This window comes from Juglans regia, chromosome 8, assembly GCF_001411555.2.
Source record: "Juglans regia cultivar Chandler chromosome 8, Walnut 2.0, whole genome shotgun sequence".
In the NCBI taxonomy this organism is placed as follows: Eukaryota; Viridiplantae; Streptophyta; class Magnoliopsida; order Fagales; family Juglandaceae; genus Juglans; species Juglans regia.
Window position 1 is genome coordinate 8,745,943 of NC_049908.1, and position 137,222 is coordinate 8,883,164.

General features: G+C 35.0%; 12 protein-coding genes and 1 non-coding gene across 21 annotated transcripts; 7 read left to right on the forward strand and 6 right to left on the reverse strand.

Moving 5' to 3' along the window:
- Positions 1 to 738: 738 nt before the first annotated feature.
- On the reverse strand, positions 739 to 2,703 carry LOC109000442 (cathepsin B-like protease 3). Its single transcript, XM_018977305.1, has 8 exons — positions 2,607 to 2,703; positions 2,213 to 2,298; positions 1,936 to 2,092; positions 1,822 to 1,826; positions 1,658 to 1,732; positions 1,067 to 1,135; positions 941 to 970; positions 739 to 873 (listed from the first exon to the last, which is right to left on the reverse strand). The coding sequence occupies exons 1-8, from the start codon at positions 2,701 to 2,703 to the stop codon at positions 739 to 741; spliced, it is 654 nt and encodes a 217-aa protein (XP_018832850.1).
- A 3,296-nt stretch (positions 2,704 to 5,999) lies between these two features.
- Positions 6,000 to 28,445, forward strand: LOC109000506 (paladin). 4 transcript variants are annotated; one of them, XM_018977406.2, is made up of 19 exons: positions 6,012 to 6,494; positions 7,284 to 7,415; positions 7,754 to 7,825; positions 8,828 to 8,898; positions 9,023 to 9,122; positions 9,212 to 9,310; positions 10,342 to 10,468; positions 10,566 to 10,699; positions 10,784 to 10,843; positions 11,025 to 11,260; positions 11,500 to 11,929; positions 13,622 to 13,945; positions 14,081 to 14,683; positions 14,854 to 15,027; positions 16,527 to 16,757; positions 16,839 to 17,122; positions 17,849 to 18,133; positions 18,773 to 18,895; positions 28,091 to 28,445. In XM_018977406.2, exons 1-19 carry the CDS (start codon positions 6,345 to 6,347, stop codon positions 28,221 to 28,223), a joined length of 3,768 nt encoding a protein of 1,255 aa, XP_018832951.1. In that variant the 5' UTR covers positions 6,012 to 6,344; the 3' UTR covers positions 28,224 to 28,445. The 4 variants fall into 4 exon arrangements, 3 of the variants coding, with proteins under 3 accessions (XP_018832952.1, XP_035548959.1, XP_018832951.1); XR_001997726.2 differs by lacking the exons at positions 18,773 to 18,895; positions 28,091 to 28,445 and adding an exon at positions 17,680 to 17,779 and having other exon boundaries at positions 6,001 to 6,494; positions 17,849 to 17,964; XM_018977407.2 differs by lacking the exons at positions 18,773 to 18,895; positions 28,091 to 28,445 and having other exon boundaries at positions 6,000 to 6,494; positions 16,839 to 16,934; positions 17,849 to 18,039.
- LOC118349376 lies at positions 27,630 to 27,755 on the forward strand. The gene has a single exon (XR_004802345.1). It is a non-coding gene; the product is annotated as a U6atac minor spliceosomal RNA (small nuclear RNA).
- A 3,862-nt stretch (positions 28,446 to 32,307) lies between the features above and the next one.
- LOC109000507 (putative expansin-A17) lies at positions 32,308 to 33,736 on the forward strand. Its single transcript, XM_018977409.2, has 3 exons — positions 32,308 to 32,484; positions 32,630 to 32,951; positions 33,151 to 33,736. Exons 1-3 carry the CDS (start codon positions 32,349 to 32,351, stop codon positions 33,458 to 33,460), a joined length of 768 nt encoding a protein of 255 aa, XP_018832954.1. The 5' UTR covers positions 32,308 to 32,348; the 3' UTR covers positions 33,461 to 33,736.
- A 10,662-nt stretch (positions 33,737 to 44,398) lies between these two features.
- Positions 44,399 to 45,479, reverse strand: LOC109000505 (germin-like protein subfamily 2 member 4). Its single transcript, XM_018977405.2, has 3 exons — positions 45,289 to 45,479; positions 45,052 to 45,188; positions 44,399 to 44,971 (listed from the first exon to the last, which is right to left on the reverse strand). The coding sequence occupies exons 1-3, from the start codon at positions 45,395 to 45,397 to the stop codon at positions 44,558 to 44,560; spliced, it is 660 nt and encodes a 219-aa protein (XP_018832950.1). The 5' UTR covers positions 45,398 to 45,479; the 3' UTR covers positions 44,399 to 44,557.
- A 2,603-nt stretch (positions 45,480 to 48,082) lies between these two features.
- Positions 48,083 to 55,379, reverse strand: LOC109000503 (protein phosphatase 2C 32-like). 2 transcript variants are annotated; one of them, XM_018977403.2, is made up of 5 exons: positions 54,892 to 55,379; positions 52,352 to 54,764; positions 50,886 to 50,999; positions 48,956 to 49,220; positions 48,083 to 48,509 (listed from the first exon to the last, which is right to left on the reverse strand). In XM_018977403.2, the coding sequence occupies exons 2-5, from the start codon at positions 54,584 to 54,586 to the stop codon at positions 48,394 to 48,396; spliced, it is 2,730 nt and encodes a 909-aa protein (XP_018832948.1). In that variant the 5' UTR covers positions 54,587 to 54,764; positions 54,892 to 55,379; the 3' UTR covers positions 48,083 to 48,393. The 2 variants fall into 2 exon arrangements, with proteins under 2 accessions (XP_018832948.1, XP_018832947.1); XM_018977402.2 differs by having other exon boundaries at positions 52,352 to 55,379.
- Positions 55,380 to 67,078: 11,699 nt separating this feature from the next.
- Positions 67,079 to 76,174, reverse strand: LOC109000500. Its single transcript, XM_018977395.2, has 3 exons — positions 75,578 to 76,174; positions 68,485 to 68,652; positions 67,079 to 67,605 (listed from the first exon to the last, which is right to left on the reverse strand). Exons 1-3 carry the CDS (start codon positions 76,100 to 76,102, stop codon positions 67,399 to 67,401), a joined length of 900 nt encoding a protein of 299 aa, XP_018832940.1. The 5' UTR covers positions 76,103 to 76,174; the 3' UTR covers positions 67,079 to 67,398.
- Positions 76,175 to 77,449: 1,275 nt separating this feature from the next.
- LOC109000502 (peptidyl-prolyl cis-trans isomerase A1) lies at positions 77,450 to 80,188 on the forward strand. Its single transcript, XM_018977400.2, has 7 exons — positions 77,450 to 77,693; positions 78,032 to 78,247; positions 78,411 to 78,552; positions 78,660 to 78,748; positions 78,835 to 78,889; positions 79,007 to 79,092; positions 79,718 to 80,188. The coding sequence occupies exons 1-7, from the start codon at positions 77,631 to 77,633 to the stop codon at positions 79,871 to 79,873; spliced, it is 807 nt and encodes a 268-aa protein (XP_018832945.1). The 5' UTR covers positions 77,450 to 77,630; the 3' UTR covers positions 79,874 to 80,188.
- Positions 80,104 to 82,662, reverse strand: LOC109000501 (uncharacterized protein C24B11.05). 2 transcript variants are annotated; one of them, XM_018977397.2, is made up of 8 exons: positions 82,503 to 82,662; positions 82,118 to 82,186; positions 81,777 to 81,842; positions 81,597 to 81,694; positions 81,331 to 81,459; positions 80,931 to 81,236; positions 80,772 to 80,837; positions 80,104 to 80,391 (listed from the first exon to the last, which is right to left on the reverse strand). In XM_018977397.2, the coding sequence occupies exons 2-8, from the start codon at positions 82,170 to 82,172 to the stop codon at positions 80,239 to 80,241; spliced, it is 873 nt and encodes a 290-aa protein (XP_018832942.1). In that variant the 5' UTR covers positions 82,173 to 82,186; positions 82,503 to 82,662; the 3' UTR covers positions 80,104 to 80,238. The 2 variants fall into 2 exon arrangements, with proteins under 2 accessions (XP_018832942.1, XP_018832943.1); XM_018977398.2 differs by lacking the exon at positions 82,503 to 82,662 and adding an exon at positions 82,309 to 82,418 and having other exon boundaries at positions 80,223 to 80,391.
- A 4,387-nt stretch (positions 82,663 to 87,049) lies between these two features.
- LOC109000499 (meiosis-specific protein ASY3) lies at positions 87,050 to 93,839 on the forward strand. Of its 3 annotated transcripts, none has more exons than XM_018977392.2 (11): positions 87,050 to 87,143; positions 87,849 to 87,941; positions 88,406 to 89,959; positions 90,067 to 90,214; positions 91,245 to 91,385; positions 91,494 to 91,557; positions 91,678 to 91,827; positions 91,943 to 92,001; positions 92,072 to 92,206; positions 92,908 to 92,999; positions 93,552 to 93,839. In XM_018977392.2, exons 2-11 carry the CDS (start codon positions 87,909 to 87,911, stop codon positions 93,621 to 93,623), a joined length of 2,448 nt encoding a protein of 815 aa, XP_018832937.1. In that variant the 5' UTR covers positions 87,050 to 87,143; positions 87,849 to 87,908; the 3' UTR covers positions 93,624 to 93,839. The 3 variants fall into 3 exon arrangements, with proteins under 3 accessions (XP_018832937.1, XP_018832936.1, XP_018832939.1); XM_018977391.2 differs by having other exon boundaries at positions 87,863 to 87,941; XM_018977394.2 differs by lacking the exon at positions 87,849 to 87,941.
- A 3,898-nt stretch (positions 93,840 to 97,737) lies between these two features.
- Positions 97,738 to 100,669, forward strand: LOC109000498 (transcription factor PIF3-like). Its single transcript, XM_018977390.2, has 6 exons — positions 97,738 to 98,060; positions 98,324 to 98,393; positions 98,511 to 99,759; positions 99,865 to 99,930; positions 100,022 to 100,087; positions 100,195 to 100,669. Coding segments are annotated over exons 2-6 (1,698 nt in total). The 5' UTR covers positions 97,738 to 98,060; positions 98,324 to 98,391; the 3' UTR covers positions 100,510 to 100,669.
- An 8,059-nt stretch (positions 100,670 to 108,728) lies between these two features.
- On the forward strand, positions 108,729 to 109,822 carry LOC118349176 (uncharacterized mitochondrial protein AtMg00820-like). Its single transcript, XM_035692749.1, has 2 exons — positions 108,729 to 108,798; positions 109,311 to 109,822. The coding sequence occupies exons 1-2, from the start codon at positions 108,729 to 108,731 to the stop codon at positions 109,820 to 109,822; spliced, it is 582 nt and encodes a 193-aa protein (XP_035548642.1).
- Positions 109,823 to 111,828: 2,006 nt separating this feature from the next.
- Positions 111,829 to 114,814, reverse strand: LOC109000497 (charged multivesicular body protein 7). Of its 2 annotated transcripts, XM_018977387.2 has the most exons (8): positions 114,744 to 114,814; positions 114,256 to 114,560; positions 113,915 to 114,097; positions 113,654 to 113,836; positions 113,334 to 113,464; positions 112,743 to 112,911; positions 112,420 to 112,549; positions 111,829 to 112,280 (listed from the first exon to the last, which is right to left on the reverse strand). In XM_018977387.2, exons 2-8 carry the CDS (start codon positions 114,508 to 114,510, stop codon positions 112,003 to 112,005), a joined length of 1,329 nt encoding a protein of 442 aa, XP_018832932.1. In that variant the 5' UTR covers positions 114,511 to 114,560; positions 114,744 to 114,814; the 3' UTR covers positions 111,829 to 112,002. The 2 variants fall into 2 exon arrangements, with proteins under 2 accessions (XP_018832932.1, XP_018832933.1); XM_018977388.2 differs by lacking the exon at positions 114,744 to 114,814 and having other exon boundaries at positions 114,256 to 114,724.
- Positions 114,815 to 137,222: the final 22,408 nt, after the last annotated feature.

Below are 137,222 nucleotides of genomic sequence, written 5' to 3' on the forward strand. Positions count from 1 at the left end.
ATTTTTGTACTATTACTCAATTCCCGAATGAACCTAAGCTATTCGGCCTGATTTATTTTTATAAATCATTTCATTTCATCTCATCTCATCTAATTATTATAATTTTATTAAATTTTTAAATAAAATATAATAAATAATTAATTTTTTTAAATTTTAAAACAAAAATTATATTAAAAAATTATATTATAATAATATTTTATTCGATTTTCAACTTTCATATTATTTTATCTAATCTGTATAACGAGACGAGACCTAAAAAAGTTATGGGAACACATCAACCATCTTGGCTGTGAGAGGAGCATAGCGCGTGAGGATCCATTGTTTTAACTTGAAGCAAAACATTCAAAAACACATCTTGGTGCCAACAATTTTGTACTGTGTGTTAAGACAAATATAAATGATTAAATCAACTTTTTTCCATCGATTTAAAATTTTGGGAGAAATTGTAATGTTACATGTATCGGAACAGAGGTCCTAAATTCGAACTCTGATTCTACATTCTATTTCATTTAATTAAATATATCACGTGTTATGACAAATATGACAATTGCATCATAGTAATCTAAGGATAAGATTTTGTTGATATGGTGATTTCAGCAATACAACTTTATTCTTGGGCAACCAGCGCCTGATTGGTATCGGTTTGATGCTCTAGTGGCATAATAAAAATCCATAGTTTATCACTTCCTCCTCAACATTCATAAGCAAAAAAGTTCTCATGGGAAGAATAACATACTGTCAAACTGAAACATCTGCAGCATCGTCCATGCTTGCAACCTCTCTTATCGTATTTTTGGACGATGGCAAACCAGCAACCACATCGTCTTCAATACTGCACTCGTTTGTCCCTCTTCTGATCATGAAGTACCCATCCTACCATCAACGTCAATTAGTAATTTAAAATTTGATTGGAGTACGATTGGATTGAAACATACATCACCCAGCTTTTATTCCACTGATTCGCAAGAAGCTGCAACCAAGAAAAATAAAAGTCAGCATATGATCTTTACAAATCTTCTAGCTACAAAACTTGAATGTTATTTGTAGGAAATATCAACATATATACCCAATAGTCTTCCCCAATATCAACATAGCTAGAAATGTCTCTTCCATTTTGATCACTAATAAAAGTTATCTTACTTATCCAAAAAACATCAGAGGGAGGATTAATTAGAGTGGTTTCCGGAACGAAAATAAGGCAGCATGTGTTTCACCCATAACTGGGATTTGCTTTCCCATCATCTTTGATATTTCGAAAACAGTGTCACCATTACAATCTCTGAATTTAGTTTCTCAAGTTCTTAGACACTGTTGTGAGAAAAAGCTCTTGTTGAAGAGGTGTTGGTGAGTGGAATGTGGAGTCTGCCTGGCATATATGTATTCTCAATGGAAGGAGTTTGCTTGATCAGCCCAATGCACCATAAATACAAAGAAAAATCCAGGCTCCAGAGAAATTTGTAATACTAGGGAAGTTCTATCTTCTGACAGATGCTTTCTCTCAAACTCTTAAGCTTTGTTTTGAACAGTGTTAGTTACACAATTGTGCACCGCCTTTATCCACACCTTTGTTTTGAACAGTGTTAGTTAAAAAATAGTCCATATGGATATATCAACGAACAAGAAAAGGCTTTCAATTCCCATAAGATGTTCTAGTTACCATGCCAAAATGGATGCAAAAAGGATCTGATAGTGATTCAACAGCACCAAAGGCCCAACAAGAACCACAGTGACCCTGAATCATCCAATCGCACAAGTTTTGAGAATTTTCAGAAGTCTTCTATGTAAGGAGATATAATTTGCGGGGATTCAAAACAGAATTACCTGATCTTTAATAATGAAATTGGGGCCAGCATTTGACATATGAAAAGAGAGGAAACCAGACTTCTGAGAGAATCTCTTGACGGCAAAATATTAGAACCAATCAAGGTAACTGACCTAGAATTCTTCCAACTGTGCTGCACTGCGGCCAAGCAGTTCTTGCATCAAAACTACCAGGCAACTTAAAGGATTTCAGATGAGTCATAAGAGGGATACTCTTCAAATCCTTTTGAGGTAGCGGTTTGACTCCAAGAAGGTGCTTAAATTCTCCAACCTCATGTGCATATCAGACATTGGCAAATAGAAAGTTTATACATGTGTCAAGCAAATAAAAGAGAGTGGAAGAAAAATTAGAACTTGGTCAGAAAATGTTACAGCCAGTTTGAAGACTCACGGTACAATTAGAGAAGCGAGGATTCATGGCAGCCATGGGGTCTTCATTTATCTTTTTGATGATTGACTCCTGATATGACCATAAAACTTAAACATTTTGAATTCCACTCAAAGCAAGCAAAGTCTTGTTAACTTGCTTATGCCATAATTTTACAAAGATATAAGCAGTTTATTTTGGAAAGCTCAAGCTCCCTGAAGAAATTCTGAATATCTATTCCAAGGATGTTGGCGTTTGTAGATTTTTTACATTATTTTACTTATCAAAACACAAAGACTTATTTCATTAATTTATTCTATTACTCACCAGAGAAGGGTGGATCTTAAGCAAGTAAGGAAAATAACTGAAAGATATGAGAGTTAAGTTTGATACTAGGAGCTTGTTCGACTGCAATGACCTGCAAACAAATTGGAGATAACAGACATAATGATCACAGCTGCAAACTGGGAGTACCCGGACCATGAAATTTGTACTAGCATAAGAGTCAAGATCATGATCACAGACAACAGAGATTATTCGGCAGCAAACAATGAACAAAGAGATAGAAGGACAAGAATAATAATGCCATGTTACTGGATTGAGATGAGATAAGATGAAATGAAAGTTAAATAAAATATTATTAGAATATTATTTTTTAATATTATTTTTATTTTGAGATTTGAAAAAATTGAATTGTTTATTATATTTTGTGCGATAATTTAAAAAATTTATAATAATTAGATTAGATTAGATGAGTTGAGAGAGTTTGTGTAACTAAACAACAACATTGAAACTTTTATCCCATTTGGATGTTGGAAGATATTGAGATCGATCAATTCAGTTTAGTCTAATTTTAAGCTGAGTCTAACATCCAAACACTTAATTTTCAAATTACTAAAAATCATTCAACTCAAAATCTCTTTATACATGAGACTAATAACTTTTTTCAACTTAACACCTCTTTATACGCATATCTACAACATTTTTTAATTTTTCATAAATATATTTAAACTTATCTTAACATCTAAATATATCTAAATTCATATTAAATGATTCTATAAAACCCACTCCATTATCTCAACTCATTATTATTCATAAAAAAATTCAATTCATTTCAACTTAATTTATGAATTAGAGGATTCAAAGTATAATTAGAGGATTAAGGTTAAAAAGTCTGTCATAGGAGAAGTATTATAATCACAATCAAATTTATGAAAGTCAATTCATAAATTAGTATGAATTTATATAATATGTTATATTTATTTTATAATAAAAATAATTTATAATTTAACCTATTATATCAAATTATACAAATTTATAAAATTATTTTTATAAAATTTATTTACAGTTAAAACATTTTTTAAACAACAGTACCACGCATTAAATAAAATGATTTTGATGGAGAGAAATGTTCTAGCCATAAAAATATTTTATAAAAATAAAATTATAAATTGAAGCGTCTGATATGTTAAATTATAATTTTTTTTTTTTTTTATAGAAACTCGTAATTATTGTATTATCTGAATTCGGATTGATCGATTCTCCATGCTTGCTAGATTGGTAAACCTATTTACTCGGACGTTGCAGATAGATATTTTTAAAGGAACAACTAGCTCCAACGTCTGACATATATGATATAATCCTTTTGTCTTCTCCAATGGAGTCTACTTGGCAATCCCAATTATATTAAATATGGCTTCTGGAATTCATATACTATCCTATATATCATTAACAGACATGATGGATTTTCTGATTGGGGGAGCTAGAAATATCCAAACTCGAAGAGATCGAACATGTAAACTTCATCGTCTCAAGTATATTTTCATCTGTATCATGTTAATGCAGGTGAGAAGAAATTCATAAAACCCCTGTTCTTGGAGGTCGCGCGCATGCATGGCTGCTAATTTCCGCCAACAACTCCAGGCACCGGACCATTAATTTGCTAGCTAGCTAGCTCCTGGCTTGAGTACTCGAAATGAAGGATACATTCCTGCATGCCTGCTGTTGTTGCAATGCCATCATCACTACCAGCTCTTTTCTCTCACATCCCTCTCTCTCTCCCTCTCTCTCTCTCCATATATATATATATGCATCGATCTCTTTTGAGAAAATATCGCCAATAACATCACATTAAAACAATAATATTGTTTGAAAAGGCCAATCAACATATATATACGTACCAGAGAGTCAAAGGTATGGAGGGTACTGTGATATAGGATCAAGAGAGGCGCGCGATGCATGCAGGCATATATAATCCAGAGTATATGAACGCGTGTGAGGAAATTCAAAGAGCAGTCTAGTTGAGCTCTGTTTTAAGAGCTGTGACCCCAAAAGGAGAGCATATATCAAACCATGCATGCACGCATGCACGATGCAGCAATTACGTAAGTTAATCTTTTATACTGTGGTTTTACTCGATCTCTTTAATTTAAAAGAGAGAATATCAACGATATCATTGATTTAGGCGATCGAAGAGCCATGATCTTGAAATGGGCGACTTTGGGAATACCTCTAAACTAAACTAAATTTTCAGGTCATCGTCCCATTTAATGGCGGTATATCTGTACAGTATAGCACTGTACATAACAAATTATTTGTTGTGAAAATAATTACTATTTGTGACGATAATATACTTATTTTGATAATTAAGAAATAGCTATTATCTTCGTAAATAACTGATTATATATAAATATTTTTCTTGTAACGTGAATGTGACGACATACATATATATGTCATGAATATGTAGCATTTATATGTCATATATTTATAGAAATAAAAAAGAGATGTATATATAATCATCTGTACGAGTGTAGTATATTTGCAGCAAAAGGATATAATATGTTGAAAATAATAGCAATATACATGTTATTTTGTTAAGAGTAATGTTACATACAGTCATAAAATGAACAAATATCGTGCAATTAATTTGAAAAAGAGTGAGGTCTATTATTAAAAAATTAATTTTTTTCATGTAAGTTTTATATTTATTAACTTTTTTTAAATCGATTGTACGATATTTACACACTCACAACTACAAGTATCATTTCTCTTTTGTTAATTGACAAAAAAAAAAATAGTTGTCAAAGACATAATACTTAAGCATGCATTAATTATAAAGGGTCGCTAATAAATGCACGACTACGCATAATTATAAAAATATGTCTGTAAACTTGTTTATTGAAATATCAAACACATTACTGATATAAAAATATTTCACATTAATTAGTATAAAAAATTAAAAAAATAAAGATTTTTTTATAATCTCAAACAAGTGAAGCATATCGACTTATAAATAATAAGACTCCGTTTGAATACAGAAATACTCTCAATTTATTTTATTTTATTATTATAATTTTTTAAAATCTTCATATAAAATATAATAAATAATTAAAAATTTTTAAATATCAAAATAATAATATTATAATAATATTTTATTCAATTCATCTAAAATATTTTATTTTATTTTATTTTAATATCCAAACAAACCATAAAATAAGTATGTAAGCATTTTCACGTATATTATCATGTTTTGGTCAATTTAAGGCCCTTGAAAAAGTATAAACAGTAATAATAAGTAAAATTAATTTCTCAACAGAAAAAAATATTATTAACAGAAACTAAAAATTAAAAAGCTGAAATAAAGAAAAAAAAAAAAAAAAAACTTTTACAGATGTTCATCAGTTGATGTATATTTAGGAGAGATTTTATAAAAAATTCAAAAGAGCCTAGAAAAGTCAAAAGGGAAAGAAAGTAGGGAAGGTGGCACTTGGTGATGGGCGGTTAAGCATCCAGAGGCTGAGTGAAAAGAATATTCATGGCAGCCAGACGCTAATTGACAGAATCACAGGATAGGAAATAAAGATAAAGAATTGTTTCTATATGCACATACGTTTCACGTTGCGAAGGGTCAGGAGTCGGGACCCGTCGGGAACTCTTTGCTGTGGCATGCTTTGAAACAAACAGAAGTCGAAGAGAAATGGGTGATAAATAAGCCAGAAAAAATTCTCTCTTTATCCGTCTCTGTCGCTTCCCAAATTAGGAGTTTCTTCTTCTTTTTTTCTTTCTTCTTTCTTTCTTTTTAAGTCTATTCATTCTGGGTAGTTCAAGAACCGTGGAAAGTGTTCGTTCGGGAGTGTAGAAAGTGTAGGAAACCGCAATGTCGATACCGAAGGAGCCGGAGCAGGTGATGAAGCTGAGAGGGGGATCAGTGCTGGGTAAGAAGACCATTCTCAAGAGCGACCATTTTCCTGGCTGCCAGAACAAACGCTTGTCTACCCAGATCGACGGTGCTCCCAATTATCGTCAGGTTTTTCCCCCTTTTCTTCTTTTGGTAAAATTTTCGTGGATATCGTGTTGCTCTTCCCTTATTTGATTTATTCATTTATTTTGTTTCCATATCTTTGTTTGATTCTTTAGTAGTAATATTCTTTCTGAGATGAATCTAGGAGATTTTCACTGTCTTACCCAAACCAACACACGAATTGTTCCTCTTATCAGTTCCCTCCATGGACATCTCCTTTTCTTTTCCAAAAGGATTTCTTTTTTTACCCAAAAGTTGGAGCAGTGTTTTCTTTTTTGAAGTGCCACTTGCCCTCTTATTGTTATGCTCCGCATGCTAGATGTTCTTTGATAGCCTTGAGTTTTGCATTTTCCATTGGTGCCTCACCACCAACTTACCCTCAAAAGCTGCCATTACTCTCATGTTGGAGATTTCCACCCAATTTCTATAACCTCGGGAAATGCATTTTGAGAGCGACCAATTTGTGCCTCGTTCAGTTTATCTATCCCCCTTTCTTTAATTCCACCAATTTTTCTTAATTTCAAAACCCAATTATGAAATAAAGAAATAGTTTAGTTACGCATATCATTGTCAGTTGAAGTGTGTGACTATCTTTTTCTGAGGTCACTAGTTGTATTCTTTTGTCTAACAAGGTCTTGGCTAGACATAAGACTAAGTTTTATTCATATGCACATTATGGAGTGCCTGTATCTGTGGACGTACGCCTTTGTAATATGCTCTGAGATGATGTTGTTGTAATTAATGTCTTCTGAGTACGTATTTTCTTCGTTTGTATTTTATTGTTCCTATTAATAGGCCGATTCATTACGTGTCCATGGTGTCGCAATCCCAATGATTGGTGGAATCCGCAATGTTCTAAAGCATATTGGGGCTCAAGTAGATGGCAAGCAAGCACAAGTTCTTTGGATTAACCTTCGTGAGGAACCAGTAAATTCATCTGTTGCCATGAAACTCTCTTTTTCAATTAATATTTCCTCCTAGAAATACCCGTTAGTTAATTTTGGCTCGTGCTTTAATTCAACAAATGACAGTCATCTTTTAAGGCATTAAATTTTGCTCAATATTGGGCTCAGATATACAGATGCTAGATAGAGATTTTATTTTATATTCCAGGAGTCCAAAAGAAACCGTTTGAGAACATGAACATTTCACAGTATTCCTGTGTAAAAACAGTTCAATCAGAAGTTAGTCACTTTGAAGCTCCCAGTCTCATTGAAAATATAGGCTCCCTCTTGTGTTCCAATTTATTTCTATTCTTGAAACAGGTAGTGTACATCAATGGGCGCCCCTTCGTTTTGCGTGATGTGGAACAGCCCTTCTCCAACCTTGAGTATACGGTAACTGAATTGGCATATCTTTTCATCAATATTCTAAGTTCTTGCCTTTGTAGCTTTGTATTCAGACTATGAATAATTTCATGCTAGCACTTGTTGCTGTGGTATTAGATTCTGGAATTACTAGTGCTTGAATGTGATGTTTTATGCTATCGCCTGGGGCTTGGTGTTGCAAGTATTTTAAAATGCTTTACTTTATAGTTTATAAACTATGTTTGTACGCGATACATACTATAGATACATCATACATACATACATGTATGCCACTCCAACTAGAGACACTTTTATCCATATCATTTTAAAACTTGGTCTCATAACACTGGCATTGTTTATAAACTAAGACGATCTATTGATTTACTTGGGGCTCGTTTGGACACTTGGAATTTCTCATAATTCTGTGAATAGTAGTGAAATAGTTTGAGTTAAGATGTTTTATTGAGTTTTGGGAAAGGAGAGAGAAATGGTTTAATATTATTTTTGGGAAAGGAGAGAGAAATGATTTAATGTTATTTTTGTTTTGAAGTTTGAAAAAGTTGTATTGATTTTTGTGTTTTGTTTTCAAGTTTGTAAAAGTTGTAATGATTAGATGAAAAAGTTGAAAATTTGAAATTGAAAAGTGTTTTATGTTTGAGTGATATTTGGGAAGGAAATTGGGAGAAGTTTTGAGAATTTCTTATCCAATCTTATTTACCAAAGGTATCCTTAGAGTTGCTGCACTTAGTGATGGTTTAGGGGTAGATGATGGTAGGACGCCATCACTAGGCTTACAATATGGGCATGCAAATCCTTTCACTAGGCTTACAAACTTGTAACAAGTAAAAATGAAATCCTTTTTGGATACCCCCAAGTATCACCTAACTGCATATAATGGTACCCATTTATTCATAGATAGATAAATGTATACACATGCATGCATTTGCAGGTTTGTGAGCAAAACTAAAGTAATAATTACTGTAATTTTAGTTGTTTTTTTTAAACTTGATTGTGACTTCTTAATTTATTCAGGGAATCAACAGGGCTAGGGTTGAACAAATGGAAGCTCGATTGAAGGACGATATCTTGATGGAAGCTGCAAGGTACATTCTATTGATGCACTCTGTAGCATCTATGTTGTCATACCCATGATTCACAGTTCTCCTTATCATGTATTCCTCCTGATTTGGATGATGGAAACCTTTATTCACGCATCTGACCAAACAGATATGGAAATAAAATCCTTGTCAATGATGAGCTTCCAGATGGTCATATGGTGGACCAGTGGGAACCGGTGTCTTGTGATTCTGTAAAGACACCATTGGAGGTAGTTCCATTGGAACTCATCTCAGATTTGGGAAAATTTTTTTTCCTCCTGTTTTTCTAAAGTTATTTAAACCTATTCCCTTGGCATAGGTGTACGAGGAACTGCAAGTAGAGGGGTTCCTTGTTGACTATGAACGTGTTCCTGTAACTGATGAAAAATCACCAAAGGAGGCAGATTTTGATTGTTTGGTGAGCTTTGATGTTTTAATTTTTAAATTGAATGAAGATTTGGATTAAGTTAATTTGCGAAGTACTTGCTGGCATGGGATTACAAGTAATCCATTTTTCTTTTTATTAATTCCTTTGTGCTACATTTGATGCATTATTTGGATCAAGTTTCCCTAAGTGAATGAAAGTAATGGGACTCATTCTTTTACTGCCTTGTTCCCATGTCAATGAAAATCTGGATGCAAATTGTGTTTTCCTATTTTGTGGTTATATATTTAATCAAACCAAAATGCTTAAAAGCATATGCATAGACTCCAGAAATTGAAACATCTTAAGATCTTAACCATCAAATATTGCTCGGTCTAGATTGTCGAAAGGCTTGTATAGAGTAAAGATTTTCATGACCAGTTCATGATTTTTCATGTTCCTAATCAATGACTATAACTCCTATCTAGACCATTGCATTTAATGGATATATAAGTATATTTAAAAAAACAAAAGCAGGCAATTCAATGTTTTCCACTCCTATCTTTTCTGGTTGGCTTCACATACTGCATCTTATCTGGGAATCAAAAGTCATCAAGACCGCATTGAATGACTTGAAATTTGGCCACGGAATGTCAGATGGGGAAAAAATTAAAAAATGTTGTGACAAATTGGGAAAAAACTGTAACTTATCCTGGAGGTTACAAATACACAAGTCATTCACAATCCTGGGGAACCGCTCTTTTTATTTCTTCAAGTGTTAATTTGTAACACTATTCCCTGTATTGTGCCCTCTCTTGCACTCTATTTAATTAATTGTATTTATTTTTAAAAAGAAATATATAAAAATATATTTGTTGGCATGCTATTGGCATTTGATTTGAATACATTCAGTGAGGCAATGACGATTCTTTGACATTGTTTTTTTTATAAGTATTCTTTGACATTGTTGGACACCTTTATGTGATAGAATATTCCATTTATGGTTAGTTCATTCTGGGTTTGACTTAGGGACCAGTTCAACGGGGTTTTTTGGATTGGATTAATTTTCTCCATTCTGTTTTCAGGTTCATAAAATTTCTCAAGCTGACATAAACACAGAGATCATTTTCAACTGTCAAATGGGACGTGGACGTACTACAACTGGGATGGTGATTGCAACTTTGATATATTTTAACCGAATTGGAGCTTCTGGTAGTCCTGCTAATTTTTGTACTTTATTTTTAACCAATTTCCACATCTTATGGTGATAACATCTTTTAATGGTGTAAGTTGTATTCATATGAAACAGGTATTCCAAGAACAAATTCCATTGGGAGAGTTTGCGACTTGGGGGCTAATGTTGTTGACCATTTGCCAAATTCAGAAGACGCAATTCGTAGAGGAGAATATGCAGTCATAAGAAGCTTGATTCGGGTATTAGAGGTATTTGACACTTGATTTTGTTGCTCTTTGATCAATATTTATTTTTTATTTTTTAAATTCTTACCAATAGTAACATGTCTTTAGGGTGGTGTTGAAGGGAAAAGACAGGTGGATAGAGTCATTGACAAGTGTGCATCAATGCAGGTTTGATTCTCTAATCTTCTTTATTTTATAGTTTGGAAGTTCATGTTCTAATTTTGTAGTTTTTCTGAATAATTTTTTCCTATCATATCTTGTTGCCTTAATTGCTGCTTCAATATTTTATTTGTAGCTGTGAGGTTTATTTTTCATGTCATATTAAATGTTTCTTCAAATCAAATCACAGAACTTACGTGAAGCAATTGCCACTTATCGCAATAGTATTCTGCGTGAACCAGATGAGATGAAAAGGGAGGCGTCACTTTCATTTTTTGTGGAATACTTGGAAAGATACTACTTTCTTATATGCTTTGCTGTATATATTCATTCAGAGAGAGAATTTCTCCGTTCTAGTTCATTTGGTCATAGCACTTTTTCTGACTGGATGAGAGCAAGGCCAGAACTGTATAGCATCATTCGCAGGTAAAATAACTAAAGTTTTCAGAGAGTGCATGTGCCATAATGGTGTATACAGACTAATATTGACCCTGTTAGAGTTCATTGTGCGATAATTAGTCTTCCTATCACTTGTACAAAGCATCTATCAAATAATTGATGGATATCTGGTTGTGATACATTGTTTTCAATGGATTCCTTTTGTTTAGATCAATTCTTGTTTAGAACAACTTCCTTTTCTTAATTGTGATTATGCATTGTTGCAGATTGCTCAGGAGAGATCCAATGGGAGCACTTGGATATGCAACTTTAAAGCCATCGCTGATGAAGATTGCTGAATCTAATGACGGCCGCCCTCGTGAGATGGGTGTAGTTGCTGCCCTGAGAAATGGAGAGGTCCTTGGGAGTCAAACTATTCTAAAAAGTGACCATTGTCCTGGTTGTCAAAACCAAAGTTTACCAGAGAGAGTGGAGGGTGCGCCTAATTTTAGAGAAGTTCCTGGGTTTCCAGTTTATGGGGTGGCAAATCCAACAATTGATGGAATTCGATCAGTTATTCGGAGGATCGGCAGTTCTGAAGGTGGTCGCCCTGTTTTTTGGCACAACATGAGAGAAGAACCTGTAATTTACATCAATGGAAAACCATTTGTTCTTCGTGAGGTTGAAAGACCTTATAAAAACATGCGGGAATACACGGTACAATCTATAATTTATGCTATGTCTATGTTAAGTTTGTTATTGTGTTTTATTTAATATTTATGGGTGGATATGTAACACCCTAATCCCGAATTGAGAATAAGAATAACCTACAGAGTGGGTAGGTTATAAAAGTGTAGTCATGGGTGCTAAGTCTCGCATTGGCTATTTACTAGGTGAAATTAGCTTTATAAGTGATTCGAGTAATGCTAGATACGGTCCTAGGGTGTGCACGTAGTCCCTTTGAAAAAAAGTGAGACCCACCATGAAAAAAGTGGGTTTTTTCACGTGGGTCCTAGGTGTGCTCACTTTTTTTCAAAGCAACTGCGCGGGGCTTGCACACGCCAGGACTATACAAATCATTTTCCTAAGTGATTCTAGGGAAACTTCCAATTGACTGATTTTTTTAAGGTTATAGTGCCAATGTGGCTAGTGCTTTCCCTTGGTCGTAACATAGGTATCAAAGCTAAACCCAGCCAGAAGTATGGGGTATGGGACTTGAGCTGTGCCACATATAACTTAATGACTGACATAGAACTTGATGACTGACAAGGACGTCAAAGATTCAAGGGGGAGAGATTTTTCTCCCTTTGATTTAGTATGAGAGGGTGGTGAATAAGATCCCATATAACTTGGGAGGGATAAATGCGTATGATATATAACAATTTCGAGAGACGTACCTTGTAACTTTGACTAGTTTGTTTGGGGTTATATATCGCAGATATCGCTAGTGCTTTCCCTGGTCGTTACATATAGTATCGGAGCTACCTAATATGGCTGGCCATATGAAACTGGAGCACTGCTTAACATGCCCTGTTGTCAGGAATTTAAGATAAGGAGCTTGTAACACTCTAGTACCACATTGGGAATATGAATAACCTGCATATAGTAGGTAGGTTATAATTATTGGCGTGGATGCTAAGTTCCATATTTACTACTTAGTAGGTGAAATTAGGTTCTATAGTGATTATAGGGAGGTTTCAAATTGAATGGTCTTTTTGGGGTTATAGCCCATATGTGGCTGGCACTTTCCCTGAGTTGACTTTATTAGCAGACACTTCCAAATTATTGTGGTTACACTAGTATGGATATTACTCCTAATTATAAAGGAATCTCTCAATGACAAACCAACTATTTTAAAAAGTAGAAAAGCTACATCAGGAGACTAAGTTGTTGACATTCTGAAGTGTTAAATGAATGAGTAATAGGTTACAGAACATGTTGGTCTCCAACATTTTCATCGCTCCTGGTTGAAGGCCCAAGATCTGGGGTTTAAATGGCCAATATAAAAATTGTAAATAATCAATGATAACAGGAAAATAAGCAGATAAAGATACATTTTGGATTTTCACCTACATTAATGATGAGCAAGTTTCTAGTAATGGAAAAGATCACACAAATATGGATCTTCCAACTCTCACCTAGCTCCATTAGACTCAAAGGATGTACTCTTACATGACTCAAATGCAAGACCAATAATCTATATTCTGGGGTCTATTTTCTGAAGGAAGTCCCAGAAAACTAACATGATTCAACCTGTAGATCCATGGCAGGCTAGAAATAGAATTCAACACCATCAGAACATTTCTTGTTTGAAATGCGCCTGTTTTTTGTTGGTTCTACAAGCAGTTTTGAATCCCAACTTTTATTTTCTATTGTTAGTGAAGTTGCAATGGTTATTGCTGCTTTCAGGGTATTGATCGTGAGAGAGTTGAGAGAATGGAAGCTCGTTTAAAGGAAGACATCCTTCGAGAAGCTGAACATTATGGAGGTGCTATAATGGTTATTCATGAAACAAATGATGGACAGATAATTGATGCTTGGGAGCATGTGAATTTTGATGCTATTCAGACCCCACTTGAGGTTTTCAAAAGCTTGGAGGCTGATGGTTTTCCAATAAAATATGCCCGTGTGCCCATCACTGATGGTAAAGCTCCCAAAAGTTCTGACTTTGACACACTGGCAGTAAATATTGCTTCTGCTTCCAAGGATAATGCTTTTGTTTTCAATTGCCAGGTTAAGGTTTTCATTCTCTAATTGCTTTTGCTTTACATGTGCATGGAGATGTTCATATAATTCTGTGTGTGTCCCACCTGTTTCTTTTCTTTTCTTCTCATTTATTCACCTTATATACGGTTTTTATATTGGCAGATGGGTAGAGGAAGGACAACTACTGGTACAGTAATTGCTTGCCTTCTGAAACTTCGAATTGATTATGGAAGACCTATACGAATCTTGCGTGATGATATGGCCAATGAAAAGGAGAATGGTGGTTCTTCAAGTGGTGACGAAACAGGAGGTAGTGTTGCTGCATCAACCTCCTATACTACAAAAGTAAGATCTGAAAAGAAGCAAGGTCGGGTTTTTGGCATAAATGACATCCTTTTGTTGTGGAACATAACAAGATTATTTGATAATGGGGTGGAGTGCCGAGAGGCCTTAGATGCTATTATTGATAGATGTTCTGCGCTGCAGAACATACGACAAGCGGTTCTGAAATATAGAAAGGTATTCAATCAACAACATGTTGAACCTAGGGAAAGGAAGCTTGCATTGAACCGTGGTGCTGAGTACTTGGAGCGGTACTTCCGTTTAATTGCTTTTGCAGCATATCTCGGAAGTGAAGCATTTGATGGGTTTTGTGGGCAAGGAGAATCCAGAATGAAATTTAAGAATTGGTTGCATCAGAGACCAGAGGTCCAAGCAATGAAATGGAGCATAAGATTAAGACCTGGGCGATTTTTCACTATCTCTGTAAGTTCTCTGTTATTTATTAAGGGTGATTCATTTGTTATTGTATGAGGAGAGTCAGAGACTCCATAAATAAATATTGTGTTTCTTAACATTGTTCTTTTTGTGAATATGTTATTTTATTTTATCTTTAATGACTTGGATATGCTTGCACACTATGATTTTAAACTCAGGAGGGGTTGAGAGTACCGCAGGAGTCCCAACATGGTGATGCGGTGATGGATGCCCTTGTTAAGTCCCGTAATGGTTCTGTTCTAGGGAAAGGCTCTATACTCAAAATGTATTTCTTTCCTGGTCAAAGAACTTCCAGCCACATACAGATTCATGGTGCACCGCATGTTTACAAGGTATATAATTATGCAGAAACAAGTAATATCATTAAATTTGTTGTCCCTTGAGATAACAAGAAAATCTCCAATGTGAACGTACAGGATCATTATGCTAAGTAGAATAAGCATTTCTCACGAGTTTAGGAATACATTCATTTTTGGTCCATAGGAACTTCCCTTCTGATTAAATTGGTGGTTTAGTATTATATGCACATTCAACATCCCTTCTTGATGTGAAGTGAATTGGAGGGCATCTTGATTCCTGCATGGGTTATCCATGACCAAAGTGAAAATCTCTTTTCTTGTAGTGGTTAATCATTTCATATTTTGAAAAAATTGATAAATGAAATCCAGATATTATAGATGTTCTCTTTTCCAGCTCATGGTATTGGTAGCTGTGCCTTACCAGCAAATGATTTGAACCAAGGTATTCATCACTGAAAGCTTAGTTGATAGGATTGTTGACTGTTAAGCCATTGATTCAACTCATTTTCCTTAAGAGTTTGGACTCTTCTATGTTTTGCTGATGAAAGCCTACTAACTACACAGCACACAAGAATCTATTAGTGTTAGCTTTGGACTTCATGATTTCCTCACTGATTGCAAGGTTGGCTCCATATGTTATATGTTTTACTCTTCCAAATATATTGCCTTCAAGCCATATCTAAAATTGAAGGCTTGGGATCACTTTTGATGTGATAGTGCCACCAACTTTCTCATTCATCTCTCTCTCTCTCTCTCTGTGGTTCAGGGTTCTCCCTTCGCTTTCAGTTTGTGGGATTAACTAAAAAATTAATCACATTTACTAAGTCTTATCCTTTGCCTTGTCCTTTTTCTCAGCTCCCCACTCCCACCCCCACCCTCCCAGCTTTCAGTTGTAGGATAACTAATTGAGTTGTCACATTAATGCAGTTTTCACCTTTCCTTAGTCATGCAATTTTTTCTGCTAAAACCTTTGGTTTGTGCAGTTATTAGTTTTCACTGGATATAGTTGCATCATCTTAATCAAATTTGCCATTTTCATGTATATTCACATGGGTCTAACTCTGGCATCTCATGACATTCTTATATTGTGCTGTTTTTATCCACTTCGGATGTTGGACTAAGGGAAGTGTGTAAACACATTTTTTTTAGCTGGAAAGTTACACATGCATGTAGTGGGTCTTTGACCCACAAAATCACCTCCCATCCCATTATTATGGAGGGAGAAAGAGCAATATTTGAGCTAGAGGTTTTAAGCAGAACATTGCTTGCACATGAAGATATGTTGTGGATTGAGCAATACTTGTAGAATTGCTGCCATGAACCTCCTTGAATTGGCTAAAGGCCCGCTCGGTCCAATTTATTGGTGGGACCAGGTTAAGATATTGGTAAAAACATTCCACTTACCTTTCCAGTTTACATATTGGAAAACAAATTTTTCCATAAGACTAACCTATGATGTGCTTGTCAAGAGATCAACTTTACAATGTGATGGGTATGCACACTGTTTTAAGGCTGAAACTTCCATTCTTCAGGTAGATGGATTCCCTGTGCATAGCATGGCAACTCCTACAATTGCTGGGGCAAAAGAGATGTTAGCATATTTAGGTGCCAAGCCTAAACCAGAAGGATTAGTTGCTCCTAAAGTAATATTAACCGATCTGAGAGAAGAAGCAGTTGTTTACATCAATGGCACACCGTTTGTCTTAAGAGAGCTAAATAAGCCTGTTGATATGCTCAAGCATGTGGGAATCACTGGGCCAATGGTACGTCACCATGAATGCTTTTTCAATCCTATAAACGAGTCATTAAGCCACAATATGTTTTCCCTCTTACTCTTTACTCAGGTGGAACACATGGAGGCACGACTAAAAGAAGATATATTATCTGAGGTCAGACAGTCTGGTGGACGGATGCTTTTGCATCGTGAAGAATATAACCCGGTAATAAATAAATCCAGTGTTATAGGATACTGGGAAAACATTTTAGCAGATAACGTGAAGACTCCTGCTGAAGTATATGCCGATCTGAAAGATGAGGGTTATAATATTACATATAGGAGAATACCATTGACTAGAGAAAAAGATGCTTTAGCTTCTGATGTTGATGCAATCCAGTACTATAACGATGAGTGAGTATTCATACCTAACACATATTCTATAAGCACTATGGCTATAAATGATCGGTGATATATTATGGTAGTAACAAATTCTGTTACAGCTTGCTTTGTCATGGTATAATTTACAGATGATGTTATTAATTGACCTTTCTCAAAATCCAATCCAAAAATTCTTTACTTCCAATTCTCCATCCTTCATATCCTTTTTTTCTTTTTTATTTCATCTATGAAACAATGTCTTTAGGTTAAACTCCTCTCTCTCTCTCTCTCTCTCTCTCTCTATTTTCTCTTCTTTCTAAAAATGACAGCCATTCAAGGTTAGATCACCTGGGCATTATGAAGAAAATATTGATAATGATTATTACAATGATGACCTTTATATACCAAGATTGCAAATTTTCCTTGTGTATGATCAGGGATTTATCTTTCCACTATGAATGACTGAGATTTATGAGTTTTGTATAGTTTTTTTTTTAAAAAAAAAAGCTTTTGTATTTTCTCAAGGCGGCTGTTGGTTTGCTAGTCTATCCCTTGATCTTCCTTTCCTAACTGTAAGTGTAATAAGGTAGCTCTTGAAGGGCCTGCCCATCCAAAGACTGCTACACCAGCTGCGGTGACTGGTCACTAATTTGGCACTTCTCTATTTAGGCTGCATAATATCTGATATAGGTAGCTGCATAATTAACTTTTTCCTAAATTTAAATTAAGAAATAGAATTAAGAATAAATTTTTCTGCAGTACTGCAGGGTGTTACCTTTTTGTATCACACACTGGGTTTGGAGGAGTTGCATATGCGATGGCAATACTTTGCATTAAACTCAGCACAGAGCCTAACTTTGGATCTAAAATTCCAGAGTCATCGGTGGATATAAAACTACTTTCTGGGAATGAAGAGAACTTGCCTCCTCAAGCTTCTGATGCAGAAGCTCACAAGATGGGTGATTACCGTGACATACTAAGCCTTACAAGAGTACTTGTGCATGGTCCCCAAAGCAAAGCAGATGTTGACATCATTATTGAAAGGTATATAATTTCTTGGGAACATGAGATATATAATCTCCTTATAATACTACCAGCGAGGAAAACATGGTGATATTCCTCTTTATTACATCTCAAGTTCCTTATTTTAGTAAAGAACATAATCTCACTTGCCAACAATGAAGAATATAATCTCTGCCTTTTTATCTGGTTTTTTTTTTTTTTTTGGGGGGGGGGGGGGGGGGTTTGCTGAAGGTAAAATGCCTTTGTGATTGAATGCTTCTTTGCTTTGAGTATTAATACAATCAATTGGATTTTTTTTATTTTTAACGAGCTGTCATTGAAATTACACTTTATACCTTGAACTATCTTCCATTTCACCGTGCACACCAAAATGATCGAGTTTACCGCATTGCATAATCAAACTATGAAAATTTTCGATGTGCACCCTTTGAAATCCTAGTCATAATTGTGCCATGTGACCATTTTTTTCATCTTATGGTCACATATTAACGTGGGTGTACTTTTTGGTAGTTCGGGGATGGAATGTGACAATTTTTATGATTTGGGGTATACAGTACAAAAGGACCAGTAATTAATTTAGGTTCAATATTTTTCCTTTTCACAATTTATTCATCGGCTCTTTTTAACCAATGTCTCTAAGTTTGTTCCTTCATTTTAAAGGTGTGGGGGTGCAGGGCATTTACGGGATGATATTCTCTATTACAGTAAGGAACTTGAGAAGTTCCCAGATGGTGATGACGAACACCGAGCTTACCTCATGGATATGGGTATTAAGGCTTTAAGGTTAGTTCATGTACCTCAGCATGTTTTTTTTTATAAGTAAAATGAAGTAGGCGAAACCTGTGTATACATGAAGTGTACAAAAGAACACCTAAATACATTATAGGAACTAGAAATTAAAGACAATCATGAACACTGGTTCCATTAAGCACAATGGCTGAAAACCAAAGCAATAAGGTGTGTACACCAATCATTCCTTTCCATCCAAATACAAAGGAATCATCGTCCAAACTGCAGCCACTTGGGGGCAGCCTTGAATATTCTTCCAGCAGGCTAATAAATCCACCACCCTCAAAGGCATAACCCAAGCCACACCAATTCTTCTAAAGATCTCGTCACACAACACTCTTGTGACCTCACAATGCAATAATAAATTATCCATTGATTCTCCATCTTTCGTATACAAATAACACCAATCCATAACAATGAGACATTGCTTCTTCAAATTGTTCGTGGTTAAGATATTCTCAAGAGAGACGGTCCATATGAAGAAAAATACTTTAGAGGGCACATGAGACAATACTCCTCCACGGGAAAGGAACATTACCATATGATGCCAACATCTTGTAATTGTCAAATTGAATTGAATATCTCCTTTGTGAGGATTTCCTTTCATTATATAGGCACAAGTGTGCGTGGTACAAGGCTAGAATCAAGCCAAATTTACAACAATCAAATCTGTCTACAAAAGGAAACTAGGACTATTTACATAATCTGTCTAAGGAACATGATCTGTCTAAGTAAGGAAGTATATATATATATATATATATAATATATATATAGATTAGGAAAGCTAAATAAGGAAGGTCTTGCTGTCATCCCCCCTCAAATTGATGCTGGTTGGTCAAGAAGCATCGATTTGCCCACAAGAAACTGATGACGTTGTCATGTCATGGCCTTTGTAAACACATCAGCGATCTGGAGGTCAGTAGAAACATGAGGAAGAGAAATGATACGAGTGTCCAAGACTTCCCGAATGGAATGACAGTCCACCTCGATGTGTTTTGTATGTTCATGAAAAATAGGATTTGTGGCAATCTGGGTGGCACTAGTGTTGTCAGCATGGAGAGGAGTAGGATCGGACTGAACACAACCAAGCTTAGCAAGAAGACCACGAAGCCATAGAATCTCAAAACAAGCAGAGAACATCGCATGGTATTCGGATTCGAGGGAAGATTTGGAAACACGATCCTGTTTCTTACTCTTCCAAGATATCAAAGAGTCATCAAGAAACATGCACCAACCTGTAACAGATCGTCGCGTATCAGGACATCCTGCCCAATCAACATTATTGTAAGCTGCAAGGCGAAGAGAAGTCCCAGTAGGGAAGAATAGGCCATGACTAGTAGATCCTCGAAGATATCGAATAATACGACGAACATCAGCTAAATGTAGATGTCGTGGAGCTTGCATGAATTGACTAACCTGCTGGACATCAAAGGAAATATCAGGTCGAGTAATAGTCAAATAGTTCAGGCTACCCTCTAATTGTTGATACATAGTAGGGTCGGAAAGGAGATCACCCTCCTCCCAATGATACTTCGTGTTTACTTCCAATGGAGTATCCACTGAAAAAGTGTCTTGAAGGCCAGCCAAAGTAATCAAATCTTGGGTGTATTTATGCTGATTCAAAAAATTCTAGATGGTTCAGTATGAACTTCCAACCCCAAGAAGTACGTAAGAGGACCAAGATCCTTCATATGAAATGAGGGTTGAAGATGCTGCTGCAGTCAGGTGATCAAGGCAGAATCTGTCCCAGTAATAACAATATCATCAACATAAACCAAAAGAAGAACAATGCCAGTAGATGTCTTGTAGAGAAATAGAGAAGAGTCATATTGACTTTGCTTAAAAGAAAACTAAAGCAAGGTGGATCGGAATTTATCAAACCATGCTCGGGGAGCTTGTTGCAGCCCATATAACGAGCGTCTCAACTTATAGACATCCAAGGAAGAAAAGGATGACAAACCAGGTGGAATGGTCATATATATCTCTTCTTTGAGATCACCATGAAGAAAAACATTTTTGATATCCATTTGATGAAGATGCCAACCTTGGGATGCAGCAACAGAAAGAACAGTCCGCACCGTAGTCATCTTGGCAACCGGAGCAAAAGTCTCCTCATAGTCCACCCCATACTCTTGCCTATTGCCAAGTGCAACCAACTGTGCCTTATATCGATCTAGAGTTCCGTCAGAAAGCAACTTGATAGAATAAACCCATTTGCAACCAATGGCTTTAACCTTAGTAGGACAAGGGACAACATCCCATGTATAAAAGACACTTTGGTCGAACGTCGAGGAACTGTGGGGTTGTTCGGATCACCCGTAGAAGATACAGTCTGAGCAGGCTCAGATGGCGGATCAAGCTTAGGAAGAGGCAAAGTGGGTCGTCGTCGTTCATATAAGAGTCTAGGTTTGAATCGGTCAGGAAAAGGAGTGAAGTTATCAAAATGTGGCAAAACATGCATCTTAGGCAAAAACTCATCATGAGAAGAAAAGAACGACTGATTTTCAAAGAAGACAACATGATGGGAAATGCAAAATCTGTTAGTGCATGGATCATAGCAAACATAGCTTTTGTGTGAAACACTATAACCCATAAAAGTGCACTTAACAAATTGAGCAGATAATTTATGACGTTCATGGGATGACAAATGAACAAAACAAATACAACCAAAAGTATGCATATCAAGATAACGAGGATCCTGATGATAAAGACGAAAGTAAGGAGTTTCAAAATTCAAGACACTGGATGTCCATCTTTTAATTAAATAGATTGCTGTAGATAATGCTTCGACCCAAAATTTAGGTGGAGCAGATGAATGGAGCAATAAAGTACGAACAACATCCAACAAATGTCTATTTTTACGTTCAGCGACACCATTTTGCTGAGGTGTATAAGGACAAAACCGCTAAGAAACAATGCCTTTTTGTTTGAGAAAATCATGAAACTCACGAGACATTCACCACCGGAATCAGACTTTAGAATTTTGATTCGGGAAGAAAATTGAGTCTCAACACAGGCGATGAATTGTTGGAAAATAGAAAAGACCTCAGATTTAGAACGAAGAAAATAAATTCAAGTATACTTGGTATAATCATCAATGAAAGTAACAAAGTATTTATAATTCGCTTGTGGGATAATAGGAGAAATTCTCCACACATCACTATGAATCAAATCGAAACAACTTTCAGCATGACTACCATGAGAGGGAAAAGAAAGAGACTTACTTTTACCTAATCTGCATGTGGAGCAATCAAAAGAGAGATGAGAAGAAAATTGATCTTTATTGCCCAACAAACCAGAGTTTATTAAATGAGATAAAACAACAGAGTTAGGATGACCCAACTGTTTGTGCCATACTTCACCCTTATTGTTTACTGTATTACAAGAAAATGAAAGAACATCAGGAATGGAAGCAGAGGAAATAAATGTCCAACTTTAGGCCCCTTTGCGAGTATCTTCCCCGACACCTGATCCTACACAAGACAACCATCATGAGAAAAACGAACATCACAATTGTTATCAACCAATTGACCTACTAATACAAGGCTAGTGGAAAGCTCAGGAGATAAAAAAAAACATCTCTAACCGTGGAATTAACATCCCCAATAGCATGAATAGGTAACTGACTACCGTTAGCAATCTGAATGTGCGACGAGTCATTATAAGTCCGAACATTGCTAAGTGTATCAGAAGAACTAGTCATGTGATTAGATGCACCCGAATCAAAAAGCCACGATAAAACTGACTAGTCATCTCTAACCGTGGAATTAACATCCCCAATAGCATGAATAGGTAACTGACTACCGTTAGCAATCTGAATGTGCGACGAGTCATTATAAGTCCGAACATTGCTAAGTGTATCAGAAGAACTAGTCATGTGATTAGATGCACCCGAATCAAAAAGCCACGATAAGGATGGAAGTGAACCGTTACCTTGCAGCCCTAAGGCTGAAAATGCTGAAATAATCATTTGTTGCACCATCTCAGGAGTAAGAGCAGATGAATCACCAACAATAGCAGAGTTAGCGGAGGTAGATGGACTCATAGTGGCCTAATAAGCATTAGCCTGACCATTTTGGGGACGTATAGGACCTTCTTTGATAATATGCCCTGGCTTCTTATAGTAATTGCAAGATTTCCTCGCACAGTGAGCAACAATATGGCTGTATTCCTTGCAGCTGAAACATTGAACTTTCCTCATGTTGCGTCCCTTGCCTTTCCCATGAGCCGCATAAGCCACTGCATTTGGTAACATTTTGTTTTGCTGATAAGTGGCCTGTGTGGCAAGACGCTGCTCCTCATGAAGTAACTCTCCAAAACAAACATCCAAAGGCAAAGGAGCACGATTCATCAAGTTGGAGCGAGTGGCGTCAAATTCAGGTCGTAACTTCATTAAAAACTGATCTCGCTTGCTTTGTTCATGAACTTCCTGCACAATAGAGAGAGATTCTTCCGGTACCTTGGCATCAATCATGTCAGTAAATTCTCCCTAGAGATTATTAAACCCAAAAAAATAATATTGAATGGAGAATAATAAGAGGATCAACAGAGCCTAAAATCCATGTCATCACTGTAGGATCTTTGATTTTCCTTTGAGCCAATTTAGAAAGCTCAGAAGGAGCGGGATCACTACCATCTATATAACCCCATAATTCTTTCCCCAAAACAAATAAGGGAAATTGAAATTCTCAGGCAGAATAATTCTTACCTGTGAATTTCACAACAAGAGAGTTTGAAGACATGATGCTCATTAAAGGGAAAAAAACGGGCAAAGAAGAATACGTCACGTATTTACAGAGTACCGGAAATTGAAAATACTGAGAACCAAAAAAAATACTGCCGCGAACCAAAAGAACAAAATTGTCGGGAACCAAAACAAACTCACAGAAACTGCCAAGAAGCCCACAGAAACTTCCGAGAACCAAATCCACCACAACAACTTCCGAGTCCTTCACAGAACTTGCCGAAAGCTACAAATCCTCCCTTCTGAGAACCAAACAAAAGGCCAAGAAATAGCGCAGCCTAGCAACAACGAAGGCAACAATTCTCACAGACAGTGCTGACAAAGGCAGCAATCAAATCTGTCTACAAAAGGAAACTAGGACTATTTACATAATCTGTCTAAGTAAGGAACATGATCTGTCTAAGTAAGGAAGTATATATATACAGATTAGGAAAGCTAAATAAGGAAGGTCTTGCTGTCAGTAATAAGATCTCATTGTAAATCGTTTGCTCCAATTGGGCCTCTACTGCATCCTATCCCCATGTACCGTTGGCCCTCCCGTAGAATATATAAGATTGAAAAATTCAGAAATAGTATCCATTTCCCAATCGTGAACATCCCTATTAAATAGAACATCACACTATTGAGAACCATGTGAAAATGCCAATGGATTCGACATAGAAGCATCCTGATTCACAACAGTGCGATAGAGAGTTGGGAAAGCCCTCTAGAGAGCGAGATCTCCACACCAAACGTCATGCCAAAATCTGATTCTAGAGCCCTCACCGGCTAACAAACAAATATGAGTGGCAAAACTCTTCCAACCCCTCCTAATGAATTTCCAAAAGCTCACACCATACACCCTCCTCACTTCATTAGAACACAACCCCTACCCCCCAAAAGCATTTCTATATCTATGATCAATAATCTCATTCCAAAGCGAAACCCCCTCCAAGTGGTACCCCCATAACTATTTCCCCAAAAGGGTTTTATTGATGTCCTCAAATTGCGAATTCCCAAGCCTCCATTAGAATTGGGGAACAAACTTTATTCCAATTAAAAAGATGGAACTTAGTTTACTCCCCCACTCCACCGCATAAGAAAGGTCCGAAATAACTTCTCAATTCTATTAGCCACCCCTGCAGGCAAAGGGAACAAGGATAAAAAATAAGTGAGGAGGTTGGAAAGAGTACTCTTAATTAAAGTGAGTCTACCCCCTTTCGATAAATACATCCGTTTCTACTTTGCCAACCTTTTTCTCAACAACTCAATCTAAATGGTTTTAGCCTTAAAAGACGCCTCCAACGGAAGATCTAAATATTTCATAGGCAAGGAAGCCACTTTGCAACCCAAATAACTCACCAAGTTATTAATACAACGCACCACACCCCTCGGAACCATGTCGGACTTACCAAGGTTTACCTTGAGACTCGACAAAGCTTCAAAGCATAACAAAAGTGCCCTTAAAGCTTGAATCTGGCCACGATCCGCCTCACAAAAAAGAAGGGTATCATCTGCAAAAAGGAGATGAGAAATTATGATGGAACCATTAATACCATTTCCCACCCAAAATCCGGATAAAAAACCTCTCCCGATGGCAGCCTCCACCATCCAATAAAGTGCCTCCATAACAATAACAAAGAAAAATGAGACAACGGATCCCTTTGCCTCAGGCCATGAGAATTGTTAAAAACTCTAGTAGGGGTGCCATTAACTAGCATTGAGAAACGAGGGGTAGTAACACAATGCCGAATCCACAAAATCCACCTATTGCCGAAGCTACACCTCCCAAGCATATGAAAAGCGAATTCCAAATTCACATGATCATATGTCTTTTTCATGTCAAGCTGCACAGAATGCCTGGAACTCCCTCCCTCAACCTACTATCTAAGCATTTATTGCCAATGAGGGTTGAATCAAGAATTTGTCTCCCCCAAACAAAGGCTTTTTGAGGCTTAGAAATAATTTGATCCATAATCGTGCTCAAACGATTAGCTAGAACATTCGAAATAATCTTGTAAACCCTACTCACAAGACTTATAGGACGAAAATCCTTAACTTTCATAGCCCCATATTTCTTTGGGATGAGAGCGATAAAAGTCGCATTTAAGGCATTTCTCAAACTTCTTAAAAGAATAGAATTCGAGAAAAAGCCACATCACATCCTTTTTCAGAACGTCCCAACAAACTTGGAAGAATCCCATAGAAAAGCCATTCCACCAATCACCTGATAAATCTTAGTTTCTTCAAAAGGTCTTTCCAACCAACTCGCACTTTGAGGATTAAGAGACTCAAAACCCAAGCCATTGAGATTTGGCCTCCAATTTGCCAGTTCCGTGAGAAGGTTCTCAAATAATGCACAATATGATCCTCAATCTCATAGGGGGAAGAGAACACACGATTATTAGAATGAAGTCTCTTAATAGTATTATTTCGCCGATGTGAATTAGCCACTTTATGGAAAAATTTCGTGCATTTATCACATTCTTTTAACCAAAGAGTCCTCGATTTTTGTCTCCACGAAGTCTCCTCCATCAACAACATCCTCTCCAGTTCAGCCACAACCGAATTTTTCCTCAACAATACCTTCTCAGAGGTCTCTCCAATCACCGCCCTACCCTCCAGAACTTGCAACTCCTCCATGAGGGAATTCTTCTGACTGTCAACATTCCCAAAAACTTTTGAATTCCACTTAATTAAATCATACTTCAAGCTTACCAGCAAGAATGAAGCTAGGAGTGCCCGTAAACTGATAAGTAGACCACCAAATTCTAACCTCATCTACAAAGCCATCAACTGCTAACCACATATTTTCAAACTTGAAAATATCGGCGTCCCCCATGAATATCTCCACGATCTAGCAAAATGAGAAAGTGATCTGAACAAACTCGAGGCAAACGCTTCTGACACAACTCTGGAAAGTGAGCCTCCCAAGAAGGAGAGACGAGAAACCTATCCAATCGCGACCAACCTTGACTATTGGACCACGTGAACTCATCTCCTCAAGAGGGAGATCCATGAGATCCAAATCAAATATGAACTCAGAAAACTCCTCCATAGCCAAGGAAGTTCAAGGTTCCCCCGATCGCTCACTAGGAAAGCGAGTAGTATTGAAATCCTCACTCATATACCATGGCAGATCCTATAGATAATATAAATCCACCAGCTTCTCCCAAAGAAGTCTCCTATCACTATCCTAATTTGGCCCATAAGTACGTGCATAAGCCCACTCTCACCCATCCTCAACATTTTTAAATACACTAGAAACTGAGAAATTCCCAATACACTCCTTGACCACTCTTCTATCCCACATTAGAAGAACACCACCTGAAGCTCCCAAAGATGCCAAGTAAGACCATCCCACAAAAGGACATCCCCATAGACTACGAATGATGCTTCTATCGATAAAATGTAACTTTGTTTCTTGAAAACACAATATCAATCTTCCATGTCTACAATAAAGATTTTATGCGAAGGCACTTGTTATGATCATTAAGCCCCTGCACATTCCAAGAGAGGATCTTAGGCTTCATGAGCAAAAAGAGGCGCCCTCCCTTTCAATCTGTCCCTTCTGCCACTCCCCTCCTTCACATCATAATTAATAGAACATTTGAGTTTTCTTAGTTCCCTATCTCTGTATGAAGCTGATTTTGAAACAAAACCATCGTCAATAGCACCTCAGCAATTGTGTCTAATATCATTCACTGACTGGCTCGTTCTATTCCACTTTCCTTGAACTATTCCCCTTTCACTAACAGCCCTTCCTTTTGGTACATTGTGCTTATTTAGATCATAGAACTCATTATTAGTTATCATTAATTGAGTGTGTGGTTTGCGGAGGTGGTTTGCTTTATCTTGCATGGCAGGCACCTGATGACTTTTCCTAAGAGTGAGCATCAGTTTTTAGTGCTGCTATGTTCGGATGGAGTAGAAATTTTGTTGAGCATTTGAGATGTGTTTTGTTGGTTTGACTACTAAATGTGGTTAGCAGTATCGGTGGTCTTCATGTTCATAGAAAGGAGAGATGGTTGGCATCTCCCCTGACAGGGACGGGAACTTCAGGCTTACCTGTTACCACACATACGTTTAAGGCTCCCCACCTTCTATGGTGGATTTTATACCCAATTTTTAACTTATCAGAAAAAAATCTGTGGTCTTCAATCCGAAAGCACTTAAAGTGGAATGATATCTAGTTATCCTCACTTTCCATTGACAGTCACAAATTGTCCACGTTTTATCTGAGGGGTATAGCTTCTATTTTCCACCCTCCCTAGGTCATGTTAGGGATGAGTAGAAAATGGCTCTGGTATAGTACTTTGAGTGCAAGAATGGATATAATTTAATGTTTGTATTAGCTTATAAACTGAGAATTTTCTTTTCTTATAATGTTATGTTTAAACGAATTCTTTTGTTTTATTTTCTCCTAGTGTTGCTGCATGATTTGCGTGCTTTCCTTCATCCTGCAGGCGGTATTTTATACTCATCACCTTCAGGTCCTACCTTTACAGCACTTCTAAGGCCGAGATAGAATTCACGTCATGGATGGATTCAAGACCTGAACTTGGACATCTATGTAATAACCTTAGAATAGACAAATGATTTTCAGGCTTATAGCAATAATGCTCTGATATTTTAGATTCATGTAAGCTGGTTAGTGCCTTGAAAAGGTAATTTTTCCTTCTGGCAAAATGAGGAGTACGCATGCATAAGCTAGACTTAGTTGGCAGCACCAACTTACCAGTAAAACAAACATCTACAGAAACGAAAGGGTAGTTCTCCCTTGAATCCCAACCCCCTCTACTCAACAGTCTTGAACCGAAATTCTATCCTCTTCAGTGGGAGGGGGAGTTTGGTTTTTTTTGTTTGTTTTTTTTTTTTTTAAATAAAAGAGGCAGCACCCGATAAGACAAATGAATATCGTGATTACAACTAAGGACTCTTAACAGTAACATTAAAACCAAAATCCACGGAGCTGTAAAAACATTAGTCTCTATAAGGACACCTTGGCGGTTACAAATGGAACCAACCAAGGCATCATAAAAACTAATTTCTGTCCGGCAAAAACAGGTTACAAACAAATCCTAACTTTAGTGAACTCGAATCCAGCCAGATCTATGCTCATTAGACATTTGATTTCTCAAGGAGCTGACCGAAAGCTGTGGTACTCTTCTGTTATTACTTGTGCTAACCAATCTGCAACGTAATTTGCCTCTCTAAATATCAAGAGAACCAATTTGCAACCAATAAGGAATCTGTTTCAAGTTTCAACTTCCGGCTGACTAACGTGTAAATATGATGTTAGTTCCCACTCTATAAAAGGTTGAGAATACGGCCATAAACGATCCTCTGTCATCTCTAATTATATCAAGCCTCGACCACACTACCTCGGGTGGGTTTCCTAAGCTACTTCCACTTATGTTTTAACTTGTTAGCCAGTTTGGATCCCAAATCTATCTAACTCATCTTATCTAATCATTATAATTTTATCAAATTTCAACAAGAAATATAATAAACAATTCAATTTTTTCAAATTCTAAAATAATAATAATATTAAAAAATAATATTTTAATAATATTTTATTCAACTTTTATCTTAACTTAATTCAACTCAGTTTAACATCCAAACGCAGCCCAATCTCCCTCTTGTTGGCTTCTTCCAAATCACGCTCACAACTTTACTGATTTTGGTGGGCAAAATTGGCAATCCATTTGTTTTTTTTAAATGTAATTCTTGTGTTTAAAAAAAAAAAAAATCAACTTTACTAAGGTCCCATTTGGATATATGGTGAAAGTGTTTTATCTCATCATTACAACTTTTCTAACTTCTCACACAAAATATAGTAAACAATTCAACTTTTTTAAATTCTAAAATAATAATAATATTAAAAAAATAATATTCTAACAATATTTTATTCAACTTTCAAATTTTATTTCAATTCATCTTATCTTAACTTACTATTTAAACGGTGCCTAAATTTTACACGAGGCGTGGTAAATAACATGTGTCGAAATATTATTGATACCAACATTACATAACTTGCGGTTTGATGAGAAAATATTGATAGAAAGAGGTTGATTGGATTAAATAACATGTGTATGAGGATTAAAAAGATCAAAATTTCAAAGAGTTGTTCTACTTATAAGCCAGTGTGTAAAACACACATTCCATATCGTTAATATGGTAAGACTTGATTTGTAAGAGATGTAAATTTTAATTTCTCTTGTAAATCAAGTTTTGCCATGTCAATTCATAAATGTGTACTTTACACACTAGCTTACAAATGGAATTTCTCAATCCCAAATACTATTCTGGCCTGAAGGTCAAGCCAATTACATTGACTAAAATGGTATTTACCTTTTTCTGTCTTAAAAAGTAAAATCACAAACTATTTTATAACTTGAAAACTTTAAGTTGATAAGATGATTTAAATTTAATTTGATTATGATGCTAATGTTTTCTCTTATGCGTGCATTAGACTTCCCTTAATAAGCGAACGACTAAGGACTATTGTACATTTTGATATATCATGTTAAATAATTTATTTACAGCAAAATCTTAAAAGAAAACTTAAGAATAGACTGTATGATCATTTTCGTTTAATTTCATTATTCTTCCTATATTAGTGGTGAATCGAAATATCTGAACATTTTATATATGGTTCTTGCCTTTGATTTGATGGCAAGAACCCTAAATCATATGATCATTTGAAGAAAAGTCATAAAATTAAGAGAAAATATATTTGTAATAGTGAATTGTGCAACTGTTGCATAATTGTTTTGAAAAAAATGAATCAAATATGAGACCCACATGAAAAAAAAATTAATTTTTTTATAGTGAATTACTGAATTCCACTATTTTTCAAAACGATTACGTGTTGTTTATACACTTTACACAATTGTATGTAGAATTACTCTAAAATTAGAAAGAGTTTGTGATTATATATAGAGAAATTCTATTTGCAGTCCTCAAGTGAGGATTGCATGTGCACACATTATTAAATGAGAGAGAACATCATTTTAAGAGGGATAATTTTACAATTTTAAAAAATTTTAAAGTTAAAATAGTCTAGACTTACATTACAGTCCCCATTTAGAGAGTGTACCTAGCATTGCTCTTATATATAATATATGTGCATAAATCATGTCAATATATATATATATATATCATGATGATCATAAGGGAATATTGATTGCATCACCCATGTGCCATGTACATATGTCCACCCCATAAGACATGCCATAACATATGGGTACTCTACACATGTCAAAGCTTTGATCCCACATTTACAAGAGCTGACTTCCATTTTTTCCTGATTCTCTTCCTCCGCATTCACATGCACTTTTATTCATTAGAAATGCAATTTCGTAACAAACAAGTCACGGCAGTTGCATGTGGATTAGCTACATATGCATGTTCCCTACATGCAACCATAATTAAAAGGGAAAAAAAAAAAGCATGCAAATTCTGACTTTGATTTTGATTAATTAGTTTTAATATAATATATATGTTAATGCTTGGAAATTTACATTTCTTTTTGTGCACCTCAAAGGTACGATTGACGTACCACGGATGATCCTGCATGATCATCAGCTGTACTGTAAGAGTCGTTATTTCTGAAAGCACGCACGAATATTCTGATCTCTATGCATGTTCGAGTTCGACACATGCATGTGCTTTGTGTCGGTGTCAAGTTTTGTAGGGCTGTCCTGTCCACCGCGCAGTACTGGTGCTTGGTGCCTCGATAAGCCTTGACATGATCACGTATGTGTAAATGCATGCACAGGCCAAAAGTAGAAGCCAACGATATGAAAAGGGTTCGGATTTTATATATGTTCTTCGTTTGAACAATATTTGAGTTTGCTTTCCCCTCATAATAATTTCAAATATTCTGGCTTTCATTCGTGCCGACATGGACTGATCCCAAGTCATAAAACGAACAGTAACGGTAATGATTCTAAGTCATAAAACGAACAGTAACGGTAAAGTGTAACGAGAATTAACGTACGACTAATTGTAATTGTTATAATTAGTCAATAAATGAAATAAATGACCCTGATTTATCTTATAAAATTGATTATATAATAGAGAATTATTAATTTTTTATAAACATGTACAAGACATTATCTATAGATAATGTAAAATTATTTCTCAACACTCTTTCTCACTTACAGACCAATATTTTTTCTTGTTCTTTGTCACGGAATAAGTAGTATGAGTCTCCATTCATCTTGTATCAGACTCTGATATTATGAAGAAATTTATGAACCTAACTCATCTTATAAAATCGGTTCTACAAGAGAAAATTAATCATTCCTTATAAATATGTCCAAGACCTTATTCACAGATAATGTGAGATTATTTTTCAATAATAAATCCTTCTAAAAAGATGTACAGAGGCATGAACACTACCGACGGGAGTATTGCAACTATATAATTAGCAGCAATATTTGTTGAATTTGGACTATCGAGTCACATTTTTTTTTTATGGAAGGAATATATATATACAACATTTTTAAATCAATGGAGTACTATGCTTTAGTCAACGCATGCATTTGTAATCATACAAATGCATTCTAAATGATTCCCCCAATAATAACGACTTCTGCTCAGTTAGCCGTCCCCGAAGTACGTGTACGTACATCGATTATAAATAACAAAGGACTCTGCCATCTTCAGCATCAAAGCTGGTGCTTAATTCTTTCAGAGAGATCAGAGAGAGAGAGAATGGAAAGGCTCCATGTATTGGCTAGCTTTCTACTGTTTCTGGGTATATTCACCACAAAATTCACAGCAACAATGGCTGCTTGGCTGCAAGCCCATGCAACTTTCTACGGCGGAAGTGATGCTTCAGGAACAATGGGTACGAACGTGAATATATGTATATATATATAGATATATACATTGAGAAATGAACTGCTTTCTAATTCCCTGTTTCCCACCATTTTAGAGCTTAAAAAATCAGCTTATTGTTTTCAATTCTCTTTATATATTAATATGAAAATCAGGAGGTGCCTGCGGTTATGGAAATCTCTACACCGATGGTTATGGCATAAAAACTGCAGCTCTTAGCACGGCTTTGTTCAACGATGGGAAGTCATGCGGCGGGTGCTATCAGATAGTGTGCGACGCAACCAAGGTTCCCCAGTGGTGTCTCAGGGGCACTTCCATTACTATCACCGGCACAAACTTCTGTCCTCCAAACTATGACCTGCCCAGCGACAATGGTGGCTGGTGCAACCCTCCACGGCCACACTTCGACATGTCTCAGCCTGCCTTCGAGACTATTGCCAAATACAAGGCTGGGATCGTACCCATTTTGTATAGGAAGTATGCGCCATCTTAATAATTTGTTTGAGAAAGTACTTTTTTTATACGTTGAATAATGTTGTCTTTCTTGTATATATAATTTTCTCATCTCCGATCACGCTAGTGCAGCCGAAGACGACAAGATAAATTAGGATGATCAATAGTAGCATTAAAAATATAACGTAAATATCATTAATTTTTGGTTATTTGGCTTTACCAGAGTGGGATGCAGGAGAAGTGGAGGCATCAGGTTTACCATCAATGGAAGAGATTACTTCGAACTAGTGCTCATATCCAACGTAGGGGGAGCTGGAGATATCTCTAATGTTTGGATCAAAGGGTCTAAAACCAACAAATGGGAAACCATGTCAAGAAACTGGGGCGTCAATTGGCAGAGCCTGAATTATCTTAATGGTCAGAGCTTGTCGTTTAGAGTCCAAACCAGCAATGGACAAACTCGCACAGCTCTCAACGTGGTGCCTTCCAATTGGAAGTTTGGGCAGTCCTTCACCAGCAAAGTTCAATTCTAGATGATGTTGATGTATACAAAACCATATACATGATATAAAGTTGATCTGTGCTCCGTTTTCAATATAAATATATATCCTTCCCTATTTGTTTGATTTTCTCTGCTTCTTTCCTCCCTATATTGTATTACACTTCCTTTCCCTTTTTGTTCAGAAGGAAGGGAAAAAAAAAAAAAAATTCTGGCTGGGTTGTGGCTGAGTTTTGCTCATGTGAAGCCCACCGAGTTGCATTGATAAAATATGTACGCCGATCGAAAAGAGTACTGGAATATTGTATGCTACTTAATTTGACATGACAATATGCATTATATATGTATAATAATATATATAGTCATATTCATAATTAATAATGTCGCGTTTAATTTGCTACTATTTTATATTTTCCACCGCCGGCCGGCAAGAAATCCAAAAAGAAACTCCACTTTTCAACTACCCTCCGATTACTTATAGCATTTAGGCTATATATGCTGCATTAGGATTATGTTGAGGACATGACACTTGTTTGACTTATAAAAATAAATTCGTAGTAAATTTATAAATTGATATTGTTTAATATAATACTTCAAATTGTAAAGTTTATTTGATTATAAAATATATTATATTGAGACAAATTAATTTATAATTTTTTTTTTATAGAACGCCTTTATAGATGTAGCAACAACGTCGTGTGATTGCAGATTGTTCGGTCCGATATATGTATAAGGATATTGGAGACATTCTAAGTGGCCCTTTTCCGAATGCCAAGTTAGAGACAGTACTACACTCTCGAACACCCTGTTTTTCATTAAGAGTACGCACAAATTGGACTATAGTAAAAGCTAGCGGTCTCTTCCAACACAACATCGATGACACTGTTTCATCTTTGGGTTCTCATACAACTTAAGGCGATGATCTGAGTTAATCTGTGAATAATTGTATTTTATAGATCACATTGAGATGTGTTTAAATAATATAAATAGATTAAAATATGTATTTAAATATATGAAGTAGGTTGAGATAGATTTAAACTTTTTATGTGAAGTTGAAAAGTAATAAATTCCATCGATAATTAGTTTGAGATGGGTTGAAGTGAAATTGACATCCAAACATAGCTAAGTTAAGAGTACCAGAGCTTTAAAATTAAGGTTTTAGGTTGCAAGAGGTCGTCCACTTCACCTACCATAACTTGTTTTTAAACCCTGATAAGTGACAACCCAACCATATATATATATATATACATATATATATTTATATATACTAGTTAGGGCGTGCAGCGTTGTCTACTATTAAATATTGCGAGATGTATAATAGACAGTAAAATATGACCAATTTTAGATAAAATCATCATGTAAAGCAAATCATCATATTATCACAAGCAGCATATGCGTAAAGATTTTTGACTAAATCATTTTCTTTTTTTATCTCATATTATAAACCTTAATATCAATGATTATATCCAATAGTATTTTTACGAGTACTAGATAAAATAACATATTATGAGAATCTTAGATCTTGTTAGGCAGCAAACTCAAGAATTGAATACACTTAAATTAAATGTAACATCCATAAGCAAATTAAGATGATTTCTTTTACTAAAAATAAAATATTGTTTGGTTAAACTTACCAAAATCTCTCGTTTAAAAGGCTAATGTTTCTATAATATTAAAAAATAATATTTTAACAATATTTTATTTAACTTTTAATTTTCATTTCAACTAATCGCATCTCAATTAGGATCTAACCTATATAAAAAAAAAAACCTCAGTATCCAAACTCACCTAATCGGCAAAAGAGCAAAAACATAAGAGAACCGGATTTGATGAGAAAAACAGAAAAGAGAGAGAGAGAGAGAGATTGATAAGAACACTGTTCATCCCTTACTTATTTTCAAATAAAAGTTTATTTGAAAATAGATTTTATTTCAAAATTTTCATATCATATCCCATCTCATTTTTAAACATAACTGAAATATAAAACTTTTAAAATAATCATTACAACTTTCTCATAATTTCAAATTTCAAATAAAATATAATTTATCTTTTTAAATTTCAAAACAAAAATAATATTATAAAATTATAATCTAAGTGTCTTATAATATTTTAATTTTATAATATTTTTTATTTAAAATTCAAAACTACAGTGGTAAGTATTAAATAATTTAATCATATATTTTATAAAGTCTCATCCTTTACATTTAAAAAAGGTAATGATAGGGTTACTACCCTATTACTATCCAATTACTACTTATAGTTAATTTCAAGTTTTTTATTTTTTTATCATTTTCTTTGAAGTATTTTTTTAACATCCTTAATCGAAAAAATTAAAAAAATATATAATTTTATAATATTCACTTCCTTAACCATTAAGTAAAATAAAAAATTAAAAAAAAAATAAAATATAAAAGAGTAGTAAATGAGTAGTAAGAGAGTAGTAACCCTATCATTTTCCTTTAAAAAAAATTAAATAAACTATAGTACATTAGAAACTATAGATCTACCTCAAATAGTGTAATTAATTTCAGGTTAATTAATAAACTATTCAATTTATCCAGAAATAAAAAAAATTAAGTTTATTTCTTAATAAATCATTAAACAAAAATCATTAATAAGGAAAAAATTACATTTATACTGAAACGTAACAATTGAATTCAATATTTACATAATTCAAAATTAAAGGAAATAAAACACAATAAAACACAATAAAGACACAGCCGCTCCTATCAAAAAATTAAAATTAAAAAAAAAAAATGAATGAGCCGCAGCTTGGTAAAGAGAATTTAAGGGCTTCAATGGAAGTGGGACAATTTCCAGCCACAATTATATCGTCTACATAAACTAGTAGAGCAGTGAATGAAGTGCCATCAAGCTTGGTAAAGAGACTATAATCAGCTTTAGATTGCTGAAAACCAAATGCAACAAGAGAGGAGGAAAATTTGGAATACCATTGTCTTGAGACTTGCTTAAGGCCATAAAGGCTCTTAAGCAACTTGCATACTTGGTAAGGTCCTCCTTTGTTGTATCCAGGGGGTTTGCGCATATAAATCTCTTCTTCTAAATCTCCATGGAGAAAAGCGTTGTTAATATCAAATTGATGGAAAGACCAACCTTGTATTGCTGCCACCGAGAGTAAAATTCTTACTGTCACAAGTTTGGCAACTGGAGAAAATGTCTCCGTGTAGTGTATCACTTCTTGTTGTGTAAATTCCTTGGCGACAAGCCGAGCTTTCAACCTTTCAATGGACCCATCAACATTGAACTTGGTCTTATAGACATATTTACAGTCGATAGTATCCTTTCCAGGAAGCAGGTCAGTGATGTTCCAAGTATGGTTATGTTCTAAAGCCTGCAGCTCAATATTTATGGCTTGACACCAGCCAGGGTGTTTCACAGCTTGCTTATATGTTTGGGGCTCAGATACATTGGAAATAGAAGTAGAAAAAACACGAAAAGAAGGTGAAAATTTCTGGTAAGAGAGAAAGTTTGATAGGGAACATGGATTACTAGCAGTTGTAGAGGAAACCTTGGACAGCAAGTGAGTTGAAGGTGGAAGTGAGGCCTGTTCACAGTGAAAATCTTGCAAGTACTGAGGAGCTCTCCTTAGTCTAGTTGACTTGCGAATTGGTGGATCAATTGAAGGACCAGAAATGTGGTCGGTGGTATTAGAAGAATGAGAAGAAAAAAGAGAGGAAGTAGTGGGCAGATGAGGTGCTATATATTCTGGAATGGCAGTGGGATTAGATGAAGAATTTGAGGTGGGAAAGTCAAGAAAGTCAGGCAATGGTTGAGTGAAAAAAAAATTAGGAGTGGAAGATGTAATGGATGGAGAATGTGACAGAGTGAAAAGGAAAAATTGACTCATGGAATACCACATCCCGAGAAATGAATATGGTTTTTGTTTCAATGTCAACAAGTTTATACCCTTTAATACCAAAGGGGTATCCAAGAAAAGTGCACATGCGACCACGAGGATCAAATTTTTTTTTACCATGGGGAAGTGTAGAAGCAAAACAAAAGGAACCAAAAATTCTTAGGTGAGCATAGGTGGGTGGGGTGTGGAAAAGAAGTTCAAAAGGGGTTTTGTTCTTGAGAAGAGGGCTAGGGGTTCTATTAATCAGATAAGTTGCTGTCAAAACACAATCATTCCAATACTCAAGTGGGAGACCAGATTGAAGTTTTAAAGCACGAGCCACATTAAGTAAGTGTTGGTGCTTTCTCTCAACAATTCCATTTTGTTGAGGGGCAGCAACACAAGTGGTTTGATATATGATGCCTTTGTTATTAAAAAATTATGTCATTAGGAACTCACTCCCATTGTCACTTCTTAATATTTTGATTTTAAGCTCAAATTGGGTCTCAACCAGATTGTAAAAGGCTTCAATGGTTTTTCTGGTTTCTGATTTTGTTTTAAGTAGGTATAACCATGTGCTTCTAGTGAAGTCATCAACAATGGTGAGAAAAAATTTTGAACCATCATAAGCAGGAACTGAACAAGGTCCCCACAGATCACAGTGCACTATCTCAAAGGGTCTTGAAGTTCTATGTGTGCTTTGAGAAAAAGGAAGTCAATGAAACTTAGCTAATGGACAAATGCAACAAGTTTTTTCATTAGAAGTGACATTGTTCTTTACAATAGGATCTGAAATTAAACTCAAAACAGGAAATGAAAGATGACCTAGGCGATAGTGCCATAGGTCAATGACATTAATATAACTCAGAACAGAAGCTGAAATAGAAAAGTTTGCATAGGAAAGATGTGAAAGAGTTGTGACTAGAGTTGAAGGAGAGACAACAGTTCTTAGCAAGTAGTAGAGACCATTCCTCACTTCACCCTTCCCAATCGTTGTCCAAGATAAAAGGTTTTGGATTAAACAAAAATCAGAGAAGAAAACTAGACAACATGTGAGAGTGGCAGCCAACTTCTTGGCTGAAATGAGATTAAAATGAAAAGAAGGCACGCATAAAAATTCTGTGAGACAGATTGATGGTGCGAGCTGGACAGTACTAGTGTGAGTGACGGGGACTTCAGTCCCATTTGGTAATTTGACAGAATAAGAGACACGTGTAGTGGTATTTATGAGCAAGGAGGTGCAGCAGACCATATGGTCTGTTGCACCAGTATCTATAATCCAAGGGATATCTCTAAAGTGAGAGGTGTTGTGTGTGAAAGTGGATAAGCAAAAAGAAATACCAGAAAGTTGTGAAGTGGAAGGGGTTTGAAGATTGGACTGAATCTGATTAGCAGAGGGCTGAGCAGCGGTGGGAGACTCCCTTGGCTGAAGTAAGGCCATCAATTGCTGGTACTGAGACTTAGTTAAAGCTACTCGACCATCACTGAGTTCCTCAAGGTCAGTAGCAGGAGATGAAGTGGTCTGACTTGCAAAAACAGCAGAACTTGGAGATTTATTGAAGAATTTGTGGCTTGGTGGGTAACCAATCAACTTGTAACATTTGTGCATGGTGTGCCCAGATAAATGACAATGGGAACACACAGGGGCCTCGTCATTACCAGCTTTAAAGCAATTTTCAAATGAATGCCCAGTAATTTTGCAATGAGTGCAGTAAGTTCTCTATTTCTTTTGGTATGGTTTTGGTGAGTGTTTAGAAATGGGTTGAAAGGGTTTTGTGAGAGCAAATGCCATGGAGTGAGGGGAAGGAGTAGAAGTAGGGATGAGTAGGACTGACACAACCCTGACTTTTGCACTGAGATAACCGGCAAAACGTAAAACACAAAAGGATAAAATAAATCCTAACCCATTGACACACCCCAACACTGACACAGAACTGTAAAAATACAAATAAGACCTCATATAAATAGACACAAAAAAAAGTAGAAGGATAAAAAAGTAATCACACAACACACAAATTGTACATGGAAGGACAAGAAAATTACTGTTAATTAATGTTGAAGTTGGATAGGCTCTTATTATAATTGAATAGATATAATATATATATATATATATATTTTTGCATATATCTATGTATAATGTATGTGTATAATGTATGTTCTTTTCAAACTTCCCTTCTACTATGTATGTAATTTTTTTTTTAAAGTGAAGTAAACTAAAATATAAATATAAATTCAGATTAAATTTATAAAAACAATAAAAAACTTAAAAAACAAGAAACATGATAAAATCTAAAAAAATAAACTTTAAATCGGAAACAAAAAATAATGAATAGAAAAAAAAAAAAGAAAAAAAGGGCTACTAGGGGAAGGCCTTGGATGACGACCCTTTGGGCTGCCCAGACCGGCCATAACTTTCAAAGGATCTCGGCCGGCTGCAATATCTAATGCAGGCCAGCCCACTTTATCTACCATAACTTTTCTCAAGTATCCTTGACAAGTGACATCACAACCGTAGATCAAGGGATACTTGTCTTTTACATACACACATATATATAGAAAAATAATTTAGTCATAAAGTAATTACATAAAAATAAATTCACAAACTAATGTGGTTTAATGTGGTACATCAGATTGTAAAGTTATTTTTATTATAAAGTAGATCTAACGGATTCCATAAAACCATATCAGTTTGTGGATTTATTTTGTGTAATCTCTTTGAGTCTGTGACAGTTTTCATACATATATATATATATATATATATATATATATATAGTAAGGATGCTACGTGCAATGCAGGTATGCCCATGCATGTAGTGCCCGGTTAGGAGAATAAAATAGCTCTAAAGATTTTTTTTTTTGTAAAAGCAGATAACAATAACAATTCATTAAAAAAACTGTCAAAATTAATTAAAATCTTCGAAATGAAAGAATATATTATCATCTCATAACAACATGCACTAAAACTTGGAGTAGATTCATGAAAATTAAGTTTGAAATGTTAAATTAAAGACAAAAACAAGACGAAAGCTCTTCAAAGATACATTCTAAACAACACCTAATTAAACACATTTTTTTACATAAATTGAACAATATACAAAAGAATAAATATAGATAGAATCCACTATTGGGAGCATTCATTTTGCACACATGATGTGGCATTATCTAGACCACACATCTCCCCAAGTGAGTGTTGGGAACAATCAACTAGAAGCAGCCACGTAGTGAGTGTAAAGTGTGCACTCCTATAGTAGCTTCTCTTTAGTATTACTCCATTCTTTACATAAATATTATAAGGTTTGACATCTAGGTGAGCAATTCTTCTTTCATGTATAAACTGCAACAATTTTTTAATCAATTGTTTAATGTAGTCCTGTGCAATCTTCGTGACTTATACATATGAAGAAAATCACAAAAAACTCATAAAGAGCAGAAAAAATCTATCCTAATATGAAAATGAAAAAAATGTCATATGAAAAATAAAAAATTGAAAAAAATTGGAACAACAGTTAAATTTGAAAAAAAACTTAACAAAAACTCAAAAAATCTGTCTTGCCATGCTTTTCAAGTAATCATTAACTCAGTTGAGATGGAGTGAGTAGCACGTGTCTACTTAAATGAAACAAATGGAATGTAACGACAATACCGAACATTTCTCAGCCTTACTCTTAAGAACTATGTTTTATAAGAAAGTTTCTCTATATGTGCAGAACATCTTTCATTGATAATTTTATACCATCATGGTTCCAATACAATGAAAACATAAAGAAGATCATAATAGGATTTCAATTTATGCACAAAATCTTAACACTATATGTTATACATAACACAATAAAACCATAAATAAATCAAAACATAACACAAAAACAACTTATCATAATTTTTTTTTAACCAAAGAGTGCCAAAATAACAAAAATATAATGATCACAATCAATAGTACGTACCAGCATAAAAAATGAAATAAACAAAATGAGAAAACTAAAACATACCAGGAAGCAGATGGGAAGTAAAAAAATAGCAGAAGAAAAAGAATTAATCACAACAGACACTAAAAAGGCCAACCAATTGGCACAATGAACCAACCTGAGATAAATGGAGCATTAGAAATAAGACAGACATGAATTGCATGTTTGAAGTTTATAAAACAACGTATATTCAAAAGAATGACATCAATAAGAGATTCAAAGAATCATTAGAATACCAAAAATTAATTGAACCACATAAACTAATCATAGTCAAACCAGGTCACACAAAAAAAAAAAAAAAAAGTAAATAAAGTTTGAGTCAGTGTCTTGAACACAAAAAGAACAAGAACAAATAAAAAAAATAAAAAATGAATAAAATTCCAAGCTCAATTCTTGCAAGCATGAACCAGACCATTGTATTTGAGGGAAAGAGGGAAAAAGAAATAATGGGTATATTTTGGAATGTACAACAGCCAACACAAAGTAATGAAAATACCAACCAGTTATAATATAGATAGTACACCATCAGTCTGTTTGGTTCTAATGAACAATGACCAAAGATAAAATCAAAAGTTACATAACCTATCATAAGCAATTTTGTGCTTCCAACAGCAGAATACACATGGTATGCATTTGGGGGATCCTTTTTCAAAAAAACTATATCATTCAAGTCTTTGAGATAATACAACTAAGCAGCCACATTTGAAACTATCAAACAACCTCTCTCCAAATGTGGTCACCAATATAATGGAAGCCTTCTTACCCTAAATAATTAAGAAAGTCTATAAGTTAAGTTCTAGAATTTCATTCACCATCACCATTTCGACCTTCCAAGAATCTACTTCATTGGAATAAACTTGCATGTAAAAGGTTTTATTTTTGCTTATTTATGTTTTTGATAAGTTACATGCAAGAAATAGTTAGAAGCAAAACACAATAAAACATCTCACGCTCCACTGCATGTTGCAATAACTAAAAGTAGGGAAAAAAAGTTCTTCCTCCCAACCGAGTCTATGAAAACATACTTACCCAGCTGATATGACCACTACTCTTAGGAACCCAAAAACCAAGCAAACCCAATTCCCCGTCTTTCCACACACATCCTCAACTTCTTTTTCTTTTCCACACTTCTCCAGCAACAAAACAAAAACTGCCAAATTTTCAAGACGAAGATCTACCCAATCTTAAATCCAATAGAACCCATAAAAAAACATTTACAGTTTATACCTTCTGCTTAACAATCGGGCTCTTGTGCTCGAGCTGCTTCAGGATAAACTCCGAGACCTCCTTTACAATACTGACATGCGAAGATCGCTAGAGATCGCATATCTCCTCCAACTTGTACATCGGCATGACCTTGTCCTCGTCCGATGTGGCGGCGTCAATCATGCTTCTACAACTTGGCTTTTTGATTCACACTGTCTCGGCAAGAGGAAAAACACAAAAATGCAGAAAACATACAACAAACATTAAAAAAAAAGTAAGTAAAGATTCCCAGAAAGATCTTAAAATCGAGAAGTACAAAGCTGATATCGGAGTAACTCAACACAAGATTTTAGTGGTTAATGGAGAAGGGGATGCTTAGAGGATGGTTATGGTGGTTCTGCCGTGGGTGGGTGCATGTGGTCATGGGTGAGGGCGATTTAAGTTGGATTGCAGCGGTGCAGTTGGTCGTGAGGCTTGATTGGTGCTGAGAGAGAGAGAGAGAGAGAGAGAGGTAGGGGTGGATAGTGGGGCCCCACCCTTAGCTACCCCGCCCCCGCATGGGCGGGCGGGCGGGCTACCTTGCACCGACCATGCTGGGGCGGGGGGCAGGTTAACCCCAGCGAGGCCCCGCCCCTACCCCCCGCTCCGCACTCCTCCATTTTTAATATAAAAAATTATAATTTTTAATATTTATATAAATATATTATATATAAATATATACAATTTGTTAAAAACTTGAATTTCACTTCAAGTTAATGGATTGCCTTGGCCTCCTAGGCCAATAAGTCCCACATTACTTAAGTATCACTATTGTATTGCCTTGGTCTGCTATATAATGGTTGGCCTATGAGACCAAGGTAAATAAAAATATAACTCTAATGAGTTTATATTTTTTTTAAATGTATAAATTTCAATTTATAATTTAAATTATATTATAATTTGGATAGCACCTCTAGTATGAGGCGAGGCCACGAGGGAGGAAACCGTCGTTTACAAATGTACAGAGGTAAAATCAGGAAGCATAATGGAAGACAAAAAATCACTATTACTTTTTGCATTGACGCTTTTATATATAAGAAGATATATATATATATATATATATATATATATATATATACAAATATCCCTAATTTGTTAAACTATTCTATATATGTCCCTTAGAGAGATTAAGATCATTAATTTTAATTTAAATGTTGTTACTAGATATTGAAATCCTCTTATGAGCTTGCGCATATCTAAGCTATAATTCAAGTATTCTGGTTTATCTAAGAATGACATGACACCAAAAAGAAAAAAAACATGACAATTTCAGGTCTCGTTTAGTTACGCAGTTCAGATGAGATGTTTTGTAAAAAGTTGAATAAAATATTGTTATAATATAATTTTGTAATATTATTTTATTTTTAGATTTGAAAAAGATAAATTATTTATTATATTTTATATGAAAGTTTAGAAAAATTATAATAATCATATGAGATAAGATGAGATGAGATAATTTAATTTTTTATAACCAAACCAACCCTTAATTGGATAGGTTTCATCAAGTCATCCATTGGTTAATAAAAAAATAAGACCAAAGACGCGCTTTAGTGTCTAACCAAATATATATTTAAAGTCCACAAATGTAGAAAAAGATGTAATAGGACCCACTTCATATATAAGTTGTGCAACATAGACGCACACAATTTCAATATATATAACATTATATGTACAGAGTGACAATCCGATGTTATCATTATTTATTTAAAATTTTGAATTTTAAGATTTTCACAGTTTTCTGACACATCAGTATATATAGTTATATAAATAAAATTATAAAAAATAAAGAGCATTTTTCTTCGTATATTAATCTCTCAAACTTAAAATTCTCAATTTCTTGTACGAATTTGAGGGGATATTAATCTCACAACAACTATTGAATCTGAAATCATTGGAAACCTGATCAAGGAAGTTGCCAAATCAAGATAGCATATGTATATAGTCTCTTAGTCTTCCATTATAGGTAGATCATAGAACACCATTACATGGATTATTCATAGGACCGTCTACGGTATAATATTATTGAGAGTACGGACGGCCATGCATACTCATACATCTCCTAGTTCTTTCACCACTTCTTCTTGGGAGCAAGGTTTGCTTTGATTGTGTCAACCACCTTGGCATCCACCTGGAAGGCTATCTCCAACACATCGTCCGGCACCGGTGGTGACGCAGCGAAAAGTGATGTGGCAATGACTTGGGTGCCCGGCAGTTGGCCATTGAAGCCCGAGATCACAGAAGCAAGCTTGTGGCCATTGTTCTTCTGAAAATGGACCAGTCCCCTGGGGAACACAAAGATCTCACCTTCCTTGATGGTCTTGGAGATGAGCTTGTTTGCTGTGGTGATGAAGCCTACTTCCAGCTCGCCTACCAGAGTGAATATGGTCTCGGTGGCGCGCGGGTGCGTGTGAGGAGCGTTGAGTCCGCCGGGTGCATAGTCAATGCGCGCCAGCGACACGCCGAGTGTGTTAAGGCCTGGAACCTGTCGGGAATATGCCGTAAAAGCAAATTGTAATTTCCACTTTTTGCATTAAATTATAAAATTGTTTAAATGAACAGAACCTGCATCACATTGGCTGGAGTTACGACTGAACCAAACGAGTTGTTGATGAGCGCTGGCTTAGCCAGGCCATCAAAGGTGAAATCTGCTGCCGTGACATCTGCATCGTCCTTGCATACAAACCCGTTCACCTTTATCTCTGTTGCACGAATGACAACGAAAATAAGAGAGCATTTCATCAAAAGAATCATCCCGACAATATGTACAGTTGGTCTAGGAACTTAAAATGAATCACATACTTGACTTTAGATCGGCAACGCAGATATCCTGAAGGGGGTCAGGATCGTATGCCACAGAGCTGGAGATTGCAGCAAAGATGAACAGACATGCAAGAACGTTTGCCACCATGATTGGAAATGACTTGAAGGGGAATGATGTATTAGTTAAACTAAGAAACTGAGTAGAATGCTTGGTTCGAATATGGAGAAAGAAACAGCCTGCTAGTCTATTTATATACACATCTAACACTGGTGCATGGTCATAAATTTAGACAATCTGATGTGATGCCCAAGCGGATAATTAAAGAACATGGTTTTAACTTGAATCCCAAGCAATTTCCGAGTGAAGACGCAAACAGAAACTATATATTTTCTCCTTGTTTGAATGGGTGAAAGAAGTTGGTGAAGAAAAAAGTCGGTAGATAATAGATATTAAAAGTTTTTGGGGTTTTTTTCTTGATACGGCCTGTAGATGTGTGTGTTTGTTAAACTAATACACAAATCAAAGCAATGGGGTTTGGAAAAGCTGCATGCCTGCCTGGCTTATAAATAGCGTACATTTCTTGCTATTCAAGATAGAACCTTAAAGTGAGGCGTAACTTTAAACCAAACACATCATTTCCAATTCAATGAGATGTGATTGCAGATTGATAATAGGGTGATAAACACAGATAGCAACTATGACCGACTTTTCTATGTGAAAGATGATGCATACAGAAAAATCCTGCACAAATTGCCGAAGATGGTTGTATACATGACTAGAGAAAAAATCTATGTGAAATGTGAGATTTTCGGATGGACAAAACTATGACCGACTTAGATCGTTCTTCTCTAAGGTCTAGAGAAATAGATATACACATAAGATCATTTAATTTTGATCCAAAACTTCACTCGAGTAGTTTTAAATGTTAGAGGCTCATTTGTTGTATTTCTCTCTACACTCTAAGCTGTATAGAAACTTTTAAAAGATCCAAATGGGATGCTTTTAGTTCAGCTCTTCGTTTGTTTTTAGAAAATATATCATTTCTTTTTATCTCATCTTATCTAATTATTATAATTTTCTTAACTTTTAATATAAAATAAAATAAATAATTTAACTTTTTTAAATTTTAAAATAAAAATAATATTAAAATATATATTTAAATTTTAATAATATTTTATTTAATTTTTTAATTTTAATCTTATCTCATCTTATCTTATTTTATGTTATCCATTTCTCTCTTAAAACAAACGGGTCTAAGTTCCCAATTGGATTGAACTTTTGTGTATAATCAAGCCAAAATAGTTGTTAAATGCCAAATGGGGCCCCTTTTCTGCAATTGTTGGAAGTAAGCTCACAGAGAGAGGCATAACTATACAAGTATTATTAACAAAATAATAAATTACGGTGATAATTGACTTTATTTTTTTGTAAAATTCTTTGTTAGATGTCATAAATGAATAATATTACATACAGTCATGAGTATAAAAAAAATTATATAATTTTTTTAAAAAAGAGTAAAATTTATTATTAAAAAATTAATTTTTTTTTTTATGTAAATCCCGTATTGACTCATTTTTTTTAAAAATAATTATGCGACGATTGTTCACTTTACGACTACGAATATCATTTATAGAATAGTAAATCTACAGTAGGATAAGAATGTAGTTTGCAGTATTACTCCAACTGAAAATACCATCATAGGATTCAAAAATATCATATCTATGAAGAAGAAAAAGGTCAAAAGTGATAATTCCCTTCAAGAGGTGATAAAATAGAGGTGAAGAAAAATGTGATGATTAACAGAGGAGATTCTTTTGAGAGAGAGAGAGAGAGAGAGATGCAGAGCGATGAAAACAGAGTACTAAAGTCTAAAAAGTAAAAAACAAAGCACTGATTTTATATCTATATCTAATACAACCCACAATTGAGACTCGTCCCTTGCCAACTGCTACATCAACTAAATTAAAATAATGCACACTACCAAATAAAGAGAAAAGGCAGTTGGAGAAAAATTTAGGAGTGTGAAATCCATTTTACAATTCTTTATATAATTATATTTAAAAATAAGAGTATTTATATAAAATAATGTTATTTTATAAATTATTCTATAAAAATGAGTTTTGCTAGATACAAGCGAGTTCGCACATCAAACCGAATATCAACGCTTACATGACTTTTATTTTTGAAAAAAAAAATAGAAGAAATTTTTTTGAGAAAAGATGAAGGTCTTTTATCTCACAAAAATTATTTTTATTTTCAATTCACACTATTTCGTTAAATGAATGCCTTACATATCAATATCGATACGTAATTTGATACGCAAACTCATTTGCAAAAAAAAATTTCTTTAAAATATATCTCGTTTAAAACGTAGTTATATAAAAAATTATAAAAAAAATTATGTCGTGCAGGCATTGAAAAGAACGAAACGTTTCTAACATTTTTTCCAATCTTCTTCCTTCTCATCTGTAATTCTTACATTTTCACGTAGAATTTATCCTACTTGGAACCTTATAAACATAGGTAATAATGTCAAATCATGTAAATCTTTTTTTTTTTTTTTTCTTGTATTAAAGATTATGCAACTCCGCTACCGCCACCGTCTATGAACAATCCGATCACCGTTGACTACCTGGTCAAAATCAGGCATCAACACCATCAATGGTATTCTTTCAGCTACAAATTTGGGCATTAACTTGTACACAAACAATTCAAAGTACAGAGGTGATAATTATGGTGCTGTCCATCAGTATTGTAGACATGGTCTTTCCCTAATGTTTTAATTGACCAATAAAATCGATTTGAAGTACATAAAACAGATTTTAAACGGAATGATATGAAAGCGTTTTTAGATGCGAAACACTGAAGAACAGCAGTGCACATGGGGGGAAAGTGGAAGTGGGATCAAGCTAGGCACCGATCACGTAATCATAAAGACCAAGTATACAGTATCCTTGAATGGAGAAAATTTATGGTGCAAGTCATTAAGGCGGCAGCCTTTTATCCTAGCAACATGGTCAGAATCCTCTTGCCTGAAACTGTGAATTGTTGAGGCCGTGGACAAATGCGAAAAGCCTAGCCGAGAGAGAGAGAGACAGGAACCAAAAGAGTGTTGTGTGTGTGTGTGTAGTTGTTTTAAACAACTATCCAGATGATCTCCAGATTCTTCCTTCAAGTGAAACCACCATAACAGAAACATCATCGTGATATTTGCGCCGATCCCCATGCGGAATATCCAGTAGTTCATGAAAATCCATTCCTGCAAACAATCATCAGAAGCACTTATCATAATGAGAAAGAGAATGCAGGGAGGTTATGATTTCTACCATTCTACAATTTAGATTCACTTTGGTGGCATTTTCCCGCAATTAGTCTCTTTCAGGAAAGAATCGAGCAAGAGGTGTGCACAAGTACCTCCATTTGAGGGAGGTCTTGTATTGTTAACATACAAAGTTGTTCATAGTCAATGTTCTCTGCTCCCTTCAAAGGGTGTATCACCTCTTCAAATAATGTGCTTTGTTGATCAACAAAAGCAAGGTGTTACCTTGCAATGCATGCAAGTTAAACTGAAAGGGAGTACATTCCATTCCGGTCATCCTACTGAACACTTTACTTATTCTTTTTCAAAACAGCAAGTATAATCCAATTTTAAGCTTTCATGGAGTGCTAACAAAATGAAAAGGACTGGTAAGTTAATCAATTTACCATTCTTCTTAGCAGCACGGAAGAGAAGCTCCGTGATGAGGTACTGTGCAGGATCACCTTCAGGAACATTTTCCATGAACCAAGTGACATGGGCAACTACCTCTTCATTGTTAAAGTACTGGTACAGTCCATCAGAGGAGAGTACCAGGAATTGATCACTAGAGGAAAGTCGGTGGTGAAGAAGGGAAGGAATGCAGCTGACATAAGGAAGAGTTCCCACATATTCAATCCGAAACATCTCCAGCAGAGCTTCATTACAAGTTGGCTGTGCCCAACAGCAAAATTACAGAATTGTTGAAATGCAATGGAACACAAATAATGAGAAAGGTAGATATCAATGATATGAAAATGTGTTGCAAATCTATGGTCTGAAAAGGAAGATATCGATGATACTCTTTATGATGAAATGATAGGATGCACGGAGATCAGTTCACCACTTCAAGTCACATGATCTCAACTCTATTGTGGTCCCCTATTATGCCTTAAGATGCATTTCGAGCCAAGTAACTCATGATAAAATATAGCAAATTGAAGCTTGTTAGTAAACTGTCTAACATAGAGCATAAATCTAGACAAACACACCATTTAAAGTGTCCTAGTTAATGTGTCTACTCCAAAAAATGAGTGATCTTTATATGATCCATCTCTTAAAGTTACTCCATTTATAGTTATTTACACTGTCAAAGCTAAAGCCCCAAGTGGCCATGATTACATTGTATAAATCAATCACCAACAACTTACACATATAAATAAGTAGAGAGTGGAGCAAGGATTCAAGCTTTAGATAGATCATTGCTCTAATATCATGTTAAACTACCAGAAAAATATAAAGTTAAGTATTTGACTATACTCTTAATAGTCCTTAAAGGGCATTATGACTTGATTGTGTTGCAGCTGTTGCTGCAAATCCATCTTGGAGAACCCTACCAGAGATTGCCTATTATACACAGGATCAAGGTAACATAAGATTGCCCAGACAAAGTTCAACTTGATTAGCATAAACTACTGGCAAGACTGCAAATAATAATGACGTATGGTTTGACCACTGTTCTGACCAGGTTAACTTCAAGACATCAAGGAATCAAAACAAACAAAATGCATTGATATAAAAAACGCATGTTTAAAACTTGTTCTTAGGTGGGGTTTGGATAGTGAGATGAGATAAGATAGTTTTAGATGAAAGTTAAAAGTTGAATAAAATATTGTTAGAATATTTTTTTTAATATTATTATTATTTTGGAATTTGAAAAAATTGAATTGTTTATTATATTTTATATGGAAATTTGTGAAAATTATAATGATGAGATGAGATAGGTTGAGATGGTTCTGGTATCCAAACTAAGCCGCTGCCAGCATTATTCCTAGTGGATTATTGTTATTTTTTTAACGGGTAACCAACTCACACACCTCACAAATTTTGAACCCATGACCTCACCCGCCATCAAGCTTTTTCTTTAGTACCCACCATCATGCTTATAACCAGTACAAGTATCATTTGGCCCCAGTATCTTGCTTATAAAAACTATTGACATTATTGGTTGATTCCTAGTTAGTACGTCCTTATAACCAGAATAATTGGCATATACATCATGTTTCCGTAGTTGCATTTCCTCTATTTTCTATTCCTAATGACAAGGCAAATATATATACCAACATAAAATATCAAAAACTTTATGTGTAGTCATTTTTGCGTACTCTTTACGCACTCCACTAATGTGATTGGCTGCTTCACTTTGTTTTAATATAAAATAACTGTTTTGGCCAATCACATTAGTGGAGTGCGCAAAGAGTATGCAAAAGTAACTGTAAGTAGCAAAACTCATAGAATATACATCTTATAGATGCAATTTTGCGGAACATTCAAAGAAATAGTGTGCAGCTAAGAAACCGCTTTTCAGATAGGTTAAATTTACAAGAGCAACTGACCGACCTTCTTCAGAAACCCAGCACCAAACGCTCTAGTTACTTTCAATTGCCCCTTCACTCGATCGTTGAATACAGCCTGGTTGTCATCCGGATGTTCGACCCTAATTCTAAAAACTTCCTGCAGCAGAAAATAAAAGAACACAAGTAGTTTGTTCATAATACGAAAATTTCATCATCATTTTTCTCCATTTATTTCTTTTGATAAGTTCCTCCTCCATCGATTTCTAGATTTAGTATATCCATTTACAAATATATAATCTGATTACACCGATAAAAAAATATAATCTGATAACATCATCAATTCTTACTGATGAGAGTATATAAGTACATCTCAATTGATGAACAAAACTCCGTGCAACTAATTGGTTGAACTACCAGAAGGATGATCACTTGTGCTTGAGCAAAGAGCTAAACTACAGTTCCAGTGCAATGGCAACTAGTCCCCAACCACATGTCCAGTACATAAAAAACTGGGAATTAAATTAAAAACATGCACCAAAAAGGAAATAATTCAGAAGACATAAGCTCTTGTTTTCTTAAGATATGTGACTAAAAAGTTGATTCTAATAGTGCAGAGGACGGTATAAGTTCTACAAATGTGACATTCACATGCACAAACACAAGAGGACCAGGTAGGCCTGTTCAAAAACCCGGCCCGGTCCGGAATCGGTTACGGGTTCTAGGCCGGTAGCCGCATAGAAAAACTTGGGTAAACCTGGTCCGGAACCTGGGTCTAAAACCCGGTAACCGGTTTTTTTTTTTTTCCCTTCGGTTTGAATGTTTTGATTTTTTTTTTTTTTTTGTTCCTTTCTAGCAACTAAATGAACAAAAACTCAAAAGGAAAATGCATATTATGTCCAATGAATCATCCATTTTATGGTTTTTTTTTTTTTTACACTCTTCTCCACGTGGCTTTTTATTTGTGATCAAGGAACATGTAGGCTTTGATTTAAAAAATTAAATAAATAGAGTTTAAATGCTACATCAACATTTTTAGGTTCCGGGTTTTTAAAAACCGGTTTCAATCTAGGTTTGACCCGGGCTAACTTGGTTCGGGTTCCGGCCCGGTTTTGAAACCCAGGCTCCTGGATGAACAGTCCTAGGACCAGCGATAAAGGCTACGCTGCCTTACAATTTACAAAATAAAAAAGGGCAAGGGTTTATACCAACACCATATGGGTGCATCCCCTGAATTTTTTTAATCATACCTCATTTTCTATCCCATTGTCCTAGTTAAAATCACTAATAGAAATTAGTCGAATGAGATACACGTGATCCGACAAACTCACTCACCCCAATCTTTATCTAATCACATCTCTTGGGATATATAACATGGGGATGTAGGTTTATTTTAACCAAAAAAGTAATGGAAGACATGCCAAAGATAGATACCCAAACCAGAATTACATAAATTCTTTAAAGAAGAGTATTAATAACTTAAATGAACCATTAGGAAAAGTGGAGAGGCACCTTTTCCATGCTTGTGCTGTGATCAATGGAAAGCTGAACTGCTCTCATCTTTAATCTGCATAATGAAATCTCCCGGTTTTTATTTATCTTGCTAATCTGACTGTTCTGATTATGCATGGGAGAATCCTCTGATATTCTGTCCAGCTCCATACGCACTAATGACTCTCTGGATCTATTCCGATGCCTCGCATCATCTTTCAAAAAATTTGGATTCGGATAACGGTCATTTGGTCTTTCTTGAGCCAAGATCACACGGCTATCCCCAAGATTCATGACATACACATCTTGATCCTTCATTAACATCACTAGAACACATGATCCCATTAACGCAAGTTCCGGGTTTTTGTCAAGAGCCTTTTCCACCAATTCCATGTAAGCCTCTTCAGTCCTTTCAAGAGCTCGAGCCATCGCCCTTAAAACCAAATCATGATCAATAACACCAGATTTGCATCTTCTAATAGGTCCAGAGGGTTCCACCATTCTCTTTTCAACACCAATCTCCTCTCTGTGCCAATCATAATTCCACGGAAAAAGTTTCTTGCGTAAGGATTTTTGCTTCTGATACATTTTTCTAATCTTTGAACCAATTAATGACTTTCTAGTATTCTTTCTTTGCCTTGAAACATAAAGAGCAGGTATAACACCATGATTAATAGATTCAAACCTCGCCCCTACATCTTCACCTGAAGTGGTAGGATCTTCACCCCGATGGCTACGACTATCTCCTTTGGCATTTAAAGAGCAAGATCTTACCTGATCTTCATGTAAGGTTTTGCTAGAATCCGAGGTTTCTTGACTCAATTGACAATCCCATGATACCACTCTTCGCTTCCTGACCTCCGAGACTAACAAAGAATCCCGTCCATCCCAAGGCTCCATCTGAAGTAGTTCATAAAGCCGTGTGCTTTTCCTGCCTTGACCAGTTAAGTTTGCAGCTGGAACAGAAACCGCTGTTGTTCCTACGATGCTGGGCTTTTCACCATTAGGTTCAACACCCATCCCAAGTTCTTCATTTTCCTCAACTATCTCGCAGTTAGAAGATTGACCTTTGACAACTGCAGGCCTACATGAATCCTCTAAACTAGGATAAATTACTTGACTTGAATGAGGTTTCGACTGTTCCTCCTTGCTGGACTCTGAAGCCACTTTTGTATGCCCAGTCTTAAGGAGTTCGGGTTTTAATTGATCATTAAGAGGTTTATCTTCATAATCCCAAATCAGTCCTTCCAGTTCTCTGTCTATAGCTTGGTAAAGATGGCTCATCAGAAAATCTGGTGCATCTGGTCCACTAAATCCATCATATATTCCAATAAACAACCATCCTTGTTCTTCAGAAAGCACAACTTGAACCCTATCTTCACCAGCCTTTCCATGAGCCCATTGCAAGTCGTGAGTACATCTATACTCCCCTTCGGATGGCACCCCTTCAAGACAATTTCGTGAGGTATCTGGCTGAAACTTTGGTTCTTTAGGATGCCAGGCCAATTGAGACACTGAATTCAAGAAAAAGCGTTGCATCCAACCAGGCCCCCCAGAATGTTTTGAGAATGCCCGGGAAAAAGTGCTCCTCATTGGCCCACTCACGCTCCTCATGAGACGCTGAAGGCCTGGTCTTTGACCAATTCGTGCAAGGGGTGCAGAGAAGTTAGACTTATCGGTGGCATCAAGCGGACCAGACATTACACCCTTCTCAATTGGCCCAGACATGAAACCCCCTCCCCTTTCCAAAGGGCCTGAAGTAAAACTTCTTTCAAGAGGTCCAGACATGAATCCACTCAATGGTCCAGAGCAATGAGGTACGGGCTGCAAAGGTATTGCAGCAAATGAGGATGTGCTCTCAAAGGATGCAGCAGGCTCTTGAACATCACTGGCAAACAATGCACTCTGGTTACCGGTCCTAGCTGTAGAAACATTGGCACTGACCGAAGCACCTGAGATAGTTTTAAATGTAGTTTCCGGGACGCTCTTGTTTAGTCTGTGTAATCCCAAGGGATCATCTATCATGTCATGTCTAAATGATCCACTTAATGTCTCAGAATCAAGGGTGCTCGAATCAACAGTATACCTTTCAGAGTTTGATGGGGTAATGGCAGGAGATTCAAAAATAGACGGCCTAACATAACAGAAGGAATGGCCTAATCCTTCATCTAGTGGGTCTAAGAACTCCAAATCAACACCGCTTTTCTCATTGAAAGGTATAAAACAGCCTACAACACGAGAAGTGCCGTTACCCATTAATTACGTCTAGAACTTACAAGAGATTCCTCTCAGATGGAGGGTGTATGTAACTATGCACCATGAACAAATGCAGAAGAAAAGAATTCAGCCGAATTGGCAAAAACCCAATGAAGCCCAGTACCACCTTATTGATATGTTGGCTCCTGCTCATCATCAGTCTCAGACTCGAAGCATACTGTTTTTCATAAAACATAGACCCAACTTTTTGTTTATCTTTTAGTGCAAACCAACACGTCAACTAGACTAGCAAGCAGAAAATGAAACAAAGCGGCACGTTAAATGGTAAAATCCAATGATCTGACCTTGTGGATAGTGGCAAGGCAAGAATAAAGCAGCGGATCGAGCAGAGCCGCTAACAGATCTAGGGACGCCAAAGGACGATGAATCAGTGAATGGAACACATCAGAAACAAACAAACACACAAACCCATTTCAGATTATCTTTGTGGAATCTGACAAATATCCAAATAAGAGAACGCAATATACCCATATGATTGAAACATGCAGACACGCACAACTGTGCAAGAGTGGAAAAAACTAGCAAAAAACGATTGAAAATAGCTTTTTACGGTGAGAAATCAAAGATAGACTTGGGGTGCGCACTTTGACTAAATGGGGGAGAAATGAGCAGAGCAGACCAGAGCAAGAGAGGAGAAAAGAATATCAGAATATGTACAACTTGGTTGAAACATATTTATATTAAAAAAAAATATGCATAAAAAATTGGGATTTGGTCAGATGATGAAGAATCAAAGACGAGTTCATCAAGGAGGGTCTCTTTCTTGGGGTTTTCAAATGGTTTGGGAGGTAAAAACTAATGATCAGTCACTATATATTCATATATTTTATATTTATAATTTTTCCATACAGTGTAAACTGGAAAGTTATTTTTCATAAAATATAAGAGCGTTTTTCATGTGGAGTGATTTTTCAAAACTAAAATCTATTAAAAAGAAGAGAAAAAACCCACTCCATTTCCAACCTCTCTCTCTATCTCTATATATTTACATATATATATATATATATATATATCAAGAAATTAAAATATATAATATTAGATTCAGATGTAGGGACTGTTGATTATTATTAACATGTTGCATGGGTTGGGTCCTTTTCTTCTTCTTCCCCCTCTTCTTCTTGTTTATAATTTTTGTGGGGAATGATTGGTTGTGTATTGGTGCTGTTGGAGTCAATAAATAAGCTCAAAACCCATCATCATGCTCATCAATCAAACTTGGATATGTGGGAGACTGATTATGCAGTGGGGACGCCAGCCAGCCCTTTTCTTTTCCCTTTTCCATTTCAAAGTTTTGACCTTATTTTTTTCATAATTCCATTCAAATATTCTAATTCTTTCGTATTTTTTTTTTTAAAATGTAATTCCAAGTTGACAAAATCTCTATGCCAAAACCAATAAAACTAACGAAAAATCAATCTAGAATTATGATAAGACCATCGAGAATGTGAGAGGGATAAAAGAGTGTGAAAGATTAGAGAGAGAGAGAGAGGTAATGTTGTGGGCGCCAATGGATTGGATGCTAATAAGAGTAAGAAAATAAATTTTTTTTTTGAAAATAAGAAAATAAATAAACTTAAAAAAGAGGTCTAATTTAGTGCCTATTTTGAATGTAAACAAATAGGTCAAGGACTTTCCACCAAAACTTCTTTACTAGGTAATAGAAAAACGATAAAAAAAAAAAATAATAATTAAACATGTATAACTTTTTTTAAACTCTTTCGAATAAATGATATTTTTGTAAAATAAATTATAAATAAATAGTTATGAATGCTATGTTAAAAAAATCTATTTATAACAAAATGGTAAAAGGAATTGTACAAGGGATATTATATTTAGAGAATTACTACAAAGACAAACAGATTATATAAAAATAAATCTACAAATTAACGTGATTTCATGAGATCTGTTATATCTACTTTATAATAAAAATAATTTTAAATTTGACGTACCACGTCAAACCACGTCAGTTTGTATATTTATTTTTGTATAATCTTTTTGTAGTTAAAATATTTTTCTTATATTTATCGTTTTTCATTCATTATACAAAATTATTTACTATACATAAATGATTGGCACACATAGATGTGGATATTAATGAATACTAACACCATCATTGCCTTTTTTCTATGTGGAAGACTTTTAAAGTGTTTGCATCACGGCTCTTTACTTTGTGCTACTCTTATATCAGAAAGTAAAAGTAAAAAAAAAAAAAAGATGAACGCTTTGCACCCGATGAGCACCAATCCCTTCTTTATTAGTACATCGACGGTCTTTTTTCTACCACAATTCAGAGGCTCCACCTCTTTTTATTTTCGTCCTCGACGTGAGAAATCGACAACACATGTTTTTTTTTTTTTTAGAGTGGAATTTTGCAACGATGTATAACACAAAGTTAAGATTTTTATCTAACTTTTTATTATTAAAGTTGTCATACTTTGCCAAAAAATTATAAAGGCGAGGAAAAGGATCTCCCTAATAGCCTTTTCATAATAAAATGTAGCCACATCTACCATCATGGCCTTCCGTCATGGCGCTACAATCTCTTTGTCGAATTGTATAAAAATCGCCACTTTGCGTGGCTCCGCCTTGACGGGAAAGGTTAAGGAATATTTATTTGTTTCTAATATCATTTTTTTTTCATTAGTGCTACACAGCCTACACTAATCGTGAAAAATGTGTTTTTTAAGATTTCTGTACACCTTATTCATGTATTCTCTGTTATTTATAATATATCGAGCTTACTTAGAAAAAAAAATGTTGATTAGATGGAGACCATAGATTAACCGCACCACATATCCACACCACAAATTAGTAAGAAATCCTTTTATTTATTTTTCTTGAGAAAGCTTATATCAAAATGTGATTATGGGAAACTTGAGGGAATTAAAAATAACTTGACGAGATTTAATTAAATTCAACTAAATCTTTAAATAGGAATTGTGATTTTTTAATGTCTTAGGGTGAGAGAGATGAGTCATACTATTCATAACACCGTGTAACATCATTAATGTGGTACATATTGATAGAATGTTACATCAAACCTAAAAGAAAATAATGGACTTTGACTTCTTGTTTCATCATGCTATTCATAACACCTACTATATTTATTACTACTCATATGTCATTTATATCTTATTTTAGGTCTTAGAGTTCGAGCAAAAACCTTAAAAAATCTTGATTCAATAAATAATTAACAGATTATAGTTCTTTAATTCCCTATGTCGTCCTGTTATAGACAAATAAAAGGGTACTTTTTTTTTTATTTAGATATAGGCATTGAGATTTTGGCCAAAAAGGAAAAAGACCCACGTTGCAAATTAGCAAAAGGAAAGGAGAAAAAGATGAAAAAGGACATGCAAAGCCTAATACGACATTATTGTTATGTCTGGCCCCATTCAGTGGGCAAGCATGCAGATATAGCACTGATGCATAACAATGATCTTGTTGTAAGAAATCATAATGCACCAAACCCATATGTACGTGCTACATGCCACTTTGAGCTTAATGGAATCCACATTCTCAGAGTGTGGCGTGCTCTTGCATGTAAGCATCCCACAATGAACGATTATATTAATAGAATAGGCATAGCAAGTACACGAGATGATATGCAAGAGGAAACACCTAACTAGAATGAATAAAAGGAAACAAGAAAATTATGCATGTCTAGACCATTGAAATCTACAGCCATGTCCCATAGGAATAACGTTCGAACAAAAAGAGATCTAAGATACTCAAAAGATCGCTTCATTTCTTCGAATGTCTTGTCGTTTCGCTCTTGCCATAAGCACTATAAGATACAAATTGGAAACATCTTTCACACGGCTTTACTTTGTGGAATACCTTCTAGATTTATCTAACTAGTCAAAAGCGCCTCCATTGTGGCGGGCATAACCAATGTTAACTCTAATCTTCTGAACACCTCATCTCATAGCGCTCTAACAACCTCATAATGTAATAGAAGATGATCTACAGTCTCACTTCTCTTATTGCACATGCAACACCAGTCTATTATGATCACCACACGTCTTCGCAAATTATCTGTCGTCAAGATCTTACCCAGAGAAGTTGTTCATACAAAGAAAGTCGCTTTGAGAGACGCTTTATTATGCCAAATCATCTTCCATGGAAACTTGAGTGTTCTGCACCTGTATGAGAGACTTATAGAACGATCACACCGAGAATGTGCCTTTACATGCGGGTACCCACCACAACTTATCATTTTCTTGGCTGCTCGATCCCAAAGAATACAGAAGTCGAAAGAACTCCTCAAAACCACCAATTTTCCAATCTTGGGCCACTCTACTAAAAATGATGTTCCACTGTATTTAATCCCCATCTATCTTCATAAAATCAGCCACTAAAACTTCTTTCTCACATGTAATGTAGAATACTGAAGGACAAGCTTGGGGAGTGAGATGAGATGAAAATTTTGTAAATAGTAGTAAGATAGTTTGTAAATAGTAGTGAGATAGTTTGAGTTAATGTTTTATGGGTTCTCAAGAAAAAGTTGAAAAAAAATATTATAAAATTAAATATATTGAATATAATTTTTGTTTGGAGATTTGAAAAAGTTGAATTATTTTTTATTTTTTGTTTGAAAGTTTGTAAAAATTGTAATTATTAATTTGAAAGTATTTATACTTGAGTAATGTTTGAGAAGGAGAGGAGATGAGAATTTTGAGATGAAATTTTTTTCCAAACATGCCCTAAGTCTTTTAGGATATTATTTCCACACCATATGTTGTTCTAGAATTTTATTCTAGAGCCATCTCCCAATAAGAGTCTAGTATGATGAGAGAACACCCCACATCCCCTACTAATATGCTTCCAAATCCCCACTTCGTTAGGCCCATTAACCTTTCTAGTACCCCCCCCCCCAACTTCCATGTTTGCAATAAATTACCAACTTCAGTAGGGCTTTCAGTTCCGTATTATATCTTCACAACCATTTCTCAAGTAATGTCCTATTGAAAATTTTTAGCTTTCTAATGTCCAACCCTCCCAAAAAAAGTGGGGAACATACTTTATCTCATTTGATCAGATGGAATTTAAAGTCATCCCACATGCCACTCCAACGAACAGAGATAAAAAGAAAAAAAAAATACATTGGTAGATTAAAGAAAGTACTTTTGATTAAAGTGATCCTGCCACCTTTGGATAAGTACAGTCTCTTTTAACCAGCCAATCTAAGTTCAATCTTCTCGATTACTGTATCCCATACTGGTATAACTCTTAGAGCAGCCCTCAACAGTAAACCCAAGTAATTCATACGAAGAGCGAAAACCTTGCATCTAAGAGTGTCAGCTAGATGCCAGATATTGTGAACATTACCAACTGGGACCAATTATAATTGTTAAGATTCACTTTCAAACCCGATACTGCTTCAAAACAGAGTATGAGTGCCCTCAGTGCCTGCAATTGGTTTGTTATACTTCACAGAATATAAGCGTATCATCTAAATAACAAATAAGAAATGTTAATGGTATCCCTAGTGGGGTTACAAACTAAGAATCTAACCATAAAACCATTGTGAACCAACGTCGACGTCATTCTATTCAGCGCCTCCATAACAATGATAAAGAGGAGTGGAGACAGTAGATCTCCTTGTCTCAGACCTTGAGAACTGTTGAAAACGTCAATTGGACTACCATTTACCAGTACAGAAAATCTCACCGTTGATATGCACCATCTAATCCACGAACACCATCTCTTTCCAAAACCACACCTCCCAAGCAAGTAGAGTAGGAAATCTCAGTTAACATGATCATAGGCATTTCCCATATTTAACTTACATAGGACCCCCGGATTACAATATTTTTGTCTGCTATCTAGACACTTATTAGGAATGAGGACTGAATCTAGGATGCTTACCTCATATAAATGCGTTTTGGAGTTTTGTTATAATATTTCCCAACACCTCCCTTAGGCGTTTTGCAAGCACCTTAGAGTTGCGAGCACCTTAGAGATGAGCTTAAGAATTAGTGCTATAAATGTGGTATTAAGGCTCTTTTCAAAATTTTCAGCCATGAACAACTCCTAAAACACCTTCATTAAATCCTCATTCACTACTTTCCAACAAGTTTGGAAGAATCCCATAGAAAATCCATCTGGCCCATGTGCTTTGTCTTTGGACATTTTTCTTACCACATCGTGAACCTCCATCTCCTCAAATGGCATCTCTAACCACGAGACGTTATGTGGCTCAATATAATCAAAAGCTAAACCATCAAGCCTTGGCTGCCTCCCCATTTGTTCTGTAAGTAAGTGTTTAAAGAAATCAACAACATGATCTCTAATCATAAGGGCCTCGGTACATGCTGCACCATCTATATTCATCTCAATGGTATTGGTTCTCCTATGAGAGTTTACCACTCTATGAAAGAATTTTGTACTTCGATCCCTACTTTCAACCACAAAGCTCTAGATTTTTGGCACCATGAGATCTCTTCTAGTAAAATAGCCCTCTCAGATTCAGTAATCACCTCTGACTTCCGAGATAGTTCTTTCAAGAAAAGAGTCCGGCCCTCTTGTATCCTCTCTAACTCCTGAAGATCTTCCAACATGGACTTCCTATGTTCACCTATGTTGCCAAAAGACTGTGTGTTCCAAATCTTCAAATTATTTTTTAAAGATTTTAGTTTACTTGTAAGAATGAAACTAGGGTTTCCATGAAACTAATATAAGGACCACCATTGCCTAACCCTATTCACAAAACCTTCAGTTTTCAGCCACATATTTTTTAATTTAAAATATTGATGCCCTCCTTGGATACCACCACAATAAGAAAAATAGAAAAATGATCCGAACACAAACAAGACAACCTCTTTTCACATACTTCTGAATACTGAGCTTCCCAATTTGAGAAAATTAAAAATATGTCCAATCTAGATCGCGTATGATTATTTGACCATGTGAATGCCCTTCCCATAAGAGGGATGTCTACCAGATTCAAGTTGAAAATAAATTTCAAAAATTCTGTCATTATTGATCAAATTCTACAACATCTTGAATGTTCACTTGGAAATCGTATAACATTAAAATCCCCATCTACGCACCATGGTAGTTTCCACCAGTTATGTACTTCAACTAGTTCTTCCCATAACATACTTATGTTGTTGTCCAAATTCGGCCCATAAATACCAGCAAAAGACCACATAAAGTTGTCTTTCACACTTCTAAAACATCATGCCATTGTGTACTCCTCTATAAATTCCTCTATTTTCTCTATCACCCTTTTATCCCACATCACTAACACACATCCTGAAGCCCAATCAAATGCAAGATAAGCCCAGTTCACATATGTACAGCTCCATATACTTCAAACAATTCTTCTTATGATATATTTCAATTTAGTTTCATGTAAACATACGATATCCACCCTCCACTTATGAAGCAAATTTTTTATATGAATATGTTTATTTGCCTCGGTAAACCCTCAAACATTCCAAGAAACAATTTTGAGCTTCAAAAAATAGGTGTTATTCCCTTCCCTTTAGAGCTCTCTCAACTTGCAATGCCCTCCTAGTTAAGAGGCCACGTTAATCTCTTTATCTCCCTTTATTTTTTTTAATGTGATTTCTTAAGATGAGCATGACCAGCTTCAATGACTGTAAACAATGTAATAAATCTGATTTCCTACAAAATATTGAATTTCCTTTACCTTCTGCAGAACTCAATCCGAGACATTAGACTAATCTGGAAGCATACAGTTAAGGGGTATGAGCTCCCCTTCCCTGTTAGCCCACTATGAAACCGCGGTTTCCTCAGCTCACCCTCCTCAAAAAAATTCTCATGCTCTCATTCCGAGAAGCCCTATATTGAGATAAAGCTCCTAGAATTCCATTCATTTGCACCCATGTCCCTTTTTTCTACTAAGAAAAATTTTCAGATTTCATTTGTATGCTGCATTGCCTTCATAGGAAGGTATACTGTTGAAGAAACGGTAGCAACCTCTTGTCACTCATTGGTGATGTCTGGCTAAGATGCACTAGAGATTCAACACGCAGTGGTGAGGAGCCATCATGTGCCATTTCAGATACCTGTCTTCGCCTTCAACATCTGAGCCTCCGTCAAAGGCTCCTCAGTCTTTGCGCTGTTGACGGAGCTTTTTTTGATGACGGTACCAAACTCCCGCCGGTCGAGGGCCCAATGTCACCATTTGGCTTGATTCGCCACATAGGTTGGGTCCTGTTAGATTCTTTCCCTACGTGTTACCCCATTGGCTGAGGCCCAAACACACGGCCTATCTATGTCGTATTCGTATGCCCAGTTGGTAAAACACTATTGGGTCCAGTAGAAGCTAAGCCCAGACCCACGTTTCCCCTTTTTAGTTGCCCATCTTGTATAACTCTTTTGGGCCCCCTCATCTCCAATCTCAGGCCCATTTCCAACCTATTTTTCTCCTCTTCACACTGTAATAACATCTCCACTTTCTCTTGCAATTCAATCAGTTGTGTTCTCAAGTTTAGAAGCATACTATGTACGTCCTCCACTGTCATGCCTTTGCCAACAATGTGCCTGTCATCGCAACTCTTCTATAGTGTACTGGTTGTACCCGCAATAGAAGGAGCTCTGCCTCCCCCATGCCCATTGCCTTATCTTGCATGGGTTCTTCTCCTAGTGTCGCTACCAACTGCCATGGCATCGTTGTCTCTGCCCTGAACCCTTTCATGAGGTTTCGTTGTCTCCAACACCTTTCTATACGAGTGTTGTTTTGGTTGACCGTTTTGGTTGACCCACTGCCACCACCTGCCTCATAGTTATCCCTCCTTTATTCTGACTAATACCTCTCCCTTTAGTCACAACCTCCCACAGTGCCTCCACCAACCTCTTCCATCCTTGACCCTCATTCTCCTCAGGTATGAAGATAAAACTACGCCTGCTACCACTATCATACTCCACTAGCGCCATGTATCGACTGCAAATATTTGAACATATTTGTGCTATGAAGCTACACTTTCCTTTCCTTGTCGTGGTGTAGAAGTAGGGGTGTAAGACTATCGTTTTGGACCGAAAAAATTGACTGGGCCGAATGGTTTGGTCCGGACCGGACCGATAGTCTTATTATTAGGTCTCAAGGTGTAGTTTTTGGACCGAACTAAGACCGACTGTAAATATTATTTACATATTATATATATTATATTATTAAATTAATTATGTAATTTTCATCCAAGGGATCACCAATGAACATATATACAATGAGATTATTTAATATTCATTAACCATATATAAAATATTAAAGAGATCACTTAATTTTAATTTTACTAATTTAATTAATTTCTTATATTAATTTTTTGTCAAAAAAAGAAAATGAGAAAAAAAATGTTTATGGACCAAATCAGACTGAATAGACTGACTGTTCCTGTCCGACAAAAATGATGGATCGAAATTTTTGGTCTGTGACCTCTCCCAAACCGAACCAGGCCAGACTGGACCGATTACACCCAATGTAGAAGTCATTTCTTCCTTCTTTTAGACACCGTTCTAGAGTTTTAGCAACCCGTTGCACCATGGGCAACCCCAACCTCAACTCCTTCACCACCTTCTAACTTTTCTCAGTAATTCATGGAGAACTCCCTTCCTTTGAAATTGAGAAAACCTTGGATTCTATCACTACATGTTTTCTAAGAATCTCATTACGGGAACACCTATAAACACTAAAAACAATCACAATCTTCCTCGACAATTACATTGTTTACCGGTTTAAATCTTTGTAAAAAATGATTTTTCGCACTTCATTGTTAGATAAGAATCCTCTCCATTTCAAATAAAAATGAATAATATCGATTTTAATATAATTTAGTAAAATGAAGAGGTTTTAATCAAATTAAGTTCGTATGGATAATTTATTGTATTATTACAACAAGATGACCTAGCAGGTACTCCACAGAAGGGATCGAACAAGTATTCCAATTCTAAAAAAGTGTTGATTACATGCATAATAAAATCATGATTTCGGATATATATATATATATTTATAAATAAAGAGTAATGATAAATATAAATTCTAAATAGATAAGTCTCGTATAGATTTTTTATACATATATTGGTCCCACTATAAATGAAAATATTTTTTTATACTATTTTATGGTGGGATCTATTTTTTTTTTTTCTAAAAAAAAACTATGCATAACTGATCTGTTTAAAATTTATAAGAATCATTTCTTTATAATCATGGATTACGTCTCGGTTAATAAAGAGAAGAAAAAAAAAAAGAATATTATAATGATGCTGCCCGAATATGCAAGACAAAACTCCACACCACACATATACATTGTTGACCAAACCCACTTGGATAAAGACGACAAAGAAGCAAAAGCCCTTTGGTCCCCACCATCTTTGCTATTTTCAACGCTATTTATTTAGAATAGATCTTGCCGATCCCAAATTATTATTATTTTCATATATTAATGTTTTTAATATAATAATAATAATAATAATAATAATAAATTTGTGAAGATTGATGAACGGAATTGTTTAATAACAAGAGAAACTTCAATAAAATAAGCACATTGCATGCGTACGAGAGTTAGTTGAAATGGGCATCTCCAACCAAAATTTAAGCCCACAAAATTATTTTTAAGTTTTTTGGGATTTGGAGGGTACAGTTCATATTGATGATTCAAGCCATTTAAATGAAACAAAAACTACACGTAAAAAATTGACATTTAGAATAAATAAATAAAAAAATAGGGTAACTATTAAAATAGAAAAATGCTAAATGTATTTAAGAAAAATTTATAAAAAATTTACTTTTCCACGTGTCAGTTATTGATACGTTGAAAATCATGAAATTTAAAATTTAAAATTTGAATTTAAAAAGAAAGCTAACAAAATGAGTCTTGTAAGTAAAAATAATAGTACATGTAACATTACTCTTAAAAATAATGCTTGATACCGTTTTAGGATGTGCAAGCACCGCTCACTTTGAAAAAAAAAAATAGAAACCACCATTAAAAAAATAATTTTTTCATCTAGGTCTTAAATTTATATACTTTTTTCAAATAGAGTGTTCGAGACTTACAAATTCTAAGATTGTAAATATTATTTCTTATTAAAAAAAGGGTGATTAAGTCTCAAAAAATTAAGAGAAAAAAGATAATTATCTTTAAAGGTTTTATTTTCTTCCAGGTTTACATCAACTTTTTATGGGTTGGATTAAATTGATATCAAAGGGTGCCATTTATTTAATTTTCTTTTTAAATAATAATAATAATTTGATTGGAGTCGTTCCAAAATGAGTTATCAAGCCTTCTTCCACAGGGAAGAAAACGAAAGGAAAAGAGTCAATATCTATCTGGACTGGAGAGAGATGAGTGGTCCAGAATGGAGAAGAGATAGGGATGAGAAATGCAGAGATTAATGAGCCATTTTTGTCACAGATCAATTGGTTGATATTTTAGTTGATTTTTAATCGCCAAAAAGTAGATAGGTTATGACTAATATGTGCTACGATATCATGATGATTACCTCCGATTAGGTCTAAAACCATCATCATCATAACAAACAAAGGTTTCTGACCCAAGGCCACAAACCACATCTGCATTTACACGGTGGTGTGAGACCAGGTATTCTGCTTATAAGTTTGTATGAAAGATTCATTCTTCACAAAAATTTGAGGGGATGGTCCAAGTGGTGAAATCCTTGATCTTAGGGTATTATTCTCTTTAAAATTTAAGGTTCAATACTTCATGGGTGTAAACAAGTCTTTGGAGTCACACATCTGGTAAAAAATCAGCAATTTAACTAGTTCTGTGTAAAAAAACTTTCAAGGATACGGTGCACGGGACCTGTATTTACTCTGCAGGGGTGAGTCCGAATAGCCTGCTTTGGAGAGGTTTCCCGACATTAAAAAAAAAAAAAAAATCTTCACAAAATCTTTAATAGAAAAGAATTTGATTTACATTTTCTTGTAAATCTTATCGTGTCAGAGGCATGGACACTGGTAAAAATATGACATTTTTTTAAGAGAAAAGGATTGTCCATATGGATTATCTGGTGAAACTCATGCTCAAGATAGCTGGACATACATCAATTGAAAGACCATAGACCATGATTCAAGCTCATCTCTAATGTGAGAGTGCATGACTTGAGTCTATGTACATGACATGGTGCCTAAATTATGAAAAAATATTTGTACAAGTCCAAGACATACATATAAGCCTTGTGCAACATCTTTAATAGGAGTAAAGCTCACATGAAATTTTTTTTCTTGTATATAGCATCACTCCTAAACTATGTATTATAATCACTTGTCTCAAGCTGCACTTCTTTTATGTTGGTCATGTGAATAATAACTTCACATGAATTTCAATTTTCTTTGCTCTTTTTGCTTCTTAGTTATTTATTTGTTTACTTTTTATTTATCCTATGTTACATATAATGATATGTGCTCAACGATCTTATATGAGGAACCCATATCTTCTAATTCTCAGTTATGTTGGGTCAAACAATTTAATAAAACACTAATGATTATAAATCCCATTAATCATATAACGACTCACCCAAATTACAACGTAAAGCATTTTAACAAGAGACATTGAACACTTTCTAAATAAGGAAAATCAACATCGAGCAAAACACTTGCATTCAAGATACACTTATAAAATGTGTATCAAAATGCTTAAAAAAATAAAACATCTCGTAAACTTATTGTACATTGTAATATTCTAACTCTGGGTTTTTTTTTTTTTTTTTTTTTTGAGTAATATTCTAACCATGCTTGCAATTAACATATAACGTACTTGAAGAGGACATACTTACAGGAAAAAAATCCAAACAAATAGCTAATGTTAATGAACATGCAGAGTGTTGCGAACTGCCTTCAGTGCTTCTTCTCGGATGCTCGTAAGGTTCAGTTTAATCTCCTTGCAGAGTCTACCTTCAACGAGCTGAACAGGCAACCATAGCTTTGGCTTTACATCAACTAAATATGAAAGAGTTGTATAGAATTGTTGGAGTACCAAGGAATCACTATCTTCATCTCTTCCTCTATTGGACTGCATCACCCATTGTTGTTGAAACTGTAACTTTTCAATATGCTACACTAATTCTGCTTGAATTTATCAACTGTGAACACATTAAAGAATAGCAATACAAGTTCCATATCTATAGCTTCATATTCATTATAATTTTTCCAATTATTATTTGAAAGCCCAGATCAATGATGGGAGTGCTGTATGTCAGACCAAGTGGTGAAGGTCTTGGTCTTGGGGTATCACTTCCTTCAAGGTCCAAGGTTCAACACCTCATAGGTGCAAACAATCCTTTGGGGCCACACCTCCTGGTGAAAAGCCAATGATTTAACTAGTTCCGTATAGGGAAACTTCTGAGGGTGCGGTGCACGGGACTGGAGTTTACTCTGAAGGAGTGGGTCCGAAGGGCCCTGCCTTGGAGAGGTTCCCCGACATTAAAAAAAAATAAAAAATTCTGATGATCATAGTTCCCTGACATAGATTATCTTGGTTCGAGTTTCTATGCTAGGATGTAACATTCACCTGCTAAAGGCCAGCTATGAGCTCTGATAAACGTTGCTAGGATGTAGAAACAATAAAACAACATATTTTACTGAACATTGCTGGGATGTAGAAATAAAGCATCAACAAAATATGTATGCAGCTTAGCTGGTGAAGTTTGTTGGAGCAAGTTTCCAAGTTAGGATGCAATCTTTGCCTGCTATTAATGTGTGTATTTTTAATTTTTTTAAGTACATATATTTTTAACTTAAAAGCACTTCTTTCCTAAGCATGTTGTGTGATTGATTCTATATAGCATTGGAAATATATATTAGCTTTAAGAAATAATTGAGAGAATTTAGATAGATAGTCAACAAAATTTACACAGTAGGTGCCCAAAGACATTTTATCAACAACATGTACCTGTTCAATAGACCATTTTCCTTCAAAGAGTTGGAAATCTCCTTCGATCATTTTAAACTCAATATCACGCTTTTGACCAGAAGGAAGGCTCTCAAGTTCTTTCTCATAACAATCTACAATTCCTTTCGCATTAAACTTCAGCCCAAATGCCAGGTTTTGCTGTCCAATCTGTTAAAAGGTTGCAACAATTTGACTTAGGATTAAAAACAAAAGTAGACTTGATGGGAAAGAAAAATTCTAGACATAAACCCCACACTCTGCACACCACTTAAAAACATGTGATTTTACCCTTTTACCCTCATAGTTCATGAAATATGAAATATAAGGATAAAAAAGTAAAATAATATATTTTTTAAGTGGTGTGCAGAGTGTGGGGCTTCTATGTAGTACGACTCGATGGGAAAACATATTTGAAAATGAGTTCTTTAGTCTAGGTTGCATAACAATATCAGAGGAGTTGTATATTCTATTAGAAAGTGAGAGAAAATTCTCTCCGTACACATTCTTCCTCAGTATTCTTTTTCGAGTGAGGTTAGTTTAGGATGGTGTTCATGATTGGGTGAAGGGTGTTAATTTCTCGTGTTGATTAACTTGTAATCCAGTTGGGTTTTAAGTTCAGACGAGTGAGTTATGGGTCCTTCGAAACTAGTGCTTATCGAATCCAAGGCTTTTGAAATAGTAAGGGAGGGGAGGTTTGTCTATATAATAGAGAAGGTTGGAAGGTGGTGAAGGAGATTAGTCTGGGGATAGGCACAGCAAGGTGGTTCTTACATGCTTTGGAGGATAGCTTGAAGGCTGGGAGGCAGGGGTATTATTCTGCGCATAGAGATGGTGATAGGGGCTATGTTGCTCAGCATCGTCTTAACTCACGAGGTAGCTTTATGGCGTTGATGGAATATGGGGTGGTATCGAAATTTTCTTTTCATTCCAGAGGATAGGGAAGGAAGGGGGTGGAGGAAGATGGTGGAGGCGCTGAAGGTGGTTAGTGCAGGTCCTCCTCTGCCTCCATATCAGCCTCCTTCTCGGACTTACAGGGAGGTGTTGCAGTCCACAGGTAGTGGTTGGGTTAGCCATCAATCTGACACATCAGCAGGTTCAAGAGGGGTAGGCCTGCAAAGGGGTGTCGCCGTTCCTGTAGATGATCAGATGAAGATGGTAGAAGGCAGAGCTGTTGTCGGTCTACATGAGAAATGTGTGTTGCGTGCCTTACAGGAGATGAAAAGTCAAGTGGATTTATTACAAGCAAATATAGTTTGGATGATACGGTGTGCAGAGGGGTCTAAAGGGCTGGGAGTGGGCTTGGGTAAGTCTATGGGCTTTGCACCAAGAGGGTCTCAGGAGCTGCCTAAGACTAATGAGAAATTAAAGGTGGGTCAGATTCAGACTAATGGGCTTCAGGCTGGGAGGGTGGGCCAGGAAGGAGAGGCTGACTTAAAGGGGAAGAAAGTAGTAAATGGGTTGGGCCTGAACAGAAGCCCACTTCGGGTTTGGCAGGAGAAAGGCCCGAAATCAAGGATTTTGGGTTTGAGGGAGGGGCCCGAATCTTCCACGTCAGTCCCGAGTCTCGTGTTGGGTCCGGCACGGATAGGGCCGATGGTCAGCGGCGCCTCAGGTGGTGGTCCGGCGGTGGCCTCAGAGCCGCCAGAAGTGGTGGTGGGAGAAATTACGGACAGCGAGGAACCTGCTTATGCTGTTGTTGGTGCTGGTGTAGCTCAGGGAGGGTCACCTCTTCATGGGGTGTCTCAGTCTCCTTCGGCAGGCCCTGGGTCACCTTCTTTCTTGGCTCAGACATAGTTAAAGCAGTGGAGGGAAGAAAATATGGCATTCGGTTCTAAAGGAGGAGCCAGTGAAGAGTTGGCTCACAGAGATGAAGGGGAAGGTATGTTGACACTATTTGACCCTTGTAAATATTCTTCTGAGGGGGAGAAGGTGATAGGAGAGGATCCTACCCCGTTAAATATGGTTCCTCCTAGTATTTCCTCAGACTGGGTCCTGAAAAAAGCAGAGGAACTTCAGAGCTGTTTGGGGATCTCGTGTGTGGGCTATGAAGAGCAGTTTAAGGCTTTGATTATAGCCATAGAGGCAGGTCAGCATGGTGCAGGATCAAGAAAAGATAGGGAGTTAAAGAGGCTAATGTGGTCCATTAATTATGATGGAAAGGATGGGAGTGTGAGTCGTGGAAGAAACAAGGGGAGGGGTGGTATAGTTGATAAATGAAGCCCAAAATATTGAGTTGGAATGTGAGGGGGACTGAATGAGATTAATAAACGACTTAGAATAAGAGCTTTATTAAGGCAATGGAAGGTAGACATCATTTGTTTGCAGGAAACAAAGTTGAAACTTGTCAATCATAGCATTATTAGGAGCATATGGAGCTGCCCATATGCAGGTTGGACTTACTTACCCTCGATTGGGGCCTTGGGAGGTATTTTGGTTATGTGGGATAAGAGGGTGGTGGAGAGCTCTAATGAGTTTGTGGGGGAGTTTTCGGTGGGGTGTTTGTTTAAAAATATAGACGATGGTTTCCTTTGGGCCTTTCTGGGGTTTATGGTCCTAATTTAGATAGTGAAAGGCGGATGCTTTGGGATGAGTTGGCTGGTCTTTGCTCTTGGTGGGAGGTTCCATGGTGTATTGGAGGGGATTTTAATGTGACAAGATTTGCCAGTGAAAGATCAGGGGAGGGACGTCAAAATCAAGCTATGGTGGATTTTTCAGACTTCATTTTTGAGTCAGGCCTTATGGATATACCACTAATGGGAGGGGAGTATACTTGGTCTAACCATTTTTCTTGGTCAAGATTAGACAGATTTCTCATTTCCCCTTCTTGGGAACTTCAATACCCAGTTGTAAGCCAGAAAAGACTCCCAAGAATTTGTTCCGATCATTTTCCTATATTGCTTGATGGCGGTGGAATCATAGGGGGGAGAAGGCCATTCAAGTTTGAGAATATGTGGTTAAAAAAGGAGGGGTTTGTGGATTTGGTTAGACAATGGTGGAGCTCCTATTTATTTGAGGGCAATCCAAGCAATGTGTTGGCCAGGAAATTGAAAGCTTTGAAAATGAATTTGAAGATATGGAATGAACAGGTGTTTGGTGATGTAACCTTACAAATGAAAAGCTTGACACAAGAGCTACAAAGTTTGGAGGGTGTAGGAGTCGAAAACAACCGTAAGGAGCAAGTAGTTTCTGAACTTGAAAGATTGACTTTATTGGAGGAGATTTCTTGGAGACAGAAGTCAAGGGTTTTATGGCTCCGAGAAGGGGATAAAAGTACTAAATTTTTTCACCACATGGCTAATGCACATAGAAGGTTTAATTCTATAGAGTCTTTGAATATTGAGGGAGTGGCATCCTCGGATCAGGTCGTGTTGAAGGATTTTGTGGCTGGCCATTTTGAAAATTTGTTGTCAGAACCTCATACATGGAGGTCTACAGTAGATGGCCTAGTTTTTGAGGGCATTGATCAAAATAGCACGACGTGGCTGGAAAGACCTTTTGAAGAGGAAAAGGTAATACTAGTAATTAGAAAAATGAACAAAGATAAAGCTCCAGGCTCGGATGGTTTCACTTTGGCTTTTTTTCAGACTTGCTGGGAGGTGGTAAGAGAGGATGTTATGCTGGTTTTTCAGGAATTCTTTACTTATGGCAAATTTGAAAAAAGCTTAAATGCGACTTTTATTGCTCTAGTTCCAAAAATGGCCGGTGCAAGGGAGATACAAGACTTTAGACCGATTAGTCTCGTGGGCAGCGTGTATAAGATATTGTCAAAAGTCCTTGATAATAGAAGGAGCACAGTCATGGAAAAGATTACCTCTAAATCTCAAAATTCCTTTGTGAGGGGGAGACAAATTTTAGACTCGGTTCTTATTGCCAATGAATGTTTGGATAGCAGAATTAGGTCGGGAGTTCCAGGTCTTCTTTGCAAACTTGACATGGAGAAGGCATATGATCATGTTAATTGGGATTTCTTGATATACATGTTGAGTAGATGTGGTTTTAGGGAAAAATGGAGGATGTGGATAAGGCATTGTGTGTCTACGGTTCGGTTCTCGGTCTTGGTAAATGGTGATCCTGTGGGTTTCTTTAACAGTTCGCGGTGACTACGACAAGGTGATCCATTATCACCCCTCTTATTTGTTCTAGTAATGGAGGCACTAAGTAGGATGGTGTAAGCAACAGTAGGGGGAGGATTGTTTTCAGGATTTTCAATGGGTGCTTCATATGGCCCTACCATTATTTCTCATCTTGAAGCGGTATCTGGGCTGAAAATTAATCTTACCAAGACAGAGATGGTAGCAGTGGGAGACGTAAGCAATATTAGGGGGTTGGCTAGTATATTGGGTTGTGCAGTTTCTTCGTTGCCGTTGAAGTACCTTGGGCTTCCATTGGGGGCTGCTTTCAAAGCCAAGTCTATTTGGGAGGGGGTGCTGGAAAAATTTAAGCGTAGGTTGGCCGGATGGAAAAAGTTGTATTTATCAAAATGGGGGCGGATTACACTTATTAAGAGTACTTTATCGAACCTTCTTACGTATTACTTATCTTTATTTCCTCTTCCCGCTAGCATTGCAACAAGAATAGAGAAGTTTCAACGTGATTTTTTATGGAGTGGCATAGGAGATGAGTTTAAGTTTCACTTAATGGGATGGGACAAGGTTTGCTCTCCTATGAGGGATGGTGGGCTGGGGGTTCGAAATGTGAGGGCTTTTAACAAGGCATTATTAGGTAAATGGTTGTGGTGTTATAATTATGAGGGGGAAGCTTTATGGAAAGGGGTGATTGACACGAAGTATGGGAGTGAGCAGGGGGGTTGGTGTTCTAAAGAGGGCCGGGGGACATATGGAGTGGGACTATGGAAGTACACACGTAAGGTTTGGTGCTCTTTTGCTAGTAATACTCGATTGTGCTTGGGGGATGGTAGTAGGATCAACTTTTGGAGGGACGTGTGGGTGGGTGACATGGCTTTGAAGGATGCTTATCCAACAATTTTTAGCATTGCAAGGGATAAGGAAGCCATGGTGGCTAATCTGCGGATACTTCATCAAAGTTCCCAAGAGTGGAACATTATTTTTACTCAAGAGGCTCATGATTGGGAAGTGAATATTCTGGTGGAATTTTTCAATTTGCTGTATAATACTGATATTGCAGCCACAAATGAAGATGCCATGGTATGGAGACTTGCTAGGAGAGGAAAGTTCACGGTAAGTTCTTTCTATGACTCTATTACCATGCAACAAAGGCATAATTTCCCTTGGAAGAACATATGGAGGAGCAAAGCACCAACCAAGGCAGCATTCTTTGTATGGAAGTAGCTTTAGGGAAGATTTTGACCATTGATAACCTTAGAAGACATGGTTTCATCATCACATATTGGTGCTGTTTGTGTAGAAATAGTGGTGAAATGGTGGACCATCTACTTTTACATTGTGAGTTTGCTAGAGGTATTTGAAATTATTTTTTCAGCAAACTGGGAGTCGCATGGGTAATGCCAGATAGGGTGATTGATCTTCTAGCATGTTAGAGAGGGATCACTGGAACATCACAGATTGCAGCCGTATGGAAGATGGTCCCTGTTTGTATTTTTTGGTGTATTTGGAGTGAACGAAATGAGCGACTTTTTGAGGATCATGAACGTTCCTTGGAAGAGTTTCGTAGTTTTTTCTGGAAGACCTTGTTTCTGTGGACCATTGCTATAGATTTCAATGGTTCCAGCTTCCATGATTTCCTTTTAACTGTTTCTAGTTCCTAAATAGGTGTATGTCTTTGTATACCCCTAGTGTACTTGGGCTATGCCTATCTTTCTATCAATGAAATACTTATTACTTATAAAAAAAATAAACAATATCAGAGTGTGCTAAAGAAAGTATTTGAAGATTGATTCCAGAAAAAAATAAAATTAAATTAACACAATCATGCACATCAAATAACCTATGCAATCAATGAGAGGTGGAATACCATTGTATGTGATACTGACTTAAGAGAGGTACACTCAAGTTTCACTTGCAAGGGCCTTAGTCGTTCAATTGTCAAATTATCGGAGCTAAAGCAACAACAATCCTCAAAAAGTGTCATTCATCATTATCTACATGCGTCCTCACTCAAAAGAATCATCCTGCATAACATTTTTGCATTGATTACATAAACTTGTCAAAAACCAGTATACGGAAGGTACACCTAGAAATCAAGGAAGTCCACTATAGGAGGCAAGAGGTACGCTACTTCAGAATCGATATTTTGAGGTGAAAGCAAGGTCAATCCCACAAGGACTTTCATACCTGCTGACAGCCTTATGGCTAGATTGCTCCCTCGAACATTTGAAAGTTCGTAAAGAACCCAGAACGTTCGTTATTCCATTTCAAACCAGTGCAGATTCTTAATTAACCTAAAACTGTCTGTCTAGGTAATGCAGAGATTCTTGAACGGTGTCGGTAACACTTCCCTCCCAATTATCGTTTAGATTAAAGTTCATATCGGTATTTATAAGTGAAGATGTTAGGAACCCAGCTAGAGAAGGGAAAGGGAGGATGGAACCCGAGCTTACGAAGTGAAGTAAGTCGCTGAGTATTATGAAGAAGAACTGCGTGTTTTTTTTTTTTAGGAGTGGTGGGGGGGGGGCTGACTTAAGTGGGGGCTGTAGTTTTAGGAGCTGCAATACGCAGCATTTTTATTAAATAAGTAGAGTGTTGTTTTGGGTATGTTGTAATGGACACTGTAAGTATTCCATTATCAATATATGTGTGGCTCATTGAAGCCTTTCATCAAACACCTCTCCTACGACCCTGCTTTTCATTACTGCATCTTCCATTTACAATTCCACCGAATCCTTGTTACACCACAACATTCACAGCAACCATTACAACAGGTATTTAACAGAAGATGGGTTTTTATATTTTTTTGCTTTTGACAATCTTATGACGGGTTTTCTATTATCCACAAAACCATCAACAGCAATTTCAAACTGAGTACTCGGAAGTACCAAATAACTCAACGAATTTTGAAAAATATAACCACGGGTGTACATTTTTTCAAATGAAGTATTAAGATCAAACAAAACAAACAATAAAGAACAGAAGAAATGCGAAGGTGAGATGATGACCTGAAAAAGTCGAGCGTAGTTGTGAGTCTTTTGGAGCAATTGGCTGAGGGCGAGACCGGGAATGAAATCAGACAATCTCTCGTAATCAGTGAGAATATTCCAAATGGTGTGAAGAGGTGCGTCAATGGCAATTCTGGATCGAATTCTGCGAGTATTCTTGCCGAGCTTCTCTATCTCAATGCACACACCATCCCCAGGTTCCGATTTCTCCTCCTCCTCCTCCCCTTCCCCCGCCTCCTTCTCCTCTAGCGAAGAAGAAGAGTCGCCAACATCAGAATCATCGCTACCCAAGTCGACGTTTGAACTCGAAGAGCAATATAAATGAAGTACGAACTTTGGGGGAGAGAGACTTTTCCTTGGAGCAGCAAGAATAAGGGAGGTTTTACTTAGTGAGGCAGAAGCAGCAGCAGTACAGAAGGTGAGTGGCGGGGAAGGCAACGACTCAAACAATGAGACCATCGGAAAGGCCCGCATATTGCTTCCTCCCGGCCACAGCCACCTGCCACACAGCACAGCAACAACCATAGCCAACCCAACCCAAAATCTCTGTATTCTTATCCCTCTCTCTATTTATCAAACGGTTTTTATTTTAAAACTTTCCTTTCCTTGATGTTTTTGGAATTGAAAAATTATATTTACAAGTATGACACGTAATAAAGTGTTTGTATGATTTAATTTGATTTTGAGTTAATGATGTGTACTATATTCTTAGATGGGGTCACTGTTTGGAACACGTTTTTCATGTTGTTCACCGATGCACTCCACCTATAATAGAAAAAGTTGATAGTTCAGAGTACTTGAAACATCTCTTATGTCTAGATCAGTAATACATAAAAAAATGTGTTATAAGAACTCTAAATACCCAGTTATTTAAATTTTTACCTTTGTATCAATATATATAGGTCTAGGAAATAGTTGATAAGCACCAACTATAACCTTGATCCTCTCATTGTTCTTATTGGCTCAACTCGATAATCATATGAAGAGGGTGGGCTTATCCTAACGTACTAGCCTTATCATCTTGTCTAGCCCATACGGCGGTTACCTCATGTGTTCGTATTGGTCTCTAAGACTCGGCCTATCCCTTTTCGGGGGCTATAAGGGTTTATCCACATTGAATTTTATCCATTTAGTGACTAGAAGCCTACCATTTTTATAAACACCAATTACCCTACCTTGATGCTTAACCCTAAATAATAAAAGAGAGATGGTATGTTTACATTTAAAAAAATATAAAGAAAATATAAGATGTCTTTTGATTTTTTGCTTGTGTTTGTGTTTTTAAAACTACCCATTGTTGAAATAATGTTTGAAAAGATAATTATTTTGATAATTGCGTTTGTTAAAATAATACAGACAACTTGAGAAGAAAATGGTTTTGTAAAAGAAAAATATTTGGTTCAAAAAAATATCTCATGAAAGTGAAGTTCTATGACTTTTAGTATATCTGATTGTAAATATATTTTTATTTTGAAATATATCTAAGATATCATGTCTAAGTATATTAATTTACGAGCTTTACTTTTATTAGATTTTTTTATTTATAAATCTAGCACTTTAAAATGTTTTTAAAATTAATTTTAACATTTTATAGTTTTATGGAAGTTATGGATCCACCAATAATCAGATCAAAATTAGATGATCAACGAACAAGAAGAATCCTTGCTCGAGGACTATTTATGATTCAAGAACGATATTCCCTAGGCTTATAGTGTGGGCTGGGGGCCTATTGCGAAGAATTTGAAGACCCCGTCTGAAGAATCGATGTGCGGTTGGGCCGTCGTGCAAATCCACTCGTGCGCACAACTGCAAAACGTGGATGTTAACGACAAACACGACAAAAAGCCTCTTAAGCCCCCAATCTCCCACGTCTCAACTCACACATAGGAAGGGTTGGGGGTGTCTGTGCCGCTCTTCTTTTCTACCCTCCTTTCTCTTTTATCTATCCTATCCAAAGGTTTACTTCTGCTGTAGCCGAGAGAGCTAAGAGACCATCGGAACTCTATTCTGTTTGAGGCATTTCCTGCTGTAGCTAAACCCAACAGTCAGCCTTATGGCCTCTGCTGTCCCAATGCAAAGGGTGCCTTGTCAGAGCACTCCGCCTTCTCTTTTCCAGGTTTTTTCTATTTCCATTATCTCTTCAAATCTCAATCCTTTCACCCTTATTTACTAATCAGATCCGGTCGACTCAAACCCGAGTGCGTTTTAGATTTGCAGTCAAAGTTATAGACTTATTTGTGGCACTTGAGCTACCCTTTGCTTGTTCTTTGCGCTCTCAATCATTTTTCTTTTATTTGAGTGCTTCGTAGGAAGAAATAGATTAATCTCGGCATTATGTTGCAGAGATTGTTTGCTTTGATACACGTACATGAAATGCACTTCTAACTTTGAACTGGGTTGGTTTTTAGCCGTTGTTCTCCCTGTGACTAATCCGAGCATTGTTTGTCTTTTCAGGGTAGTTATAACCAAAGTATGTTTAATGTGCGCATGCCACATGTTATAAAGGGTTCTACGCATTTGCAATCAGGCTACTCCCAAGTTCCTACTTTGAGCTGTCCTGCAAGAGCATTGGCATCTAGGTCTTGCTATGCCTCAAGTTTTCCCGTCATTCGACTTTCTAGAGCACCTTCAATTCAGTCCCGAAGAATGGTTTGCAACTCAATGGCAGCTGTAAGAGCTTTATCTAGTCACTGTGCTTTTGGTACTAGTTAATGTTTCAATATTCCAGCATTTTATGTTGTCATGTCAAGAAATAGTTCCTGTAATCTTTGTATCTATTCTTGTGTAATTGGTAATCTGGTTTTGCTATCTTATATTTGCCATGTTATTTTAGGATCTAGAACTGCAGGCCAAAGTGACAACCAAGTGCTTCTTCGATGTAGAAATAGGGCTTGAACCTGTAGGTAGAATTGTAATTGGCCTCTTTGGAGAAGTTGTTCCCAAAACTGCTGAGAATTTCCGAGCCTTATGCACAGGCAAGCTTTGTTCACATTTGTCCTAGTTTTCGTTATTACTGTTGTTGGTGGTGTTATTATTGCTGTTATGGCGCGCTTTAAGATGAAATTTTAACATCTACATACAGGAGAGAAAGGTTATGGTTTCAAAGGATGCTCCTTTCACCGTATTATTAAAGACTTCATGATCCAGGGAGGGGACTTCACCGAAGGAGATGTAGTTTCCTCTCTCTCTCTCTCTCTGAAATAGAAAGCTAGGTGCTTTGACACTAAGCCAAAAATTGTGGTGCATACTGGCTGCAGGGAACAGGAGGAATCAGCATCTATGGATCTAAATTTGAAGATGAGAGCTTTGCCTGTATGTGCTTATCATCTTTATCTTTCTTCATAAAAGAAGAGATCGAGTTAGAGATTTTGGGTAGCTCTGTGAATGGACTTCAATTTCTGTACTGAATCGTATCACACTTAATTGCAGTGAAGCATGTCGGGCCTGGGGTTTTGAGCATGGCAAATGCGGGTCCTGATACCAATGGGAGCCAATTTTTCATTTGCACAGTAAAGGTGAGCTGCTGCTGCCCCTGTCAATCTGTTGGATGCATTTGTAATTTCATTATTTTTACTTTTAAGAGCCAGATTGCCCATCTTAGTTCACAGCAGTTTTAGACATTACTGCAGTAATGCTTGATCAGAATGTGTCATGGCAACCTGAAAATATGTTTTACCCCCTGATTGACATTCTTATGGCAGCAAGGCTGAACATTAGTATTTTATCCTTGAGAGTTTTGAAGCCTCCCCTCAAGGCAAGGCTGGAGGCATAATCTTTACTCGCTGGTCAAAATACCAAAAGGCAGAGACCTTGAATGGATGGCCTCAACTCAAATAACGTTACACCTGAATAAGACAGGAGAATTATTTCTGGAGTTTTATTTAGTATGCTGTAACTGTGTTCTATTCAGGTTGAAAGATATTAGCTTTTAACTGGGTCCCTATCCTTCTTATAAGCAGATGTTTACAGTACTGGTTTCGTCTTTCCCATTTACTTGCATGTTTGCTAATCTCATGGCATCATAAAATCCCTTTGTTTCACTGGCAATCTAAATGGTTATACCGAATTCTGCGTTGGGTTAAGCTTGTTTCATATGGCTTTTACTCCTAATAGATAACATTCTGAATTTGCTTAATGTAGACTCCATGGTTGGACAATCGCCATGTTGTGTTTGGGCATGTTATTGATGGAATAGATGTTGTGAGGAAACTGGAATCCCAGGAGACAAGCAGGTCAGATACTCCTCGGGTGCCATGCAGAATTGTCAATTGTGGAGAGCTGCCTAATGACGGCTGATTCATCTGTTGAGTCATTGTGTCCCTTGGTTTCTTTCTTTCTTTTTTCCTAATTAGTGTTGACAGTGCAAATCAGTAAGCAAGCAATCCTGTACCCCTGATATTATTAGTGTTGGATGAGGAAAATTCAGATGATTTTCGATTAGCTAGCAGTTGAGGAGCATGTATTATTATTATTATTATTATTATTATTATCAGGATGACAGGATGGATCCAAATAAGAAAGAACACTTTGGAGAATATGATCTTTGTATCCTCTACCCTTTTGGTGACATTGTAAGAAGCTTTTAACATAGGGAATTCTGCAGTCACTTTACTTACAGTGTTGTATGGGAAGTTTACATAATTGTGTGGCTAAGGGGAAAACTATGCAAGGATAACGGTTGCAACAGCACTGGGCTGAATAACCTGCACGATCTGTCCTCCTTCTCCTTCCCATATTTCAGGTAGTGCTTCTTTGATATTGTGGATACTTCTCAAGGCATGGTCTGCACCGGGCACCAGTGTTGAGCTCCCCACCTGCCATCAATATTCTCGCTTTCATTAAATGGAAACAGCACTTATTCTATTTACTCATATCCAAATGTAGTAGAGATCGAATCCATTAAATCTTATCCCATCTATTATTGTAGCATAGCAGGTCTAGTTGCTGAACAACACGTAAATCTTCGTTCTAAATCTTGTCATCTTTTGTCACACTTACCGATGGGACATTTTCTTACTGATAACATATCAACATGTTGCCATCTGAGAAATCATATTTTGAGGAAGTCTTCATATGTAATTTGAAATATATGTATAAACGATAAGATGAGAATGATTGTGAAAACAAACGAGCCCAAGTTCTATTGTTTTGCAAACTTGCAGGCCTTCACAATATAGAGCAACTCAGGACTTACGATAACAGTATGGAGTCCGGCTGCTTTCCCACTAGCAATGTTTCGAACACTGTCATCAAAGAAAATCTGAGAAAGCAAAAGAAATCTTTATTTCTCAATCCGACAATGTTTAAACCAGCCACTAATAGTTTTCAATCTGAGATGTGCTTTGAATATTACTGTTTTATTCGGGTCAATGTTTGCTGTTCGAATGGCAGCTTTAATGGCTTCCAAAGATGGTTTGCAGAGGACTCGGGACTTGGAGCTGAAACTTCTACCATCAGTTAAACTTAAACCAGTGGCATTGGCCTGAGAGGCTCCTCCGGCGAGGACTGTGTCGCCATGATCTAGTACATCATTGCAATCAGCAACTGGTTCAAGGGGAGGGTTAAGCGTTTCAAAGCAAATGATGCCTTCAAAGCAATCTTCCAAACCCAACCTGCTGAGAACTTGAGCTGTATGTGCTTTATCAGCATTAGTGAAGATCTGAAGAACCAGCAGAAACAAGCTTAGAATTACCCTTTTTTGCAGTCCTTTTTCATGAATTCTTTGTGAAAGAGCACAACAGTTTTGGACATACAATTTTACGCTTTTGTGGCAGAGAAAGTAGAAGGTTCCTTAAAGCTGGATCGGGCTTAAGAACCTCGTAGGGTAGTCTTCCATGGACATAAGCATGAAACTCATCGTTGTCAAATTCATAACCAAGAGCCTGGAAGAAAAGACCCAAATTTGTTAGCTTTCGACCATATCAATAAGGAACAAAGTAGCATTAGTTCAGAAAAATCTTGAGATATTGACAGGAAAAAAAAAAGAGAGTAGTTTTTGGAGAAACCCATCTCTATTTACCTTCAGGCCGGCCATTGTTGTCCCGTATTCCTTGTACAATTCCAAGCACAACCTTGGTACTTCAGCTCCTTCCATATGCAAATGTTGTAACATGAACCCTACATTTCAAGAAAGCTCCATTTTACTGTCATCTTAATTGTATTATAATTTATCCGACATAAATGTAATTAACAGTCATACCTTCGATGTTCTTGCGGCAAGCCAAGTTGAGACCTGTGCTCATGGGGTACAGAGTATCATCCATATCTGCAGAACATGTTTCGTACCCAAAATATATTAACATTTACATAAACAGCTTATCATTTTGAAGAGGATTCGTTTTATCATGAAAAATGCACTTTTATGTCAAAACTTTCAATCTCTTATCCAACAGCTGGTTGATCGAAACACGAAATTTGCTCAGTTTATCCTCTTTTTTTGAGAAAAGGCTGGACCTTTCCTTTCAGTATTTCTGTTTTGAGCTAGTGGGAAACAACCATCAAAGCAATGCAACTTTTTTCTTCGTAGAACAGTACACTAACCAAAGAGCAAGCACTCGTATTTGGCTCCATGAATGGATTTCCCAACAGAATCCATCTTCTAGAATATATCTGCAAAATAAGACTGATTATAATAATCTGTTTACAAAATCCTATTCCTTAAAGCTGCCATCTCCTATCAAAGCAACTAGGCCGAAAATTTGGGGTTATTTATAGAGAGGAAGAACGCATACAGTCCCTTATTATGCAAATATCCAGAAGATCCTGCAGTGATGAACATGTGGCCATCTAGAAATTACCCATTGTTTTTCCAATTTTGAGAATCATTAACCACAGCTAGTACAATAAAAACTCATTAATTAAAAAGCATACAACTATGGCAAGAAAAGGAGAAGATGGAAGAGTGTGATGAATAAGAAGTAATAACCTTTGAGAAAGCACTTGCTAAATTTAATGAGAAGAAAGAGAAATGCCCGATGAACTCATGTCAAGAAGTGCAATGAAAGAGCATATATAGGTTAAAGGCTCAAAGCTTCCAACTTAATATAATTGACAACCGAATCTTCCCAAAGTTGGAAGCAGAGCTGGCCCAAAAGCCGAAGGTACGCTAGGCGACTTCAGGCAATTGCCTCGTTCCCTCCCATGTAAGGGTCCAAAATTAAATATTGGTTCTCGTTTTCAAATGAAGTGTTAGAAAAAAGAAAAAGGACTTCCGGTGTAGTGAGAAACGGACTCGTGTGGTTATCTAAATAAAATGAGATAAAGATGATAATTAAATAAAATATTATTAAAATATAATTTTTTAATATAATTTTTATTTTAAAATTTAAAAAAATTAAATTATTTATTATATATTTTGTAAAAATTTAAAAAAATTGTAATAATTATATGAGATAAAATGAGATCATTTCGATAACTAAAAATGGTTGAAAATAAAAAAAAAAAATCATTGCATAGTTCATATAAAGGAAGAGAAGTGATACGGTCACAAATAGATCCTATAAAAGTAAAACCACAAATTAACTTGTCTTGATGTGGTATGTTAAATTTATTTTACAATAAAAATAATTTTATAATTTAACGTATTATATTAAATCATATCAATTTGACTTCTTTTTATATGATTTTTTTGTCACTAAAATATTTTTCACGAAGAAAATGTTGGATTAGAAAAATCATAGATGAAAGCTCTAGATATATAAAAAAAAAAAATAGTTTAGTTTGTACAAATTTATGGTGTGTAAGTTTTGTGTAGATCTTTAAAAAAGTGACTAGTTTTTTTTTTTTTAAAAAAAAAAAAAAACACTTTTTATAGCGTGTCTCACTTTTTTTGAAAGAATCTGCATAGTACTTGACCCACCTAAACTTATATGTTATATCTAACATTATTTTTTTTTTTAAGTATCTATTTGCCTTCAACTATGTCACAAAAAGAAATTAAATAAATCACCCATTTTATCTATTAAAATTGAATGTTGACATATCTTGAATACAAAACTTTAGTAATTAATTCTAGATCTGACAAGTTTACAAGAATATTTTTTAAAGAAAATTTAAATATTAATACTTGACAGAATAATCTATTTCATTATCATATCAAGAAAAATTACGAAATCACAAACAACAACGTTTCAAAATAATTTCCAGATCACAATCAGAAACGCACTAAAATAATTACAGGAGGCTAGATCACAGAAGCCACTCATCAGAATACAAAATATGAAGAACATTTTCCCATGAGCCACCTCGTACTCACGAGAAGTTTTCACGCAAAATTTGAACAAAAATCAAAGGAAACAGCGCAAACATCTTCGTTCGGTAAGTAAACTCATATCAACTTATCATTATAATTTTTTTAAATCTCAACATAAAATATAATAAAAAATTTAATTTTTTCAAATTTTAAATAATAATAATATTAAAAAATAATATTTTATCATCTCATCTCATCTCAACTCAACTCAATTCAACTCAATTCAACATTTAAATACAGCATAAAAGACCCCAGACAACGAAACCATCAAGAAGACCCCAGACAACGTAGGAAACCATTAAAAAAAAAATAATATTTTATATGCAGTCGTGAAGTGCGTAAGTGTGCATAATTATTTTTATTTAAATTTTATATTAAATTTTTTTTAAAAAAAATATTATACAATACTTATATATTTTATGACTGTAAATATTATTTAAAAAAAAAAGAAAGATATAAGAGAATAATAGAATATCACCCGTTGGTCGTACGATTCCAAGTCATAGGATCGATCGATCGATCGGGTAGTAGTACTCATGATGTCATGGTGCATGCATCGTGCTTGCTTTCCGCGAGCCATCAATAGATCAGTTGATCATGAGCGAGTTGAATTTTCAAACGCATTAATCATGCTTGGTGACGATTGATGAACATTAACCAACCATGCATATTTTACGCACGCATATGTACAAGATCACGATGAGAGAGTACTGTAATATATGCAGTATTTTTGTATTTATAACGGGCCAGGTTTACATTACAAAATAATGATTATTTGTGACGTCGAGTCATTGTAGAACATATTAATTTTGATAAAAAAAAATAAATTGTCATTTCTATTGTAAATAACTGACCACGTACGTATAATCGATTTTTTTTTATTTTTTATTTTATAATAAATTGTACTCTTAATCAAGCAATGACAGAATCAAAAATTTGTTACAGGGACGGCTAAATAAAGTTAAAATTATAATAAAATATTTTTATTATATTTTTCAATCAAAATAATTTATAAGATTAAAATAATTTTATAAAATGGGCCAACATAATTCTTTAGAGAAAAGGTCAACACAATATAAAATTAATATAATTTTATTAAATAAAAAAAATTAATATATATTATTTTTTTTCCAAACTTTAGGAATGCCATGGCCCCCGCCCTTTAATAGGTCCGCCACTAGCTGCAATATCTATATATAAGGATGCCCTTTTGAGGTGGCCAAGATTAATCAAACCTGTTTAAACAAGCCTCCTTCTACATAAATATTTGACTATATATATATATAAGGAAAAAATAATATTTAAAGATTATTTGTGATGAAAATAGATTAATTATTTTAATAAAAAATAATTAACTATAAATAATTAATTTTCTTATAACAATGTTGCATGGGGGCAACGTGGTACATGAGTAGAGATTCGAGTTTGGGATCGAGTACTGTGCTGTCCATATATATTAATATTCTATGTGCATGCATGCATCTATGTTCACTTTCTTGTTATTCCACCATACCCTAAAAGTATGCCATATTGGATCAACTTGAATTTGTTCAAAATTAAGTTATGTGTCGACCCAATTGAATTAATTTCTACTGATCTCTAATTAATTGCATATTATATCCTAATTACAACGGGAGCAGCCTCGCTTAGTTTTGAATTAACATGTTTTATTAAATTTTGAAAAAAAAAATAAAAAGTTGAATTGAAATATTATAAAACTAAAAATTATTTGAATATTATCTTTGTTTTGAAGTTCAAAAAAATTATATTTATTTTTGTGTTTTGTTTGGTAGTTTATAAAAATTATAATAATTAAGTAATTATTAAATAAAAAATTTGAAATTAAAAAATATTTTGTAATTGAATGATATTTGAAAAAAATATTGTGAAGAGTTTGAAAATTTTTCATCTCATCTCTTACATATCAACAATCTTTAATTTACTCTCTTAATTACCTCTTGGAAGCCAACTTTGTGTTACTCATCATCCTTACAATACACATTATTAATATGTAATTTATTATTTTTATTATTATATTTAAATACACACATATTTATCCATATGCTCAAATCCTGACGTAATACATCTTCGTGATGAAAATAGAGTGAAAATATGAGTTGGCATTTACAGTTTCTATAGAATGAGCACTATGAACTATTTGCTTCAAAAAGATAGTTGTGAGTGAAAGTTCAACCCTAAGGTGTGATGAGTTGACAACTAGATGGCAAACAACTCCGTCGATAAGAGCTCGTGCCTCCAACCCAAAATAGAACAGAACGTTCCTTCCACAACGCAAGGCCAATATGTTTTGTAGCAGCCAAAGATGAGTTCGATCCATTTGGTTCTTCGATTTGTTCGGAACCATACTGCTGGGGTGGGGCTTGGCTTCCGAACCATACTTGAGACGAGTTTTTGCCTCATACAGCTCGGGCCGAAGATCGGAGGAAGTTTAGGAAAGATCAGGACACCCAGCAGCTGCTGGTCGGGGTAGGGATAAGCTTGCTTCTTGTGTTTAAATAAAGTGATAAAAATAAATAATTACATCTTGATGTGTAATGTAAAGACGGTGGATAATTTTTTTTAATAATATATAAATTAATGTGTCTTATCTTAAATTATAAAATTATTTTTATTATAAATTAAATATAATTTATTATATAAAAAAAATATTATACATCAATTACTATTCATTTCTATACCTTATACTCCATACTTATAGCTTTTTAATAAGATGTGAGCATTTTTTTATAAAGTGTGAGGATATTTTTTATAAAGTATAAGGTGATGAATAGTAGTCGATAAGAATTTGATATATAAAATTAGAGTAATGATAGATACAAGTATCAAATAGATAAATTTCATACAAGTACGTATTTTGTAAAATAATGGATTCCATTAATATAGAATAGTTTTTTTTACATTTTTTTAAAGTATGGTCTACTTTTTTACAAAAATTTGTATGAAATTTGTATATTTAGAATTTGTAGAATCATTTCTCAAAAAATTATATCAATTTTTTTATTTATTTGTCGTATCACTTCCCACGTTAAAATGGATCACCGGGCCGTTGCGACGCACAGTCGTCACATTCTAAATTTCCCGCCTCTTTTTTGTTTTTGCATCGAGGAGAAAGACGTTGGCCAGGTTGTTGTTCGGTTCCTTGAAAATTCACTATTCTTCTCTCTCTCTCTCTCTCTCTCTCTCTCTCTCTCTCTCTCCTGAGGTCTTTGCGATTGTTTTTAGTTCTGAAGTTTCATCGAAGTTTTAAGCAACAGAGCTCTTCAATAAGGCATTCGCCCTCTCGCCAAGGAAATAGTAAGCGATTTGTCTCCTCATTTTTTTCACGTCGTCTAAACGAATTTTCTGTTTGAACTTCAGTTCTCTGCAGAAATTTTTGTTTATCCTCTGATCTGATCCCATTTTATTTGTTTTTTCATTTCAAGTGTAAATTTACGATCGATGTAGCTTGGTCTTGGTGAATATTTTGTTCGGTTTCACTTGCTCGCTGAGTTTGGTATCTGTATGTTCTCGATCTGTGAGATTGACAACCTGAAGCAGTATTTGGGCCGACCTTTTGTGTTTTTTTTTTTTTTCTCTTTGAATTTTTGCATCAACGGGGCTCAATTTTGAAACGCTATGGGAAAATTGGGTGCGGAAAAAATAGGTAGTGAAAATTAGGGCTCACTTGTAATCGCTCTGCATATACGTGTTGATTCTCAGCCGATTCTATGAGGAATCCGGTAGTCTCCGGCCAATTATCATTTTATTTTTTCTTGAACACTCTGTTTGGCTGGGGAGAAACCTTAGGGTGAGGAATGAGAAATCAGTTTCGAATCTAATGGTTCGTTTTGGTTCCCTTTTCTATTTGAGAATAAAGTAGTTGTATTGAATTCAGCAGAGAAAATCTTTGATGTCTTAAAAGATTCATAGTTTAAATAGCTGAGTTTGCTGCGTTTTCTCAGTAGACAAGCTGAGCATTTTTTATTTTTCATATTCTCCCACTCACTTCTTCACCTAAAGTTTTCTGGTTACAGCTGCTGCTGGTTTCAATTTGGTGTCTTCTCTGCGAAAATTGTGATAATGGAGGTTGATGCACCGCAAACTCTACTAGATGTAAGTGCTGAAAATGTTGCACTTAGGACAATAGTGCTGATAGAAGGGTGTTTCAACCCAAATATTCGTCTCCTACAAAGAAATTACCTGCTTGAGCTTCAAACTTTGTTCCAGCATTTCCTTTTTCTTACTGATGGATGGGAGTCTGTGTATTCATTACCTTGTGTATTGCCATGCTATTAGCTCATATAGAATCAGTTGCATTGATTTTTTATAATGGTAACTGCTCATGTAGGTTCTACTTGGATGAACATTTTGGTCGTACTCTCTATTCATCACTGTTGTATCTAGTTGTTCATTAGATGGATTGGAGACTCAATTCAGTGTTGTCTGGAAACCGTGCTTCATAAAAGCTTATTTATTTGTTTGCTATTGTGATGGTGCGTGGATGTTGACCAATTGCAATCACAGCGACTTCTTTAATAAAATTGGGTAATTTACATATTTGTAAAAACATATTTCAGGATTGGATGAGTGATTGCCGGAGTATTGGAAGCAATCATTATCGGTCCAGTCAATCTAGGAAGATCTCCATTGGAGTAATGGTTGACTCAGTAGGCAATAAAAGGTCTAGATCTACAAAGGAAGATAAGGCTACAGTGGCAAGTGCAGAAAGGATGAATCTTAATGTTGATACTTCCACAGAAATAAAAAAGAAGGGGCAAGAAGTCACAGCTCCTGTCAAAGGGAAACAAACAGACACTCCGGAGCAGGAGAACTCCCCATGGATTACTCCAAGATCACGTTATCCGCAAGCACCTTTTCCAGAGCCTGTTCTTCATTTAGAGCAACCAGTCACTAGTGGCCAGCAAAACAACCTTAACGGACAAAGTAATGAACCAGCAACATACTCGGTTCAGTTGTTTGTGAACAAGGCATCAATTTTAGAGTCTGGCGATGGCAACCAGAAGAAGTTTGATGGGTTTACCTACAAAAGGAAGGAAGTAAAGGACAGAAGCACAGAGAGGGTGGAGGAATTTGCATTTGCAACTGCACAACAAGTTCATGTGTCTGACCAAGCCATGACAGAGGATAAAGCAGACAAAACAAGAAACAGGACTGGAATTTTGAGAATGAAGCTTTGGGAAATACTTGGCAATGTTTCTTCGCCTAAAAATGAGAATTCTAACTTTCAGAGACCTGAGGTTGGCACCAATAATATGAAGCTGGGGCAGAATTTTGATCAGAAGGCTGTTACAGTTGCCAGGTGTAGACAGAATTCAGATACGATAGAAACTGATTCTGAAGCTTCTGATCATGCTAGCAGGAGACCAGTAACTCGTTCTTTGACGCGTAAAAGAGTGAGACAGAAAGTGCAAATAAATGGGACTAAATGTGGTCCATCCTCTGGTTACATACACAAGCATCGTGAGAAGAACTTCTCCTTGGAAGGAGGGTCGGGGAGAGTAAATGGTGCTATCAATGGTGATTCCTCAAAGCCTATAAGGAAGAAGATAGAGAAAAAGAGTAAAAGAATTGAGCCCCGTAAGATTTTGTTTCCTAAAAAGGATGTTATGGATCAGATTCAGGAAGCAAGTTATAGAGGTGAAGCAAAAGTTCCTGCTGAGAGAAAATTTTCACGTGGCAATCAAATGGAAGATATTTATGGTTGCATATATGAGGATGAGAGAGAGTACCTTGGACTGGAGAATAAAATCCAAGAAATTCTAGATCAATCACCATTGACAGACAAGACTAATCACCAGGAGGATTTTAACAGTCCAGTAAATCAACAAGACGTTGCTAGTCCATCTTTAGATAATGATGTGCAACCGCAAGATAATTTTCAAAGTCCTACATTTGGATTTAAAACACCCATCTCAAGTTCTAACCCTACCTCAGCTCCTAAAACAGACCGACCAGTAGATGACTCACATACCTCAACTCCAAAAACGGACCAACTATTACCTGGTGTTCACAATCCTGCTCCAGCTGAGAGAATATTTACTGTGGGACATATCCGTGGCTTCAGTACTTTGCAGACTTCAAAATCAGATTGTTATGGGTCAATCACACAGGCATATTTTTTTGTACAAATATTTAGAGGTTATAGTATTGCATTTGTGCTGTTTGCTAAGCTGGAGTATTGCTTTTCTGTATTTTGTTTTTCCTTATTGTACTTCAGGGTGACGCAGAGGTGCTTACCCCACCCCCGGAACCCATGGCTGATACTGAAGAGAGGGATACAGAAGATGACTTATCTGAAACATCAGCTGAAGAGAGGGACAATGAGAGTTCAGAAGAGGGTTCACCCATCATTGAAGCATATACCGGTATGTTCACTTTAAATGTGCTATGAAATTATATATAGTTACCCCATTGTTCACTCCATTTACAAAACTAAATGACTGTATTTGAAAAAGGGTAGCTCTAGTCGGAGTTGATCTTTATCTCCTTGCCTTGTGGATTTGCCTGCATAGGAACTTGATATACATAAGAACCAGAGTACAAGAAGCTAAAAATGAACCAGATTTTATTCTGTATTGTAACTCATTGTCTGTACTGGCATTTTTAAATAGTGAAGCTGCTACCTTCTATCAAGTTTCTCGATGGTACTTTTCGGATGCAGCAGTGAGGGTGCTTGGTGCTTTATGCATTGCTAGATTTTTGAAGACCAGTCACTTTAAGAGAAGAATGAAGATTAAATCCACAATTATATCTTATTCTGGCATTAAACTGAGTCCACTGTTCAGTTCTTGGAAACCAGTCATTGGCGATCAAATGACCAAAATCCAAAGATCTCTTAACCTTTGGTAGGTTTACTTTCTAGACTTGAGACTAATCAAATGTGCAAGTGGTGCTCAATCTCAATCGAACAGTGGGTAATGGACATGGTATGGATAACTCTGCAGAAACCGGTGATTAAAATCCTCCCTCTAGGCTCTAGGTTCCTACAAATCTTGCTTCCTGAAAGGACTCTCTTAAACAGATCATCCTACTCCCGGACTGATATCTAAATGTCTTCAAATGATTAGCATCTTCTACATGGACTTCAGTATTGCAGCTATTGCTATACGAATCGTGCAGTTCTTGGTTGGTGACATTTGAGATGGCTATAGTGAAGATGATTTTTATAATCAACTAACTTCTTTGTAACACACTCAAGAGATGTATAGTATACTTCCAAGATCAAATGATTAGTACACGGTATTAATGTACTGTGTATGGTGTTGTGCACTACCATATGTTCTTGTCCATTTCCTTTTCCCTCTTTTATTAAAAAATAAATAATTAACACCGCCTGCTTTTCATGTGTTTTTCTACAAATGGTGATCGTTCTACTTTATCTAATATCATTGGCAGGTTGCAGAGAAAGAGATATATTATCTTCAGAACCTGTTGCTGCCAAGCAGAAAAAATTCATGCTTCATTCAACTAAAAGGCTCCAGATATGTGAAAGCATTGGATTTGATAATATCAGTCCTACCTCACCCTCTCCAAAAGGCACAGCTTCGCTAATATTTTCTACTTTGATTCAGCTATCACACATTCTCTGTTATTACATGCTTCCTTTTAGTTTATTTCTTCTCAATCTCTATAAAATATGTCCAGGGACTGGAGAAAGTAATTGGATGCAAGAACCTTCAGATCAGAGCCAAGACGATGGACTGTTGAGGTTTTTCTTCTCCCTTTTACTCAAAGCCACGAAAGCTTCCATTCTAGTATGAACTAGTTTATTGTTGTTACAATCTATAAGCAGTTGGTTTCTCTTTTTTTGACTTTTCATATGTTTTAGGGCTATCAAACTGTTTGCCTTGGAAATACAAAAACTTCAAAGCAAAATAAAGTCAGAGACCACTAAAAAATCATCTGAAATCCTGATGTCCACTTCTGATGGGATATATTTGCAGTTGCAGAACCTTGAGTCTCATATTCAGACAGATGTGTAAGTATTTCAAACCGATAGGTTTCTTCATTTTTTTTTTATAATAATCAAACTGACAAGCTTTTCAGCTCAAGATAATAGTTTCTATATATATATATATTGAAAATTATTTCAGAGGGAAGTTCACAAGCATGAGTAAATCGAGAAGAAAAGGATTTGAAGTGAAACTTGAAGGTAACAGAATTTGTAATAAGACCTTTACTCCACTTGATGTGGCTAAACAGGTGGTATTTTTTTCATGCAGAGCAACAAAAAGAATTGAAGTTGATTCATGAAAAATTCAAAGAAGACATTAACCGGCATCTCCAGGACTACAGAAGCACATTGGAAGGGCTGGAAGCACACCACCTAGAGCTTAAGGGGACCATGAAGAAGCAAAGTATGGGAAATCTTGTAGTTGTGGATGTGCAATTTTAAGGCCTGGTTTTAATAGCAAGAGCCTTCTATCTCATCTCATCTCAATATCCAAACACCACAAATACAAACACTTTTCAATTTCAAATCTTCAACCTTTTCATCTAATCATTACTTAATCATTACAACTTTTCCAAACTTAAAAAAAAAACACACAAAAAACAATTCAACTTTTCCAAATCTCAAAACAAAAATAATATTCTAACAATATTTTAACTTAATAATATTTTTATTCAACTTTTTCTTTCTCATTTTCCAAAATTCCATAAAACATCTTAACTCAAATCATGTCACTATTATTCACAAACCATTTCACTACTATTCCCAGATCATCTCATCTCATCTCACTATCCAAACAAAGCCTAATCTTCTCAATTGATTATTTCAAGGTTTTTAGTTGTCATTGTCTGTTGAAGTACAGGTCTATTTTATGAATATAATGTGTGTGTGTGTGTGTGTATATAAGGTATCTTAAGATATCAATTCATCATATTTGCTAGCATCTTGCCATTTTTAACCATAGATAATAGTTTGAAAACAAAGTCATAGCAGTTACCTTGAGTAAAAAATTGAAAAATAGATGTATAAGCAGTTATTATATAACAAACTTCTTGTAGAAACCTTAATGCAGAATTCTGGTATATTTGATTAATTCTAATCCAACAGAAGCATCGCACCGGAAGCTTCTCTTGCAAGTTGAAGAAGGGGTTGAAGCACAACTTAACCATGCTCAGAGAAGAATCACAGCCATCCATGAGGCAAGTTTTGCTTAAAAAAAGTACATAATACTCATGTTATATGCTAAACTATATTAGTATCTTGCAAAGAAGCACGATATACATGCTTCCACCAGCATATCGTTGTTGGGATTCTCCTTTTTACCATCAGTTGCTCAGAACATAAAGAATGTCGCTCTTCTTATTGTTGCTTTCTTATGAAGCCAATGAGCTCTGGCTTAAATGGTACTTCCTCCCCCCATAAAAATAGAGAGAAGATGACATCTTGGGATCGAGACCCACTATATGCATCGTGTAACTTACTAATAAAAAACATGCAAGCAATTTATATTATTATGCAATGATTTTCTGGCAAAGGTAGAGCATCTGAACTTCTTACTTTTAATCTAGCCCACATGAGCTTATTCAATAAATGTAGGGTTCAAAATGTTGGAGTGGGGACTGGCTTTCTAATATTCTTTTCATAAAATGTAATCGCTTTATATAGTCATTAATTGTACATGGAGCTCATAATAGTAGAAAATGATTCATTTGTATCTACTATAACCTTTGTTATGTTGTAATTCATTGCAGCTGGCAAGGGGTAAGATGCTCCAATTGAAACACGTGGTCTCTATGTGTTTGAAGGAGGGTATTCTAAGTTGAAATGATTCCTACTACTGCCATCTAGGAAGACAGGGTTTTGATCCTTTGCCTACAGTTGTGGAGTTCATCGATTTCTAATGTGTTCCTGTAAGCCTATTGCATGTTATAGGTAATCAATATTGTCCTAATAACTATCTCATGCTTACAAATTTATCTTAATTTGATCTCTCTACTGTTTCTCAGTTATACTTACAGACAACTACATTTTTCTCTGAAATGCTGGTATCATTTGTCTATTTGTTCTATTGTCTCTTAATTTCTCCACTAGGAAAGTTCTTCAAAAATCAGACACCAATCGGCATAAAAAAAGCAGTCTAAGGGCCTGTTTGGGGTTGCGTTAAGAGTCTTAAAAAGTGCTTAAATAGTCTTAAAAGCTCTTTTTGATGTTATATATTAAAGTATTTTTTTAATCTCAAATAATCTAAAAAGTATATTTAAGGAAAAGCATCATTTTGATTTTGATAGTTTTTCTCAAACATATTTTTCCAGATAATCCGGAATGTAGTTCATATTTTAAAAATATTGTCAATAGGCGAAACTACACATACAACTTTCAGCTATTTACAACTTTGAAACTTTTAAAGATATGATTATAATTTATAAAAAATCAAATGATCGTCATTTCTACCTCAGAAAATACTTTTTTAATTTGTTTTCAAATAAATGTAACATGTTTAAAAGTACTTGAAACATAAGGTTACCAGACAGGAAATAACTTTTCAATAGTAGAACTTATTATTTAAGTTATAAATTATAAGTCCTAAAGTTATAAGTTATATTTCCCACCGCAATCACAAACGTGCACTAAATCTAAGCCAGTTGTTAATCTTTGTATAACCATTATAATTTCTCACATCAGAATTCTGAAACGAGCGAAGATTATCTTTGCAATATTTGTCCAGCAACGGTGGAAAAGCTAAAACTTTCTTATCTTTTTTTTAACAATATTGCCTTCCTTCTAAATTTTCTCATTTGATATATCTTAAGTGACTCAGTATGTCTACCACTGAAATGAACATATACTACTTAAAATGTGTCGAATCACATTATTAGGTTTGATTGACGATAATAATTAAAATGGATGAAAAAGAATCTTTTATACTCGGCTCTACCTATCATTTTCTCAAATTTTAATTCAACAATAGTATCTCTTATCTTTTATAAATCATACAAAAATATATTTAAATGAAGTTTCAAAGATATAGAGTCTTGATAGCTAAAAGAAAAACTAATGTGGAGTTTCTAATAATAATTGTGGGGGAAGTTGGTCCTCTCTTAGCGGGTCGAGATGTGAGGGCTCGACCCATGGGGCAAAGGCGAGCCTCGAGATGGCCAAGTAATAGGAGACCAAGATAAAAGATAGGATGGGCCAGGCCCAAGGGCGGGTCCAGTCCAGGAGACATAGGGAGGAACGACGACGTTGCATAAGAGTATGAGCTTTCCAAGCCAGAAGTTTCGACATTTTTAATTGCTGACAAACTGTGCACACAAGGTTAGAGGTAGCCACTGTCACTCCTAGATAACCAACATCATGACAAATCGAGAGAGAAGGTGTCCCAGGATAGGGGCACGTCGCGTTTAATGGTTGGCAAGGTTAACACGCCACGACAAGCATGGGCTTAGATCTGATGGGGTGGCCATGATTAGGCATGGTTGGACTGTCGCTTGGTAGAAGGAAGGAAGATAGTACAATTTGGGTACAAAGTGACGATCCTGAATGGCTTGGCAGAAGCCTCCAGGGTCTCACAAGTGTGACAACATGCTACATCTGACGAGTATTGAGACCACAACAACTAGGTATATATACTCCTCCCCCTAAGGGCAGGAGATCTCTTCAAACGTTTTTCACTCTGTTTTTCCTAAAAATTAATCCTCAAGATTGGCATCGATTTAAGTATCGGAGGTGACTCTTACCACCCCATGTCCCATCTCTTCCATTCCTGCATGTGAACAAAGGGAAATGTTAAAGTTGTTCAGCTCGCGAAACACGACATCAACAATAATAATAAAAGTAGATGGAGTAAACTACTTTAGCTAGCTAGTCATGCTCGAGCTTTAGTTTCATACGGAGTGCAATATTTCAGCCCCATGGATGAAAGATTTTACGATACAATTTCATTTAGGATAATAATCTGTGCTGATTAATTGGTTTTTGATCTGAAATTACATTTTTTTTTTTTCAATAAAAAATCGTGGACGATATGAAGGCACGACACACAAAACAATTGGTTCACAAGTAATATATATATATAACAAATTAGGAAAGCATGAATGAGTACTTGAGGACGTTCTTATAATATCCCTTTCCATTTTCATTATTTTGGTGGTGGTTTATCCACATCAATTGTCAAGTACCAGAGGAGTCGTTTTCAGGTCTTGGCTGGGGACGATATTTTTCTGCATACTGTTGGGTCACTATAAAATATGACGTACATAAGTAGTAATATATAGGTAGGAGTCGTGCACAAACTCATGTGGACAATATGCACACACGACACGACACGACCCACCCAAACCAAATTAACACCCTTTTGCTTTTGTGTGGCTGGCCGTGGAAGTAAGTATCAATCATCATCTCTTTAATGCTTTTTATTATAATTGCGTACTCTCTCTCTCTCTCTCTCTCTCTCTCTATATATATATATATATATATGAAACGAAAACAACTACATCTCACAATAGACAGGGGGGACAAAAGAAGCAGAGGGACACGTGAATCCCACGAGGAGGATCACGTGAAAGACATGCCTTTCATCCCCAAATGCAGGCCCCTCTTCCAAAGATAGATTGACATCATTTTCAATCCTATATATGATGTTTGCGGGAGGCAGGTGCTGGGGCCCGGGCAGCTGTGAAAATATCCAAGTACTCTTGGTCCACCTGAGAAAATCTGATGTTTGATGAAGCAGGTGTTGGGGGTAGACGACAGAGAAAAAATCTAATATTCGTGATGATGTGGTAGGTTATAAATAAAATATAATAAATAATTTTTATTTATTTAATATTCTGTTATAAGATTGATAAGAATTAAAATGATGATTAAAATTATTCAAATATCTAAAATCAACCATTGGTCCACGTGGGTAATGGGATTTTCTTTTTCTTTTTCTATTTTGTCTCCTAGCTTAGGTATATCCCTAGAACTAGAAGTGGGTAAGGGGACAGTCCTTACAGTCGTGTCCTAATCAGAAGGGTACCCTAGTGGCAGTGCTGTTGAAGTATCATATACTAAAGTTGCATAATGAGATCATATACTCTTGCCCATAAAAGATCTGAAAAATAACTCCATGATATAAAAAAATATTTACGTATATATCAAATTATAAAATTATTTTTATTATAATTTATAAATTTATTTTTATAAAATTTCTTTATAGTGCACTTATCTTACATATATAATAATTGTGATTGATGTTTTATAGGTTTTGGTCGGCTTTCTAAACAGCACCCCCTTTACATATTTTAAAGCCACTACCATTATATATTTATCTTTATACAATTAGCATAATCACAGGTGTGATCAGCATTTTCCTTATTTAAGTAATTTTATGTATTTTAATTTTTATCCCTTTCATGATCTTTTGCAATATTCACAAGCCTTAATTAGAAAATTAAAGCAGCTTTTTGAGTTGGACCCTTCTTTAATTTCTTACTTCATTAATACAGCTTTTGGGTTCTTACTCATTATTTATAAAATAATTTTTCAAATTTTCTTGCAATTAATAAAGAAAAAGCAGTAGTAGTAATTTCTTGTATTTTATTCGTGAGAAATGATATTTATAATCGTGAGTGTACAAGTATCGTACAGTCATTTTAAAAAAATATATATATAAGACTCACATAAAAAAAAATTAATTTTTTAATAATAAATTTTTTTTTTTTAAATAATTATATAATATTTATATATTTTACGATTATATATAAGATTATTCTTTTATCAGTATATATCTATTTTGTGGACCCATGCAGGCGGCCATGATATTGTGATCTCAAACATTATCTTGAACTTGGAGGAAGGAATCTTCTTCGACTGCATCTCTTTATTAATCAATGCTTCCATAGGCGTCTCGTCTGTTTATAACCTTATAATACTAAACTTTTATTGGTTACTACACTTTGAGTGGGCGTGGCAGAGATTCATGTGACGTGGCCTTTGTTTAGCCGCGCACATAGACAGAGAGAGAGAGAGGGAGAGAAGAGAGATCAGGGAGAGAGAGTGGTGGCCTATAAAAGAGCCCATGTCGAAATGTCCTTCTGCTTGACTAGCTTTAAGTTTTAACGAACTGATCATGATCATCAAGCTAGCTCGCTCCCTGATCCGCCATTGTTATTTTTGGCATCTTAATCCTAGGCGCTTCTCCAAAAAAGAAAATATATATCGAGGCCGGTAACAAAGGAGTTGCAGCGAGGGAGATCAGATATATAACGTATTTTCAGGTATGCAAATATATAACATGATGAATATCTGAGCTAGCTAGCTATACTAGACGTTGTTTAAGTCTTTAAGATGATCTTAGCTAGTCATGTGATCATGTTGTGGAGTGTGTTGTTCTTTGGTACATATTATATATATATATATATATATATATATATAGCTTCAAATAATTAACCATAGACATGGACGTATAGAATAGGTTGTATATATTTAGGACAACATGCTCGTGTACTACGTAATTTGTTTCAACTTCTTTCAATGGCAGAGAGGAGTCTTGAATCAACACGAACATTTAGGACGAAAAGCCGTTTGTCAAGTGCTCCTCAAGCTCCAATGTAATTATTTCATGATCTCTTCACATATATTTATATATATATATATATATGCTTTTTCCAGCTTCTTTGTGAAATGTGAAATGATCATCTAACAACAGGTGTTCTGCAATGCTGCAGGTCTGGGGATGACTTTGTGGAGCTGGTATGGGAAAATGGCCAGATTCTTATGCGAGATCGTTCGGGTAGAACGTTCAAGGTTAAAGAATGGCGGTCTCGTTACGCTTTATATCCTTCCAATGCTCAGGCAGAAGATGGGGGAAACATGCACAGAAAGAGAGCAAGGCTAGAAACCACGTATTCGACTTTGAAAGACTCCACTTCCTTAGATTGCAGGGATTCTCAAGATCTGAACTACTTTACCGATTATGATTATTCACAAACTGGTTATCATTCTGAATCATCTCCCGATCTGTATCAACAACTAAATTTGGAAGCTAATAGAAGTAAGACTAGCGATGATAAGAATTCCGCCACACATCCCCAGATTAATGTTCCAGGACCAGACAATGCAAATTTCAAGCCTAGTAATGCATCTATGTTTGTAGGCCGATCGATTCAAGAGCTTGCTACCTCAAGGAATTGTCATCTTGAACCATCTTCCTTCCATTGCCAAGAATTGGACACACTCTTGGGCCCAAGAGAAAAGAACCCAAGCAAGACCCCAGAGTCAATGGCCGGACTGCACACATCAAACTCTCTGGAGCATGATTTAAACACTAGTACGAAAACTGGGACGGCGATGAACCTCTCCTACTTAAGACCTGAAGCTCTTCTTAAAGCTAGTTCTCCAGTTTTTACACGAGTTGATCAGGAGATGAAAAGTAGCAACGATGAGAGGCCTCCTCTAGGTAGTAGAAACCCTTGTGAGTCAACAATGACTGGGCAGGCCAGTGGTTCAAAAAGATCAGCCACAGGTCCTGATCAGAATCAACCTGAAAAAGAGCTAATTCCACCTGTTGCCGAGACACAAGATCAGTCACTCCCTCATGATCAGCACTCCGAAGCTTTTTGCCGTATAAGGATTAACTTGCATAATTCCCACGACCAACTTCCAGATCAAACCTCAAGCGCCTTAGCAGCAAATACACCAAAAGGAAAGCCAGCCGTTACATCTTCTTCAGTATGCTCACTTCAAGCTTCGAATGATCCAACGTATTCTTTGAGGACATATGAGGATCACACTGATCAGGAGTCGGAATATCATTTATCCCCGCCTATCTCCATTGCTTTAAGATCAAGCTGTCCAACTTTACTGCAGAAGGTTGGAGAACCGGAGTGTTTTAAAAAACAGGCTCCTGCCCGTAGCTGTGGCAGCAGGGGCAAGAGATCAAGCCGAACTACCGAAGTTCATAGTTTATCTGGAAAGGTGAGTGATGAAAACGATTCCCTCCCCCCAAAAAAAGAAAAAAAAACAAGAAAAAAGAAAAAAAAAAGTCATATCTAACTCCAACTTCATGGTGAAATATTGCAGAGGCGTAGAGAAAAGGTTAAAGAAAAGATGCGTGTATTAAAGGAACTCATACCTAACTGCGATAAGGTTGGAATCTGCATTACAATTCAAATACGTTCTAAGTTTGTTTGTTTCTTCTTTTTGGTTGCTTATAATCTGTCGTATGCGTCTCCAAAAGGTGGATAAAGTTTCCATGCTTGATGAGGCCATCAAGTATCTGAAAACCCTACAGCTTCAACTACAGGTTTATTTAACTTTCTTCTGCATGCATGCATGGCTTCTGTGTCGAAATTAATATTGCATGAGTATTGTAATATATTACGGCCTGATTTTGTGTCTTGATGCATGCAGATTATGTCAATGAATGCAGTACCGCTTTTGACATATTTCTCTCCCATGGCTGCCGGGATGTACGTGGGAATGGGTTGCAGCCCATTATATTCCCCTACTTCACAAGTAGGAGCCACTGCTGATCTTCCTGGGATCACAGGAAACAGCAATATCCAATTAATGCAATATGGATTTCATGGTCAACCATTTCAGATGCATGAAGGCTGTCTGCCCAATCGGTTCGATCTGGCACAGCCTGGCCTATCTCGAGCCTCCCCCTTTACAAGTATTGATCAGCAAGACATGTTGTCTGTACACGGCCGGTACCCTAATTAGCAAGTTCTGTTAGAAGACTCAGCCCAAGCTACAAGTCGTATTGTATCTACAAGTCACTGTATATAGTTGTCGTAGTTCATTTTTTATTCTTTTGTTTTTATTCATTTTTATTCTACAGCTGGCACTAGCTAGCTAGGCTGAATGATTATTCTGTTTGTTAGTTAGGAATCTTTCTATATAGGCCTCCTACCAGCATGGTGCGGGGTTGGGGATTTTCCCCCCCGCCCCGGTGCCGGGGCAGGGAAAAAAATTCAATCCGTCCTGCCTCCCTGCCTATGCACTATATTGTGTTTAAAAAAAAAAAATTATCTAAAAATATTTTTTTAGACTCAAATTATAATACACTTTAAATAATAAATTAAAATTTATAAATATAAAAAAAACTTAAACTCATTAGAATTAGATTTTGGATTACTTTGGCCTTCTAGGCCAACCATTATATAGGAGGCCAAGGCAATACAATAGTCATCCTTAAGCAATGTGGGACTTAGTAGTAAGTCCCACATTGCTTAAGGATGACTATTGTATTGCCTTGGCCTCCTATATAATGGTTGGCCTAGAAGGCCAAAGTAATCCAATGACTTGAATATAATTTTAAATCTTTAATAAATTGTATATATCTATATACAATATATTTATTTATATATATATAAATAAATAAATTTTTTATATGCGGAGCAGGGGCGGGCGGGGCCCTGCTGGAGTCTACCGCCCCCGCTAGGTCCTTTCTATGCGGGGCGGGGGACCCCGCCCCCGCATGGGCGGAGCGGGGTAGCCCGCCTGCCCATACGGAGCCCACCCCTATTTCTATATATATCACTATAGGTACACTGTACATAATTAATTCCAGTAGAGTAAAATCACAGAATCTTTTCACCTCCATCGACTCGATCTGCTCTCTGTTTTTATTCTTCTGCAAACTTCTTCTTGTTATCTTACATGGTATCAAAGCTTTAAAGAGCTACTCTTCGTGGAGACCCCATCCAATTCTGACAAAAAGAAAAAGAACAATTTGCCTTGAATTGATTTTTATTGAATAAGAAGATACTGTTTTATATAGATATTTTCCTATAATTGCACTAGTCTATTATAGGTAGTCTAAATATAATAGGAAACTAATATCTCACAGCTCACACTATACAATTTTATATTTTGACTCTCTCAACGCTGCGCCCTAAGTTAGAGAGTGAATGTCAAGAACTCCCAACTTGCATATCATGGTCGAGAAAGCTTCTTTCTCCAATGGCTTGATGAATACATCCACAAGTTGATTTGCCGAAGTAACATACTTGGTCACAATTGAACCATCTTGTATCTTGTCACAAATAAAATGACAATTCATCTCTATATGTCTGGTTCTTTTATGAAAAACAGGATTGACTGTTATGTGAAGAGCTGTTTTGTTGTCGCAATACAACAATGTTGGTTTTGGATGTAATATTCGCAAATCCTTCAATAATGAGCGTAGCCAAGATAACTCACAGCATGCACCTGTCATAGCTCTATCTTCGGCTTCTGCTGAGAAGAGGGATACGGTTTTCTGTCTCTTTATTCGCCAGGAAATAAGAGAAGATCCCAAAAAGACACAATAATCTGTGGTGAATTTATGAGATGTTGGGCAACCTGCCTAATCAGAATCACAAAAGGCTCGCTAAGATAAATCATTTTGAGAAGAAAAAAATAAACCATGTCTTGGATTATTTTTCAAATACCACAACACACGCAATACAGCTTCCATGTGTGGTTTGCACAACGCATGCATGAATCTGCTCAACACATGTACCGAATAAGTGATATTTGGCCGGGTAATGGTCAAATAAATTAGGCATCCAACGACCCGCCTATATTGAGATGGATCTCTAAGCAATTCACCTTCATTTGAAAGTTTCATGTTTTGCTTCATGGGAAAGTTCACTGGTTTAGCATCCAAAAAATCACCATTGAAATTATCCAAGTACCCCTGTAATGCAGCGGACATATCTACCAATTCACATAACAAATTGGTTAGTATTCAAGCATGCAATTAATTTAATAATTAAACAATAACATAAAATAAATAAATTGCATAACACTAAGATTGCTATCGAAGGGAAATTTTTAAAGAATTCTTTAAAGGTAAAACCCTACGGGGTAGCCAAACCCAGGAAAGTTAATCTTATTATTTGAAAATCAATTACAAGTACTCATCAATTACAAAACATTTGCAACTTGACTCTCTTACTTGCCCAGATAAACGACCCGTTTGTCTTCTACCGCAGTAGCAGCTAGAACCTTTGGCGATATTCAAATATTTCCTTTCCTCCTAGAACTCTAGGGACTGAAGTCCAATTACACGATCCTCCACGCTCGAAGCACGATCACACTCAAAGAGAGATCACAAATATGAAAATTCACTAAGGAAGTTTCTCACCAAACAATGCACTAAAAAGTGCTCTAGAAAATATGTAGATCTGAATCACTACGGATCCTAACCAGTAGAATCTCTTAAATAAACTATCTGGAAAGAGTTCGAGTTTCAGTAAGATTCTGCTGACGGATAGAATATGTCGCGAAGACGTCTCCTGATGGATTGTTAACATGTCGCGATAACTCTTTTCTGCAGTAACTGATTTCTGTCTAGCTTCTGTTCTGGATAAGTTCTTGATAGTTCAAAATTATTTCTGCTTGATATCTTCTTTTTGAATCTTCCATCCAGATCACTTGATATCTCCTATCTTTTCGAACATTCAATCTTGATCATAAGTTTTTTGAACTTTTATCTATTCAACCACTTATCTTAGAATTCAAATATTCATAAATAAAGATAAAGACAAATATTTATCTATTAATTTATTTATCTTTGAATTTCAGTATTCATAGATAAAGATAAAGATAAATTATATTTATCTAATAATTTAAATAGGTCCTAGTCATCTAATCCTGGCCAACAAACTTTTACATCAACAACCATCTTTTAGAATTTCCAGAGTGTATTTCCGTTGTGAGATAGAGATACATTTCTTTGATCGAGAGACTTCAATGCCTAGAAAGTACTTCAAATCGCCCAAATCTTTAATTCGGAAATACTATGCAAAAATTATTTAAGAGCAGATATGGCAATGAGATCATTACATATAATAAGGATGTCATCAACATATATCAACAAATCTGTAAATGATTTGCCTTTCTGACATGTGAACAATGAGTAGTCTGTTTTGGATTGAACAAAACCAGATGCTTGGATAGCTGTAGCGAATTTGGCAAACCATTGACGAGAGGCTTGTCTTAAGCCATACAATGACATATCAGATTCTCCCTCTATCGCTGAAGACCAGGAGGTGGAGACATATAAATTTCTTCATGGAGATCACCATGAAGAAAAGTATTATGGACGTCAAGTTGGTAAAGAGACCAATTCTGGGCAGCAGCCAAGGCTAATAAACAACAAATAGCAATCATTTTAGCAATAGGGTAAAAAGTGTCATGATAGTCGATACATTCCAGTTGTGTGTAGCCTTCAGCAACCAAACGAGTTTTGTAACGCTCAATAGTACCATCCGAGTGGCACTTGATTTTGTAAACCCATCAACAACCAATAGCCTTCTTGTCGGGAGGAAGAGAAGTGAGAGACCAAGTATGGTTGGCCTCCAAAGCAGCCAATTCAGATTGCATTGCTGCTTGCCAATGGGAATGAGAAGCTACGTCAGCATAAGAGGTAGGCTCAATATCCTGAATGACAATAGCAATAAAGAAGTGATGTTGTGGTGAGTAACAATGGTAAGAGAGAAAATTGCAAAGAGGATACCGGGTACCTTTTTGTGGACCAGATGAAGAAGGCCACAATGGGTTGGGAGACGTCATTTGGTTGCAAAAATAATTACGCAAAGCCGTGGGAGGAGCATGAGGTCGTTGAGAACGACATCAGGCTGGTGTGGGAGAAGAAAGAGGTGGAATAGGATTTGGATTCGAAAGTAAAACATACATGACCGGTTCTAGAGATGATGTTTGTTAGACTGTGGAAAGAGGCTCTGAAGGGGGAGGATCGGACACAACAATGGAAAGGATAGGTGCTGAATCTGGGGAGGGAGATGGGTTGGATGAAGTGGACTCATAGGGAAAAATATTTTCATGAATATTGACATCACGGCTAGTGAACACTTGATGAGTTGCAAGGTCATAAAGTTTGTAAGCTTTTTGGCCAACCAAATAATCAAGAAAAACACAACGTTTGGCTCGAGGTGCGAATTTTTGAGAAACATGCACATTATTAGCATAGGCAAGACACTCGAATACCTTAAGATGAGAATAAGAAGGAATCTTGCCATAGAGCCGTTCAAAAGGAATTTGTCGAGAAATAAGTGGCATGGGCAAACGATTAATGAGATGCAGAGCAGTGAAGACACATTCAGCCCAAAAATGCAAAGGTAGATGGGCTTGAAAACGAAGAGCTCGTACGGACTCAAGAGTATGTCGATGTTTGCGTTCTATAACCCCATTTTGTTGAGGGGTATAGACGCAAGAATGTTGATAATTTGTGTCCTTTTGTTTAAAAAAATCTTGCATGGAAGAGAATTCCCTTCCATTGTCAACCCAAATATTAGCTATAGAAGCATCGACCTGTGTTTGGGCAAAAGAGAAAAAATTGGCAAGTAAATGTTAGGTGTCACTTTTGTGATGCATATAGAAAACTCATGTGAATCTAGAATAGTCATTAACAATAGTCAAAAAATATTTAGCACAAAAAAAAGTGAAAATTTTGTAAGGGCCCCAAATGTCATAATGAATTAATTCAAAAGGTCTAATAGACGAAATAGAACTAGCAAAAAATGGAAGTCGTCTCTGTTTTGCAAGTGCACAAACATCACAAGCATCATTGGACTTGAATGAAAATATTATTAGAATATCATTTTTAGAATATTATTTTTTAATATTATTATTATTTTGAGATTTGAAAAAATTGAATTTTTTATTATATTCTGTGTTAGAATTTGAAAATATTATAATGATGAGTTGAGATGAATTTATGATCCAAACAAAGCCTAAATCTACCTTACATGATGGAACACTGAGCACATTTTGTACAAAAATAACATAATTTAAAGGAAGAGTCCCAGTAGATGTAATCGGAGCCTGTTCTCCACTTGGCATAATAACTGGTGGCAAAATAGTGTTCTCACTACCATTGACAAGTAAATTTGGAGAAGAAGTAATATGGTTTGTTGCACCACTATTGATGATTAACTAAGGGAAGCGAGCAAACCTAAGGAAGCACTAGCAGCATTAGCTTTAGGATTAGTGGATTGTGATATCCCTTTACCGTTCATGATGGACAATATCTACTGGATTTGCAAATCAGAGAGCCCATTTGTCACTGACTGCATTTCCTGCACTGCTGGACCATCCTTGACATTATTGACCGAAGACTGATGGCCATGGTTGTGCTTAGAATGAGTGCCTCCTTGTTTTGATTTGTTTGAAGCATGTTTTGGGTGTCCTGGTGGATATCCATTTAGCTTCTAGCTTGTCTCTCGCACATGGTGATCTCGATCATGGTAAGAGCAATGTAAATGTTTTTTTTATTAAAGTTAGAGTGAGAAAAAAAACATTGTCCATGTCGAACAGCCAAGGCTACTGTTCATCCCGTCGAACTACCATGGCTGAAGTATCCATTGTCTCACGTGCAGTGTCTAGACTCCATTGTTTTTCTTCATGTATAATGGAAGAGTAAGCCTGTGCAATATCAGGGGGCGGGTTCATTAAAAGGATGTGCCATCGGATTGCACTATAGGATTCATTGAGTCCAATGAGAAACTGCATCAATCAACGTCTCTTATTGCTTGCCTCACAAGTGCAAGTAGCTTCATTGTAGGATTCTAGTTCATCCTATAATTTTTAAACTTCATGCAGTAAGATGAAAAAATCATCTGATCTTGACCAAGACAAGCAATGTCCCTTTCAAGTTGGAAAATGCGAGGAGCATTACTTTGAGAGAAACGACGCTGAAGGTCTTCCCATACCTCCTGGGCAATAGTTGAAAAAATTACGTTGTCCTCTTTACCTAGAGTAAGTGAATTGAGAATCCAAGAAAGCACCATATCGTTGCATTTTTTCTATGATGCATACCCATTTGGTTTGGTGATGACAGGAGGCATTGTGGTGGTTCCATCTATGAAACCCAATTCGATTTGGCACTCAAAGAGATGACCATAGCTCTGCACTAGGTCAAGTAATTATCCCCATTGAGGGGGCTTCAAAATAAGAACCATTTCGGGATGGTCGGAATGATGAAGTGAATAAAGATTGGTGACATAGTGCTTGTCTACAATCGAAGAGTGCTCAATTGACATGATGATGAACAACAGAAAGGCAAAAGAAAGAAAAAAAAAACAAAGAGTTAGGGGAACGTTCCCTGCTCTGATACCATGACAAAAAGGGAAAAGAACAATTTGCTTTGAATTAGAAGATACAGTTTTATACAAGTATTTTCCTATAATTGCGCTAGTCTATTCTAGGTAGTCTAAATATTATAGGAAACTAATATCTCACAGCTCACACTATACAATTTTATCTTTTGACTCATGATTACGCCCAAACTAGTATGTGGTGTTATAGTATAGTTCAGAGTGTCAATCCACAGGGAGTCGGAAGAAACACGACAAGACGCGAGCTCAAAAGAAAAGATCAAATTATAATATGACAAGAATTTAAAAATTCTACCTAAAGCACGTAATTAAAATGAGATTAGAACACGGATAAGAAGACAAGTAAAGCTTTGGGCATCCGTCAACCGGATTCAATACTCTGACTTTTTCAATTCAAACAATATACACAATTAAGAATTATAGTATCAAATTCATAATTGGAAGATATGACATTATAGTCATCTACTTTTTCAAATTTAATTCTAGAATCTATTCTCTATTTACAAACCACGGTTTTCATATATAAAAATGAATATCAGATTTAGAGATGACACTATGTTGACAAACAATAATCCAGCAAAAGATCACATCAATGGTATGAAAATCATGTTTAAGTCACAATCATATATTAATAATCATATAGCTCAGCAAAATCAAATCATAGCAATATTTAACATAATTGTCTCAAACTTATAATATCCAAAACAAATAGAGAATTGAATCCTAGAATCTTAAACAATAAAACTTAATCTACTAATTGAAATATAGTCAAAGTATTTTTACCAATCAACTTCCGCCATAAGCTTTACTCAAGATTTAGTTCTCCATAGAAGAACTAAAAAATAAAAATGGTATTTTTTTTCTTCTCTAGATTTGTGTCTCCTCCCTTCAAAAGCTATCTATTTCCTACTAATGATATGCTTATATTATTATATAGGGTAGGAAAGAAACCCTAATGTCTTCATGATTCTTGCATAAAAAATCGTCTAAATTTTAGGACTCACCTTCGTAGCCACATATGCATTTCAGGAATTCGAATTCAGAAATCCTTATTAGAGATAAGGTTGTAGTCCTTTAATATATCTTTCCAACGCATCAAGAATCGTATCAATCGGATGTATGAGTAGAACGTTATGAGCAAAATAATAAGGTATGTCCAGGTTGTCTCCTAATGCGTTTTGAACTCTAACTTTTTCTCTTGATCTGAATTACTCAAATTCCATCATTTTCCTTATTTGAATAATCATACACTCGTTAAAAGTTCTTAAATTGTTCCAACATCTTGTCCACTTGAAAGTCCTTTGAATTTGACTAGGCTTTGACTTTTTCTTTTATAGACCTTGAAATTAAACATAAGAATCTGCTTAGGAGTATCCTAAAATAAATAGAAACTCAATTCAAATATACACATTAATTCTTATGATTTCTATTCATATTTTAACATTTTAGTACAATAATATGATATTTAGAGTACATTTTTGTACACTCATCAACTCTCAAACATCTTGTCCTGATACTTGAATCTCACTAATCCAACCAACCTTTAAAATATTGGAATGAATGTGTTTTGACAACCACATACATTATAAACAAACTCCTCACACCACTCTTAAACAATACAACTCCCTACGAGCTCCTTTTTCAAAAAAAAATCTTTTTTTGCTCATATGAAAGTTTTTGGTTTTTTGTGTTTTGTTGAAACCCTTTTCAATGGTAGAAATAAGTTTGATCCTAGAGGTCGTAGGTGTATCTTCCTTGGCTACCCTTTTATGGCACCAAAGGGTACAAACTTTTAGTGTTTTGCTGCAACCATTTTCAATGGTAGAAAGAAGTTTGATCCTGGAGGTCGTAGGTGTATATTCCTTGGCTACCCTTTTGGCACCAAAGGGTACAAACTTTTAGACCTTGACACTAAAACAATTTTCATTTCTAGGGATGTTATTTTTCACGAGTCTATATTTTCATTCCAAACACCTACTTCCTCTTCACTCTCTCCTTCCCAAGATTCACCCTTACCTGTTTTTTCAACTTCTTTACCTCCTTCATGCCATTTTCCATCAATTTCCACTGCCACTCATACTTCTTCATCTTCTTCTAGTGATGTTCACTCCCCTTCTGACAGCACCTCATTTTCTTCCTTTCCCATTACCTATTCCCCTACTCCTGCTGCTTAGAATCCCATTCTTCCACTATCAACAACACCTCAACTTTGATAGTCCACTAGGGTTAGAACTGCTCCACAATACCTCAAAGATTTCCACTGTCAACAAGCCTTGCTTTCACCTCCTGCCTAATCAATTTCTGAGACTGCTCCTACTTCAAATGGTAAGTTGTTTTCTTTAGCTAGATGCTTGTCTTACAATAACTTCACTCTTTCTTTTCAAGCTTTTTCTTCTTTAGTTTCGGTTCAATCCGAGCCCACCTCTTATAAGCAAGCTATAAAGGATCCTGGTTGGTGCAAAACTATTGAGGATGAACTTGAAATATTGGAAAATAATCACACCTGGACACTCACTGATTTACCTAAAGGGAATGAAGCAATTGATTGTAAGTATGTCTATAAAGTTAAATTCAAGTCTGATGGTACTGTAGAAAGACTAAAGGCTCGGTTAGTGGCTAAGGGCTACACACAAAAAGAGGAAATAGATTATACTGACACTTTTTCTCCAGTTGCAAAACTTGTAACTGTGAGATGCTTATTTAGTGCTGCTGCAATTAAAGGATGGTGTTTATATCAATTCAATGAAAACAATGCCTTCCTTAATGGTGATTTGAAAGAAGAGATTTACATGAAGAAACCTCCAGGGTATAAAAAGGGTCAACCTCATCAAGTTTCTAAGTTGCTTAAGAGCCTTTATGGCCTTAAACAAGCATCAAGGCTGGAACTCAAAACTGACATCTTCCCTTCTTGAATTTGGTTTCCTTCAATCTAAATCTGATTATAGCTTATTTACTAAGCAAGAAGGGGAATCATACACTGCCATATTAGTTTATGTGGATGACATTTTAGTGGCTAGTAATTGTCATGATTCTATTGCTTCTCTTCGAATTTTCCTCAATAACAAGTTCAAGATAAAAGATCTTGGTTGTCTATGTTATTTTTTGGGTTTAGAAGTTGCTAAATCTTCTAAAGGCCTTCATATTTGTCAAATGAAGTATGTCTCAGACAATTTGGCATATTCTGGCATGCTTGGATGCAAGCCAATTAAACTCCCCATGGATCAAAATTTCAAACTCAACAAAGATGAAAGCACCCTTCTATCTGATCCAACAACATTTAGAAGGCTGATTAGTAGGTTATTGTACCTCACACTCACTCACCCAAATATTTGTTTTGCAGTCCAATTATTAAGTCAATTCATGGATAAGCCTACTTCAAGTCATTTGGCAGTTGCGTACAAAGTCTTGAGATATATTAAAACAGCTCCTGGTCAAGGCATTTTACTGTCTTCTTCATCTCAACTTCAGCTCAAAGTATATTATGATTCAGATTGGGCTTCTTGCCCCCAACTCTCATCGATCTACTACAGGCTAATGTGTGTTCCTAGGCCACTCCTTGATTTCTTGGAAATCCAAGAAGCAAATTGTTGTCTCACGTTCTTCAGCTAAAGCTGAGTATAGGCCCATGACTGCTACTTGCTCATAATTAACTTGGCTTCGATATCTACTCACAAATCTTGGTGTTTCTCATCCACAATCTGCTCTTCTTTTTTGTGACAATCAGGTCGCTCTTCATATTGCTACCAACCCGATGTTCCATGAGAGAACTAAGCACATTGAACTTGATTGCCACTTAATTCGAGAATGAAGCATCACCACAGCTCATGTTTCTTCTCAAACACTATCGGCTGGCACATTTACTAAGGCTCTACCATCTTATCTTCTGCAATCACACTTGTCCAAGATGGAAGTAGTTAATCTCTATTCTCTATCATATGGAGAGATGTTAGAAGACTTAGTCCAAGCTACAAGTCGTATTGTATCTACAGTCACTGTATATAGTTGTCGTAGTTAATTTTTTATTCATTTTTATTCTACAGCTGGCACTAGCTAGGCTGAATGATCATTCTGTTAGTTAGTTATGAATCTTTCTATATATATCACTATAGGTACACTGTACAGAATTAATTCCAGTAGAGTGAAATCACATAATCTTAATTTTCACCTCCATCGACTCTGCTCTCTGTTTTTATTCTTCTGCAAACTTCTTCTTGTTATCTTACAAGTTCAGAGGATTAAATTCATGATCAGAACATTATAAATATACACACATAAGATCAATATTTATTACGCAAATGTAGAATATAGATGGCCTCAAAGATCAATTAGCATCAAGTTGAAGGAAGACAGAAATGAATGGAGCGGTACGTACGTAGTGATCAACAGTACCTCGGCGCTATACCCAGGCAAGCAAACCAAGCAATGCATGCAAGCATGCCTAGCAGCTAGGTGTGACCAGGATATACAAATGGGAAAATGCTTCTCCCACTGGAGAAGTACCGAGTGAAGCTAACGATTCTATGTTTTTTTTTTCTTTAAGTTAAGTTAAGGAATTGTTTTGTAATGAATTTTTTATTTTTATTTTTCAAAATGTTTAAAGAAATTTAAAAAAAGAAACAAAAGAGAAAAGAAAAGTGCAATTTAAAAATCCCCGATGGTGGCCCTACAAGCTTTCATACAAATATTAGTCCATCTAAAACAGTAAGACACGTAAATTTTTATAGGGCCCCAATAGATCCCGCACAATCCCTATGTAAGAAAGGGAATTTCACATTGAAAGTGTAAAAAAAAAACATATTCTTTTTAGTGGAACCCACATTTTTTACAAAATATATGTACGAGATTTGTCTATTTAAAACTTGTGCCAGTCTTACTCATTTAAGAATAAAAAATGCATTAAAAAAGAAATGCTCCATCATCCATGAAAGTAGAAGTTATATACCGAAGTACAACTTCATTGGTATATAATTGCATATTTAACTATACAAAAGAATGTTTAAGGCTTATATACAGAACCACCACATATAAAGGCAGACTTCCAAGACTGGCCACTTGGACAAAAGCATTGAACAAATGGAAGGGGGGGGAGGGACTAAGCAGCTTCAAACTCAAGGTCTTTCGATTTATTCTCTCTCATTGATACCATTCGATTCCCCATTGCCGATTCCCCGGTTGTATTACCCGTAAGCTTGACATTTGACAAAGCATCACTCAAAGATTCAACAGAAACTTCTACTTGTGCTGTTGGACTATCAACCCTAGTTTTGGGGTTCAAAACTTGAAGTTTTCCACCTCCAACTTCCAACTCCAATTTCTTGAATTCCTCTTCAATATCTTCATCGTCAATATCATTGGATGATGGAATTGACTCTATAGCAGCCACGAGAGCCATTTAGATACAGAATTAAAGTAACAACATTGCCTAGATATTATGCATTACACCCAATCATTGGGCATCGATTACAACTTAAAAAGACCTAACCCAGAGAGAGAGAGAGAGATAGAATACCTAAAGCTTTGTCAACTTGCTTTTGTGACTCTATGCTCTCCTCGAGCTCTTGTAAACAAATGTCAACTTCGTCCAAATTGACCCTGTTCTCCTTTATTGCTTGAGCTCCAATTTGGATCGCTTCAGAGACCTGCCAACAGGAGACAACTCAAGATTTTCAGCGACTCAAACCAGGCTCCAAAACCCCACTTGACAAGTTCACCAAAAAAGCAAACTTTGTGAGGTTTCTCAGTTCTTGCATGAACTTTAATTATTTACGCTACCAACACAATTTAAAGAAGTAACTGGAGGGGAAAAAAAACAGTTTTTCTTCAATGAACTACCTTTTTCGTTGATTCAGCATTCACAATAACATTAAGGACTTCTTCCACTCTATTCAAAAGCGAAGTACATTTTTCTCTACTCTGTGTGGCAAGTTTTAACTCCCTTGCATGCCGCAGTGCGACTTTCTTGTTCCCTGAACTCAAAGAAGCTATTGCTGATTTTCTGGACCTGCACAGAAAATTTATCAAGCAATAACACAGTTACACACTCGAAGAGACTCTCCTGTCTCAAGTCCCCAATTACAACAGACAGACACTCATATAGACGAAAGTATATGGGATGAAGATGTGGCAATCTCTAATCAAACCCTATTCTACTATGCATATGGCCAACCAACCCTCTTCAATCAAACAATTGGCACAATGAAAGGAATCCAGAATGCAAAAATCAATGATTACCAACAGTGATCACATGACTATTTTTCTATACAAGGTAACACAGAAGCTTCATGTTGGCCGGATTTACAAGGCTGCTACCCATCTTCAATGTTTTCACCACTTACAGATGTGATTTGGTACATCAATTTATGAGCAACTACAATTGTGATGGTTTGAACCTCAAGCAATAAAGTTAAGTTCAGAGGTAGTTACATTTCACATCGTCGGTCAATCACGTCAAGTTGTTGCTGAAGCCTTTCTGTCGTCGTAACCAGGTGCAGAACATCATAATCTAAATTGGAGGTGTTAGAAACCGGTGCTGGTGATAGTGAAAATTTTATGCCCTGCAAAAACAGACTCACATCTCCGGACATTGAAAAAAAAAAAAAAAATTGAAAGACCATCTGCTTAACTCCAGATAACATATTCGCACGACAATGAAAAAAAATGTAAAAAAAGAGCTTATATTCCAAAAAAAACCTTCACCATGATATTCAATAAACTCAACAACACTAACACGAAAATGCTAGTACCTCTAGGAATCCCTTCTTATGGATGGAGAGGTAGCGTGCTTTCCCAGTTTCTGACAGGTGAGACAAGACCGCAGATGCTTCATTCGGGCCTCCGCAAATGTCCTGGAACTTCTTCATGGTTACAATGCATGAACAAGTCCAGTGACTTTCACACAACTGTTTCACAACTTCAACAGCTCTTTCCTTAACAGGCGAAAAAAGTTAGCATCCGATATATGTACATCCTACTCTTAAATTAAGACAAGATGCAGTGATATACACCTTCAAGAGAGTGTTAAGTACAAGGTGATCTTGTAACAGAGCCGGTAAGGATGGAATGGGGGAGGCTCTGATAAGCGTCAAGTTTCTTCTAACTTTTCTCAAGAGAAGTGACAGTGTGCCACTGGTTGTTGGGTCCTCAAGATCACCCATCCGTACAAGTTCACCTTCTTTGTACATTTCTAGCTACAACAACCAACCACCAAAAGTAGCACTTTAACATCACATAAAACTATTCTCAAAAAAAAAAAAATAACATAACATAAAACTGAAGTGAAATCGATAGTATTGGCAAGTGAAGAAAAAGATATATATACTAAGAGCCAAGAGGTAAATAATCTCACCAAAACTTCATCGAGGCACAAAGGGGTCAAGCCGCCGCGATTGAACCAAATGTTCCTGATGTCGTGAGGCTGGACGATCACAAGGCGAAGATGGCGAGCGACGTTCAGAATCAGATTCTTCCAGAACTGGTATTTCGGTTCCCAATCTGATCTCTGACCACTAAATGCCTTGAACCGAGCAGTGGCCACCGCTTCGTCATCATCCCAATCGCTTACTTCCATTTTTATGAATTCCCTCACTCTCTCCCTTTCCATATTCTATATTCGATCCCACTCGCTCTCACTTCGAATTTCGCTTGTGTTTTCTGCAAGCAACACACACAAAAAAGACCCAAAATTCAAAAAAAAAAACATGGCAACACGAGATATCAATCACAACCATTAAAATCGAAAAGAAAGAACTCCCAATATCCAACTTTCAGCTTCATTAATTTACGAACAAGCAGTCGCAAGATTACAAAGACTAACGCAAAAGTAACAGTACATACCTACGAATGGAGGTGTTTGTAGGAGAACGGGGGAAGAAGGAATGGGATGATGGGAGCCTTTAGCGATAGGCATCTTTTCAATTTGGGGCTTCTCTCTTCTTTAAACGAATGGGCTGGGCTGCTTTTGTTCTTTTGGGCTGGGCTGGGCTGGGCTGGACTTGCGTATTCTTGCAGATCGAAATTAAAGAAATCAGAGTATCAAATCAGGCTTATACACAAAGGGCCCAGACTATACTTTTAAGGCCCATGATACATAAAATGGGCCATGTATTGTTAACAACAGATTTGCCATCATCATCCTTCTTTTATAATATTGCTTTCTCGTGTTATGCAAAAAACTTGTTTCCAAAATTTACAGTGTCAATAGCCTCAGCAAGTATATATGTTCTACCTTGAGGCTTGAATACCATTTGTACGTGGTAGGACTCATCATGTATAGTTCTTTATTAAAATACTAATACCCTTTTACCAATTTGGTACAGTACTAGATCAGTTATTAATCATCAATATTGCGTCTTTAGATAATAATAATAAGAAATATAGCTAGTAATATTATGTAGTTCCTAACATTTCAATGTACATACATGTATGAGAGAGAGAGAGAGAGAGTATTTCTATATCTATTACTATTATATAAGTGGCTATCAAACGGCCATTAAACTGAAATTCTTATTTTCTGTTAGCTTTCCGTTAAATCAACATTAAATTACTACTGCAACTTTGGGAACAATGATTTTCTTGTCCTTCAGTCAGTTTTTACTTTTTCACATATTTATCTGTTGAGTGTTAGGATGTTTTAGATTTATTATTTTTGTCATTTATGTTTTGTCGGTTGTATCAAACGAAAGAAGAAGCTTTTAATTTCAGCTTTGACCCATTCTCTCGAAGCTTCTCCCCCTCCCACTCTCTCACTCTCTCTCAACCTTCTATATATTCTTCCCCTTCAGACCTACTCTCTCTCGCTCTCGGTAGCTGCTAGTGACATCGTGCATCTCCTCCAGCCACCAACGTAGCCACCCACAGCAGCAACGCCGCCAGACACAAACCCTCAAACCATCGAACCAGTGAGATCCAGCCACAACGCCTCGCTCTCTCTCAGCTTGAATTCTCAGAAATCTCCACTCACTTTCAACTCTCTCTCTCTGACGTGTTTTTATATCATTTGTCAGATCTGTCTTATAATAAAAATAACTTTACAATCTGATTAATCATATCAAACCATATATACGAATTTATATAATAATTTTGTGAATAAAATATTTTTCTTTTTGTTATGCGAAAAACGTGAGTTGACGTTACTAAAAAATGGGAAGGAAAATGGATATGCTAGTCGATCCTTGGAAATTATCCTATATTCTTTCTTGTTTTGGTCCAATATTTTGTTGAAATTATTGGACCTAGCTAGCTAGCTCTTATTCGATCCAGATCGACGGGACAGTATTAGTACTACTTCTGTTGATCGAGATGATCTGTTTAGCAAGCTCCAATTGGATATTGACACGTACATGAATATGTGGCAGATCATTCATGCATTGGCTGATAAGACAATTAGTTACGTAGTAATAGAGAAAATAACCTAGCTAGCTAGCTAGCTAATAATCTGGAGAATATTATGATTATGGGTGATGGAGATCATCAGCTAACTAGGGCAGGGCCTGCAGTCTACTAATTAATTTTACTTTTGGATTAATTCGATCGATCCAATTAAGTCAATGATGTAATGTGCACGTATGAAAGTTGACAAATATCATTTCTCACTATAAAGCAAAAGGCCGCCGGCCGGGAATGATGATCATCAGTACTATCATGTTTTCATCAACCTTGACAATAATAAACCCTAATTTCATCATTAATTATTAATGGGGTTTGGGGATAATATTATATATATACGATGAATAAATATAAATAAAAATTACTATTAACAGTATCTATATTACACATATAATGTGACATCATTTAGACCATACATCTCTTCAAGTGAGTGTTGAGAACAATTAATTAGAAGTAGTCACGCAGTGAGTATAAAATATGCACCTATAATAACTTTTTTCTAATATTACTCATATATAATAATCGAAAGCTGAAACGTCCCTTCTAATTCTATTTTATCTTACTTTTTTGAGTTTTACACTTTGTTAATTAATTACGACCCTTGATTTAGATGGTACTAACTAACTAACTAATTAGAAGAAGATCATCATCATCATCATGTCAAGGCTAGCTTCATGCAGTGTTATGATATAAAGCATGAAATGATGCAAGTTGTTCGTCATCATGATTATATTAACTATATATGGGGTTAATTAAATGGATCAGTGCAGAAAAATATCGACACATCATGATGAACATGTTGCATGGGTTTACGTACACTGTATTATGAAAATGATCGATCTTATACCTAGAATATTTAGCTGTAGATCACTACGTATCGGCCAGTTGGATCAAACAATTGAAAATGATCTTCATTCAATTAATTTAAGACTAGGCTTATTCTATGTAACAACTTCGAATTAAAGCCCCTTCAAGTTCTTGCTTGAATCAAGTGGGAGAGAGATGACATATATATATAAAGTGGACCCTACATTAACATTTATTATTTTCCATATAAATGTTTCGAACAACATTAAAACTAGATCAATAAATAGCGTAAAATTAACCTACTATTTCTTACTTGATGAAATCATTTTCCATTGATCCCATGCAATAATCGGAAGAGGAAAATAAATTTATTTGTAGCTAGTTATTTCTTACAAAAATAATTATTTTCTATAATAATGAGTATGTTTTTTTATAAATAATTCGTTACAAATGTTTATTTTTCTTCTAATAATTTTTTAGATTTGATTAGCTGAAGATTAGGTTTAACAAAAATATAGATAGAAAATGCATGTGCTAATTATGTTACCATATTATATGTGATTGTACTTTTATTATTATTATTATTATTAAGTTGGAATAAATTAAGGGGTCAGCTCGAATAGACTTAGTGCTAGTAAGTATTTTTATTAATTAATATTATTCTAAGTAGAACGTGGTGTGTTTCCTAAAAACACAAGGTGGGATCATGGATAATTGATTATCTGCTGAACTTGGATGATCGGCCGTTAACATCAAACTCAATCAACCTCGATCGGAGATAGAAATTATTATTTGCAAGTTTTAATGATAGCTTAGCACAATGTCTAATCCCATTATCCCAAAAGTGATGGCCGGTTCATCTTTCTTGTCAGCTGGTTGTCATCCTTTTTGGAAAAAGATGGATTAAAGATAATGAGATATTGAGGTGAGAGTACGTAGAAGTGAGGTTGTCATCCTTCACTAAAATCGTTATCTCCTACATCAATTTTGGTTCACTAATATCCCATCACCTATGATGTTATCTCCATGGCTTATATGAGATTTTTTTTTTTTTTTTTTTCTTTGGCAAGAAGTACACTTTAGCTTTGCAAGTTAGTGTAGATGGTACATTATTTTTCGTATTATTCACGTGACATAATTTAATTTATAGATTAATCTACTTTTAAACTTTTTTACAAACTGTCAAATAATATTATATTAGTTGCGTGAATGATGTGTTCTCTACACTGACTTGCAGGAAAAATAACCGATCTTTTTTTCATCGCTTCCGCAACTAAATATATAATTAATTAAGTAGGTGTGCATCAGGGCATACTTCTATTCTACTAACATAACAATATTTTATTTACAAGAGAATTAAATTTTAGAATTTTATTAGAAATTACCAAACCATACCATCTCATCAGTTATCTACGTCAACTTATAAATATAAATTTTTTTAACCTTCTGAGGTTCACTTCAGTCTAAAATGGTGTGTATTGAAAGAGCAATCAACGTTAATCTAGATTTCTTTAAAGACGTGAGAGAAAAATACAATAAAAATAGAACCCAAAAAGATAGAGCGACTATATGTATTTATGACTACATGCACCATATATCACCGAAAAGTCTATATATTTTAGTGTACGTTGTTGCGGGTTAGAGTACTGGCATTGATTTATCTATATATAAAGGTGACAATATATGACGCGATCCGTGAACTCAATACAAACACGATACGAAATTAACGGATTAGGATTGATGTTAATGGGTTCGGATCAAAATTGCATGACCCGTTAAGGTACGATTTATTAACAGGTCAACCTGTTTAACACAAAATCAACCCGTTTTGACCCATTTAGATTTTATTACAAAATTAAAATTTATTATTATTAAGTTGTAATATTGGTATTTCTCAGTATGCTTATAATATTTTTATTGTTTTTATTGTAATTTTATACCTATACTCGTATTTGTTATTATATGGTTTGTAATATTGGTTTTATTATATGTTAAAATTTTAAAAATATTGATATATATTTTTTAAGACATTGTTGCTACTAATAAATATAGATTTTATAACTTTTATGTGAAATTATGTTAATAAGTTCAAATGAGTTATGCATTTTAGTTCAATCCATTTACATGAATCAAGTTTAAATGAGTCGTGTTATGTTAATTTATTTCTAATTAATTATTAAACGGATCAAAACGGGTAACATGACACAACTCGTTATCTAAATGAGTTGGGTCAGGATTTGAAAGTTTGACATGTTTAACTTAACAGGTCGGGTTCGGATTGACCTATAGAATTGAATATTCATGACTTCACACGACACAAACACGATTTACCACCTCTATCTATATGCAAATACAAACACATATTTGCATAACTAAACCATTAAATTGACTACATTGGATTATGCACATGCAGGGCCGGCTCAATGGGTAGGCAACTAAGGCCACCGCCTAAGGCCCCCACCTTGAGAAGGCCTCAAACACATATTTGCATAACTAAACTATCAAATTGATTACATTGGATTATGCATATGTAAATATTTTTATAGGTATAAACAGTATCAATACATCTTTGCAGGTGCATTGTTCATCCTACAAATGTTATTTTATTAAATTGTTCGCTCTCCTCCCACTCTCTCTCTCTCTCTAATATATGTATTTTATTAATTTTTTCTCTCTCATCTCACTCTACCTTCAATATCTTTGTAGTTGGTGCTAATTGTAAAATATATAAAAAAAATTAATTTTAGGAAAAAAGTTAATAATAATAATAATAATATAATATTTTATTATTATTTTGGCTCAAAGATGCATAATCTAATGTGAAAGTTTTTCTTGAATATCAAAGACAATTTCCAAAACATGTAATTTTATAGAGCTTTGCTACACAACCTCTACCACACTCTACACTCCACATTATTTTTAATTTTTTTAATTTTTAAATTTTTTTTTTTGATTTTATTCTTTTAAAATTATTTCAAATTTTTCTATAAATTATTCATATAATAAATATTTGATAAAAGAGAAAAAAAATTAAAATTAAAATAATGTAGAGTGTTAGAATGTTGTGAAGGTTTTTTGAATTTTATATGATTATAGATATAAACCAATATCAATACCCAAACTGCTTAAAATGGCTAATTAAGGTATCAAATCAATCAACTTGATCATATATGTATATATATATATACACACACACATTAGGGAACGGCTCAGGGTGCAAATGACATAATGATATAAATAAATAAATAAAAATAAAAAAGTCAGTTGTTTATTTGTCTAGGAAAAGAAAATATAAGATAATAGAAAGACAAAAAATAAAGATTAAAAAAATCTATATTTCAACAAAGTATGAGCATTGATCTGCATCTATATTGGATTATCAATTTACTCTCTATATAATAATAAAATATTATTAATTTTTTATTTAAAAAAATTGAAACAAAAAAAAAAAGGAAAATGATAACACTATCAGAACAAAAAGGACATAAAACAGAGACGTCAATTCATGTGTGTCGCGAGGCTATTAAGGGTTTTTTAGTAAAACATGATCATTCATTAACTTCTACAATAGAGCTACAAATCAAATGATCAAGGGTCTTAAGGACCTTTTAGTAAAATAGAATCTTTCATTAAATTTTATAAAGGAGCTACACATCAAATGGTCAATGATTTTAAAAGCCTTTTGGTAAAACAAGATTTAACGGACTTAACAGAAAAAAAGAAAAATTAACGGAAATAAATAAAAATTACTATTCATAATTAGATAGTCACTTTTTCTTTTTTTATGAAAGATAATCACTTATTAAAATAGAATAGATATAGAAACTCGCTCTCAAAAGACATGCAAGCAAGCTATATATATATTTATTATATATAAATATATATATATATATATATATGTAGGTGGGCTAGCATATAGCCATATATTATATCGCTTCAAAGAAATAAGTGAATTGGGTATAATACGACGAGAACATGTATTTCTAAGCAAAGAGTACTACCATTTGCATCAGACACGATTGAAGGATGCTTTATTTATATACGGTCTCTTTGAAAATAAATTCATAAATGAGTTGAATTATTATGCGTTAATTCTATTATACTAAATAAATAAGTTTATAAATTTATTTTAATCAAATTTATTTATGAATCTAACACTTCTCGACAATTAGTCGATCATGCACGTACGCTACCAAGTGAGTGGCTCTTTCTCGTGCACTAGCTTTTTTTTTTTTTATAGAAATAGATTTCATTTCATTCAATGAAATCGAAATTATAGATGTGAGTTATTAATACAGAAAAAATTTAGACTACAAGCAAAACTACACATTTGCTCTTGGGCACTCCCGCACACAAATTTCTTTGTAACGAGCATTGTCTTAACTTCTATAAAACGTTCTGTAAAAACAGAACTAAACGACCCATCATTCTAAGAACAGAAGCACTAGCACCCTCCGTCCTCCCAAGGAGGAGGAGTATTATCACACCGCTGACCTCCCAAAAGAGGAACGAGATTCTGCTTCTATAGATACCAAGTCTAATAACTTTTTTTTTTTTATTATTTACTAAAAACAAACTAAAACAACAAAAACATAAAAATAAAAATAAACACATAAAAAATACATAAACACATAAAAAATTGTAAGTGGGAGCTTAGGACTTTATCATTTCTTTGTCCACCCCCTTCTTCTTTCTTTTATTCTTTTCATTTTATTCTTTTTCTTTCTTCTTCTTCTTCTGCGTTCCTTCTATGCCTTTGTTACCACTGCCCCATCCGATGTTTTCTCCTTCGCTCGTGCCCCCTATCTACGACTGCCGCCCACCATGAGCACCGCCATGAGCATCGGCTTCACGAGCCCAAACAGTATAAGCACCCAATTATCGAACGAGCCCACCTCTACTACGCAGGTAGGCACCCGTTCCCCTCCACCTACACACGATCACTGGCCGCACGACCACCAACCATAGCCATCGCCACCATCCCTCTCGCCCAACTCTTGCCCCCGACTGCATCTGTTCCAAGCGGCTCATCACCTCACGTTTCGGGTCAAAGAGAAAGGATGAAAGGAGTGATCAACCAGAAAGTGTAGAAGAGAATATGCTAAAACACAAATCTCAAAAAAGTAGAAGAGGAATAAAGATTATGTTAAGATTGGAATCACCGAAATCACTCATTTATTAGACTGAAAATAAAGACACACAAAAACAAAATAAAACACTGATTAAAAATATGGGTAGAGGGAAGTGATAGGGGGGAGGAGCCAAAGCTCCCAAACCCCTCAAGCCTAGTTTCGGATTGGAAGAGTTTTTTAGAAAGAAATTGGAGTTTCTCTCTTTAGGAGGAGCATTTTCGGAAAGCGATATTTCTAATGGTAGTGATAGGGTTGTCCACTAGCTACTTCGTTTCATTGTAAAAGAAGAAATAGACGGAGTACTGGACGTGCCAGTACCACTCCATCTATTTTTTTTTCTTTTTAATATATAAATATATATTGTTTATTTTAATTTCTTTGTTTTTATAATTTATTTACTTTTTTCATTTTTTTATTTTTTTTTCTTGATTTTTAAAGTTTTTAAAATATCTTAACTGAGTCTTTTATTTATTTTTTATTTTTTTATTATTTATTTCCGACGTATTGTCTTCTGATTGGTGTTGACATGGTCAACAGCCACGCCAGCCTAGCTAACGGATGGACCAACTTAAAAATGTTACCTATTATTTATAAACTTTTTTTAACCACATATATATATATGTCTTAATTTTGTCATTTTGAAAAGGTAAAAAATTACCATCTTTAAACACACATTAATGTTTCAAATCCAGTGAATATATATTATAGAGCAATGCTACGTATCATCTTTATTTTGAAAATTACAATACAAGTTTAGATAATTTTATCTTTAAAATTTTTTAAAATTATAAAAATATCCCTCTTAAAATGATATTTTTTCTCATTTAATAAAGAGTATGCACATGCGGTCTCTACTTGAGAATTGTAAATATGCGGTTTCTCATTTAATAAAGGGTATGTACATGCGGTCTCTACTTGATAATTGTAAATAGAATTTATCTATATTATATATATATATATATATATATATATATATGGCCTCAAGTAGTATATGATATAGAGTCATGCTAGGCTGCTGTCCAATAATGACCGATGGTCGTGTTGGCTAGCACAAACTTGTTTTTTTTTTTTTTTTTAATATTTTTAAAAATATATTTATATCAATATACTAAAATTTATTTTTTTAATTATTAAGTACAAAAAATTAAAAAAAAAAACTAAATATAAAACTGATCAAAATGAGTGGATAAAATAAAAGGACAAACTAATATTTTTCTATAATATACGGTATATCTGAATAATACGTGTGAAACGATGAGTAAAGGGCAATCAAATCCAGAAGCCAGCTCTCCTTGCACCATCAATTCACGAGGTCGTGGGTCATAATCCAGTCCTTGAATCCTGGATGATAGCGATGATAATGATGATGATGCTATGATGACATGATAATCATCGTGTCGCATTCAGCCAACAAGGGGGACAAGAGTTGATGCGGCTAAAATAGTAAAAACAGTAAAAAGAAAATAGAAATGATATTTATAATCGTGAATTTGTAATTGTTGTGTAATTATTTTGAAAGAAATAAATAAATATGAGATCTATATAAAAAAAATTAATTTTTTAATAATAAACTTTACTCTTTTTTAAAATATTATACAGTATTTATATATTTTACAATTATATATAGAATTAATCAAAAGAAAATTCTATATGTTTGTGATTCGTGAAAATCATCTTTTACATGATTTGTTATCTTTTAATATTTAAATATAGGATAAAAATAATAAATATTGGTTAAATAGAAGTGTACATGTGGTGTAAATAATAGCATTTCTGAAAAAAGATTATGTGAAAAGGAAGCTGGTTGCTTCTATGGGACACTCTAGCTAGACTCATGAGCCAATCTTTTGAGAAAAATGTTAATCTCACCGACAGTTGGATTCTAATTGGGTTTTGATAAATTTTTTTTTACTTAATAATTAAAAAAAATATTTTTTAATAATAATATTATGAATATTTTTTAAATATTTAAGAGTATAAAAAAATAATTAGAAAAAAAAAACTTTTTTTCCCTTATTGGGATCCGTCTCGTGCTAGCATTGCTCATCATATAAATGTAAAATGATATAAACGTAACTATTTTTATAATTTTTTATATAACTATATTTTAAATAAAAAAAAAATTATAAAGTGATTTATTATAAAAATAATATCACCATCATAAATATGACTGACTGACTGACAAGTACAATATCGCCTAAGAAAGAAAAACAATATCTACAACCAAAAAAAACCCTTTTTGCAACCAGATTGGTTCCTTGCAAAAATGCTTTCATATTGCAACTTTTTTTTTTTTTTTTTTTCCTATTTTGCTTTTAGAAGATTTTAGATTATAATTGTAAATTAAAGTGATGTAGACAAAATTGTCGTCGACTTCTTAATAAATCGTAAATTATAGTATGATGACATGATGTGTTATTGGAATTCCTTTTTCTTTATTACTATTCCCTTTTTTTCAAAATATTCTCCTCTTATATATATATATATATATATATATATATGATTCCTACCGTTTATATTTTCCTTTTGTTTATGTATCCCTCCTACAGTATATGAAAGATCATCACTTCAAACCCAACAAAACAAGAAATTTGTGTTATTTATTAGACTATGAATACTTGTTTAATTCGGGCTGTTGCTTAATGCTTATAAACAAATACACACATATATAAGAGCAATATTATGAACAACTTTAAAATGTGCAAATTACATGTGCATGCCCTTTATAAAAATGTAGATTCCACTTTTATACTTTTTCATGATGGAGTCATTTTTCTATAAAAAGACTGTAAAACTTATATACGTGGGCCTTATACAAATCATTACTCTTTATATATAAATTATGTGTGTATGTATATATAATACACATTTCATGAATTGTGTGAAATTTAACCTTGTTGTTCATGCTAAAAAATCTCATAACAGACCGAAATGAGAGACAGAGTCATTCCCGACCAACTGAGTTGACTGGGCCTTGAGCGGTATTATTTGGCACTACAACAGAATGTGTCTTTTGTGACAGAGAAAATTGTAACAAAAAAATGGCAAATCGTCACTAAAGATATTTGGTGACGGTTTGAAACCGTCACCTAAAGTGCGTCACAGAAAACATTTGGTGACGGTTTACTATTCAACCGTCACAAAAAATATTTTTAGTGACGGTTGGAAGTATTCCATTCGGTACAACGTTTGAACGTTCCTTTTTTTGTGACGATTGAGAACTGTTACAGAAAGTCACGTTTGGACGTAAAATTAAACATTCGGACGTTAACCCGATCGATTGGAGCTCGAATGAGAGAATTTGACGTTCGTTGATTATCGTTCGAACGTATCATATTTACGTTCGAATGTTAATGCGTCCGAACGTTAATTACAATAAACATTCGACTTTCCGTTAGAACGTAAACGTAAATGCTCAAACGTAACGGGTTTAAAGTTCAGACGTTATTTCGAATGTAAACGAAGAAGCGTTCGAATGCAAGTGCTTTGTTCGAACGTTAATCGCTTTATCGTTCGAATGGTTTGTTTGTTTTAGTGTGAGGACGTTCGAACGTAGAGGTTTACATTCGAACGTTACTATCCAATTTATGTATTTATGTTCAAACGTTGGTTCGAATGTGAACCAACGTTCCAACGATTTTAATTTACATTCGAACGTACAGATAAAAAATACTAATTTCATAAAATTTAAAAACATAATACCAATTGTATCATATTACATATCATCAATTAACAAGTAATAATGTCTTATAAAAACAAAAAATTAGATATTAAAACTAGCTACAAATACTGATAAAATGTATTTCTTCTTTTTCCTTCGCCCACTGTGATTCTGTTGCAACGACATAACACGCTCCATTTGCACCATCATCTCTCGTTGCACTTGTTCTTGCACTTCATTGAGTATTCTTTCCTCCTGATCTCTCTGTTGGTCCTGCAAACGCGTCTCTAAATGAGACTGTTGTTCTAAGAGAGACTCTAACTCTTGATGTCTCGACCTCATATACTCATTCTCACGCCGTGCAGCTTCTAAATATGCTTTAAGATTATTAATTTGTGAAGCCGATGAGGTTGAGGAGGATGAACATCAATGCTTGATAGATTGTCCCAAACCTCTTGCCATACTAGACTGCGGCCCGAGCACTTGCGTGAATATGTCTATATCACTAGGAGAGGATTCCTCAGAAGCCAACTGCATCTCCATCATTTTTACCTACAAGTATAGATAATTATGTCTTTGAGAGGATCTGTTACGGGGCGAACATCGTCTTCACGGATAATCTCTCATACGGTGTCCTAATCAATCGACTATTACTTGCACGGGGAGTGCCGACCCAGCCAGAAGAGCTGGTCAAAGATCAGATGAGCCCCCTCGACATGATCACGCATCGACGTAGTATTGGACAAGCGAGGGGACATCAGCCACCCCTGTAGAGGATTTAGTTCCTCCGACGCAGCCTGAGCCAAGTCATATGGAGAGTAATAGTCAGCATACGCCGAGTACATCTGCAGGAGATGCGCTGCTTGCTTGTGTTGATGCGGTCATCTCACAGCTGACTGCACATATCGATCATAAGATCGATCGATCGCTCAAGGCTATATCGACGTCTGTTGCCGAGCTCACCCATCGTGTAACTATCCTCAACGACAAGGTTGATACCTTGACTGAGAAGGTATGGAGTTTGACTTTCGCGGATAACGTTATCATTTGACTGTTGTTTACTACTATCTATCATATTTTGTATTTTATTTTTAATATTTGTAAAGAAAAATATTATTGAATATTTCTATCGTTTTTTAATTTCAATTCTTAATCTTCTTTACTGTTATATTTTCTAATTTTAATACTAAATCACTACATTTCAAATATATATAAACATAAATATATATTTATATATTACAAATTGTGTATATATAAATATATACAAGTCAATTTTTTAGACTTGTTCACAAATTATGCACAATAAAAACTACATAATTATTAAATTAAAGTCATATTTAATTTAAATTTATAATGAACGTTCGAACGTTATTAATTAACGTTTGAACGTTGGCGAAAACATTTCACGTTCGAACATTAATTAATAACATTCGAACGGTTGCGCCAAAACATTTCATGTTCACACGTAAACAGCCACAACGTTCGAACGTCTATGTGACGTTCAAATGTAAATTTCTCATACGTTGGAACGTAAAAAAAATCTCATCTGTCTTTAGTGACGGTTTCCAAAAACTGTCAGAGAAAATACCTTTTAATGACGGTTTAGGGATTGTCACAATTTTCCAACCGTCACTAAAAATCAATTGTATTGTAGTGTGGAGCCCCCGGCAGTATTCTGGTGAGGCTGTCTTCCTCGAGAGGTTGCTGGAAAAGAAGATGATCTAATCGAGAGCGAGAGAGTGTGCCCTTTTGTTATCTGGCTAAAGGTTTTTTATATATCTCTTTGTTGCGTGTGACAGTCTGCAGTAATGAGACCTGATCCTTTTACATGTATCAGCTTCCATTCTTTTCCTACTTTCTCTCTGATCCATTCTCTCATGTCCCTTTTTATCTCTTTTTTATTTTTCCTCTTGTTCTTAATGGTAGACTGATGGGCTGGATCCAACTATGGACTACAGTATTTTGTGCCTTCACACTTATCATCTTCAATTAACCAAGTTTTAGTATACTGGAAAACAAAATCTTAACTAACTGTTAGTACTGAAACTACTGTATATATTTTCAACCGGTTAGAAAGATAATTTATTCTTTTATTATTTATTTTGTGGGTAAGGAGCTAGGCAATTGACAAGCTGATCTAACGGCTGCCTGCCTATCCAACAGCTGACACACTTTATTTACCAACCGAATATAAAAAAAAAAAAAAATAGAAAAAGTTTGGAGCTTTAAAAAGCTAAAAACTAAAGATCTGCACACTTTTCATACAAAAAATAAAAAATAGAAAAAAAATCCTTCAGTAGTTGATCAAGATCAGGCAGTATATAATTATAGTGCCAGTTCTCCTTGGAGAAGTTTGCATAGCCATTATTACAATAAAGACAGACAAAGTACTCCATAACTTCATCACCGAGGAATATATTATATTAATAGATCTGGATATTTTATATATATATATATATATTAATTAACTCAGTCTCTAACATTGTTTAAAAAAATTCTTTTTTAATTATTAAGTAAAAAATATAAAATAAAAAAAGGCAGCGGTAGATTACAGTGGGATCTCCCAGCGGATGCTAGCTTTTTCCTTTAAATTAAGGCTTGCCGACAATCACTGTTCAAACGATATGTCTGGTTAAAAATTAAGTTAAAATATTGACTCATGTCACCCTCATCTATACCTTACTTTTTGGAAACCAACGCATGTACTCGATGATGTTGGCTGATCGAGGAGGTCAGGTCGACCCAGATCATATATAATTTTCCAACAAGCTGGATGGTTTGTGAATGTTGAAGGCCGAGCGAGGGGAAAAAAGAAAAGAAAAGTGACATTAACTGGAATCCGGATGATCACGATTTATCAAGATCTTGTCCATAATGGTGGGTTTCATCTTGACAATGTTAATGCATTGAATGGAGTTAAGAATTAGTAATAACTGTTGTAAAGTATTCAATGTGCAATGCATGCATCCCGTCACCACCTACTCATTGGGGGGCTCCATGCCTGGACTGATCGATTGAGCATATATATAGATCATATAAGGTCCCAGTAATATTGGAGCTTTTTCTTTTTTGAAATCGATTGTATTTGAGTTTTGTGTGTATGCATGGGTCCTACGTACATGAGCTGTGCCTAAGATATATGCAAGTAAAGTGAATCATGAATAGTACTACTGCATGCTTAAGATGCACTACTTCTTTTGTGGCTTTCCTGCATTTTCAACTTGCCGTGGTGTATGAGAACGAGGAGTACGCGGCCTTTAGAATGTGACATCTCCTGAGGATGGCGGAATAAGCTGAAAGAAGTCTTGTTTTCACATTACGACCTAGCTAGTTAGCTAGCAAACTTGTTTTGGGTCTTTATGGGCCGTACTTTGACCACATGCAGGGGGAACTCGCAATTTCGGTCCCAAATTTCATTCATCTTCGAAAGAATCCCCCTAGTTGTATTTTGGGTATACAATTATCGAGAACAAAAGTAGTTATTTTTTAAGCTTAAAGTACATCATGATCAGTTAATTCGTTTGCTGCAAGCACATATGTCGACCTTTCATGCCGGAGACTAGCTAGTTTACTCATAATTACTCTGACTATTTCAAGATGCATGTAGTCTTCTAGCTGATGATCTATATATTATCCCAGATTCCATATATATACAGTTTGATCCAGTACTACTCTCTACGTACGGTTTGGAGTACCATATATATCATGTATATAGATGCAAACAAACTCGAAAAAAAGAGTTGAGTTGAAAGTAAGAAGATGCATGGAAAAGAGGGAATAATTAGTGTGAAGAATGGATATGTTGGCCTGTTTGGGTCGAGTAATATCATTGGTATCGGCAGCTAGCTAGCTAGCTAGCCCTCGCCAATTTGGGACGCTCAAAAAGTGGTACTACTTCCCTTTTTGGCATTACACCGGATCCTTCCTTCGTAGGGGCACAATGATTAGAGGATCATTTGCCTTTTGGTGGGGTCTAATTGGAGTAGCAACACACAAAATTCGTAGAGCCGACCCCAAAAAAGTATATATGGATGTATCATCTGACACTCATTATTTGTATGTAAATTATTGTTCAAATTACTTTCTTTCTAATCCCTTTGTGACGATAAGCATGAAAGTGCATGCATGCAGGGTCGACAGAATCGATCATGATCCTGATCTGATATGTGGTCTGATATTCATTAATTCAAGAGGATCAAATCCTCTCACTGCGCCCAGCTCAGCCACCTGAGTGCATGAGACGACACAAAACATAAATGGAAAATAGCAATCACCTTAAATTGAAAAGAGTAGGTCCGAATCCAATATATATTCGTACGTGCAGATCAGTGAACAGAGACAACTGAGGGTAATTCATAGCCTTAATTCATGTGGCCATGAAGTCTTGATGTGTCAAATCTTGAGTCGACTCACGGGCTGATCAGTCAACAGTCAACACTGACCCCCCTGTCCAAGTTGCCACTTGACCTTTACAAAACTGTGGAACTGGCAGTCGATCTTATAAGGAACTCGTTTGGGCTAGCTGTTTTTACCTTTTCCTTTTGTTTCATTTCCGGAAATCTCGTAAAGTGCATGCCCCTATATTAATCTGTATGTTCTATGATAGAAGCTGGTAAATCTTGGAACAAGACAAAGTACCCTCACCCAGAAAATAAAGGAGATCTCTTTGAATGATTGCCTGTTTGATCATTTATTTATTTGTGAAATTCTAGTACTGTTTGAAGAGATGAAAAACGTCTAAATGAGCTGCAACAAAAACATATAGAATTCATGATGCCAACCGGCAGTACTAGTACTACAAGCTGCTTTAGGGTAGCAATAGTAGCCATAATTATATAATGTTTAAATCAAATTAAGTAGCATGCATGCATGCATGCAGACAAAAGTTGACTAAAGGAAACAGCTCATGATCATGTGCTTGCATATATATGATAAGCTCACGGGAGAATAAATTGCATGATCACGATCGAGGTGTATATATATATATATATATATGGAGATTAAGCATCCCTTCAATTTGGACGTTCTTAATTATAAATTTATAGTTGTTCCTATTTGAGATGTGTGAACGTACGTACCGATCAGACATTGCTAAGGTCAAGAACGCCTCATCATGATTTTACTAGGAGACAAAGCATAATATGAAAACGATTGAATTTCCTAATTAATTCTGATCTCTTTCTCTTTGGGCTTTTCCAAGAAAGTGTTCGGGAAAATATCCCTTTTAAATTTTGTTTTTTAATATTTTCTCATTAGAAACTTCGAAGATGGAGGAAAGAAAGAGTTGAAGTCTGAAGATGCATGCTCACACGCACACCATTCATGGAATATTTGCCTAATTTCCACGAACAATGCGACTTAATATTATATATATAAATATATGGCATATATATATATATATGCGTATAATTAATTAAGGAAGTCAAGTACTTTTGTTACGTTGTTATTATTTAAAAAAAAAACAAAAGAGAGAACAAAAAATTTCAAAAAAAATTTTAAACTCAAGATCATCGGTGATATGATTATGTAATATCCCATGTTATTAATTTTAATCATAATTTGTCCCAAATTATGTATTAAATTGATAAGAAAAAGTACTGAATAATTATAAATATAGAGCCCCAGCCACCACAAATTATATATCATGCATGCAGGATCGTGTCATGTAGTTTTCAGAGTGATTTTCCACTCTCCAAATATCTGTCGGTGGTGATCAAATATTACGTACGTAGCAGTCCAGCAAATTAAACCTGCACTTCCATTTTTACGTTAAAACATGGCCAAGAAAAAAAAAAAAAAAAAAAAAGATATATAAATATATATATATATATATATATATTTATATATATCTATGTTGCAAAGTCAAATGCGATGATGCTTTTCAATCATCAACATAAATTTAGACAGTTCGGGGCCCAGAAAGATGTCGCATAGATATGTTATCTGCACTGATCTATTTATATATATATATATATATATATATATATATGACTTAATTGGCCTGCTTCCTACGTTATAAATAATGCAATTAATTAAATATAATTCTGATGTCTATTATATATAAATATTATAAAATAAATCATAATATAAATATTTTTATGCTAAATAATAAGATAAATTATGATCAATAATTCTTGAATGCATGCACATTAAAATAAATTCACAAACTAATATGATTTAATGTGTAGATACGTTAGATTATATAATTATTTTTTAATATAAAATAAATTTGACGTATGATATGAATTCATATTCATATCAATTTATAAATTTATTTTTATGAATTAATAATCGGCCGCTCAGTATTTTTCATTGGGCTTGCATGCCCTCTAGCTAGTGCAATATATTGTACTTTTCTTTTTCTTTTTCTTTTAAATATTTTTTAAATATTTAAAAAATATATACAAATATACTAGTAGTAATAACTTTCTTAACTATTACAAAAATTAAAAAGTACTTGTGTAGTGATTTTTCCTATCTTATTGACTGTTTTGATTTTCTGCTTTATATTACTTGGGTAGAAAAGAATGTTTATCTTCATTAAATTTGAAAATGATTTGATACTTTTATTTTAATTAATTAATTTCAAAATTTCTATTTGCAATTAGTTGTTTTGCATATTCTTTATACATTCTATTAATATAATTGGCCGTATTATTTTTTTAATATAAAAGAATTATTTTAATCAATTATATCAATAAAATATAAAAATATATATAATTAAAAATGATTGCATATAACAAAGTAGCACTTCTGATATTTTCGAATCTTCTATTCAGATATCAAAAGGTGTCACGACTCAATGCGGGCCCCAGCTTCGACCGACCGCTAATTATGATTTGCAATAATTCACTGTGCATTATTTTTTTCTGTTCATTTTTTAAAAGCTAAATCACTAATTTGTATCACTTTTTAGTTGAAAATTCGTCATATTCTTAGCTTATTACGACAAGATGGTATTAAATTACCATTAGTTTATTATTATTATTATTATTATTTTGGTAACAAATAAGGGATGTTGATCAATGAAGATGAAAAATGCCACTAAATGAGAGTATAGGATTCTTAGGTTATGTTTGGATATTAAGCTGAGTTAAATTAAATTTTTAATAAATAGTAATGAGTTGAGATAGTTGAGTGAGTTTTATACAATTCACTTAAAATATATTTAAATGTTAAGTTGAATTTAAATATATTTATAAAAAATTATAAAATAAATAGATTACATTATTAAATTCAACTGTTTATCTGACAGGCCTTAATCCTTGTTTAATGTGAAACAGTTACATATAAATTAATTTCTACAATATTTATCAAATATTTGATATTGTTTAAAAAAAAAAAAAACTTGCATGAACGTACCAACATTATTAGAGAATTTTAGTCCGACAAACATTAATCTCAGGTAATAAATATTGTTGATAATATCAAATTTATACTATTAAAAGTTAGAGAAATTCAGTGTATAAATATATATATATATATATATATATATTATCCAAATAAATATACAGAATATATTGGAGCCGGTTGAGTGAAAAATTCACATCCAAGAAGGAAATTTCAGCTAATTGCTCGAAAATCTAAAAAAAGGACAGGGTTATAAGCTATTTAAATTTTTTAAATTTAATTATATAACGTAGATGATGTATATTCTAAAAATTTTCAAATAAAATTATTTTATAATAATATTGCAATAGATCAATGGGCTACTTCCAAATTCCAATCGATCCCTGAGCAAACATCTTATTTGTTAGAACATTCTCATCCGCTTCCTCATATGCGATCATTAGTTACATTATAGGAGAAAAATATGAAAAAGGAAGAAAAATGAGCTACATCCGGTTTATTACAGTAACTTTTGATTTTAGGATGTGTACGGTTCTTTTGATTTTTTTATTCCAAACTTATATTTTAATAAAATATAAAGAAAGAATATAAAAGAAAGTGAGAAAAAAAAAATAATAAAATATTATTTTAATAAAATAGATAAAAAATAGGGAGTGAGATGTAGGAGTTTTTTAAATATGAGTGAAATTTATGAGAAAATTTGAGAAAGTGTGTTTTTTAGCAAATTATAAGAAAATTTATAAGGAAGCGGATGTGAATGCTCTTATTCGGGAGGAAAAAATCCTTATGTGAATGTCTACTTGAATAAGACTTCGTTTGGATTGTAAGATTCTCTCATCTCATTTCATCGCATCTTAGTATTCAAGTAACATAAACATAAGCACTTTTCAATTTAAAATTTTTAACTTTTTCATTTAATCATTAACTAATCATTACATCTTTATCAAACTTCTAAACAAAACACAAAAAATAATTCAACTTTTTTAAATATCAAAACAAAAATTATATTCTAATAATATTTTAACTTTATAATATTTTATTTAATTTTTCTCTCTCCTTTTCCAAAATCTCATTAAACATCTTAACTTAAGCCATTTCATTATTATTCACAGATCATTTTATCTCACTTGACTATCTAAACAAAGCCGTTGTCCTACAAATTTTTTTTTAAAAAAAATTCATATAAAAAAATTTTCTTTCTTACAATTTTCTTTTAAAGGGTGTATAAATTTTATGTAACTTCTTTTAAAAAAGACGGACCCATGTGAAAAACTCATTTTTTTGTGAGTATCAATATTAATTTGTTTTTAAATTCTGCACGAAATTTATATATTTTAAGTTCAACATTGTGTTTTTTATTTTGTTTTTTCTCATTTACTATATTTTCTCCTCTTAGGCCTTGTTTGCATTTAAAACTCACCTCAACTCATTTCAATTCATTTCATCTCATCTCATCATTACAATTTTTTTAAATTTTCACATAAAATATAATAAACAATTCAACTTTTTTAAATCTCAAAATAATTTTTTTAAATTTTTACATAAAATATAATAAATAATTTAATTTTTATTCTACTATTTTAATTACTGGTTATAATAATTATATATATATATATATATATTTAGCAGATGAATGTACTTTTAAGTTTATTGGAAAACTCAATTTAACTGGTTGCGTGTAACAAAGAAAAGGGCCAGGAAATTAAAAGATGGATTATAATTTTTCAAGCTGAAGCTCTTAGAAAGAAAGAAAAAAAAAATTCAATCATTATTTTTTAAAGAAATATTTTTATTTTTGTATATTTTAAGTGATTATTATTTGAGTACTGATTGATCTGTATTTAGATTTTTTAATTAAGATAGAAAATTTAAAATAAAAAGAGAACTGTTACGTCTACACAGAAATATTTGCATATAAAATTTTTTACAAAATGACGTGACTCAATATAATTTGTTAGATTGTAAAGAACTTTAAATTTTAAAGTAGATTTGCCATATTACACTAAGGCAGGTTTGGGAGTTGGGATGAGATATAAAATTTTCATCTCATCATTACACATTTTTCAAATCTCTATACAAAATATAATAAACAATTCAACTTTTTCAAATTTCAATTCTCATTTTTTAAATCCCAAAATAATAATATTTAATATTAAAACATAATATTTTAAACTCTCAAATAAAATACAAAATTTTCATCTCACCCTCCAAACTTGCCATGGTTATATGTCAGTTTCTAAATTTTGTATATAAGATTTTTATGTAAATTACCAAATATTTTTTAAATAACAAATAATATTAATAAATATATGCGTATATACATTATTCATATATACAATATATTATTCCAAATGGAATTAAATAATCAATTGTAGAGAATTATTAATTCGAAACCATTATGTCTGTGTAAGCTTCTAATGATTGACCAATAAAAAAAGTAAAATTGCTCCCAAAACAGGATCACACTTCTGTTTATTTTACCAATCCCATTGTCATGTGGACAATATAAAAAAGTTTACTTGCAAGGACCAACTTTATATTCGGTTAAAAGAATATTTATTTTAGATTAAGGTCAGACAAAAAAGAAAAAAAATGTATAAGGTTTCCTTTCAATTATAATATCTAAAGTAGTAGGAAGCCACTTAAAATAAGTTTAGGGTTCAACTGATCATTATCCTTTGTGGGGATAATGTGCACATGAAGCATGGAGGAAAAATGATTGAATATTTAGAGATGTGTCCGATTCCAACAAATTAAACGAGAGTACCAACCTCTATTCTCCGACTCCAATAAAAATCTATGAAAAATGATTAACTAATTACAACTCTCTTACAAGATGTAATTAAGAACATGCAAGAGATTCGATCGTAGAAGTGATCAAGAACAAGAGTTGAGCCTAGAATGATTGACCGCCGGAGCTACGGAAACAAAGACAGAAAGAGAGAGAGATGAGTTATGATAATGAGGAATTCTACTCATCAGTCACTATTCACTCTCACACCCAACAACTATAATTATATATATATATATATATTATATAGAGTGTGAAGTGTGAGGTAGTGAATAATGTCTGATAAGAAGAATTTTTCTATAATAATATATGATGGGCATACTTTATAATATAATAAAATAGTTTTGTAATATGACATGTTACATATAGTTACATTAGTTTATAAAATAATTTTTGTGATTATTTGTAAACCAATTAAGTATTTTTCAAAGAAAAACATAGGGTCGTTGGGCAAGCTGCAGCATGCAAAACAAATCTGTATAAGTATATTATTGTATATTAATGTATTAGTTATATAAATATATATATATAGTAGTTAGTACATGATTTAATACATTGATCCCAAGCAGTAAAATGAACGTTCTAGTTTACTCTCAATGAATATACAATCTTTTTTATTATTATTATTATTATTTCATATATCCAGTGACCATGCATGTCTTTGAAAACTTTAATAAAAAGTGTAATTAATTAAGATTAATTATGTACTTCTTCTTTCCTTAACTATCACGCTATGGAAAATGATACATATACAATTATTTTTATAATTTTTTACACAATTATGTTTTAAATAAGTGACATTTTTTATAAAATAAGTTGTACGTATATCATTACTCATCACCCTACATATGTCATCCCATAACTATCGTTCAAATTGTTCGATATAACCTGCATTAATGGTGTTAACCAGAGATACTGGAAAGTCTCTATTTCAAGAAAATTTGCACGAAGCCAAAAGGGAAATGAGAGAAATCTATGGATCATTCGAAATGGAAACCAGGTGGGGTTTAAGTAATTTGCAACACCAAGGTGATTTTATCAAAACAAAGGATGATATGATCTATTTTTGGAAAAATGAACACTGCATACATACATACATATACATATACATATATATATATATATATAATGTGCTTTCCAGGTAATGATATGCTCTATTATTATTTTGGGATGAATGGGTTATAAGG

Excerpts from the sequence above, each read along its gene's own strand:
- LOC109000500 (XM_018977395.2), bottom strand. The coding sequence starts at position 76,102 with ATGGTTGTTGCTGTGCTGTGTGGCAGGTGGCTGTGGCCGGGAGGAAGC. Across the intron at positions 68,653-75,577 it reads ACTACGCTCGACTTTTTCAG|ATTGGACAGCAAAACCTGGC; the intron begins GTCATCATCTCA and ends ACCTTTTAACAG. Across the intron at positions 67,606-68,484 it reads GAAAATGGTCTATTGAACAG|TCCAATAGAGGAAGAGATGA; the intron begins GTACATGTTGTT and ends TGGGTGATGCAG.
- LOC109000499 (XM_018977392.2), top strand. The coding sequence starts at position 87,909 with ATGGAGGTTGATGCACCGCAAACTCTACTAGAT. Across the intron at positions 91,386-91,493 it reads TACCTCACCCTCTCCAAAAG|GGACTGGAGAAAGTAATTGG; the intron begins GCACAGCTTCGC and ends AAATATGTCCAG. Across the intron at positions 93,000-93,551 it reads GAATCACAGCCATCCATGAG|CTGGCAAGGGGTAAGATGCT; the intron begins GCAAGTTTTGCT and ends AATTCATTGCAG.
- LOC109000502 (XM_018977400.2), top strand. The coding sequence starts at position 77,631 with ATGGCCTCTGCTGTCCCAATGCAAAGGGTGCCTTGTCAGAGCACTCCG. Across the intron at positions 77,694-78,031 it reads CTCCGCCTTCTCTTTTCCAG|GGTAGTTATAACCAAAGTAT; the intron begins GTTTTTTCTATT and ends TTGTCTTTTCAG. Across the intron at positions 78,248-78,410 it reads TTTGCAACTCAATGGCAGCT|GATCTAGAACTGCAGGCCAA; the intron begins GTAAGAGCTTTA and ends ATGTTATTTTAG.
- LOC109000506 (XM_018977406.2), top strand. The coding sequence starts at position 6,345 with ATGTCGATACCGAAGGAGCCGGAGCAGGTGATGAAGCTGAGAGGGGGA. Across the intron at positions 14,684-14,853 it reads GGCGATTTTTCACTATCTCT|GAGGGGTTGAGAGTACCGCA; the intron begins GTAAGTTCTCTG and ends TTTTAAACTCAG. Across the intron at positions 17,123-17,848 it reads ATCCAGTACTATAACGATGA|TACTGCAGGGTGTTACCTTT; the intron begins GTGAGTATTCAT and ends ATTTTTCTGCAG.
- LOC109000505 (XM_018977405.2), bottom strand. The coding sequence starts at position 45,397 with ATGGTGGCAAACGTTCTTGCATGTCTGTTCATCTTTGCTGCAATCTCC. Across the intron at positions 45,189-45,288 it reads CGTTGCCGATCTAAAGTCAA|AGATAAAGGTGAACGGGTTT; the intron begins GTATGTGATTCA and ends TTCGTGCAACAG. Across the intron at positions 44,972-45,051 it reads CTCCAGCCAATGTGATGCAG|GTTCCAGGCCTTAACACACT; the intron begins GTTCTGTTCATT and ends TATTCCCGACAG.
- LOC109000507 (XM_018977409.2), top strand. The coding sequence starts at position 32,349 with ATGGAAAGGCTCCATGTATTGGCTAGCTTTCTACTGTTTCTGGGTATA. Across the intron at positions 32,485-32,629 it reads TGATGCTTCAGGAACAATGG|GAGGTGCCTGCGGTTATGGA; the intron begins GTACGAACGTGA and ends TATGAAAATCAG. Across the intron at positions 32,952-33,150 it reads GTACCCATTTTGTATAGGAA|AGTGGGATGCAGGAGAAGTG; the intron begins GTATGCGCCATC and ends TGGCTTTACCAG.
- LOC109000497 (XM_018977387.2), bottom strand. The coding sequence starts at position 114,510 with ATGGAAAGGGAGAGAGTGAGGGAATTCATAAAAATGGAAGTAAGCGAT. Across the intron at positions 113,837-113,914 it reads TACTTAACACTCTCTTGAAG|GAAAGAGCTGTTGAAGTTGT; the intron begins GTGTATATCACT and ends TCGCCTGTTAAG. Across the intron at positions 112,550-112,742 it reads ATGCTGAATCAACGAAAAAG|GTCTCTGAAGCGATCCAAAT; the intron begins GTAGTTCATTGA and ends TCCTGTTGGCAG.
- LOC109000501 (XM_018977397.2), bottom strand. The coding sequence starts at position 82,172 with ATGGATTCTGTTGGGAAATCCATTCATGGAGCCAAATACGAGTGCTTG. Across the intron at positions 81,695-81,776 it reads TTGCCGCAAGAACATCGAAG|GGTTCATGTTACAACATTTG; the intron begins GTATGACTGTTA and ends CTTGAAATGTAG. Across the intron at positions 80,392-80,771 it reads CCGGACTCCATACTGTTATC|GTGGGGAGCTCAACACTGGT; the intron begins GTAAGTCCTGAG and ends TATTGATGGCAG.
- LOC118349176 (XM_035692749.1), top strand. The coding sequence starts at position 108,729 with ATGGTAGAAAGAAGTTTGATCCTGGAGGTCGTAGGTGTATATTCCTTG. Across the intron at positions 108,799-109,310 it reads TACCCTTTTGGCACCAAAGG|TTTCGGTTCAATCCGAGCCC; the intron begins GTACAAACTTTT and ends TTTCTTCTTTAG.
- LOC109000498 (XM_018977390.2), top strand. Across the intron at positions 99,760-99,864 it reads TTCATAGTTTATCTGGAAAG|AGGCGTAGAGAAAAGGTTAA; the intron begins GTGAGTGATGAA and ends GAAATATTGCAG. Across the intron at positions 100,088-100,194 it reads CCCTACAGCTTCAACTACAG|ATTATGTCAATGAATGCAGT; the intron begins GTTTATTTAACT and ends TGATGCATGCAG.
- LOC109000503 (XM_018977403.2), bottom strand. The coding sequence starts at position 54,586 with ATGGGTAACGGCACTTCTCGTGTTGTAGGCTGTTTTATACCTTTCAAT. Across the intron at positions 49,221-50,885 it reads GTGCTGGGTTTCTGAAGAAG|CCAACTTGTAATGAAGCTCT; the intron begins GTCGGTCAGTTG and ends TGTTGGGCACAG. Across the intron at positions 48,510-48,955 it reads CCGTGCTGCTAAGAAGAATG|GAATGGATTTTCATGAACTA; the intron begins GTAAATTGATTA and ends GATTGTTTGCAG.
- LOC109000442 (XM_018977305.1), bottom strand. The coding sequence starts at position 2,703 with ATGATCTTGACTCTTATGCTAGTACAAATTTCATGGTCCGGGTACTCC. Across the intron at positions 1,136-1,657 it reads TTTGCATCCATTTTGGCATG|ATAACTTTTATTAGTGATCA; the intron begins GTAACTAGAACA and ends TGGATAAGTAAG. Across the intron at positions 971-1,066 it reads ATATTGGGGAAGACTATTGG|CTTCTTGCGAATCAGTGGAA; the intron begins GTATATATGTTG and ends TCTTGGTTGCAG.